This window comes from Amblyomma americanum, chromosome 4 (genome assembly GCF_052857255.1).
Source record: "Amblyomma americanum isolate KBUSLIRL-KWMA chromosome 4, ASM5285725v1, whole genome shotgun sequence".
Taxonomy (NCBI): Eukaryota; Metazoa; Arthropoda; class Arachnida; order Ixodida; family Ixodidae; genus Amblyomma; species Amblyomma americanum.
In genome coordinates, this window is record NC_135500.1 from 194,327,314 (window position 1) to 194,465,726 (window position 138,413).

The window sequence follows — 138,413 nt, forward strand, 5'->3', positions numbered from 1 at the left end:
CCCACCGGTGACACAATGGGTATAAACTTTCCCCTGCCTGGTGCTCGGCTTCTTTAGGGTGAAAATGCTTGGGAAATGGGGTCTTTGACGCCACCTTGAGTAGAAACAACCTTGTGCCATGTCGCTTCTTGGCCACAGATGCCCTTGCGCCATAAAAATCGTCATCATCATCATCCGAAGACAGCTTCTTGTCTCAAACGTATATATCCACCAGCTCTCTACATCTTCCCTCTGCTCGTCCCCGTGCCCTGTACTTTTCGATGTCCATCCCTAATATTGTCTGGATGCCCATTCTAGATTAGTACGTACTAAACACATGTAGCTGCATCCGAGTACACCTAATGCGCTAAAATACATTGTATGTATACATGTATTCATAGCGGCTTTGGTCACAGGGAGGCCTGCACCACTCTCTCCAAAAAAGAAAAAAATAAAGAGCACGTTTGCGCGAAGGCGACAACACGAAACTACCGGAGCGCGACTCGTCATCCCTCCAACCGTGAAAGCGCGATAGATAAATACACAACTCTTGGCGAGTGTGCCCAGCGGCGGTGACACCCTCCATAAAAGACTCCGGCCGCGGGTCGTAAAAAATAAAGCACGTTCGTGCGCGTCAAAAGTGCAGGTAGGAGAAGGAAGTGGCGGAGGATAACGCGAAGGAGCAGCGCCTCTCTCTCTCTCTAAACGGCGCGCCTTATCGGGACCCCCGATCTCCGAGGCCGTTATCTCGGTACACGACCGCCGCGCGCGGTGAGCAGTTAAGACGAAGAGGCGTAAAAATCTCGCGCGGCTGCAGGGGCCGCCGCGGATCACGGCGGCCCGCTCGCGCGCAACCATATACGCGCGCATTGCAGCACGCCGTGGGGGAAGACCCGTTATACAAGGAGAAAGAGAAGGGAGGGAGAGAGCGATAACACGCACGAGTAAACGGCGAACTACACACGCACAACACAACCCGCAGGTCCAGCCAACTGACCGCAGCAGCCTGATGTCCATAGAGGCACAGTGTGCGTACCACGCGCACCAACGCCACTGCCAGCCGCGGGAAACAACGGCTTGTTCTGCCGCGGCACGCCGGCAACTGCTCTTGCTGCTGGTGCCGCTGCAGCGGCGGCACGTTGCAGCACGTCCCCCCCCCCCCCCCCCCTCCCCCACCCGCGCCACGCACCACCAACGGCAGCAGCACGCGTCGGCGCCTGGCGCGTGAGGTGCGCGCGGCGCGCCGGAGATAAGCACGCAAATGAAGCGCCTCGCTGTGAACGCGCGGGGAGTAGTTGCTCCAACGAAGCGTGATGCTTCGCTATCGGTTCCATTGGGCTTATTTGGAAACTGGATAATGGCTCCTCCGCCGGGGAGAAGAAAAAGCAAGAGGAAGGGAAGGGAAGGGGGGTGGGGGGGGGAGGGGTGCAGGCTATCTGCTTCTATGCAGAGGAAGAAGTGCAAGGAGAACTTTCTTTTTTTCTCTCCCCCTTGCGTCGGTGGCCGCTGCTGGTGCAAGTGAGAGGACTCGCCCCCTCCTTCCCCTCTCAGGGCCTTCGTGGGGCTGCTAATATAGTGACCTTGCTGGCTTGCGTGCCATAATCGGAGTTCTTTAATTTCTTAATTCGTTTTGGCGGACGTATATGTATGCGCCGATGGGGAAGAGAGCCGTGCTTGCATATAGCTTCTGGGGCGTCTAGAACGGTGCTTATGTTTGGTTCCTGTGTTGTTTGCGGGCTGCTTTCCGTATTGTCATCGAGGGAGGTATCTGTCTGGCTTTTTTTTTCCTTCTCAGACTAGAAATAAAGTAAGCCTTGATTTCACTTTGCGAATGAGGCAGGCGCAGGTAAACGCAAATATTCCCTTACATGATTGCCTTTTGGGGTGTGTGCCTGAAGGAAACAAGACCTGTGCGAGTATGGGAAGCCGTCACTGTAGTATCGACCACTGTCTCTAATTGGTATTGTGAACTTTATTCGTGTTTTACCGAGTTTGGTGTGGTCCGCCATTCTGCACTCACTGGATCGCATAGTCAACGGTCCCTAGCTCAGCCAGGTCGAGCCGATCACTATAGCACAGGCTCCTTATATGTCTTCGGAATGTTGCGCTGCATTCCTGTTTACGGCGCATTGTTAATTTCAGTGGGAGAGCGGGAAAAAATGTCAAAAATAATGATTCTCGGTAATATGAAGGGACCAGCGCAGCTAAGCGGCGGTACTGCTCGTCGACACGTGCGGTATGCTGACGTTGGTCACCGATCTCAAGCACTACTCACACAGGCGGAACTGGCTCAAGGCAGCGTTCGCGGGGTGCCATGTGTCCGATCCGAGCCATTCCCCCGCACGCTCCGTCATCCCTCATTCCTCTTTTCCCCTCTGACCTCCTCTCCCGCTTTCCTCTTCATTCTCTTACTGGCCAGCGATGGTCGTCACTCAACCCATAGAAACGGCAATAGACACCCTTAGCATACCGTGTACCATGCTACCGTAATCGAAGTACGGTATCTCGCCTACTAGCAATAAGCATGCGCTGATTGGTCCCGATGCGCAAGGCTTGCGCGCAGCTGCCGGCACCTGGCGCCATCTGACGGCCTCTAGGCGATCTGCGCATGCGCAGTGACAGCGCGGGGGCTCCCGGTGCTCCCGGTCACGGTAACGGCAGCACGGTACACGGTATGCTAAATGTGCCTAATAACAGCTGCGCTGTAAGTACCGGCGGCTGAGAAATTAAAACGTCCCGCATGCAGTACGGTTAATGCAGTTCACGCGGCCCACGGGCCGGGCCCCTTCGTATTCGTGACACTTTATGCCAGGTGGCAGACTGTCGCAATATAAAAAAAATTGACAGACGATTACGATAGTCGGGTAATGCGATATTTGAGCGCAGCCCTTCACACGCCACTTGCCTCCACTCTCGCCAAGGGGTAGCGTTTAGCTCTGCTACTACCTGCCAACACGCCACCTGTCAGATGCCGTAACACGCCACCTGTCAGGTTACAGGCAGGGTATGAAGAGATTCTCCAGTGTTGTCACAGTGAAGGTTTATTTTGCGTTTGTATCGAACAGTATATAGTGTCCCACCTTGGTGGAAAAGGTCAGGGGATCCCAGGCGCCCGGCGTTGAGAGATTCGCGGGCGAGGCGACGCATCACCTCCTTCCTGGGATCCCACTGTGATCCCATTGTGGCTGTGCAAATGGAGTCTGGCAGGGGCCTGTTGTAGATCGTTTCCGAGTACTGCTGGGAATGCGACCCATATGAATCGCGCGTATGGCTTGTATCTGATCGGTGTACTATAGCCGGAGGCGTTAAGGAGTTCCTGGCGAGATTCCGTGTGTTGGTGACTACTACAGGGAGGACCTCGAGGTTGGAGGAGTGCAAGCATCCCAGGGAGGATGTCGTAATCTGACCGTCACGTCCAATAGAGTATGAGCAGCAGCGCCGACCTCAGTTCGTGGAGCATGCGTTAGCGTGGCGACTAACGAATCGTCCCAATTCCTTAACACGTCGCGGCCGACGCCAATCTGGTAGACTGGCTGTTAATTTAAACTCAAGAGTTGAGGAAGGCCAGAGGCACACGCGCTTCGAAAAAACCCAGTCCACGCAAACGCTTCATGTTTCACTGAGTCATAGGTGTAACGTTAAGAGACCGGAAGCGGGCAGAGTGTGGTGAGGGAACAAACGCGGGTTAAGGACATCCTGGTTCGAAATCAAGAGGGAGAGATGGGCTTGGGCAGGGCATGTTATACGGAGAGTTGGTACCAAGACGGGGCAAGCGTAGCAGGGAACAGCAGAAAGTTACGTGGGCACTGACTGACTGACTGAAAACTTTATTTTGTAGATGAGATCAAGAATTTTGCGGGCATACGGTGGGCGCAGCTGGCAAAGGACAGGGGTTAATTGGAAATACATGGGGGAAGGCCTTTGCCCTGGGGTTGGCGTAGTCCAGGCTGATGATGGTGATCCTTCTGCGCCATTTAACAGCTCAACGAAATATCGCAGTAAGTGAATCTATTCATTCATTCAGCAGCCAAGAAGAAGTTGTCCGCTGGCCTGGGGCACAAGCAGTGCAGGATGTCAAGCAAGTTTGCTGCGGTTCGATGACGCTGTCTCTCATCGGCGTCATTTAGAGAAAAGAGGGAAACAGAGAGCGAGAAATCGTTTACGAAGCGCCAAGTTCCGCTGCCCATTTCTACCACTCCTCGCCCGCGATGTTCTTGACGTGCTAGACCTCAAACGAGCAGCAGATGACTCGCACCGGAGACGTACGCTTGCGAGACCCAGATAACAACAGCCTGCGGCTATTCGGAAAGGAGAGAGAGAGAGAGAGATATAGAGAGAGAGAGGGGGGGGGGGAATGGAAGCAGTCACGAGGTGGGGCTCGCATCCATCTGGCTCTGAATGCCGGAGGGTAATGGCCCATATTCCCCGCAGTGTACGATGTGGCAGGGTGTACGGCGGAGCACGGAGAGAGAAGGAGAGATCGCCTGGCTGGCGCTCAGAGGTGGTGGGAGCAGGAAAGGCGCGTAGATGGAGCGGCGATGGATAATGGGAAGAGGAGGGGGAAAGGGCGTTTTCCGCGACGTGCACACACAGCGCAAGCTGGACGTGTGCGTGAGCGCGTGAAATGCGCGAAATCCTGCGAACGCCGCAACTGACAGCGGAGTGGGGAAAAAAAAAATGAGAGAGAGACGCACCGTTTGCGCACGGCATCGTTTTAGACGCGAGATCACAAAGAGAGGGAGAGGGTGAAATACGAGAAAAAGGACCCAGCTGAATCGAGGAGCGAAAAGCGAATGAAGGCACAACGAACCAGGCGATTATTACTGTCACTGAAGACGTTTTTTTTCTTGTTCTGCAGCATTTAGCCCATGCAAGAAAAAAAAAATGCTGGGGAATGAGAGTTATGTCATCCGGCCGACCTCCGAAAGCCAAGCCCTTTCTTCTTTCTCTCTCTCTCTCTCTGTTCTGGCTCGGTGAAGGCGGCCCCGCTTGAGGGCCAAGACCAGGCCCTGGTCAGTGAAACGGGCCACGGACTGTCATGTGGAGCTGACCCTCTTCCTTTTATTTCTTATGCCCATAAAATTCAATTCAATTCAATTCTTTTATTTTTCCAGAAATAAAGGATCAAGAGCTAAAAGCTGTCTCGACAGCTTGACCAGGCCCATGACCCGTTCTACAAGGCAATAGGTTTACAGCAACAGGTAGTGTCCATATTAATTAACATCAATTAAGAAATGCAAATATCACGTGACCCTCCCTCCATGGGTACGTATTCCTTTCTGCATGATTCGGGGATTCTATATTGGCATGGAAGACATCTGCAGGATTAAATTCATCGCTCCGCCTCGCCCTCGCTGAGCGGTTGACAAAGTATTTCGGAGGTATATGCAACAGCTGTACATTACAATTGTGCTGATACAATTAGCCATTTAAGGTCGTTTGGGCCATAGATGTTCACCACAGCAGAAACACGGGGGCCCCATGGGTTCCAAAAATTTTTCTGAGAATTTAGCAAAGGGAAGCATGCTTAAAGACCCTTTCTGGTGAGTTCACGTCAATTATTTACCCAAGTCCTCTGTTCGTGACTTATAAGACTAGCTGTGACTTCTTTCCTTTCTGCTTCTCAGGCTCCATCAAATATCCTTCCTATGAGCGCACTCCACATGTAACGTTGCTACACGTTTCCACTTGATCCAAGTCGAGGAGCTGGCTTGCTAAATCCCACATGGCGCTACATGCATACGTAGTTGTAGAAATGGCGGCAAAGAAATGTGCTTGTAATCAAAGATAAGTAAAGAAAAGCATCTGATCCAAATGTGTGTGGCTGTGACGCAGCTAGAGCAGATTACATCACGAATAATTTGGAAGAGCGCAAACTTGACAGAGACACGTGATGACGACGACGTTGGAAGTGCCTGTCCAACGTCGTCTTCTCTAATGCTCTTGTTAAGTTTGTGCTCTCCTCAATAAATTCTTATCGAATTGCCCGACTACTCACATTAATCCAGCCCGGACGCTCGCAGAGCACCATACTATACCGGCTTGTGCACGTCGGTATGCTGTTCTCTACAGCCTAGGCAGACGTTTGACGTTGAGAGTCTTAATTTTGGAAATAAAGCCGCACTGAATGAAAAAAAAATACCGTGTACACTGTTACGTCTCGCCTTCGACGCGCGGTAAAGCCGGCGCGGATGCAACGGACGCCGCGGCTTCGTTCATCGCGGCCGCAACGCCTCCCGCCAAGCGCGTCCAGGCAGGTTTCAGTGCCACGTGTCGTCGTGCGTGCGTGTGTGTGTGTGTGCATGTTTTGCCCACGCTTGTCAAAGCGCGGCAGCCGGGGAGAGGAGCTCCCCAACTAGGAGGCGAGGAGGTCTGACCGGCGCCGGCCTGGCGGACGCGCCCGTCACGCCTGAACATGTTCATGCGTCGCCGTCTTGTGCGACTCATCCCAAGCCGCTCCTTCTTGCCCTCGACTCCGAGGGTATATAAAGAGAGCTGCCCCGGACGCCAGGGAGAGACTTCGATTTCTTCCTGCGAGTAACGTGGTCGCCCTGACCGGCTGCTCTTTTGCGATGCCAGAATAAACTAGTTGTTCTGTTGCCAGTCGACTCTTCCTTTGCCGGGACCTTCGGATGTTTCCAGCTTTGCCCCAGGCCGCCAGGCCAACGCTACCCTTGGGGCTTGCAACCCATTTGCAACAACACTCAGCCAAGGGCGGTGCTCGGATATGGTCAGCTGCCCCCAACTCGACAGCAAATAATTTGGAGGAAAACATTAACGGGCACGCCTAATTACATTGTGTGCTGGTAATGCAGTTGCACTAGAAACTGCTGGTGCATTTACATCTAGTTGTGTTTTTTGCGTTTATTTTATGCGCTAAATGTCTTGTGCTCTCGAATGGAAACAAGAAGGGCGCAGACTGTCAGGCATCCATTTGCCTTTTGGTCTGCGCCCTAGGCAACTGCACCATGCGTTGTCTGAATAAATACTTTGATCATGAACGGTGGTGCTTGCAGACCCCTATACACGTTGTCTGTCTGCACACAACCAGACGTAACTTCGTGTCATCTATAGTTGGTGATTAGATGTTTCCCCGCAGGCGTCCCAAGGTGGCCACATGGACGTGTAGTTGTCGCCATTGTTCTAGTAACGTCACTTCCTGGCTGGTGACGTCACTCCACCCAGCCTATGGGCAGATTTTGTGATTGACGACACATTCCTTTTTTTTTTGTCTCTATGAGGGTTCAATGAAAAAAACCTGCAAAAAGCGTTTCACTTGTCTATGAAGCTCCTTGCGAGACGTCACGCTCCGCGGGAGCTGCCAAATGACGACAGCAGCCGAGTAATACCGTTATTACCACTTTTCAGCATGTACCGCTGTGCAGCTGTGTGCCACTTAAAGCAGAATTCAGACGCCCGCACAGAAATTTCCGAGCACGAAGTGTCGCCGACGGGGCGGCTGAGAAGAGCATCGCATCAGCTCGATGCTCGGTTAAATTGGATTCGCGTTACTCGGTGTCCCCGGACATCGTTGTTAAAATTTTCCCCGTTTAAAAGTTTAAAGATTAAAAGCTTAAAAGTTAAAAGGCACCCACGAGTGATGCCCCTAGTCCCTTCTTAAAGAGCGTCGAAGGGCAGGGGACATCAGAAAGTGACGGCAACGTGCAGGGATGAGAAAACTGTCCATATATGACGCCAAAGTACGTCACTGTCACCCTATATGTCTCCGCTCCGTAAAATTGTTGTGCCGCCTTTTATGACTTACCCTCTTTATATAATGCAGTGTGTTCGCAGCAGGCAAAGCGGTGCGCACAGGTGCGAACTATGAGAAATAAAGCCCTAGGAAAACAGGAATGGTGCAGACAACCATTTGGAAAGTATACTTTCATATCGTAAACAGGAGCTTAGCAATGCCCTAGAGAGAAAGATAAATAACAGCCATATCAGTCAACTGTGACTTTAGATAAAACCATCCACATTTGCTGGCAATATTTGCCCGATGGGTGTGTTAACATGCGGTGGAGTTCAGAGCCACGACAGTCTGTGGCCTGCTGCAGCTCCGGAACTGTGCGTTTCGTCTGCAGTCGTCGAGGGAATTGTTGGACTTGATGTACACATAACCAAATTAAAAAAAAAAGAAATCTTTATGGTGTTATCGAACGGTAACGGCACAGCAACTGCTGCCTTTTCTACCGTCTTCTGAAATGTCTGTTCTTTAATGACTTTCAGTAATATCGAGCAACATCGACGTAATCCCTCACAATTTATTTGACATTATAAGTTGGAATCGCTAAAAAATAAATAAAATGTTTTGTCCTATATTTCTGCGCGAGGAAATTGTTGGACTTGATGCACACGTAACCAAATAAAAAAAAAAGAAATCTTTATGGTGTTATCGAACTGTAACGGCACAGCAACTGCTGCCTTTTCTACCGTCTTCTGAACTGTCTGTTCTTTAATGACGTTCAGTAATATCGAGCAACATCGACGTAATCCCTCACAATTTATTTGACATTGTAAGTTGGAATCGCTAAAAAATAAAATAAAATGTTTTGTCCTATATTTCTGCGATATGACAGATTTTTCGCCTATTCCGATCTGCATGTTTTGGGTCTCGCAATTGACCTCCGCGATTGGGGTCACCTAGCAACTATTTAAAAATTTCAAAACCATCAGCAGGTGCGCTGTTTTGAACTGAATATTCCAGTTTTTCACTCTGGCACTGTTATGCTCAAACATAGTTTTCTTTCCGCGTGCAATAGGCGTTTAGAGAGAGAGAAAAAAACTTTATTGGCGCCAGAAATTGGTCGATTCAGCGGACCCGGGTGTCTTCATGTTGAAGTTCCGAGTCTTCCAGGGGTGGTGCCCTTATTCCAGGGCCCCACTGAGTCTTGCTCCCTCATACGCATGCTGGACCAGTCCCTTTTGGACCGCCAGCACGCTGCTGTTGAGCAGGCTCTCCCACTGTTCCGCACTGGGCTCTTTTAGTTTATGGAATGAATAATTGTTTTTACACTCCCGTGTAATATGGTATAAAGTGGGGGTGGCTCCACACCACTTGCATGTGTCCGCGTACTGGCTCGGAAACATTCTGTGAAATATGTGTAAGTTATGAAAGCTTCCTGTTTGCAGTCTACGCCAACCGACTGCCTCATATTGCGAACTCTCTCCGCGCGCTCTGCCTTTGAACGAATTTTTATATCGCGACTGAGTGTTCTTACTTGGCGTTCCTTGTGCCCCCCTCCTTCCCTGTATAGCCTCATGTAAGGATGCAGAATATGAAATTGAATCAATCAACAAATAATTTCCTAACGTTTCTTCATACCAAACGCGCTCTGTGGCCTCCTGTATAACAGCTCCGGCCGTTCCGCCGTCCGTTTCTGTGTGCAGGGCGGCAGCCTGAGCAACGCGCAGCTGCAGTCGTGGCCGCTGCTGTCGCTGATGCCCCGCCAGGGCGCGCTGGAGTCGCTGCAGCTGCGCTCGCGACAGAGGCCCCCCCACGCGGCCTCCTACAGCGTCGAAGGGGATGACGACGGAGGCGTGGCCCTGGACTCGCAGGACGAGTCACGGAGGGCCAAGCTGCGCGGAAGTCAGTGCAGCAGTGCTTGCTTTGCAGCTGAGCTAGGCAGCATGACGCCTTTTCACTTCCCCTGTAGAGCTGCTTCCTTCGATCGAGCCATGAGATGGCGTTTGAGACGGAGACAGCCCCTGGCCCACCTTCGTTGCATACACTGAACACAGCGATATGGACATTAAATAACAACAAACATTAAACTTGTCTCTAGTCAAAGTAAAACAATTTGAAAATAGCGAAGAAAATTTTCACAGAGGAAAAGACCGAAAAAGAGAAAGACAAAGGCTGTACAGTCTCAAAAAGAAAAAAAGAATATGCGGGCGCTTTAGTCACCTTAAGAGTGGAATGCGATAGCGTTCACATTTGTCGCAGCTTCGGCTGCAACTTCTGTGTGTGTGTGTCTGCGTCAGTTTCTTTGCAGTTTTCCGTCCATCAATCGCCATATTCGAACTGCAAGCTGCAGTAGGTGTCCGTTTTGATGTCGACATTTGCACATATCACTTTGTTTTTCTTCTGATTTTTCATAGGCCGCTCACTCCGTGGTGGGCAAGTTGCGATGACGTCACGAGGTCAGGTGACCTCTCTCGACCAATCATTCCTCCCTCCCTCCCTTCGATGGAGTTCGGCCTCCATCTTGCGACCGCGTTTGGCCGGTGTCAGCGGCATGGGTTGATATGAATAAAATTAAAAGAACACATAAAGGAGAAGAAATATAGGCGCTCTCTGCGGAAACTGCCGCGTTTATCTCGTAATGATGCAGCTGCTGAGCATCCGAGCGCTTCTATGCTCTGGCGGCAAGCCCGCGTCGCACTCAAGATTCTGAAGACGCTTGCCGGCATTCAAATCATCCAACTCTATCAACCATGCAGTTATAAACTATACTGCCAAGCAGGCTATATTTGCTTCGCGCCGGCGTATGCTCAGGTTCCGTTCAGTGGTCGGAACACGCAGTTTTAACGCGCTAGCGTTAAAGCTTCCGTTCTGCTGCAGAAAATTCGGCGTTGTGAGTGAAAAATCCTCGGAGGAGCAACCTGGGTCACGTGACCTTATGACGTCTTCACAACCTGCCGATCGGATTGTGGACAAACTGACCACCGTGGCAGATGACGGTTAAACTAATGATTTGTCGCTCGGTAAGAGCAACCTGCTCTCACAAGCCCGGCACCGGTGGCAGCACCTGCCATCACAGGGCAGTGGCGCATCGCTTAACCGCTGCACCACTGCGCAAGGAGTGGTACGAGGACTCCCAGGGATCTATGCATGCAAAGTCGAGAAGGAACAATTCCGCATATATATGGGCATGAACCCACTAACCCTATCGCGTCATACCCTTAAGGCGGAGCTTAAGTGTCCTTTCCAATTCTTAAACACGAAATACATTTTACTCCCATTCTTAGCACACTCAGACGAACGTCGTGCAGGAACAGCGGCAAATCTGAGGCCGAAGATCAATACGAAATGTTCGAGAACTTACGAAGTTTTCCATCCGAATATTTTTCTTAGCGGTATACCAAACCAAACCTATAATCGTCTCCTTCCATGTTCCTTGAAATCATATAATAGTGTCGCTAAATCTTGAGCACATAAGGCTTTACATCGAATACCGGGGAGGCCAGCGCTAGCCGCTACATAACTTCGATTTAACGTGTATTGACTGGAACTCGCGAGAATCTCACTTGTTAAGGAGTTAAACTGTATTGTGTTAGAGAAGAACGTAGCTGCGTTGGCACTGCAAGCAACAGTAGTTCAAGTGCGATATTTCTTTTTATTCTGTTGTGATTTTTTGGGGTTAGTAGTTGTATTTTTTTCTCCTTACAATATATTCCTTCCCTTTTCAGAGGCCTGCTACTTCAAGATCTGCCCTTTCAACACCCGAGCCCTGTAGCGGTCAACTTGGAAAGCAACTTCACACCACTCAGACTTTGCCCTGGAATAAAGATCTGCTGCCCAGCAAATACTTCATGCTAATTTTGTGTAGTGGTCATATATGCTGCACCATATGCATCAAACCAATGCGCACACAGAAAAAAGAGAGCAGCAAACATAACTATCCGATACTTTTACTGGCAACCGTGATCTTGTGAATCTGGCCGTTGCGGATGAGGCGCGTGAGTTTGATGTTTGATGTTTTGATGATGTTTTGAGTTTGATGTTGAGGCTTGAGAGGCACGTGAGTTTGATGTTTGTGCGTTTGATAGTCAGTTCAGATTAACCGAAATTTCAAATTAAAGAAAAATGTGACCCTGGAATCGGATGTCGCTCTCACGCGAATGCCCTTTCCAGCCCAGCCCCCCCCCCCCCCCCCCCACACACACACACACACACACACTAAATAAAGAAGAAAGTGATAACGGCTGCACCATGGATGTGGAATTAGAAGCAAGCAGAGGGGCCGGGGTCCGCATCCCTGCCCTAAAAGAAACACTGGTTGAGGAATCCTTTTACCAAAAAACCACACACACCATCCCCCCCACGCCCATTTTTCTTCTAAAAAAGAAAAAGGGGCCATGATCGTCTTGCATATGACTCCTATGACCTCCCTTATGTTAAGTGACCTCTTAGAGCTGAGGCTGAAACATCCTGTCGCAGTACGTTGAACGCCTCTTCAACTTTTTTTCTTCTCAACGAGTAGAGCACGGTAGAACACGAAACAAAGGACGATGTCATCAAAGTTGACGCACCTCTGGCCACCGAGTCGCCTTTTCGCTTTTGGTTCACTCTACTGAAAACAAGTGCGGTTCGTGACTTAACAAGGCGAGAGCGGAGCGTTATCTCCCCGCACGTCGGGAGCAGCTGCTGCAGGGAGGGTGTCGTTTCGCGGAAGAAAGCAACTAACGAGAGCCGGCGGCTAATTTTCTCTCGAGCCAAAAACTTGGCGGAGAGGCGGAGGGGAGGGTGGTTTAGTGAAACTCAGTCACGCCACATACCTGGAACTCCATCGCCGAGACGTGCGCTTGTAGAAGATGGGGCTGTGTGCCGGAAACACCGTACCGGCGGAGCCAGCATACCACGTTTTTGCATGTCTACTTACTCGCATAACATTATGCGCCAGCCTCGGACTTTTTCACCTCCTAGCAGCATTGAAGTGCGTTTCTCTGACCGTTGGTCGAAGTTCGGAAAATGACTGGAACAACTCGCTGGAACAAAACAGGCGATCGAAGAACCCAGAAAATACGCATGACTCAACATGATTGCGGCTGGTATTTCAACTGTGATATAATAGTATGGCGTATCCTGTTGCTAGTGATATTGGGATACATTAGTCATCAAATGATTGCTGTGAAAAGACAGTTACTGCAAATACATGCAGAATAAAATTATCCCGATAAATTATGAGCTTACTCAAGGTTCCGATCCGGGAAGTGCGGCAAAAGATAAAAGCGGGAAAGGGAAGTGGCGGGGGCAATTCTGGTTTCTAATGTGAACCACGTGGTAATAAACATCAGTAGCAGCACGCTAAAAAAATAATGAAGCAAACAAACACTAGCAGGGGGAAATGTAGATGGGGAGGGGCTAAAATCCTTCGTATCATTTCCTTTCTTATGTAGAAATGTTTCTTATGTAGAAATTTACTTGCTGCTAATAAGAGCAAGTGCATGCTCCCTTTCTAAACATTTAATCTGTATATCCTGTAACTTACACATACATAACACAACGCCAGCTCAGGCCACGCGCCATTCCATGCGCTACTCGCGATCGAAGCCTCCGCTTGCTGCTCGTGCCCTCTCGCGGTGAACCGGAATTCAAGGCGCATCGTCGTTGAGCGGCGTGGCTGCAGATGGCAGCACCAAACAGTTTGCAGCCAGACGGTACTGCATGTTTTGCGCAACACCGACCACGTGTTGATCCGAAGGTGAACGTTCGTTGGTATTCCGTCGTGCAGGCAGGTCTAGCGTCGCAGTTCGTGACAGGATTTTCTCCGTCTGATGGTCTCTGAGATGACAGGCGGCATGACCACGCTGAAATGACACGTTCGGCTTGAGAGACCTAACATTTAGCATGTGGCGCGTCGCTGTTTTCCTCTTGAAATTAGGATCGCGATGGAACGAGAAGCACGGCACATCTTTGGTCCAGTCAGAGTCCACAGGTCCACTCAACATTGCACGAGCGGTGAAGTGCATGCCACGTAGAAGACGTTTTTCGCACCGTGTTTTCAACTATTTGGTGTCCGGGGTGCCGCTGCCCATAACGCACTGTCACCATGTCATTACACAATTCATTTGTTCACTTTTCAATCCGCTATTTTAGGCAAGCTAAGGCTCGCCTTGTCTTCAGCACTATAGCCTGTCCGGTAACTATCGCCCGTACGATTAACACTCGTGTCAGCGTTGTGTTTGCGAAAAGGCCACAGATACGAAAAAGAAAAAAAAGTTCTAACGTTATACGATCTTATGAACGGTTGAGCAAAGATCGCCCCCTCCTTGAAGGCGCATAAAACATTTGTTTTGAACGTCACGCCACAGGCAAATCTCTACAATACAGCTTCGGTGAGTCATCAGCACGAAGAGACAGAGCGCACAGCACCATAAATGTCCCCGGGCTTTTGGGCAAATGCAGCAATGCAAGTGCAATGCAGCAAAATGCCATCAGCGCGAGAGGCATGCGCACACTTATATCATCACAAGTTCTTGCTGCGCAGTCCGCATTATGCGTAACGGTGCCACCAAAAGTAAAGTGAGGAAAGAAAGGAGAGAAGGACGCCATCATCTCGGGTCTCCTGTCTGAGATAGAGCGCATTTTCAAGTGGATATGACCAGACAACTATTCCCACGTTCGCTCCAGCCCACGGTCACCTGCTTTCGGCCACAAAATCTGGGAAGCACGTCCCCATGTTCCCGATTTGCATTCACTGCCCCACTTGTGACGGCGCACAACTCTTAACGAGCATCACAGTCGCCAACGGGAGAGAAGGTGCACTGTCCATTCACAGGCAGATTACACAGAGGGAGGGCTGTCAAAGGCGATTTCCCGCGAGGCAGCTGTGCAGCGGCGAGCATCTGGCAACGGATAACGACAGCAGCGCCACGGCCACCCACACCGGAGCACCGGCGAAGCTTCGAGGTGCCGGCGGCGGAGCGGCGCGGCTGGTCTGCTGGCGTCCGGACAGTGGACTCTGCGGCCGCGAGTGGGGCACAAAGTGCTCGGGCAGACACCGCGGCAGCGTGTCCAGCGACACCTGTGCGGCGGACGCGTTGAGCAGGTGCGCGGGCGCCGAACAGAATCCTCGCCGCCTCAGGGCTTCCGGCGTCCAGTGCAGGCGGCAGTCGCAGGGCAGCCAGTTGCCCGCCAGGAGGACGTGCCCCACGGAGGCCTGGTCCAGGGAATCCAGTGCGCCCGGCAGCACGCTGCCCAGCCGGTTGGCGTTCAGCCGCAGCTGGCCCACGGCGCGCATGCCGGCGAAGGCGGCTGCGCGCACGGCCTCCACGGTGCAGCCCTCGAGCGTCACGCGGCGCGCGTGGCTGAGTCCAGTGAAGGCGCCCGAGTCGATGAGGCCGATCTCGGCGTCGCGGATCAGGAGCTCTCCGACGTGCTCGAGGCCCCGGAAGGCGAACTGCGGCAGACGTTCCAGACGGGGCGCCTCAAGGGACACCAGGCTCACGTTCTTCAGGCCCGCAAACGTGTCCGGCTGCGTCATGGGGAGGGGGGCAGGGGTCACCGTCACTGACCATCATTGCGGGAGCTCCTTGCGGGGCGCACGACTGTTGTGAACTTGGAAGTGGCAAGTTTCGCCAGAGAACACTTATACAAATAAGTTATGGTTGACAACCTGAGCGCTCATTTGCGACATTTCATTCGGGTCGCCTGCCACCATCTTTCCACTAGCCCCTTACTGCCTTCACAAAAGTATTTGACGCTCATCGCGCCTTTCTGCCCTCGTAGTTTACAACAGCCTCGAGTTCGTCCTCCTACGCAAGGAGCCCGTATCATGACCTAGAGTGCTCCTTCATATACCCGGCATCATGATGAACCTCGGTGTATCGTCGGATGCTCTACACAGATCCAGTTAGAATTTCTGCATAATATCAACGACGGCTTAGTTAATTCGACTAGTTCTGCAAGATCTGCGGCCGTGCCAACTATGCCCGTCTTGATCAAGGGGAAATCAGCGTACCATACTTCCTCGGCGGGTGCAGCACTCGCTTCTGGCTGCTATTCAGTTCATTAGCCAAAAGAACCCACAATACGATGCTCTGTTTTTCCAGATTCTAAAGCTGCCCTCAAAGGTCTGCAAGTTGCTCTACGCTGAGGATAGTATGAACAAATGATCTCAGAAATCCGAGAACATTACTATAGCGTTATCGCCAAAGGGCACGGCATTGCCATCGGGTCACTGCCGCACCACATGAAACCACCGCGCGGACGAAACGGCCCGATCTGTCCCCTGCAGGGGCCTTCACGTAACCATCTGTTTCTCAAAGGTTGATGCAGCGGGTCTTTCCATGCTTGCGCGGGAGCTCACACTCGCTGCATGGAACTCACGTTTCCATGTTTTCGGCAGTCCTATAGGCAGTTCATCCTAATGTTGCAAGTGGCATGACAGCCTGGAATGCCTGCAACCTTTGGCCACATCAGATTGCTGCATTGCGATGCATGGTAACTATCGAAAATTTAGCAGCTGGTACGACCAAACAACTTTGGTTTGCTCAGGGCGCTCGTTCAGACACGAATACGCCTATATGGGAGTAAAAGGGGTGTAAGCTGTCCTCTAGCCCAAACTCTTTTTGGGGCAGGGTATGCTGCCTCAAGTTCCGGAGTAGATTTCGATCACTAAATACATGAAATGCGATACTCGTGGCAACGAAGGTATATTTCCACCGCAAATCATAGTAACTTGATGCAGTTAGCGATGGGAGGAGGCTTTTAAATGCAGCACTGGAGGTGTTGAGGTTAGTAAATATAGGAGGTTGAAACCTCGGTTAAAATCTTCGTTAATGCTAGAACTTGGTATGTTTTGAAAAGGGAATTTGTTACCGTCGCCAACCGTAAGTACTCCGTATTTTTAGTGATTGAAATCTACCCAAGGGCTTGGGCAGCATACGCTGCCCCCTAAAGGGAGTGCTCTGCTTACACCCTTTTTACTCCTTTCGTGTTTGGGGGAACGAACCCTTGGTCCTATGGCTAGAAAAGCGCGCGAGTACCAAGGAGCATGTCAAAGCGTCTCGCATGATAAAGTTTAGTGCACGTATACCTCCATGGCGGCGAGGCTCCTGGGAAACCTGAGCGAGCCGACCCGGCTGAGGTTGGCGAAGGCGCGCGACCGCAGCAGCTCGAGCGGATTGCCCTCGAGCGAGATGCTGCCCAGGTCGCTGCTGCCGGCGAAGGCGAACGGCTCCACGCGGGCGATGCGGTTGAAGCCCAGCTCCAGCATCCGCACCCGGCTCAGTCCGGACAGCGCCTGCGACAGATGCGAGGACATTGACAAGCTCGTAGATGCACCACGTCCAGATCGGAAACAGAATATAGGACACAAAATATTGAACAAACCTGTATGACAGACGTTGAAGTGGGCGCGAATTTGCCTCTCCTGAATTCTTTTTTGATGACTAGCCATGACTAGCGACTTCGGAAGGTCTTTGTGCCAGTCACGTATTAATTTCATGTCCCCGGCGGTCGGCGACTCAGTCGCTGTCCAACTTTCCAAAGCAGATAATAATTGGTTTTTGAGGAAAGGAAAGGGCGCAGTAACTGTCTCACATCTCAGTGTACGCCTCATACGCGCACTAAGGGAAGGGAGGAATGTGGGTGTGAAAGAATAGAGAAATAGGGGCCGCAGTGGAGGACTCCAGAATAATTTTGACCACCTGGGAATCTTAACCACCTGGGAATCGCACAGCACATGCCTCTTGAGTTTGAAGTACAGCACCGGAGGCCTCCGATCTGGGGTTCTCATGGGAACGCATGTATTCCTTCAGTGAACTGACGCAGGCCTGCAAAGCCGAGCGTTGGCTGTAGCCCCACCCCATCCCTCCCTCGACAATTATCACCAGACACATTGTAGGCGGTTCCAAACACGCACCTTACCCTCCCCTTATATACGCTCGCGCTATCACCAACTCCACACAAACATCTCCTGTACCCCCTGCCACCACCCCAAAGCCCCTCTCGATCATATCCTATTCCTCTGCCCGGCGGATCCTCCCCCGCGGGACCTGGAGCACCTTGCTATTTGGGAGGCCCTACTGCGCTCCGAGGACCCGGCCAAGCAAGCCATCGCCACAGGCCGGGCTGCCAGCGTCATGAGCCTCCGGGACATGGACGTTTGAGTGCAGCGGGGCCGTGCGAGGGCCCAAGGACCTGCGTGTCCTAAACCGCCCTGTGTCCATTAACACCACCACCACCCTTGCGGGTGTGCGCTGCGTGCCCAGGGTGGCGCTGGTTCCGTTATTAAGCTCCCGGCTATATAGCTGGCTTCCCAGCTGAACCCTCATTTCGTGGGCAGCTCAGAGGCACCGTGACATTTCAATGGAATGCAAGAAGACTGAAATAACGAATTAAAAATTTCTAAGTCACTACTAAGGACAGCCTTTTTATAGTTTAGTATTTAACTGTACGGCATTTTTTTCTTATGTTGCTTTATTTATATATATGCCGAAAAAAGTGTAATAAACCATTCAGTTATTATCACAGTGCCGTGTATCCGTCTGCTCATCACCGTCTGTGTGCCGTTCTTCGGCGTTTCAAACAACGCACCCACTCGCCCACCAGCCAATCCTTTTTAACGTATTTCGAGTTATTGTCATATCCATTCCATGATTCGACACCATGAACACGGTGGAGTCAACTTTTCTGCCTTCTCTTCACTCCATCCCCTTCCTCACGTGTAAGATATCCAAGCAGACTCTGTGGCTCGTTAACCCCCTTCCGGTGGTAGTATAGTTTGAGTGGCCAGTAATACATACCTGCTGTGAGAGCACGGTGAGCGGGTTGTTCTGCAGGCTGAGCTCGTCGAGGCCGGCCAATCCGCGGAAGGCGAACGGCGCCAGTGCCTGGATGCGGTTGTTGTCCAGGATGAGCTTGCGCAGCCGCACCAGACCTCGGAAGGAGTCGGTGTCCAGCCGCTCCAGCTGGTTGCTGGTGAGCAGCAGCGCCACGGCCGCGCGGGGCACGGGCGCTGGCAGCTCGCGGTATCCGGCCTCCTGGCACAGCACCTGCGCACACCGCGACTTCTCAGTGAGCCCAAGGTCGCCGGAACCAATCCGCCTCTTTCGCACGGCCACTCTGCGCATGCGCACCTCTCCTCCATCAGCTCCACTGGTTGAAAACCAACCGCCAGCTCTTACTGCGCATGCGCAGTTCATGTTAGTGACGGGCGCATGCGACAGATGGCGACAGCTGCCAAGCATACTGTTGCCACTCCGCAGGCTTTTGTAGCGATAGCTACACTACGGTAGGATTCCGAGCCTTCGGCGTGGCGGTGCTTCAACCCTGTGGCGGCGCTGCATGGATGGATGGATAGAAGGTAGGAGCGTCCCCTTTGAAACGGGGCAGTGGTAGCTGCCACCATGCTCAGTTTTTTTCCTTTATTTCTGTTTAACTCTGTTGTTAGTTGTTAATAAAATTCGCCATTTTCTTTAAAATACGCCTTCCTACACTTTAAAACTTATGTCACCTCTCTGCTGTTGTGCCACCAATCCTCCACTCACTTTTTGCTAATTTCCACCGCAGATTTATTTACATGACTATTGTTATCTCTAAACCCTAAGACCTCAGAAAGAGTGACTGTGCCTGCATCGACATCGGGATGAATACCATCACATTTTAGAATGAGGTGTTCTATTGTTTCTACAGATTTACCACACACAGCACGTGTGTCATCTTCTTCGTTAAATTTCTTTTTGTAGCTGCGCGTTCGAAGACACCCTGACCTAGCTTCGAAGAGGAGGGCACTGCCTCTTGAGTTATCATAAAACGTTTCCTTCCTGATCTGCCTTTTCCAGCACCGATATAGTTCTACACTATGCTTCTTTTCCATTGAATCTATCCAATTTTTACCTTCGACGTTTTTAACCTGTCGTTTAATGCTCTTTCTTTCTCCTTCCTCGTCTCTGGCAAACTTACTGGCCAGCTTTCTAGTTCGTTTCCGCCACTGTGTGTCAACGCTCTTTCTGTACACGTATTTAAATATTTTAGCTTCCCACCTTTTATCGTCCAATTTCCTCAGGCGTTCTTCGTATAGTACTTTACTCTGAGCTTCCCGTGCTTCGAACGTTGCCCAGCCCATATACCCCTGTACTGCCTCGTTTGTGGTTTTCCCGTGGGCACCTAGTGCTAATCTTCCAACAGTTCTATGATTTACTTTTAATCGCGACTGAACTTCAGCCCTTAACTCCTACCCTGTGGCGGCACTGCAACCCTGTGGCGGCGTTAAAGCCAATGAGGGAAGTAATTGTGATAGATTCGCGCAAGCATTTAAAGCCACGCTTTTATCGCATTCAGAGAATAAATAAATAAAATAAAGGGAGCCTAATAGCATTACGCGTTTGAAATGCGTTAGCATTAGAATCATTTGTAGAATCTTAACCGCTCGCGAAACTTCATTCTTCTTCTTAGAAATTGTTTCATTTATTTGGTAGCGAGATGGCAGGTAGATCAGTTTCTTGAAAACACAAAGTGAACAAACGTTTCGACATAAGGACCGGTCTTTGTCTGGGCCCAGACGAGGACAATTCCTCTTGTCGAAACGTTGGCAAGCTCCCTGAGGCTTCCCTCTCCCCTGTACGCTTTATGTTTTCATTTTTGTGTCGTTCTTAGCCATTATGCACGTTACGAAGTCAGTTCTTTATTTTGGGGGGTTCTTCCTGTTGCAGACACCTTTCAACCACTCCTTCCTCTCCTCTAAATGTGGAGAGGAGGATATACTTCTGTCCAGTTTTCCATTTGCCTACCATGGCAGCTGGATCTTGCGTGTACATAGCGCCGACAATGACGGGTGTTCACAATGGGGCTTGTAATGCCAACGAGTAAACAAACAAACAAACAAACAAATACAGAACGACACATCGAGCTTCAAATGCGCACCTGCAGCTCGAGGCAGTGGCATCGCTGGGGACAGGCTTGGGCCGCCCGGAGGTGCGCAGCAAGCAGCTGCAGCAGCAGGAACAGCGGTGGGAGCCGCAACATGAGCGTTGCCCGACAGCACCTCAGCATGGCGCTGAAGCAGTGGAGGCGTCCGAGTCCAGTGCTGGACGTAGTTCGATCAACGTGGATCTGTGGTGGGGAGGTCAAGGACGGAACAATTGAACGGTGATGCTGGGCACGTTTGCGCCAAGCCAGGTATGGAGTAAACATTTCACACTAGAAAAAAAATACACTGAGAGAAAAATTAGTAAGGAGGGAATGAAATAATGAAGCGCACGAGAAAAAAAGTGGTTGGTAAATGACGAGAAAGAAGTGCTTAGAAGTGCAAGACAAGAAATACTGAGATAAATAATATTTCTTCTCTACTGCGAGGAAGAGGCAGACGAACAAAAGGAAGGAGCAAGGCGGGAACTTTAAATAGAAGACTATTTGGTTGACTACACCGCAGCGATGATCGACAAGAGCTATTTGACGAGTGACCACTTGCTCCTGATAGTATCGATAAATGACAAGGTTCACGTCATACACACCGCGATATTAACACCGCGATGCATCGTTCATGCGAATTTGTAATCCTGCCCGGCCAGAGATCAACCAAGAACAGAAAGAAAGAGGAGTAGCAGTGAACACACGGACTCTTGGAACCAAACGGTTGCGGCGGCTTACCGACCAGAGCGGCTACACCCCACCGAATGGCCCGAAAGAAAACGGCCCATTTACGAGTACGACAGCGCTCGCATGAATATACCAGGCGTCGACAACGACGCCTGGGAGGACCTGACGATGCCCGGGGCAGAACGGTCGATGGTCCGAGAGTTTGTTGCCACGCAGCCCCCGGATGAGGCCAATATAGACGACCACGACGCGTCCAGCCAGGGCCGCCAGCAGAGGGAAAGGGAGCGGACCCTCCGCCTCAAGACGCGATCGGCATGTGAACTGCCTGCTGCTGGCAACGATGCCAGGTTTTTAGCTCGCCTCGGCCGTCTTTCCCTCCCGGAGCAGGCGTCACGTGCGCACAATGCGGCGCACACACAGCGACGCGCGCGTTTCCCGTCGGAATGAGCCGACGTGATTCAGGAGCGGCGCTGCTCGATCGGGAGAAGACGTTCCCTTCGCCGTGGGGCCGACCAACAACAAGACGGCTTGTGTCGGCTCGTGTATACGGCACCAGACTATGGCTGGGCCTGGGCTGGGGCAGCGGTGTAGAGGCATTCTTTCTGGCAGGCGCATCACGCTCATCCGCCAGCCGCGGGTCGAACTTTATCATCTTTCGAGAAGGTGTGCAGGTATATAGGGCCGTCACGAAGTTCCTTGACTCGATTATAACGCAGGGGCCGGAGCTTAAGCTAGGTGTTGTGCAAGAGTACCTTGGCTGAATACTATAGAGCATTTTTCTCGGTATTAAGCTAAGAAAGAGAGAGAGAGAGAGAGAAACTGACTCTTCTGAACAACTAGTGGCGTTTGAATGCTTCAGCACAGTTTGTAACAACAGAAAAGTGCTCAAATTCCGCATGCCTGGAGACAGCATCAGCCTCACTTCGCCTTGGGTTTCAACTGCTTCTGGCGTTCCAAGCTCTTATAAGAGTTCTGGATAATTACCCTTAGCGCTATCTTCCAATCATTGTGGGGCTTCGGAGAGAAAATAAATGGTCCAGAAGCAAGTTCGACCACACGTGCGGCGGAGGCGTCATATTGGGACAAATGCAACGAGGTATATAGCCTCGGCCGCGTTGCAAGAATCAGAGCTGCGCGGAGTCGATGTGCTTGCGTGCGCATCTAGCTGCCGCGAAACGTGGCGGCTCCCACCGACGTCGCCTTGAGTTTGCCACGTGACTCGCTTTTGCGTGCGGGCTCGCCACCGGCTGAACTTGCAATTAGGGAAATGAGGCACCCTCGCGTCCCGCTTATTATACCGTGGGCGCCCGCAGTGGCATACGGCATCCTTTACCCCTGCCATCTTCATCGATTCGCTAGAATGGCCTTTATTTTCGTTGAACTCCTGGAACCTAATTACGTTTACCTGTTCGCAAATTAAAGTACTACAGGAACCTTTTTGGTTTCTGTTTTTTTTTACACTCGCATGGTAATATACGCGTGTTTAGTATATTTCTACAACAACAAGTTACACCCCGAACTGCACTCTCGTGATTTTTTCCGGTTACCTCTTGTTCAGTATAGTTAATTAATTATTTTTTAAATGTTTCAACTCTTGTTCAACCCTTTTCTTGCTCGACTTCCCTGTCTTTTTAAGTAAACGAAACCGCGCTTTCTGGAAAACTTCTTTCATTACCTTGTTCAGCATACATTATTTGCGCGTCGTTTCGCTCACACCTTGTTGCCTTCCTGCGAGGCTTCGTTGATTTTTCGCTCAAACGTTTTTTCATACATTCGATCCTTTTTGCTTACCTTCTTCCTCACAGTTGTCGGTTCATGCTATTGAGTGGCCGGGCGTCCCCTGGAAACCGCGAGTGCTTGTTCGTCCGCTGGAGTGGCCTTAGAACTAGTGGGTTGCAGCGATACATACAGCCCAAAAGAGGAGTAGATTTGTGAGAAAGAGGCTAGTAAGGTTCTAGATTACTGAGATTGCGAAAATCTGGACAGAAAGTTAAGCCCTATTCTCGCCGACCACCACATGCTTCTTAAAAAAAGGTGGCGTAGTTATATAGCAAGGAGCTCATGCACCAGTTGCATAAGGGATGCAGACCGCCTGATTTATTGATTTAGAAAGTGCACCTTGATTTTTTATAAGTGTTGCTGTTAGTGCATTTTGAAACAGCGCAACAAAGACGGGACGTGGAAACTGAGGTGTAAAGACAAACATGCGCTGTCTAACAACTGGGTTTATTGAAAAAAAAACACACAAAATATATACAGAGTTAGGAAAGATTAATCGCCACCAGAGTCAACTCATGCCACATGTGACGCCAGATATCCAATCTCCCCTTCGGAAAGGGCGACCGATGGGCAACTAATGCACGTTGCGCCTTTCTCACGTATAAGAAAAGCTTCAAAAACTTCTCGCGTCATCTTATCACAATGGCGAAACACGATATTGGTGTTCTTATAGTCGGGGGTACATTTGCATTTCTTGCAACGGAATGCACCTTTAGTGAGAGGGTCTCCTTCTGTTTTTCTTTTTTCGTACTCTTTTTCGTGTTTGCATTTGCACCTTCTGCAGTGGACCGCCACGTGTGACAGGGGGTATTTTTTTCTGGTGTTCTCATGTTCCATGAGTCGCTTGTTGATGCATCTTCCTGTTTGGCCAATATATGTGGCGCCACACGAGAAGGGAATTTGGTATACTACCCCTACCTCGCAAGGTACAAAAGGGCTTGCAGGTGCGCCATGTTTCCCATTATGTACCTTGCGAGGTAGGGGTAGTATACCAAATTCCCTTCTCGTGTGGCGCCACATATATTGGCCAAACAGGAAGATGCATCAACAAGCGACTCATGGAACATGAGAACACCAGAAAAAAAGACCCCCTGTCACACGTGGCGGTCCACTGCAGAAGGTGCAAATGCAAACACGAAAAAGAGTACGAAAAAAGAAAAACAGAAGGAGACCCTCTCACTAAAGGTGCATTCCGTTGCAAGAAATGCAAATGTACCCCCGACTATAAGAACACCAATATCGTGTTTCGCCATTGTGATAAGATGACGCGAGAAGTTTTTGAAGCTTTTCTTATACGTGAGAAAGGCGCGACGTGCATTAGTTGCCCATCGGTCGCCCTTTCCGAAGGGGAGATTGGATATAAAGCGCTGTTTCAAAATGGATACGTACCAACTTGCCCAAATTTCTGCTTTACTCATTGCTGTTAGTGATAAGAGAAACCCGCGCACGCACGCACGACAACAACGAACACAACTCTAGCGTGTAGAAAGAAGGTACCTGCGTGGAGAGGGGCACACGCTCAACATGTACAGAACACCGCAAGACGTAGGCCCACATCCTGCGTCATCATCACTGTGTGCGTATTCCTCTTCACGCAAGAATGCAAGTGACCGAGCAACAGGAACAACTTGAACGCTTTGCAATAAATACTGCCGAATACACTCAAACGGAAATACCTTTCACAAGAGCTACGTCTAGAGAACATACAGCGCTGTTTCGTACGCGTTATACTCAGCACTAAAAACTGCTTCTGCCAAGCACGTACACACTGCTGTGGTGGTAAAATCACAACACTGACTCACTAGACCGAACCTTCGCATCATCTAGCTAGCTAGCTAGCTAGCTCGCTCGCTCGCTCGCTCACTCGCTCACTCACTCACTCACTCACTCACTCACTCACTCACTCACTCACTCACTCACTCACTCACTCACTCACTCACTCACTCACTCACTCACTCACTCACTCACTCACTCACTCACTCACTCACTCACTCACTCACTCACTCACTCACTCACTCACTCACTCACTCACTCACTCACTCACTCACTCACTCACTCACTCACTCACTCACTCACTCACTCACTCACTCACTCACTCACTCACTCACTCACTCACTCACTCACTCACCAACTCACTCACTCACTCACTCACTCACTCACTCACTCACTCACTCACTCACTCACTCACTCACTCACTCACTCACTCACTCACTCACTCACTCACTCACTCACTCACTTTCACATTAATATCATCATCATCCCGTCAGCCTCCACTGCAGGGAAAAGCCCTCTCCAATTAACCCTGTCCTGTCCCAGTTGCGTACACCGTGTCCCCGCAAATTTCTTAATCTCGTCCGCCCACCTAACTTTTTGCTGCCTCCTGACACGCTTGCCTTCTCTTGGAATCCACTCCGTTAAATTCCTGCACCTGACGTCCATCCCGACTAAAGGTACAGCTGCACAAACGGATCTTCGTGGGTGCCATGTCACCTCGTTCATATGAATCATCTTCAGTTTCACCTACTGTATGTCTGAACAGATGAATAATTCACTGAGGTCATTTAACCCACAAGGTATAACAGGAAGGCAGGTACAAGGAAACATATATGCATTGACTGAAGAATGCCTTGGGCCCCGCCGCCTCACTGCCGTTCTATGGCGATCCAGGCCAGCAGGTTAAAACGAAATAAACCACGGACTCGGTGTATTCAGAACAGGGCTTCATGCGAACGCCAAAAAGCAAAAGAAAGTAGCAAACAGCGCCGCAAAACGCGTCGTTATATACTGCGCACAAGCACCCCAGCAACGGAGGTAAGCAACGCTGACTGACCACCGCTGACGCTGCAGCGTTCTTTTTTTTTTTGTGTGTGAACATATCGATAGATCCTGCTGCTTTACTTTCTTGCGCAGCTAACGGTTCTTTTTCTTTCGTTGTGCGCATGCGCGCCCTAGCGCATGGGTCGCTTCACATTCCGGCGCCTGCTTCCTGTCAGCGGCTCGTTATTTGGCCAGCGTTGCTGCATAGGACGGCAGACGCGGAGGCAGCTCTGTCAGGCGGAGAACGAATATCGCGGGCCGCGCGAACACGCGCTGCCAATATTCTAGGGGGGGTTAACCAGTCAATCTCGAAGTATATGCTGCTACTGCCTTGATACGTGCCGTTTACTACGCAGCGTGGTAGCGTGCGGGCAGTCGTACACGGGCCGGAAAGTTCCTTCTTTTAATAAAGAGCCCTCCCTTGTTTCACTATTATTTGATCACTGGGCCCGTATTTCTTATTTACATGGATATGGACGCGATATTGGCGGCAGTCCACTCATGCTCCCATGCAAGAGGCAAGAAAGGAGAAAGTGGGAAAGAAAAAGAAGAGAAACCAAGGAAAGAAAGAAAGAAAGAGAGAAAGAAAGAAAGAGAGAGAGAGAGAGAGAGAGAGAGAAAGAAAGAAAGAAAAAAAGGAAGAAAGAAGGAAAGAAAGAAAGAAAGAAAAAACGGACGGACGGATGGAGAGAGAGACTAGTACAGGTGCTGTTGTATTCAGTGTGTACAGCTTCAAGAGCGGTCAAGTGTCTGCGTTGAAGTCTTCATTGGTGCATCTCGCATAATGTTAAAGTTGGACATTGCAGAAAGGCCAGAACGTGTTATTTGTTGAGACATGCCGATGCGAAACAAAATACAATTGAGACACAAGCTATGGTGCTCGTCAGTAAACAGCAGTAACGAGTAACGGACGTTTTAACGTGCTTATTGTCATGTAAATTGCGAATTCAACGCAGCCAAGCCACGGCAGCTAAGAAAACTAAAAGCACAGTGAGGTGAGAAGACAGCAAATGAGTTTCAAGGTATTTTTCGCTGCTCGTGACGAAGAGCCAGCCTTATTGTAAATAGCTGTCTGCAATCTGAATCTCTCATACGTACTGTAGCCGTATAGCTGACGTCCCTTCGTAATTGCTTTTACGACCTCTGCAGAGTGCAGACACGCGTCACCTGGTGTCGCTTCGCCGTCATATTAGCAACCGTTGCGCAACCCGTCTGATCCACACGGTCTGAAGACTTCTAGGATGAAAATCAAAGTGCGAACACATCACAAATCGCCAAAGAAAAGAAAATGTTTAATACAGCTCACCAGGTGAACTTAAGGCCAGTAGCATTTGCTCTGTTGTCTGCTACATTTCTGATGGCACACTCCATCAAGACTAAGCTTACGTAATTTGTCGTGTTTACTTCATTTCTACGAGCTCCACATCAATAGAAGGAGAAAAAGTAAAAAAAATTAGCTGCGGATTAAACATTGGTTAACCCTGGTGAGAAGCGAAAGCGTTGATGAAATTCCCGATGAGGCAGTTGCCACCTGCCACGGTAGGCAGACTGCGGTGACGTCAGTAGGTCACATGACCTGCCACGTGACAACACCACGTGACAGGTCCTGCCACGGTGGAGAGATTGCGATGACGCCAGAAGGTCACATGACCTGCCACGCGACACCTGTCACGTGACTGCACTGACGCTGCCCTCTTGAAAACCTAGCGTAGTGAAGCTTTCGCTTAAAAAAAAATGACAAACGACTACGGCAGTCGTTAATGCGAAATTTGAGCGCAGCTCTTCGCGGCTGGCAGGTGACGTGTTACCCTACTAGCCACCCTCCTGGATCTCAGCGTGGTAGCCGCATTCCAGGTGGCGCTTCGCTCTGCTACTACATGCCACGCCGAGAGCGGAGGAATGGACAACCGGTTGCGCCGATTACATCGACAACGCCGACGCCGACCACTATGACGCCTGAAGCCAGGAACGGGCGCCTAAGAGCTGCACTCTAATGCTTATTATCGATAACTTCGCTTTGTGCTGACAAGCCCTAGAATGGAAAAAAACCGACTGTCAGTGAAAATGGCAGGTCTAAACAAGCGTAAAAAAGTGCAACGAGAAATCAGATAATAAAAATAAAATATGCTCGCTTTCTTAAAACAGCGGTAACACGCTATCCTATTACCATCAACTTAACCTCCTCTCTAAGGCTAAGAGCAGATCCGTCATGTAGTGTAAGCTTTTCCTCGAAAATGTTTCAAAATTTCCTCTATTGTCCGTACGATCGGAACTACTACATAAGGGAGTCTTAAATATATGCCTTCCGTTATGAGAAGTACTGGACCTGTTCACTCAAGTTGTAGGTCGTAGAATGCCTTTCACTGTTTCGTTCATTCTTTCCTCAACTTATCCTCTTTCTAATAGTTCGCTGCCGCCTTTCGCCATCCCGACAGCGCCAACGAGATCGCAGCCTGTATAAACGACATACCTTAACTCGGTCTTGAATGCGGCTTTGCCACACACCTTTATTCTTAGCAAAAAAGCACCCTTTACAGGCGCGAGTAAACGGCAGGTGGCACGAGCAGGATGAAAAGCGAAGGCGTGGCTAGCTAGCTCTACGCGCTCAGGATGATGAACGAGAAATTGCTCTAAAGAGAAAAATGTTTAGGAATAATTTTTTTTCTTCTTTGCATGATACAGCTGTTTATTCTACCGCGTGCACGCCCCTCGTTCATTCTTTAATTTCCTCTGGCGCACGCTCGGCACTCAATAAAGCGGGACCTCCAACGGGGCTGCCAAGAACAACGCCCTGGCAGGCGATCAGTCATCAACGTCACTGCTTTTCCTGCGCAAAATAAGAAAAAAAAATCAAGGGGTGAAAGATCGCGCCCATGTCTAAAGAATGCCTAAGCGCGTGCCGTGCCGGCGCTCCGGTATTATTCATACGCTCCCGTTTTGCGCTAATAGCGTCAACAAAATCCAGCTCGAAAACTTGGTTTAAGAGATCCACCGTAGAACGGAGAAATGTTGAGCGAGAGTGACGCCGACATTCCTCGTTCTGCCATCGCCCGTATGAATCTCAATTCGTCTCCAGGAATGCCATTTCCTACTTCTTGACATCCTTGCTATATAATACCGGTACTTTCGGAATATTTTCAGCGGGCGCGTCGTAATTGATAAACTGATCCTTTTGTTAATACAGTCATGCGGTGACTGAAGTTCCTCATAATCGTGCACTGGTGAAGGTTCAGTGGCGAAAATAAAGGTGGAGGAAAAAAAAAAGAAAATGTGCAGCAAATTGTTGCAGCGTGGAAACAAAATTGTTAGAGCCAGGCACTGGTGTGGTCAACAGCGCCGCCAACGCATATGGTACGCGCGTAATGCCGTAGAAAAAGATATCTTTCGCAAGGGCTAGCTCGTGAAGAAGTTTTGCGACAGCCTGCGCTTTATACCGATGGTGAAACACGTCCTAAACTATGTGGCAGGTGGTAACAGTGTCACCTGCCTATTACGAAACTCGCCCAACAAGCGTTCGAACCAACTCCATAGGCTGCGACTTAATTCCTTCCCGAGAGTTTAGCGACAGACTTCCGAAGTAAAAAAACTGCACTGGATCACGAATGAAGCGGCAAGCCTATCGATTTCTTCTGCCAGCGTGCTCTCTCCCACTTGCAGTAGACCCAGCCAGTTCGTGCAGCCGTTCGGCTCGCAATAAGTCGACACCCCCAAGTAGAAAACTTCAGAAGAGTGATCAGTCACCAGCAGCGGCCTAGTAGTCTTTTTGTGCGAATAAAATGGAGTTTGAGAAGGGTACCACCGGCTCGTGGGTGGAGAGAGGGAGAGGGCCCTCGAAATTTTTCTCTCACTTGTTAAGAAGAAAAAAGCGCGCGAACAAATAAAGGAGGCACGGCGAAGTCCTCAGCCCTACCACTTTGCCCCGCGCACGTACCCTTCCGGCCCCGAAATAAGTAAAGCACGCATCCGTCCACGACGCACCCATTGTGAAGCTGGTCCACAAAGGCAGCAGGAGTTCTGGCGCCACAATGCGCGCGCCCAGCAAAATTAAGGGAGGCGTTGGGTGCCGGAGCCCCAGCGGCTTCCCGCTTACACCCTTCACCATTTCTTTCCCGCTGGAGAAGAAACGGGGAAGGGGATAAGAGAGAAAGGTGGATGGCGCAGGTCTTTATTTTTTCCTCTTCCCGATTTCGGTTTTTACCAACGTTCAGGTGGTTGCGCGGCAAGTTATAAGGAAAGAGTGAGGGAGGGAGAAGAAAGATGAGAGAGACAGAAAGAGAGAGAGAGAAGGAAAGAAAGACGACCATGCGGCGTGGAGGAGGGTGGGAGGAAGAAAGAAGGAGGGGGGGGCGCACCAGCTGTGGCCAACCCCGCCAAGTGCCTATGGAAATGTGCGCACGCTGTTCGCTTCTCGCCGTGCTGTATTCTTTATAGTGGCTGTGCCCCCGCAGAAGCACAGCCAGAAAGCCAAGGGCGCCCGCGTGCGCACGCCGTTTCGTCCTTCGGGCCTTATTCTTTGCCTCGCCGCCGCGGTAGGAAAGAGAGCTGTTAATTCGGGGCCCGTTTTACACGAAGACGCCAACGGCCGGCAGTCCGGAGCTGGGCACATTTATCGCTACTCCTGCCCAAGTGAGGAAACTTGTGGCCTGCCCGCCGTTTTGTATCCTAACCATCTCAATCTTCTTTTTTCTTATTCCTAACTAATCGACACTTGGTTTCTTTTTTTTCGTCACTGGTGCTTTGAGACGCGGGAACAGCGAGGCGAGGAGGTCTTTCCCTGTGACGTTGCCCAAGGAGTGCTTTATCTTGGCTCAAAGCGTTTGCTGCTGCTGCTCTTCGCTAAAACTGACAACTTGCTTCAGACGGAGCGGCCGAAGAAGTGGTGCGCCAGAAATTAAAACAAAACAAAGAGTAAGAGAGAGAGGAAATAAATTTAAGGCTTCTCTCAGAAGGCCGGGCGTTTAAGGTTCGCTACAGGAAGCGCAGCAAAGGGAAGTGCTGTGGAAATGACAAAGATGCTCGTGGTGAGCCCACTGCCACGTTATGCTTGTCACGTGGACAGCGTGAATAACATATTTCTGAAGTTTTATCTCACGTGTTTCACGTCTTTTTCGCATATTTGCTGGCGCCATGGCATACCGTTTTAATGTTTTCTGTTTCGCCTCGCGAGGTATTTTGTGCATGTTAGTGTGGTGCTAAATGTTCGGCATGACATGGGCCATGAGAGACACTGTAGTAGAGGGCTCAGGGGTTTTTTTAACGTGTACTGACATTGCCTCGGTACATGGGTGTTTTCGCATTTTATCCTCATTGAATTGCGGCCTCCGCAGCCGGCATTTGATCTAGTTACCTTGGGCTCAGCACCCGAGCGCCATAGGCAGTGAGCCACAGCGGCGGGTGGTGCTGAAAGTTAGTACGCGAAGACAGCAGTCACACGCGCCGAGTTCTATGCAATGATTAGGACTGCCCGCGAAGCAACACGTGGATAGTGTGGAAAATTGTTTGCCATGCTTAAATTTAAATTCAATTAATTTTAGTGCTTAGCATGAATAATAATAATAATAATAATAATAATAATAATAATAATAATAATAATAATAATAATAATAATAATAATAATAATAATAATAATAATAATAATAATAATAATAATAATAATAATAATAATAATAATAATAATTGGTTTTTGGGGAAAGGAAATGGCGCAGTATCTGTCTCATATATCTTTGGACACCTGAACCGCGCCGTAAGGGAAGGGATAAAGGAGGGAGTGAAAGAAGAAAAGAAGAATAGGTGCCGTAGTGGAGGGCTCCGGAATAATTTCGACCACCTGGGGATCTTTAACGTGCAATGACATCGCACAGCACACGGGTGCCTTGGCGTTTTTCCTCCATAAAAACGCAGCCGCCGCGGTCGGGTTCGAACCCGGGTACTCCGGATCAGTAGTCGAGCGCCCTAATCACTGAGCCACCGCGGCGGGGTAGCATGAAACCCCCAATTTCAGATTTCGCCAATGTTTGTCTGTCCAAAGCCTCTCTCCGTGACCTAGAGGCTGCTCGGCAAAAGCAACCTGAATTTCATAAGCCCCACCGGTGGCAGCACCTGCCATCGCAGGGCAGTGGCGCATCGCTTAACCGCTGCACCACTGCGCCAGGAAGGGGTATGTGGACTCCAAGGGATCTTCGAATGTAAAGTAGAGAATGACCAATTCCGCATATATGGCCGATAAACTATTAACGCTATCGCGTCATATCCTTAAGGCTGAGCTTAAGTGTCACCTCCAACCTTCTGCTTGTCAGTCAGTTGACGCTTCCTAGGCCAAAACTTGGAAAATACGCTAGAAACTGCGGGACCGAAAGAAGTTTTCATAAGCTTTGAGTTTCAACAAGAAAGTGACGTCAGGTGGCGCCAGCTGATTTCTGGCAAAAGAGGTAGAGATATACGTGTTGAAAAAAAATAAAGGTGCAACTGAGCTGGCTATATTAAACCAACTGTTGAACACTAAAATAATCATTTTTAGCCAAGTTTCTCTAAGGAATCGGTAGTGGAAATATAATCTATGGTTACGGCGGAGCTTGAAGTCCGATTTCGCAGATCTTCGTCTGAAGTCTGACTGACCTTGAAACCGAGCCTCGACCCGAAACCGAAGCGAAAAAAGAAGTGCTAGCGCGCCTAATTCGCATTTGGCTTAACCACATTAAATCATTCTCTATTTTTATTTTCAGTTTATTCACATCATGAAGATGTGGGTAAGTTCTACCATAGTCCTTCAAATGGTTCTACCCAGGATCGAACGACGTTTTCTTCGCCTGAGTAAAGATCGAGACCTATGCGCGTGGCTGGCAGATAACATACAGGCAAACTAAAAACTGAATACAGATTACCTGTCTGTCAACAGTACACAAGCAACGCAGAACAAAGAAACAAGAGATGCGGAGAAATTAGAGTGTGGTCGTGAAACTCGGGAATCCCGGTCATCATCATCATCATCATCATCATCATCATCCTGACTACGCCCCCTGCAAGACAAAGGCCTGTCCCTTATCTCTCCATTTAACCTTGCCCTTTTCCAATTAACCCTGACCTATTTCGATCACGACGACCGCCAAGTGCGTTTGTCATAATCGCAGCCGACGCCAATGCCTGAGAGGTCAGATGCATCGCGATCGCCTTGTTCCATGGTTGTGGCACTACGTTTCGTACTCGGTAAAGAGTAGCCCTGCAGCGTCAGCTAATGAAAAATAGGAAATTTTTTATGAGAACATTAAACAGCGCATTTAAAAGCGCTTGCTTCCGGTCGTTCCTCGGCGCATTTCTGCATGGCAAGGCAAGCTATCATTCGGCTCTGCCAAAGGCTAAACAGTCCCATGAGCATAGAAAATCGCGTGAAACTTAGAACCTTCGATTATAGGCAAAAATCTTGTAGTGTAGGGCGTGATCTCAATGTCCTTTCTGAGAGTCTATTGAAGAATGTCCCAAAAAACACGGCATGACGACAAAATACAAAGCAATGATGAAGAGTCTCTTGCTGTTGACAGAGGCGGCAATTCATTGACCATGACACAAACGTCCACTTAGCCCGAGACCATGTTCTGAAAGGTGAGGTCGACGCGTGAATTTAAAAAACAAAAAAGAAACTCTTTGCTCCGTGCAGAGCCGCCACGTTCATAGAAGTCTCTGTTGAGAAAGCAGTGTGCTATGATGCGGAGGTATATGGTGTGTAAGATCGACCTCCTGTCTGACTGCCTTTACCCGGTGCACGTGTGTGTCTCCCGGAATTTCGATGTGTGGGCAGTGATAGCACGATGCTTGTGCGGCTGTGTATGGCGGATTCGCGGGATGCGGTCCGGTTAGGTAAGGCTAGGAGCCTGTCAGTTGTGCACTTCCGTGCAATAAAGAAGAAAAAAAAGAAGTTCAATTGTGCATTCGATTTGTGCTGCGTTTTTGAACTCATAAGACACCAGTTCGAATTGCTTTCATAAAGTACACATTTCATTGTGATTTTCTTTTTAAAAATTACGAATTATAACAGAAAACAAGTAATTTACCATGTGCACTGGGGATGCAGTGTACCTCAGAGATGCTTTTTTTTTCGGCAACAATTACCAGCACCCAAATCATTTACCATTTCCTCTGGGTGTGTGTTACCTTTTAAGTTGCATTCTAAAACACTTTTCAGCCAAAATCATGCAACGTGATCGCACTTATAGCCGTTGTCTGATCCTTTCTTTATAGGGTATGGTCCGGAAATGCGCTGGTACACCTCACGGTCCTGGTACACCTTACGGGAACTCGGTTTCCTTTAAGCCATTAGCAGCGCTCATACATTTCGAGAAAATATAATGCATCTTAGAAATGCATTTCCGCTCCGAGATGCATTTCAGCTTTAGTAAACAGTCCCATTCGAGCTTCTGCGCAAATACAAAGTGATCCCTGGTTATCGTTTTGTGAAAAGACAGAAGTAGATGCTCAATAGTGAGCACATGCGCTGTCGCACCCTTATCTTCAAAAACTGCATGAACCCAGCTGGTCATTTGGATCAGTCACGGCTATATCAAACGGAAGAACCTGCTACAAAGAAACGAGAAGAGGACCACTGTAGTTCCCCTCGTCGCATTAACAAAAACAAACTACAAAAACAAAAAGGTTAACGCAATCCCTCTTCAAGGCGCAAGATAAGCGGCACAAGGAGAATGGAGGCAACGGAGGTCGAAGTAGGTGTGGAGAGAGAGAGAGAGAGAGAGAGAGATCTTTGGGCAAAACGCTTTCGGAACGGAGTGTCTTTGCCTGGCGCGAGCAGCCTGCCGCTCGGCGCCCATATAACAAGCCAGGCGCAGCGGGCCGGATCGAGCTTCAGGTGCGGGCCGATCGGGAGCCACAGCCGCCGCCACCGACTCGCACGCAGGGCGGATCAAATAGGAGCTTCCTCCGCGCATCTCGTCTCTTCTCTCGACGAAGAAATGAGTCCATCCGTTCACATAAGGCGAAGCACGGGCGTCGCTGGCCGCTGCTCCCCCTCCTTTTTTTTTTTTACTGTAAAACTCGCCACCATCACGACCCGCGGTTTACCGAAGGCTCAAGTGAGACAGACCTTCGGGGGAAACAAGCGAACTTTCTGTAATAGCCTCCCTACGCACCACTTCTCCCCAAATCGCAGCTGTTGTTTTTATTTTTTTGTTTCGTTGTTTCGCTATTCGAGCTGCGTACACACAAACATGAACGTCGAAGGAGAGTCTTCGCGGTTCGATGAGAAGGTGATACTCAAATGGGCTCTGCATTTACGGTAACAGCGAAAGGAGGAAGGGGCTGCAAAGTAAAGAAATATCAGAGTGGGGAGGAGGTGGTAGCGATAGAAAAAAAAAAGGAGGGGGAAAGGGGCTGAGCTGTGTCGTCCTCTTCGCACTGACATTACTTTGTTGAATGGTACTCGTTTCAAAGCTGCGGTCGCTTCTTTAGAAGGCGCTTTGTGGCTGTGTAATGTACTTCTTATTGGGGCGGTAAATGCGAGGAGTGACAGTCATCGGTATGTATACTCACTTGAATGTGCTACTGACCGCGTGCGGTCTGATCATGAAAGGAAAACGAATCTAAGGGGAGAAAACGAAATTTCACCGAGCCTCAGAACTAAGGTTGCGCTGCTATGGTCGACAAAACAAAGGAATTATACACGTAAAAAAATGAGGGTCGAAAAATGGATGAATACAGCTAAGTGCGATTTGAGTGGGCGCAGCAAGCCAAACAAAAAACGACAATGTACACCAGTCCAGTAACCCAAATTCAACTCTATTTCATTGCTTCCGGGGCTACACTGCACTGCGAAGTGAGAGGCTTACTGCGCTTTCCCTTTCCTCAAAACCAATTTTTCATTTAGCGGACTTTGCAAACACTCGCTGTGTAGAACGAACGGATGAATTATAATGATAACGGCGTTATTCAAAGCACAGCACGAGAGGCTATATCGGTACGTTAAACGCGTGGCTTCAGATGCTGCAACGTTGGCCGAGTGGACTAAGGTGTCGGGAAGCGCAGCTGATCTGTTTACACAGCCGCCGTTTGAATCCTGCTCGGGGCTTAAGTTTTCTTTTGCTTTTCACCATTCGGACAGAAATTTAGGAATATTCGGGATAAGTTGGCTCGCATGTTCGGCTTCAGGTTTGGACTATGTTCGCCCCAGTTTGCCGAGAATGAGAGCTAACAAAAACTGGAGAGATCACTTAAGTTCCGCCTTAAGGGTATGACGCGATGACGTTGATGGGTTAATGCCCATATATGGCTAGGAGACAGCGCCCACACGCCTAAAATGGTGAGCGGACCGTTCATCGCTTCAGGAAGCCACAGTTAGGGAATAAATGCTTCTTATTAGACGGACAGTTGTAGTGTTGACTCTTTCTGTCCTCACCTCAGCACGAACATGAGTTCGACCACTTATCTGGTGTCCGCCGCAGTGACTCAGTGGTTAGGGCGCTTGGCTACTGATCCGGAGTACCCGGGTTCGAACCCGACCGCGGCGGCCGCTTCGATGGAGGCGAAACGCTGATGCGCCCATGTGCTATGCGATGTCAGCGCACGTTAAAGATCTCCAGGTGGTCGAAACTTTTTTGGAGCCCTCCACTACGGCACCATTTTCTTCCTTTCTTCTATTAGTCTCTCCTTTATCCCTTCTCTTACGGCGCGGTTCAGGCGTCCGCCGATATGCGAGACAGATACTGCGCCATTTCCTTTCCCCCAAAACCAATTATTATTATTATTATTTACTTATCTGGTTGCGAATTGTGGCCGCACAACAGGGACATCACAGGAATGTTCCGATCTGGTGATGTCGCTTTCCTCCAGCCAATAGGTGAATTCCCACAACTCGCAACGTGATGCTAAGCAGCCGCACGCCTCGCCCACAGTGCCACCGCGGAGGGTAAGAGTATAGGAACTGCCGCACCTCTGCGCACGTATCACAGTTAGCGCTTGCTTGCAATGCTTCTCCCCGTATACACGCGAGCGAGAAGCAGAGGCAGACAATCGCTGCGAAGCATTGTTGGTCGGCCGTGAACGCGGGTCTGCAGCTGCTATTATATGGGAGCCCAAAGCGCGATGAGTGCTCCTCTTGCATCGCATCTTCGTCGCCGAGGGCCTTTGAGCGGGGGCGGCAGAGGCGTTCTCCATTCAACGGCCGCGCTGGCTGCATGCATGACTCGCGAGCCTGAATCACGAATGGCTGCCGGCAATTCGGGAAGCCCGACCGAGCTGGGCCCGAACACAGATACGAGAGCGGGCATTGTCGCCGCGCTTTTGAAGGAAACCGAGCAGAGGCGCACGGTGGAGCGATATGGCCGCTTTGCGGTGTTTCGCTATAGCAAGCATCGAAAGTGTTTCGCACCTGCCGCTTACGTACTTGGCCCGAGGCTTCGGGTACGGGAGAGACTTGTGCTGCGGCAGGTATCCGGTTAATCGCTATGCGCGGCCTTCTTCCTAGCGGCGCACAGACTGCACGAGGCACCAAGGTGGGTGACAGCGCGGTTAAAATGGCTTCGCTCTTAGTCTCGATACACTGCGAGAGAATGAGCTATGGTAGACGTTACAAGATGGAATCAACACGAAGGAGCGTAGTATTCGCACACTCTCGTTTATAAACGGCAGTGCTCTCTATATAGGACAGCTTATCTTTTTTTTACTCCTTTTTTTTAGAGTGTAACGGACATGAGCTGGACAGAGAACAGGACCGACAGAAGCACTTACGAATAGTGTGCACATCGACAGTAGGAATGGTGGGCGGAGAGAACTGGTAACAGGAGATAGAAACAGGAACGTTCTGAGCCAAGGGACGAATGAAGCAACGGTGGTTGGAAGGAATTTGGAAAGAGCTTCGTCCTGTACTGAGGTATACGTTGCCGCTGCTAGCGTTGGAGGTGTTGTGGTAATGAGGATCGTGACTGACAATTGTCAGAAACCAAGACGCAATTTACTGTACATTTCTCCGCTGAGAAAGTTGAGCGCCAGATTGAGAAACGACAACGATGCTTAGAAAAAAGACAACAGAAGAGGGATACAAGCGTGTTTATTGCCGAGTGCCGAAATTCGAGCCCGTCGCCTTTTGCATGCGGTCGACATTGGGGCGCACTTGTACCACTAACGAAGATCACTGTTACTAATAACATAATCATCATCGTCATCACCATCAGTTCGTTAGAAGAGCTTTGGTGAAGTGTGACGATGAAGTTGATGAACAAACTTTTCGACTCTTCAGTGCTCACAGTTTTCCTTTAGAACCTCATACTCCCGACTTCGCCGTATGAAGACGCAAAAGCGTGATAATTTCATCATTCGCTTACGCAGAACACGACAGACACGGGAGGGGACTTGCAGTATGCGGCGCAGAGCACGGCAAAATAAAAAGTCCCAGGGTCTTCATAAAGTAAAAAAAGAAAGAAAAACCACCGGACGACCCGAGCGTGTGGGTCTCTAGCGACTCACTGTCACCGACGACTCCCGAATACACAGACCGTGACGCTACAAGCGCTGTCAAAAATGACGTGTCACGGTGCTCGCCTCAGATAACCACTACTTTGTCTTTTTTTTTTTCCTTCCTCAGCAGCTCGCCCTTACTCGAAGCACTGTGGTGGGCCTTTTCCCAGCTTTATTCTTTTGCGAAGAAGTCAATTCCCAAGACGCCAAAGTTGGCCGCATTCAGGGTCCGAGCGGTGAGGAGAGAGGCGAGACCTTGTACACCCTCTCTCCGGTATCCTTGAAACGTGCACATTATCCTCGGATCCGAGGGACGAGCGCATTAAAATAGAGACTCGGGGGGGCCCCCTTCAGCTTGCATTAGCGAGCGCACAGTGAAACACACACACACACCCGCGCATGCACGAGGTTCGATATACCGTTACAAAGGGATGGCAAGAAAAAGAGAGCGAATGAAGAGAGAAAGAAAATAGAGACAGTAAACGGGAAAAAGGACGTTTGTTCTCAGTCGTGGCCGAACTTTCAGAATCGATCATCGATTTCAGTGCTTTCCCCGCCACTTCACCTTTTTATTTTTTTTTGCATCTGTTTTAGCAGCCCCGCTTCCTCACGCCGGCAGTCGCATATATTTCGTCACGACTTCCCGCGAAATGGCAGCTGTAATAGCGCGCGCGCGCGTGCTTCCCGCGTTTCGAACTAAATAACGATACGATCAAGCAGCGGTTAGTTCATTTGGATTCGAACCTTCCAGACCGCGACGCTCTGCGCAGGGAGTTTAAGTTAGTTATTTGGTTATGTTTCGTTTATTGGAACACAAGAAAACTGCGCCTATCATGTGTTCGGGCATTTCATGCGTACTACAGCGTATAAGTGGTGGTTCCTCCCAGGTTGTTCACACGGGCTGACTACAACGGACTGCTTACCACATAAAAAATGCGACCATGTTTTTGTCTAATCTGCAATAAACCTTCGTTGTCGAATACTACATGCTAATAACAAAATGGAAAGAAGGTGGCTAAAATTAAAGTCATGATAAAAACATTACAAGCGACCAGCACTAAGCGAACGGTATAGAGTTTTGTTGTGGATCACGGCTTATATTCTTGAAGTGCAAAACCAAATGTCGGTTTGTTTGTTCCTTTATATTTACAAGGCTAAATATTTCCCGAAACAGATTCGCGCGTCAATAAGTGTACGAAACATTGCCATTTTGCTTAGTCTGCAAAAGAAATGAACGAAATATCTTAAGCTGTAAGGCTGAAGGGGATAGTTTTGCTTCAATGCGAACTTAATGTATACAGCGGACAATTTAAAGGAGCGCTGACGACTGCAGTTGAGACTCATTTTCATTTGCTGAACTCTCGTAGAGCGAACTCATTTGAACTTCATTGAACCACCTTTGCAGTCTGATGGCGTTCGAAACTGGTTTTGTCGCGTAAGGCGCAGCGGGGTTTGCGGAGCCTCTTCCAAGCGCACACACCTGGGGAAGCTGGGCGCCGGGCCGGGGGGACCCTTGTACCCATTTTTACCGGTGGGTAGCCGGCGGTTGGTTTAGAGTCAACCATCTTCCCCGCAGCCGAGGCGGACGCTCCAGCCTCGAGGCTTTTACAAAAGCGCACATTCTAGTTCATTTGACCAATTACTGAGTCCTTGTGAAGCGAAACTTTATTGAGGTCATTTGCGAAAACGTCAAAACCTTCTGTACTGATGGCAGTCAACAGGAAGTCAGCTCCCTCATTTTGGACTCCTTCTAATAAGCAAAAGCTAAAGGAAAAGAATTAAATGGTATGGAAATGCGCGCCCTAGCATAGCTGTCAAAATCTTAATACAATGAAAAATATAATTGGGGCTAAAAAAATGGAAACAAAATTTCATTTGAAATCAAACGCCAATCTGAAAAGAAAAAAAAAAGGCGGGGTATGCCTTGCGTGCAAAGAGAAATGGAGGGCCGGGAGCCCAAAAGATGGTGACTGATGCCAGAAAAAAAAATGAAAGCCGAGTTGCAGGTGTCATGCAAACAAGAAAAAGAAAAAGTCATTAAAATAAAGCGTTATAACGAAGAGATAAAAAGAAAAGTCTATAGAGTATGTTGTCAAAAAGCAAGATCACCGAAAAACCACGCAGGAAACAAAATAGCGAAGAGGGGGCCGAGAACGACGGCAAGGAGTAAAAAAAGGACAAGAAGGAAAAGAAAACAAAAAAGAAACGATCGAAAATATATGTGAATAATAATTAATAATTGGTTTTTAGGGGAAAGGAAATGGCGCAGTATCTGTCTCATATATCGTTGGACACCTGAACCGCGCCGTAAGGGAATGAATAAAGGAGAGAGTGAAAGAAGAAAGGAAGAAGAGGTGCCATAGTGGAGTGCTCCGGAATAATTTCGACCACCTGGGGATCTTTAACGCGCACTGACATCGCACAGCACACGGGCGCCTTAGCGTTTTGCCTCCATAAAAACGCAGCCGCCGCGGTCGGGTTGAAATATATGTGAAGAAAAACCAAATTGTGCGCAGAGAGCGTTGCCCCGCCGCGGTGGCTCAGTGGTTAGGGCGCTCGGCTACTGATCCGGAGTTCCCGGATTCGAACCCGACCGCGGCGGCTGCGTCTTTATGGAGGCAAAACGCTGAGGCGCCCATTTGCTGTGTGATGTAAGTGCACGTTAAAGATCCCCAGGTGGTCGAAGTTATTCCGGAGCCCTCCACTACGGCACCTCTTTCATGTTTCACTCCCTGCTTTATCCCTTCCCTTACGGCGCTGTTCAGGTGTCCGCCGATATGTGAGACAGATACTGCGCCATTTCCTTTCCCCAAAAACCAATTTTCATTTTTTTTTTCAGAAAGCGAAGAAAAGAGAAAGTGTGACATGAAAAAAAAATGTTGGGGACACTTAAACTCCGCCTTAAGGGTATGACGCGATAGCGGTAATGACTTAATGCCCATATATGCGGAATTGTTCATTTTCAGCTTTACTTTCATAGGTCCCCGGGTGTCCTCATACCACCCTTGGCGCAGCGGTGCAGTGGTTAAGGGATGCCACGCTGCCCTGTGATGGTGAATATGTGGGATTAGCGCGTTTTTGTTGCCATACGATTTATGTCGTGTGCCCAGTTTTCAAGTACATAGCCAGTTCACTACGTATCTCTTGACGCAGTTTTTTTTTTTGTGCCACAAGATTCACAAGTCCCCTTGTTTGATCGCTTGAATAAAACTCTCTTCAGCCGTCTTCACGGCATTGTTCTTACTTGCTCCTTCCAGAATCCATAGAACCACATTCGTGGTTCTGTAGTAAAACGTTACTTTAACGTTTAACAGTTTAACGTTTACTGTTTAGACAATACTTCAACGTTACAGCGGAATATGCGCATACGCTGTCGGTTTCCTGGATGCTTAAGAATGCATCACCTTTGCGTGTATGCGTGATGTTCCAGCAAAGTTAGAAAAAATGACATGCGGTCCATTTCTTTGCTCTTTACCCAAATAAATAATTTTTGACGTTCTGGTATCGGTAATATTTTGGTAGCAGGATTGTATTTAGTTCAGTAAATTATGTGTCACTAAAAGCGCGATGCTAAATTTTTTATGCAAACTCAATAAAAATAGTCATTAAAGAAACAATTCGTTCGCATTCGGCTCCGTTGTGCGAGTCCATAGCCTCTTAATTTAAACACAATTGCCATTTTTGCAAGTCGTGATGTCTGGGTGGTCATGGCGTTCGCCTGCGGGATCAAATGCCATTCGCAATGGCCAGCATTTCGTCGGAGGTGAATTGCAAAAACGCCCATGCGCTGTGCAATGTCAGTGCATGTTAAAGAAATCCGGCTGGCCGAAATTAATCTGGAGCCCTCCACTACGGCACCCCTCATAGCCCAGGTTAACAAACATATACCATACAACACCAGTTTATGTGGGTGAAACACGTGCCGGCCTCGCCCAAAGGTCCAAAGTACTGCCCAAACGCTTCTCTTGAAACTAATAATATAGTTTGACTAACATGTTTCGTACTTTACGCAGACTAATTGCCGAGTAATTGATCATTAGTAATCACCCTCGCGCAGCCTACTACTGCTACTAGAGGAAAGCCGCACGGCTTTTTCGGAATCATCGTAGTTGAAAAGTTCGTCTGATCCGGGGTACTAACCCGGAACCAACGCGCCGCAAACTATCAGAAATTTTTCTTTAGTTAAGAAGATTATGAAAATGTGCGCAGCATTCCAGTGTGGCCATTTTGCTGCGCTATGACGGATGCAAGCAATTACACCGGCTAATGAAATCTGCTCCACAAAGGGGGATTCCCTCACAAACATTGGACTAATATTTTTAGCACCGATAGCTATTAATTATTTTTTGAGTTCATAAATAAATGAATAATACTAAAGAAAAAAATGACTAACAGTGAAATTTGTACACAATTGTGAAAATCCCCCCCCCCCACCCCCCTCCAAGGACTAACGTCCTCCACTGCAAACTGAGGGAATCCTGCTTATAATGCACTTTGTACTGACAGTATCATTATATGTGGCATGAGGCAAGGACTCATCAAGTATAAATTAAACATTGCTTAAAAAAAAACAAAACAAAATGTGTCTTTCGCTCGCACTCTGGGCCCGTATATGCAGCACTAACGGACGGAGAAAGTTCGTGCAATAATACAGACCAAGCAAAAATGTGTCTGCACTCTTTACATCAACTCTGTCGTGCTGTTATGCAGTGCAGCACAAAACTTCTTGCACTACAGCGCCGCTCAGCTGTCACCGTTTCTACACCTCCAACAACCTGGCATGACGGGCTTATCGCGAGCTCTCCATTACGACAACATGCTCCGACCAACCACACCTTACACATTCAATAGGGGAATAAACTCATCAATATCTGCCTGAGTTCAGCTATACAGCTACACGGGGAAGCTGTACGGCTTCCTCAGAAACTCTCCAGGTTAAGAAGAATTCGTCTTGGTCCCGGGCTCGCACTCGCGACCTCCGCCTGTCCGGGGTGGTTGTTTTATTGACGAAGTTAATCAGGACGCTTAGCGGATGTCAGGGCACGGCCGAATTGACCAACAACAACAAGTGGTAACGATGTCAGTCCAATCATGTTAGTCTTCCTTTGTAGCCGTATTGCTACACTCAGGTGGATGCTGATGAGTAATTAATTACACCCTTAATAGGGACAGTCCACTTTGGCTGATTCTATCAAAGACAATGAATCGTACGCATTGCAGGCGACCCCTAGAGCGTGGTCCTTCTAATAAAGTCGTTCTCTCTATCCATCTGTCTATTTCATTGCTGTCTTGTGTATTTGTTGCAAGGAATATAGACAAATGATCGCGCGCAGTTCGTCTGCCTCTAACCGCAATAATTCACGAGCATGACTCTTCCGTAACATGCCTAAGTTTTGGTACAGCCGGACTTGATCGATATTTAATTGATCCGTCGTAGCGTCACCAATAGTGGCGTGCTTCCGACACATCTACTATATATGTGTATCTACGGTTACCGCTTGCAGCGCTTTCTCCTTTTTCCATCTTTGAGCTGCCTGCCGGGCCGCGCGCAAACATCTGCGTCATCCATCATACGTCCAGGTACCCGTGAAGCCCGACCTGCGGACGCCAGCGTTTCTAGGCTAGGCCGCGACTTCAATAATGAAACGGAAACCGACGTCCCGCGAACTGCACAGATCGGGGGCAAACTGCTCCCGCCGCCGCATCGGGCGCTAACGAATACCGAAATTTGCGATCGACGACGACGCAGGAACAAGAGAAACATTACCTCTGCTCCTGCACAGCTCATTTGCAAACGCCCTTTCTCTCCCTGCCGCCAGACCTTCCGATCTTGGCCCGCCGGAGTATATATATATATATATATATATATATATATATATATATATATATATATATATATATATATATATATATATATATATATATATATATATATATATATATATATATATATATATATATATATATATATATATATATATATATATATATATATATATATATATATATATATATATATATATATATAGGTATTTATATGTACCGCGGAACCATGGACTAGCGGGAAAAAGCAAAAAAAAAAGTTAATTTCGACCCATTTGAATCTGAAACTTCGGGTCTTTAGCGAAAACAGCTAGGAACACGAAAGGAAGATAGAAAATAAAACGACAGCGAGAAACTAGAATGATAACTCATGCGGCGTTCCCATGAAGCCTGTTGCCGCCGAAGCAGCGGGCCAAACGCCGCGCGCACCGATTCCAGTCGCCCGGACGTGCTTGGGCGTTTTTGCCGAGGCTGCGGCATCGAAGCCGCCGCCCCCGTGCGCGCACAAAAAGTAGCAAAGTACCTCCCCCCTTTTGCCGGTTCCCTAGGCGAGCAGCGTGGGAAGCGGAGAACCATCATCGATCAAGCCGCAGGCCACGCTTCATTACCCGCTCTTCGGGCTTTCCCCTCTCCCCTCTCCCCCTCCTCCTTCCCATCCATCGCAGCGTTTCTTCCTTTTCTCGTAATCCGCCAGCTGGCTTTACCGCTTCGCAGCCAACAAGTTAGCGCAGGAAATGGAACCGCGCTCGCGACCCACTCGTCATCTGAGGCGTCGGCGGATCGCGCAACACGCATGCATGCCGTTTACGGGATGCAAGCGGAAGAAGGGATCGGCGAGGAATCAGCCCGCGGCCTTGATACTTCGCGATGACTCCTCGTGTCGCCTTCTCCGTAGTCTAGCTGTTTTTCTCGTTTTCTCCGCCTCGTAGGTTATAGTTGACAAATCCTTCGCCTCCGAGATGAGCAGCCACCGTCGTCTCTTCCAACCGTGATTCGCAGTCTTGAGTGCCACCATTCGCTCTAGCTGAAACTATGCACAGTCTTTGTCAAAAGTATGCAGCCCAAAGGGATTTGCTTCCAAGCCGAGTAGCGGGGTTCTTCAGCCTATTTGACAGTCCTAATATTGGGAGGGTTGAGGACGCATTTTCCTCCCACCATTTGGACATTAGGGTCCCTTAGTATGCAAGAGGAGTCGTGCTGCAGGGCTCGGAAGCAGACCCCTCGGGCTGTATTCTTTTGACAAATCCTAAGACTGTGTACAAGACGCATGAAGCCTTCGTACGTTCGAGTAAAGCGCGCACTTTCCTTCCGCAATGAGGAGGAAATTGACTTCTTAAAAATATTTGGCGCCTTAACTTCGGCCGTTTTTCTAATCTTCCACGGCTGCTTATGCGTTTTAGCACAAGTCTGTGAAGGCTGACGAAAGGCGTAGAAGTGATGACACGACGTCCCTTGTTTGTCAGCAATAATGAGCTGGTTTGCCCTCCTCAGTTTCTATAGGATGGTCATGATCTGCTGTCGTCATTAAAAAAAAAAGAACAGCTGCCTTTTGATTCTCGGTCATAATAGAGATGTTTCTTAACGCAATAGCGTTACACAGCTCGTGTCTCAGAAAATCTGGCGTTGTTGGCAGTGAGCAAAAAATGCACGAGAAATCCCCGGAGAAGCAACCCAGGAGGCAGGTGGGCCTCCTAGGTCACGTGAACTTGTGGCGTCATCACAACCTGCCACTGGATTGTGATAAAACTGTCCACCGTGGTAGGTGGCAGTTAAATTAATGACTGGTCGCGAGAGGTTACTCGCCCAGAACAACCTGTGTCGCACAAGCCCTACCGGTGGCAGCACACGAAATCACAGGGCAGTGGCGCATCGCTTAACCACTCCACCGCCGCGCCAGGAGCGGTATGAGGACTCCCAGGGATCTATAGTATGTAAAGGCTATAGAATGAACAATTCCGCATATATAGGCATAAATCCATTAGGCTATCGCGTGATACCATTAAAGTGGAGGTTAAGTGTCTCCTCCATTTTTTAGTCTCCTTAATTAGAATGAATGTTTATTTTGTTGTATGAATATATCATTCTATTAATATATCTATTAATGTATTAATATACCAGCATCATAAGAGGACAAAAAGGCGGTGTTTTTTAACTTGAAGTGAAGCATCTGCACTCGCAAGCAATGTTGTACGCTACAAGTTCTCCCACACATTTCATATCGGGGCTTGGCAATCATCGGCTGCCGAATATAATGTTGGGATGATCATCCCCTTCTTACATCCAGGTGACTTGACGATGAGTTATTCGTCCTCTTCCCTGCCTTTCTTGTGTGCTCGTCCAGTACCCACGACGCCAGTCCACGCGACTTAAGTGCCTGTGATCACAAAATAGTTCTCGGCCGCCGCAGTGGCTCAGTGGTTGTGACGCCCGGCTGCTGACCCGAAACACGCGGGTTCGATCCCGGTCGCGGTGGTCGAATTTTGACGGAGGCGAAATCCTAGAGGCCCGTGTACCGTGTGATGTCAGTGCACGTTAAAGAACCCCAGGTGGTCGAAATTTCCGGAGCCCTTCACTACGGCGTCTCTCATACCCTAAGTTGCTTTGGGACGTTAAACCCCCATAAACTATAAACCACAAAATCATTTTCACCTTCACACTTCGATCATCGGAAATCGCGTTAAGAAAAAATAGAGGCTCTTTCCAGTGTACTTCTCCGTGCTGCCCTTTGTTATCAAGCTAATGAAAGAGCTGCTTCAGGCGGAACAGCTCATGCGTCAGATATCGATCGAAGCTTATTTATTAAGGCTTCTGCGCCTCCAGTGTGCTTCTGGATGATCCTCTGTGCGTGACAGCACCTCTAGCCGACTTCAAAGAGAGGCTTTTCAAACGCGCCCAAGCCATCTGACAACCACCTCCCAACTCCCACCAGAGGGACAAACACTGCTCAGAACCTGCGCTGCACTGCGAGATATAACAACCGCGCTTCTGCTCGTGCATTATATGACCTATGCTTGGAGCAAAAAAAAAAAGCAAATCAGAACGGAAGCTGCAACCAACAAAAAGTGCCACATTTATGACTTTTTTTTTTGCCAGAAAGAAACCTATGCAACAGTTTTTCTTACGCAGCGCAAAATTTGCATAGCGCTTAAGTAAAACTCTTCCGTATTTCATCGACTAATGTAGAGGGGTTCGTTTATTACGCGAGCGCGCTCGTTTTGCGTGTAAATGCGTCATTTCTAGGCATCACCTTGCATTGGGAGATCACAGGAGGAACCGATCAGTGACTAAATCGAGAGGCCATGCCAACTTTCTAACCTAAAAAATAGGGAGAATCGGCGGCTACTATCTGATCGTCGCGCTTTCCTTAACAGCTGCGCGTTAACAAAGCCTCCTTTTTTGTTCAAAGACTTCACTATCGACCAACTACGGCCAACAGCCAGCCCAGAGCTCTTACGTAAGACGAGCCCATTTGCATCACCGCACTGTGACTGCTCCAGCGCTCTTGACGACGCAGCCAGACAGAACAAGAACGAAGAAAATGGGGCCAAGCAGTGCTGTGGTTCGCTCACTGTATACACGGTGAGATTGAATATCAATAGCGGCAACGCCTAGCCTTGTGCCAGGGTTGATATGCCTGGCTGGCTACTTCTCGCGCTGCTATAGATCTGAAGAATAAAAGAGAAGAAACAGGATGAAGAAGCGAAATATGGCGAATGTTGGCGCGTGCAGGTTCTCTTTACTTTCTTTGCAAACGCAGAAGGGGAGAAGGCGAATCGCTTGCTCAACTTGCGTGGTGCGCAATGCTTGACCGCACGACTAGGTTGGTGTCGGCGCTGTATTCGTTATCGTGGTTGCCGAGAAGCGTACCCACTGCGTAAAAAAGTGAGTTGTACATAAAATAAGACTGGTCGGTTGCTATGGCGTCTCTTCGCAAAGCTGTATTCACCTATATAGGTGCCTTCTCACGACCCGAAGTGTTCTTACGCTGGCGTGGAACCACCCATAATGCGCTGGACTACAAATTTACCTGCCATAAAATATCGAGCATCCGTCCATGCTCGAAAAAGTGCCCACCCCCCTTTTTCTTGAGAATTTGAGTTTTCCTAAAAAAAAATCGAGCAAGCGCCCATGGGATTATGTCCCGTATCCGAGAGAAGTTCAAAAACACTGTAACACACCAAGCGCCCATAGTTCGGGGTCTTTGCGACGCTTACAGCTGAGGCAGGGGAGGAGTGTGAACGAGGCAATGACAGCAAAACTTGTTGTTGGGCTAGTTGGTAGGCCATAATCTCAGAAGAACCAGCGCAAAAAGAACAATGGACCAATCAGACAATCGGACATTTGCAGCTTTACTGACGTCATTCATGAAACACATTCGAACCTTTACCCCGGGTGTACGAGTGTGTTATTCGCAGAGAGCGGGAGAGAGACAGGACGAAAAAAATAGTCAGACAGACACACGCGCACACACACACACACACACACACACACACACACACACACACACACACACACACACACACACACACACACACACACACACACACACACACACACACACACACACACACACACACACACACACACACACACACACACACACACACACACGCGCACGCACACGCACACGCACACGCACACGCACACGCACACACACACACACACACACACACACACACACACACACACACACACACACACACACACACACACACACACACACACACACACACACACACACACACACACACACACACAGGAATGTGGAGAAAAATGGCCGCCATTAACAGCGAGACGGAAATTAGAGATTCCTCGCTGTATCACGGTAAAGAGCGTCAATTCGTCTCGGGGGCGCCAGCAGCGCATAATAACAACGACCTTTCCGACGCCAGAGTCACGAATCGATTCTTCCTGCTCTTCCATCGTCGTGCAGTGCACACAGAAGAGCTGAGGACACAACGCAGAGCGCGCCGAGCACGACAAACGCCCTCGGCGCTCTGTGCTGAGCCTGCAGCCTGACGGAAGAGCCCGAGCCGCGCGTTCGGGTTTGTATCACCCCGCCCGCTATTCAGAAATAAATAAATAAATAAATAAATAAACGAGCCGAGGCGAAATTCGTGGCAGCCACAGGCATCGGGGCAATATGTTCCCACTTTTGGCGCTGACGCTTCGAGCCGGCCGGGAAGCGTTGAACAAGCGCGCGGGACGACACCGCTAACGCGCGCGCGATTCTTTAATTATGCGCTAAATTGCGCGCGCCGATGCCTCTCGCTCGCCTGCACGGCGCGATGCAGCCTATAACCGAGGGGAGGGCATGCCTTGGTGATGCTGAGCAGTCAATCTCTGACTTTAATCATTGACAGAGACGACCTGACCTGGCGTTAATTCGTCGGCGCAAACAGCGCGAAAGCGTTAGGTCGCACCTGTCGACAGACCGTCGAGGAGGAAGGAATGAAAGTGGAGACGTTTGCGTTGTGAAGCCTCTGGGGCGCAGCGCGAGATTAATTCCGAGGTAACCGCAGCCAGGGTTAAAGGTCAACTCCGTTTTTTTTTTAAATTTGAGTTGATAGTCGCATCACATTCCTTAGAATCCCCTCGCTACTGTGCAAAAATCGTTTTTCAATATACCAAGTAGACATACTCAAAATAGCAAAAACCAAAAACCGAAACAAAAAAAAGCGTTCCGACCATCATATGACGTCACAGGTACTATATACTATCACAGCACCTATCGTGCTGTAACTGGCTGTATCGTGTAACTGGCTCATCCCTGCTCCTCTCCGATGTCGTATGTTAGCCACAACAGCGCCGGTATGGACTGTGTGCGTAAGACTACTTTCAGGGCAAAAAGGAAGTGAAAGGAGAGAGATATAAAGTGTACGTCACTACCTCTACGTTTTTTGTAATGCGTTCTTATGTGGAAGGGCTTAATCTAATCTTTTCCCTTCTCTCATATGATTACATACTTTTAACTAGTAAGAAGAAAACTACCGCCGCCCAACAAAATAGACTAGGGCGTAGGCAGCAGCCTGGAGGTGCCTACTGGCCGGAACCTACTCAGAATTTGCAAATACCATGCAGCTTGGCCAGAAAGATACGAGAGGCTATGCCTGCAATGCGGAGAGGTCTCGAGACTCTGCCACGCATTCTGAGCAAGTAGCAAAGAAAACTCAGATATTAAGGACAACAGGAGAAGCCTCGAGCAGTGGGAGGCGGTACTGGCCAGCTTGGGCCTCTCGACCAAGCTTCAGCTGGTGAAGAGGGCCTGGTAGGCAGCAACTGCCCTTGTACTTCTGGACTTGGGAGAACCAACCCCTAAACTGAAGAGATCAATAAATTTTCCCTCTCTCTCCTCTGCTACCTCGCCTGCGTGACGTTCTGTTATCCAAGCATCTTGCTATATGCTATGTACTGCTCAGTGCTGCTATGCGGTCAGTTCTGTACCAATGGTTCAAGAGATCCAGCGATGAATACAGGCGGTGGTTTCCTGGACAAGGGTATTCTCGAAAATACTGACTACGTGTAGCCTAATAGTGTTCAATCATAAATATTCCACACCTTCTACAGAGACCACTTCAACGAGGAGCATAATTCAGCGATGGCACGCTCAAGTACAAAGGGGTTAAGCGTTTCGACGCTTTCAAACTAGCCAACTTCGATATGTTAAAGTAGCCGAGCCCCGAAAAAGACTACAAATTCTGTAAGGAATATGAAGATTGATGTATAACTGTACAAGTTGCGCTTATTGATTCGTAACTCCTGTAACAAAGAATAGAAATTCTAGGCGCACAATTAAATGTGAAAGGTCAGGCTAGCAATAAGCACGCTGCTGTCCTAGCCTTTCTTGTGGAATCAAGGCCAAATAATTGCTTGTGGTACTTCGAGGATTGCTTTCCAGCATAATTTTGGAACGTCTTATCCCTTTGAGAGCACCGTAAGGACGTTGAAGATTGCTGAAACCTCACCACAGTTAGTCCATTCGGCCCAGCTTGATGAATTCGGCTATTCCAAGTTTTTCCAACTTCCAAATTGCAAAGCAATATGTATCATTCAGGTAATCATGACAGGTTACTAAAGGATGGGTATATTGCGATAAAATAGTAAATCTTGGAAGCTGCGCACTTTGTATCAGCAACACTAATTGTATATTGGGAAATGAAAACGAGACCATTTCTCAATAATCAACTATCTAGAGACGCAAATAGGAAAATAATTCACTTCTCTGGACATGCAGTCACTTTGTATAGAAAGACTAGGCTAAATCTATTCGCAGCTGCTATTCGATGTCAGTGAGGCACGTGGTAACGAACAATTTAACGTGTTTCTGCTACATCAGATATCGAAGTGAGTCCTATTTCACGGAGACCAACCTGCCGTAAGGCAAATTTGAACACTTTCATTATTCTTGATTTCTTTAATGAGGCAGCCCTCCGACCAGAGTGAGGTGCTTATGTTGAGTACTTTAGTTTTTCTCTTATTTTTTCCTGAAATGAGGTCTTCACAACTCATCAAAATGAAGGACGCTCACAATCGTTGAACGCTCAATATAGGCTCAATTAAATAGTCGGCCCGGCTCAGCGATTTGGTGATTAGGTGTTTGTTCGGTTCATTAAAGACAACATGTTGCTGCAAAGGCGTTTGAAAAACGTCGTAGGTATTGGCAAATGTCTTCGCTGTCGCACGTTTATTTGCAACTCTTACTGCCTCTGAATCTTTAATAACTGACGCTGCTAGAGGGCGTTGCAATTCATCTGCACCACCGGCGTCGCAGGGAGCACGTAGCTATGACTCTAAGTTTTGAGGCAAGCTGTTTTCAAAACTAAATGAAAAAAAAAGAAAAGAAGCTGGTGCTTATTACATAAATAGGCTGTGTGCGTATCTTGCCTCTCCACTTATAACTATTCCGGTGATTGCCAAACTAGGAATTTAATGAACCCTTGTCGAAATGGTCTATAGACTGTCTATAGACTTTTTATATACTCTATTGCTTTCCTATAGATATTTCCTTCCGTGTACTCATAGCATCTAGACCATCTGTGGAGAAAAGTCTGCTAAAAGTGTATTGTCATAAATCTATAGATTGTCTATAGAATTTGTATTGCCTATCGACTCATCTGTAGGATTTGTCCATAGAAAGTTTATAGACTTTATAGACAAAAGCTTGCAGGCAGTCTTTAAAGAAATTTTTGTAAGGGAAGTGTTGATGGCAAACGCGCAAAAAAGCTATCGCTGTAGAAAATTTTCACAGCCTAGAAATTATGCCTCAGAACAACGGTTCAGTACGGTTCTGTCAAGATTTCTTCATAGTGCCCTTTAAAAGAAAATACACTTGTCGCACGCGTCGAAGTCAGCACCCCTTTCTGGAGAAACGACGCTGAGAGGACGCATGTCACCACTCTCTTCCAGCTTTACCGACTATCCAGCTAATGATTCAACAAAAAATGCTCCTAAAGAGGAAAAATATGAAAGGCAGATTTCTGTGTCATTCAATATAGGGTAGTAATTACTCATTGGCATCCACACAAGCGCAGCCATGCGGCTATAAAAGAAAGCTATACAGCTTTCGCAGAAACTTCGTAGTTAAAGGAAAATTCGCCCTGGACCGGGGTTCGAACCTGGGACCACCGCTTCACCTGAGCAGTCTCTCTACCAATTAAGCTAACCGGGACGGCAAGCTTTCGGTAGGGCGAGAACGAATTGATCAATAACTCGAAGTGGGAACAGGGTTCTTCAAATGTTTAGGGTAATCCCCCGAGGTGTAGATTAGATATAAGGTAGTAATTACTCATTGGCATCCACCAAAGCGCAGCCATTCATTCATTGATTAGCTGCATTCTGCGTTGTCATTTGTTTGCAATATTTGTCGCAACTTTATAGAAATACAACACTTTCATAAATTGCTCATAGTACGAGCATCTTCGGATGTTCGCATGTTCATTGTGTAGGCCCCCTGCAGATGATTCTCCTGTTTCTGTCTGGAACCGACGCTCTAGGCATTATCTTCAGAGTCCTGGCTCCATGGAAACCGTTAGCATTGCCGTGTTCAACGTGACACTTTAAACGGAACTCGGAAGAGAAATCCAAGAGAATCCAGATATATCACCATCTTTGTGCACTCAGGTGACAAGACAGCAGTGCATATTTGTCACTCATGTCAAAGTGCGCTGGCCTGAAAAAACTACGTGACTCACATTTACGCCAACGAACCTGAGCAGCTTTAACACAAAGCTCCTTAGACGACACCTCTTCGAGGACCGTGGGCCGATCCGCAAACACCGCTTCAGGCTTGAACGAGCGCTTTCTAAAGTGCCTCGATGACGCAGGGTGAGGTGATAAGTGGAATCCACTATGAGGGACCCCTTTTAACGCCCCGCCAACAAACCCCTCCCCGTCGCTTAACGACGGCAATGCCCCCTCCCTCCCCTCACCTCCTCCGCTCTCGCTCTTTTCGCCTCCTTTCCCCAACGCGCGTCGTCGTCGTGGGGAAAACGGGAAGTTTATGGACGAAAGAGGGAGCACACCGCGTCGAGCGCAAGCGACGGGCCGTCGCCGCCACGCGGATGCAGTCCATGCTCGCGGGAGAAACGGGGTTGGGAGAGAGGCAGGTACGAGGGGGAGAGAGAAAACATCCGCGAGCTATATGAAGGCTCTTACGGACAGCGAAGAACAGCGGCGGGGAAAGCCCCTTTCCCCATTTTTCCTCCGCACAGTAGCGAAGGATAGCCGGGGCTCCCGTATAGCTGCAGCCGCAGCGCCGGATGCCTGAGCGGAGTTTAATTAGGCGCCCGACATCGGAGACGCCGCACTCGGGGCTACAGCGGCCGGCGCTCGTCGACAGCCGATTTACGAGCGGGGCGCGGTCGTGGCACGCCGGCCAGCGCACGTCGACGACAGGCAGTTTAATTAAAGCCCTCTCCTCGCGCGCAGGGGAGGACCAGGGCCTCGTACAGCGGCAAACAAGAGGAAGAGTGGGAGAGAACGGTCTGTATGCACTGCAGGGGGCGGCCTCCTTATTTCTGCCGTCATCTCCCCATCTTCTCTCTATAACCCCCCCCCCCCCCCGCCCGCCTACCCCCACCGCGTGATGTTTATACACCGCGATGAAACAGAGTGGCCCCCGCAGCTTCGGCACCGTGCGTACACACACTGGCTACGTTATGCATGGCGCCTGGTATATGTAGAGGACGCGCGCCCGTTCGCAATGCGTGAAGCGTTAATTCGCAGCCGTTTAACGCCGACCGCGAATGCTCTCGCAGCTCCGCAGGAAGGGAGAGTGACACATTATGCGCGGCTCTCACGCGTATAGCTTTTAAAAGGGGGCGATTTCGCTCGGGCATTCTAGCGCGCCGAGGACTTCGAACCTTATCTGGAGCTCTTGTACAAGTTAGCCAAAATATTATCGGCAGGGCGGACATTGTCATTATCACCATCATCATCATCACATCACACTGCAGTGTGAAGCGCCAAGAAAGCTACTCGGTCATAAATGTAATGGATATGCATACGAACCACGGGGCGAAAATCTCTTGAACGAGCTGTACATTAGTGGAAAATTCGAGGTAGTTTCGCACTGTGCGAGGCTTATGAGGTCAACTCAATTGTATAATTTTATTCTTTTGGTTATGTAACAATGTAAATTCATTCCTGCTTGGGCAAGCAGTGGCCTGCAGTATTCTGAAATAAATAAATAAATAAGTAAATAAATAAATAACTCCGTACGCGCCACTAAACCGAGTTGGACTATGCCTTCTGGCTGAGCCTGCGTATTCTTGGATAGGAACACCATATAACCCCCAAGCGCCTCCTAGGTCAGTCGTCAGCGGCTTCTTACGCAGTAAAATTTGTTCAGCATTTGTTAACATATTTTTCTGAGATGCGTTAAGCAAATAAAGCCCCACATATTTCGAATACAGATCAGTTTCGTTATTTAAGGACAATGACAGCAGGGCTAAGTCTCTAGCTCACAATCTCACTCTTTCGAAAACTCGGCTCGCTTAATCACTCATTCCTTCATCCAGTCACCCTCACCCTCATCTAACCACTCACTCACTTTAATTTACTCACCCACTCTAACTCACTCACTCACTCACTCGATCACTCACTCACTCACTCACTTACTCACTCACTCAATCACTCACTTACTCACTCACTCACTCACTCACTCACTCACTCACTCACTCACTCACTCACTCAATCAATCACTCACTCACTCACTCACTCACTCACTCACTCACCCACTCACTTACTCACTCACTCACTCACTCACTTACTCACTCACTCAATCACTCACTTACTCATTCACTCACTCACTCACTCACTCAATCACTCACTCACTCACTCACTCACTCACTCACTCACTCACTCACTCACTCACTCACTCACTCACTCACTCACTCACTCACTCACTTGTAGATGCCTACACGTTTTCTTGTTTCCAGAATCGTTTTCTATGTAAAAGAAAAGAACTAAGGGCACATTTTAACTGAACTCGCCATAGCAATCGCACTGCAGGTAGTTTCTTACTGCTAATCACCAGCTCTCAGAAAGAAACTTTCGGTGAGAATTACGACTCAGTAAGGTCGTGGTGGTGGAAACTTCTATTGCCAACGATGATGTAAATGGTGGGGGCGAAGCCCCCTACATGTCATTTGGATGCTCCCTCACTGTGAGGAGGCACCCCTACAAAGTGAACGGTAGCCCTTCGAGTGCAATAGTTCTGAGAGCGCTGGAGATGAGCCGGCGCTAGTCTTGAGGAGAAGTTGCCCTCAAGCTAAGATGACCTCGCTGGTTTGTGCACACGTGTGGCATCGCGCATGGCACCGTGCGCCGAGCAACCGGTGGCTCGGTGCACATCAACCTCTGCGGCTCAGCGGCTCAGCGGCTCAGCGGCTCAGCGGCTCTATCCTTCTGCTGCTGACCCCAAGGCCGCAGAACCGAATTGTGGCAGCGGCGGCCGCGTTTCGATGCAGGTGAAATTAAAAAGACGTGTTTGTGCTGCGCAGTATCAGCGTCAGGTGGTCGAAATTAATCCAGAGCCCTCCGCTACGACTTCCCTCATAGCCCACGCGCAGCCTCGGGACGTTAAACCGCACATACCATGCCGCCGCTGTTGGAAGTGCGTTGCTGGCTAGAGAACGCCCCGGCGCGCCAGAGGACCAGGGCACCCCCGGCATGCACCGCAGGCAGCGAACCGGGTCACGCGGGGCCCCGAAGCGAGTCCACTTCAATCACTTGATCCATCGCGGAGATGAACTTCGATCTGCCGCGGTTCCGCTTCCGGCAACGGCCCACGAGATAGAGCTGGCGTTCCTTGTTTGCCATTAACGCCTGTCCACGCCAGAGTCCATGATTCGCGGTGGTTGTTAAGCCTGACACGTTGTCGGGGCCGGTTGGCGCACGATAGATCGACAGGCTGTAGAATGAAGGAGGCGAACGCAAGAAAGGCGACCGGATGAGGTGGCTCTATGGCAGCCGTTTTGTTCTTTCATCTCTTTCGCGAAAGTCTCCTTATAAGAGTGTCTTAGCAAAACACCATCATCTACAGCTGTACCGCTACTAGCGCATGCGCTAGACGACCTCGATGGGCCAGGCGCGCCTGCACCTGACCGGGCTAGCCCACACACGGTCTCTTTGAGCTACATGCACATGCGCTGTTGGTGGCTGGAGATAGTGGTATACTGTAGCGGGTAATGGCGGTATTATTAGTGGCAGTATTAGTGCCAGTAGTAGTACTGATGGTGGTGGTGGTGGTAGTAGTAGTAATGATAGTTATTGTTATTTAACGAAATGTTGGCAAGTTAGGCTTCGAACTGTACCCCAGTTAAGGAGGACAGGAGGAAGATGAGATAACAGGATGGGGAGTACCATCATTGTAGACCATCCTGTATATGTACTGAGTGTGGATAAATATCGTTAATGTTAAAGAAAGAAAAAGACAAGATGAGGGACACAGTCGAAGGAGCGGTATCGCACTTTCTTGTCGATGTTGCTTCCGATAGCTGAGAGAAAAAAAAAAATTCAGTCTATCTCGTTGTCGAGAGGAGTTCTACGCATGGAATGCATCGCTTTTTTTTATTTACATGAACAGTAAGGGAGAGGTTGGTGCTGCATAGCGGCTCCGGCTACTCCTTTTTCACTAATTCATAGCAACCACTTGGTCCGACGATGTACAGTTCAACATAACATAAAACAAACACAAACAGTTCACAACATATAAAACAAACTGCAAGCGTCAGGAAAAGTAACATTAATGAGCGAACAAAAACGCTGTGAACGTTAAGAGAACAATGAACAATAAAATATGCATAAGAGATACGAATAAACCAGGACAGCGAGAAATAAGCTTATTTTCAGTGCACAAGCGAAAGTTAATATCAACGCTTAAAGCACGCACTGAAAAAAAAAAACAGAAAAAAAGTTTGTTTGCAGCAAAGAGCAAAATCAAATAACAAAGATATTAAAGCACTCTCGCACAGCGATGTAAGAGTTCTAACATTGACTCCAATTCTACTAAGCTTGTATTTGTCCGAGGGTACCACCGTCCTCGAGGAATGCAATAAATGCCACAAGTGCTCGCTTTTGCAGTTAACATGTCGGCCTCGGGCCTAAGAGCTTTTGTAGACTTAAGGGTCAAGAGCGCTCAAGTCGCGACCTGAGGTTGTCGTGCACTCGGCAATCGGCACTGCTTTCTAGGACGGCCCACAGATGGCATCCGCAGTCGGGTATTTTTTAGATGTCTTGGCTTCGGCCACCCGTCGCGGTAGCTTAGTGGTTCCGGCACTCCGCAGCTGAGCCGAGGGATGCGGGATCAAGGACCAACGGTTATCTTGCCTTGTCATTACATGCCCTACAGTACAAGGAAGCACCATAGCACCGCCTTTTCATTCCGCGCAATTTCTTACGCCTAATTAGCATATCTATAATTGTTTTTGTTTTTAAATTACTATAAAATCAGTATACATCCCAGACACACGTTGCTAAGTCATACACACCACAAAGCGTTCCCTATGTGCCCCTCTAACACGCTACAACCAGCGATCGATATTCTGGTTAAAATGAAAGTTAAAAAATTTGATGTCGTACCAACCGACACGGTTGGCGTGTTTCTGTACTTGCCGCAACAGGCAATAAAGAAAAAAAATATTGCCACCGTTTTAGTTAAGCTGTGTTAAGACGGGCGTTTTAGTTGTGTGGTGTTGTGTTTCCTTTAACTTGCTCGGCTACTGGCTGATTACTTTGTATATAATGTATTAGCTCACTGTTCCTGCATATAAACGCGCGTAATAAATACCATGCTGAAAAAAAAAACTGCGGCAATGGCCGAGTGGTGTATAAAGCGTCGGTAAATGAAGATGCCATGTTTCCGCCGCCGGTGGTTCGAATGCCTCTCGGGCCTTTTTATGATAGTTTTTTTCTGCTGATACCATTCAGACGGAAAGTTCTGCAATGTTTCGAACAAGTTCTGCTTCATGAGCCGTCAGTTTCTGACGGTTAATATTCGGCTTAAAGTCTCCCGTAGGTTCCGGACTATGTTCGCCAAAGTTTGGCGACCATGGGAGCTAAGCGCATTTGACGCTTAATAAAACAGAGAAAGAGCCGTTACCAAATGCAATCCAGCAGCCAGGATAACGGAGAGATTCTTATCCATATCTGATTACTTCTATTTATCTCACTGGTCTCAGCGCCACCACGTCTCCTTCGTCACCGAGACCACACACTCGGCGTGGATATATAACATATATAACATAATCGAAGAAAAAGAACTGCCATGTAGCAGCGTCTCGATTTTGTGAATCTACTTCTTTGATGGTGTTTGTGCATTTTGGGCTGCCGAGTCGGCGAGCGGATTTTGAGAGCGCACTAGGAGAGAGAGAAAAATGGGGAGAGTTGCCGCATGATACAATCTCGAGCTTACATTCAAAGAGGCCGTGGCGGTCATCAGCATTTCCTGCCAGCTCTCGAGCCGGCGTCGCAATTAATGAACCTTCTCATAACTTGGCGCCTCCACCCCCAGCGCAAGCCCATGATGCGCTCTTTGTGGAGTCGGCCGCCAGAGAGAATAGAAAAAAAAAAACATGGAAAGCGCAGGGGGAGAGGGGAAGAAGAGGGGCTGCGAAAGGATTACGGGCACGGTTCACACCAAAGGCATCGGCCGCTTTCCTGCGCCGTCATCGCAGAATCTGAAATGCGCGCCGCTGTGAGTAATTCATAGCCATAACCTGGCGATTTCTGCGAAATGGATGAGTGCGGCGCCACAAGAGAAACGCACAAACGACCGTGGTGACCCGGGCAGCTGCTGCGCTGGACCACTGACTTGCTCGAGAGTAGAGACGGATGATCGCGCCAGCGCAGATCGTAGATCTGAAAGCTCAGCGCGGACCTCCTGCACCCCCGTGGGCCGACTGCTAATCCGTGGGGATCGATCTAGGGGGCTTAGGGATCCGCGCCAGGCGCGCTGTTTCGACCCCAGGTGTACAGGAGAGCGCCGACGGTGCAAGGTAGGGAGGGGAGCCTGCCTATGCAGCCCAGCTAAGCGGGAGTTCGCGCGCAAATGGTGAAACATGGGGTTTGAGCTCGAGTGGGGAAAGCACAGTGAGTGAGTGAGTGAGTGATTGAGTGAGTGAGTGAGTGAGTGAGTGAGTGAGTGAGTGAGAGGCCTGAATACACAATTAAATAAAGCTGGGAGACAGTCAACAAAAAAAAAAATACCTGTTTGCGCAAAACTTAAGCCTGTGAGAAATATCTTTGCGAAAAAAAAGCTACCAAAGGCTTAGATAGGTGCAAAACTAGCATAATACTTCATTATACGAGGCTTACAGTTTGAGAAGCCGTCCTTTTACATAGTTTGAGATGCCATCCTTTTATATTAAATGGCAGTATATGCTCGAAAAGTGTCTCTTCTTTTTAGAAAAAGAAAGAGGTGGTAACCTCGGTCCACTATACGAGCCTGCCGGCGCCGCAACGCAGTAGTCAGTGCGTGTGCTTGAATAGGCTAGGTTAACTATGCGCTAAACGAGTTAACCCCCTAGCGGACTAGGACGAAACAGGCTCGTCACAAACATGCTGCCATTTCTAGGTAATGACGAGTCCAGCTCGTCGTGTGTCTTCTGGCATTCTGTGTCCAGTTTAAGGCGAGGAGGGCTCGTCCAATGTTTTTTTTTCGTTTGGCAACACATGGCAGCACGGGTACTGAATGATCATTTTGGTAATACTTTCGAAAAAAAATGTGTCCGTTAGAGGGCTAACCCCTGAGTTGGTGCTTCTGCATCTGACGCCTGTACATCTCGAGATGTACAGGACTCGGATAGAAGGTCTGCATTCATATACAAGCGTACTACCTGCAGCAACCCACCTCCGTTCATTGAAACCACCAACCTCAGGAAAAGAATAAAAACGAGTGAAAAAAAATGTGCACAACCTCGTCTGCCCGCAGTATCCACAAATAAATTCTCTTTTTGCCCTTTAATGATGTGAGCAAAGCACAAATATTTATCAGATTATGTATATTGCCAACTTAGCTGGTAAGTAAATTTTTTTGAATATCGCATGGATGCAATGATTTCTGGCGAACTACTGGGTACAAAAGGTTTGGTCTCATTTGGTCCAATTGGTTGGGTTCAACTGGAACGCTAAAAGACGTTTGGAATTAATATGAAAATTCAGTTGGTTCCAATTGGAACTTTTCTATTTTTGTTACTGGATCTACGCAATGAATGCAAATGGTCCTGCCTTAAAGGTGGCTTGTCGAACAAGTGTGTTTTTTTGCTAGTAGTCTCGCCTGCCAGGTTCACCGAAAACACTGATCTTTGTGCTATTTCGAGGAAAAATTAGCTACTGGAACCAAGCACATCACCTAGGTGTCGTAACTTTGCATTTTTGCACCTCAATCTTCCACAAATCAGGTTTCGCACAGCGTTACATAAGCGCTACTTATGCTCCAGAGAGCTTCGTAACCATGGTAATTAGTAACGCTTTATTTTCTCTACCTTATCTTCATAATGATTAAACTGCTTTTCAGAAAACTACAGCGCCCAGCGGAGCAGAATCAGATGTATGATTCAGCTCTCAATTAATTATTACCTGCACATGTATGTACATGATGATAAATAGCTATCGCATTTTTTTACCACCGGCAAGCACATCCAACTGCAATTAAAAATAAAAGAAATGACAGCCGAAAATTTATGCATTTAGCTGACGTAAGAGAAAGAGAAAGATGTAGAGGACTACTGTTGCTGAGCATACGACAGAGCAGCCGCTATTTAAGGGCTGACCTTAATTTATGCGAGATGCCGCTCCGAACGGGACTACTCCTATTTAGTTAGGCAAGGTTAGAGCGGTTGTAGCATTAATTCTCGAGCTCATGTTGGAGGCAAAAGGGTAAAGTAACCGCTAATAATGAGATGCAATGAATGTCACCAATGTCACCGGTTAAGCAGGTCCTGCTACTTTTCTGACTATACAAGTCAGGTGAAAACTTGAGTAAACAAATAAAAACTGCAGGGGTTCTTGAGCAGAAAGAGGCAGGTTCGTTTTCTTTTATTTTAAATACTCACAAACAAGAATGAGTATTGATCTGTCTGTATCTGCGCCATAGAAACGATCAAGCAACTTGGGTTGCAGCAAATTGTGCACCAAAATTAGAGGCCGCGTTGCAGAATAAAAAGTACAGAAATTACAAGAAGCCAAACAGCAAAGCTTACCACTTTGCTCAGCTTTTTACAGTTCGAGGGTACTCTCTGAAAAAGACAGGATCATCATCTCGTATCTTTGTGCCTTGTACACTTTGCTGTTAGCCACGTGTTCATACGTTAATAACCCATACTATCTGCATACTTCACTATATTATACTATGGCTGCGACTGCAGCGGCGCATTGATAAAGCTCACTCTTTCCAACCTTGTGTGAAATATGAACCGATTCTAAAAGCGACTTAAGGTTAGGCTGCACAGTTGTACACATATGCCTTACAGTGTAGCACGCTTCGACGAGTGACGAGGAGAAATGTCAGGGCATTAGTCGGGTCTAACTGTGCTCTCATGCATATTATCTGGTTAATGGCCTTTAGATTATTGTTATAAAAAGTATAAAAATGTAACAGAAAGACACTTTTACAATCCACCGTGGAAATTATCTGTTTTTCAAGCATAATTTACAAGACATACCTTGATTAGTGAGGCTAATTCCGAGGAAATATTCGACTAGGACAGCGCTGGTGGGCAGGAAGGCAACGCCGCCTGCGCTGTCATGCAACGTTTCTCTGACGTTTCTGAAGCGACCGCCAACGTTTAGTAATTCCCGGCGTCATGTTCCGAGCAACACAAAGCTGTGTATTACAAAGTGCATGCAAACACGCAGCGCAGAAAGAACGAATCGAAATTAGCGAAAATACAAGAATAACGAGAAAGCAATCATTGCTCTCGGCATGTGCTCAATCCGCATAATTACTGAAACGGCTGGATGAGAGAAAAAAAATAACACCAGAATAAAAAAATATTACGGAGTGCACTTAAGACTATACTATTTACGTTATTTGAAGGCGAAAGCATTATTTCCCAGAAGCAACACGGTTTTGTGCCCTATGGTTGCGTGCTCGCCCCGCTATCCGAAGGTTTTTAGTTTATGTCCCCGTACCACGAGAAGAAATTTTTTCTTTGCTGATGACGTCATTGGAGGTTTTGTGAACCACTTTTACTGGACGCCGATGCCACCAGATGCAGAATCATTGACTCAGGCGAAGCAATTGCAGACAGGCCACTGTAAGGCTAATCCTGCCTGTACATTTACATTTACACCACACCACCGGCACCGGGTTTTGTTGCTAATGTGCCATATAACGCTATCTCCTTAAAAACAGCATATTAACTGTTGGAACATGCATTACTTCTCACTTATTTCTCGATAGAAGGCACCTGAACACTCTCAGGTGAGTACATGGTGCATTTTGGGAAATTCAGCACTAATCGCTCACGCGGAGATGTTCATAGTGCGACGGCCATCGAAAGAAAGTCGCTCAAATGAAATCAAGAGTCTGATGAAAACCCGTCTGGCCAGAAATAACCATGGCGAAAATGCGTCAAGCGCCGAACAATCGTTAAAAGAGAAAGACGTTTCGGCGCCGCTACGGGAGCCCCTATAGGTTGAGAGGTTGAGGTTGTTGTTATCTACTGGTGGGATGAGCCTTGCAAATGTTCTGCAGGAAATTGATCCGCCGTAGCGGCACTTAGATACTAAATAAAGTCGGCAATTTTCGGCACAGATTTGTGACCTGGTAGATCTGCGACAGCATGCACGCAATCCCAAGAATAGTCATCAACAGCTGCCGTCACCATCCAGAGTCAAGGTCACAGTCTAGGAGAAATTCTAGAATGTGGTAAGCTTCCTTTCTGTATGAGCGGTGAGACGCGGGTAAACAAGGTCTTGAAAGGTCAGAGGGAACCAACGCTCCGACCTTTGAAGGGCAGATTTCGAATCTGTCAGCATGACAACACATTGAGCCGGGCAAGGCCGGGCCTCCGTAAAACCGCCTCAATGGTCACGCTTCCAGCATTTGTGGAGGACACGACTCGAGTAAAACTGACAGACCAGGAAATATTCCAAGATGGAATATGAAATGCCTCTGCGCTAACTCCGCTGACCTTGTCCACAGAACCATCAGTGAAAACTTCGAGATGGCGAGAATATTCTGTTTCAAAATGCTCGAGTACGAGCGAATTCGTTTCCGCCAAAGGAGTATTTCGCTTAGCGCGAACTCGTGGAATGGTCAACGCACAGTCGAGGCCCTAAAAGGACAAAAATGGGTTTAACCGCTGGCTTCGTCTTCGAACGTTAAGACCTATAGGGCACCAAGAGTGTGAAGTGCCGAGCAAACCCGGGACTCAGACGTCTTCAGGAGGCGCTGTATAACAGCTCGTTCACCTACCGTCTCTCGAGGCGACCAAGGTGGATAAGTAGCCTTTGTGAAGCCACAAGGATGAGAGGTTTAGACAGTGGCTCATAAAGAATTTGATTGTTCACCCTGCGGAACTCCAAGCGCTCTCCTTAGGCTCTTTCAGCGGAAAATTTCAAGACATTCGAACTGTGAAACAGATGGGGATGTTAAAGGTAATTTGTGTGTTATGCGGCTCATCACCAGGGTCTCACAGGGTTTGACAATTGAGAAAAAAATGATTTCCCCATCGTTCACCTGCGGTTCTACAGATCATATTGATGCCCGAAGGCAGATATGAAATAATCGAGTCCACAGCTAGTCGCCGCTGCAGAGGGGAGTCAGGAACCACGCCAAGAAAGTGTATGTGAATATATTGTATGGCGAATGCATGCGGCTATACTGGCACGAGCTGCCAAGGTCTATCTTCAACCACGCATAACGCCTTCCTACACCTGGAAACAGGACAAGGCCGAACTTTTCCACTGATATAGACAATCCCACACCTTGAAGGCAATCCTGTACTGAAAGTAGGGTCTGTCGAGGTATCAAGGCTAATCGCTTGTGTTGGTAGCCGGTAAACTGAAGACAAATGTCGTCTGCATACATAGACATACGGACCAGACTGATTTTTCTTCAAGGCCTCGGGAAGACCAGCCGATGCAACGTTGAAGAGCGTGGGGGTAAGGAACTCTTCCCTGAGGCACACCTCGCTATACAGCCCTTCCGCGCTTGAAGTGGTTCCTAACCTCAGTCGAATCGGACAATCACATAGGAACGAATTAATCATAGAAGATGGCCTTGCTTTCCTTTATCCATCACGTTAAGCGAGCACTTGCCAACTTCTCCATTACCTTAGCCACAAGGGATGTGAGCGACACATGACGATACAAAGCCTGATCCGTCATCTCTTAGCATCCGAACAAGGTGGGGCGTCCACCATTGGCAACGCAAAACTCCAAATTGTCAATGATGTCTTCAAGTTTCCGTCCGCGGGAATCAGTGTGCCTGTCACCCCAGATAGAGTGATAAGCGTTGAAATCACCGCAGACAACGCGAGGAGCTGGACAGTGGTCACAAAGCTGCACTGTTCTCCGCAGAGACACGTGCATTCGTCTGCACGCCTTTCTAGAGCGCTCGAACGCTGCCCTTCGCACAAAGGATTGAAAAATTTTAAGCAGGTATTTGGCTCCAGAGCAATGCTTGCGCTGCAGCGAAGCTGCACAGACAGACAGTTATCCTGGCAATTGCACTGTATCAGCAATAGATGAGCTAGTAAAGATTTGTTTGCTTGCTCCGCAGCACGCCGCTCCATCGCTCTAGACAGGCGTGCTGACGACTGTACACGGATGCAACAGAAAAATATCATGAGCTGAGCTGTATCCTCGGAGCCGCTATACTTCAATGACGTCCGAGCAAAGATGGGCGACGTTCAAGGACTCATGCGGAATTTTCCAGCTTACGTATAGCGCGACACTTTATTCGTGAAAAGTCTTTACGGTGCAGTTTTTATGACCAACATATCCAGACAAAGACCTGTCAATTTGCAGGCAAGCTTCCGAGTGGGCCAATACTGGAACATGCATGGATTGCTTCTTCACAAGCTCCCGTGACGGGGACGAAACGTCTCTTTCTTTTGACGATTGGTTGATGCTTGACATTTTTTCGTCATGAAAGTCATAAAGATAAAAAGGGGACTGTATGTCTATCTTTAAAATCACTAATTCCTTCCTTGACAACGCCATAAAACCATCGGAACACGCGGGATGCTCTTAGCGCGTTGTGCTGTATTGCGCTGGGACACAGCCGTCAGATATTTATGTTTCTGCTGGTTTCTGGCCAGAATATACTCAGCAAGACTGATGTCTTTATGAACCCTTCAAAATATTTTAGCAGTCTCTTTCCGTATTTATTAGAGCAGCGATGTGGCTACAAATGTAAGCTACGCTCAGGTGGATTCTCCCTTGAGTGAAACGTGCCCTAAGTTGGGAGTTTCTCCCAAAAATGTTGAGTGTCAACGTTAATCTTGTTACTGATTTGCTCCAGAGCGCTTTAAGAAGTATGAGAAAATTTCTAAACAAGACATTGTCTCAATCTATCTCAGTATGTATCCACTTTTTCGCAGTCCCGCTCCGCGCCTATCTTCCAGAAGTGGGAGATCTCCTCCCACGCACGTGGCTGCAGGAACAAAAGTTTCTAGACAGGTGAAAGTGGCGAAAAGTCTTGCAAGCGAATTACCTGGCGCAAAATCCGTAGTCAGCGCTTTCCCAGTTCACGGTCACCACCAGGTAAAGTTGCCTTGCCGAGAGCAGAGCAGCGGTGCGCGCGGATCGCCGTCAAACGAGCCTTCGTCTCGCCCGCCACTCGGTGCTCGTGAATCGAGCCAGACCGCCAGACCGACTGATCTCGCTCGATCCGGCGCAACAGCGCAACACGCTGTTTGATCGCCGGGGGCTGGCTGGGGCGACACGTTTGAACCTCGAGCCACGGAAGCCGTCAGCTATTTTAGAAGCTTGCTGGCGCCACCTAGCCACGCCTGTCGAAAAACGTCTGTTTAAGAAAGCCCACGTGTTGCGCGTCTCGAGCGTCAGCTGAGATGTGCCCGCTGTTCAAAGGGAGACAGAATAGTTAGGTAGCGAGGCGTGTGGAAAGTGCGGTATTTGATTAGACATATTCTAATTAGAGCCCACGTGGCACTAACAAGAAAGTCGTCGTCAGCGTAAAATATGTAATGCTGCCCTCGCCAGCGTATTCTGCCGCATATTTTCGCCTTGCATTGGTTCGGAGCAACGGAGACAGTTTCTGACCGCGCTATTTATTTGCTGCTTGGCTCAACTGATTTCGACAGCATACCTACGGAGAAACGCGTCCAGCACTTTTAAGATGTGGGGTACCATTTCGACGCGACTGCCAAGTAAGTATGCCCGTGCTGAAGCCTATGACCTGTAGTTGCGCAGCTTACTTGAAAGACATGTTCTCGCTTGCAAGTCTCAAAGTTCCACATGTGGCGACTGGTAAATTTCGTATATTAAGACCGGAAACTGTACCTTTCTGAACCCGCCAATGCCGCTGAGTAAACACCCATTCATCAGCGTTGTCTTAGCATAGCTTTAAACACCGTCTTAAACGCGGGTTCAATTTCAGGACGAGCTACGGCTGCAGGCCTACGCTTGTGCCAGACAACGGCAACAAAGCCCGAATGCGGTGCGCGGCAACCTCGGCATTACGGGCAGCCGACGGCGTCTACACACCCGCACCTTCTTCAGGAAGGCGAGCTGACACCTGGCTTGAAGCGCCAAGAGTTCGCCGAAAGGCGGCAGAAACTCATCGACGGCATTCTGCAGCTGTGTGCCGTTTCTGGATCCCCCGGGGCAAGGACTACTAAAAACCATGCAGTAGTCGTCCTATCAGCGACGAAGACTTACATGTCCGACAAGATTCCATACCCTTTCCGCCAGAACTCGGACTTCTTGTATCTCACTGGCTTCCAGGAACCGGACAGTGCTTTGGTGATCCACACAGGTACAGATCAGCACCAGCCGAAGTCGGTCATGTTTGTGCCCCAGCGAGATGCGCACGCCGAACTTTGGGACGGACCATGCGCCGGACCTCAGGGTGCTGTAGATCTTTTAGGAGTTGACGCCGCTTATGAGCTAGAAGAGCTTGAAAGTTACGTTGGCAAGCTTCTGAAAGCCAAGTACCCCACAACCCTTTGGTTGGACAATGCACCCAGCCAACCAGAGGCAAGTGCAATCCTCAGGCGGCTTGCTGAACAGAATAAGAGCAACGTTGCGGTGGAATCTCCTCGCCTGCTCGTACAAAGGACACGGCTGATCAAGTCGGAGGGAGAACAGCAGCTGATGAGGCAGACTTGCAAGGTAGCCTGCGAGGCCATGACAGAAGTGATGCGGGCATCTCACGCTGGGGTAACTGAAGCGCAGCTGCATTCGAAGATGGAGTTTGAGTGTCGTATACGTGGTGCCCAGCGACTTGCCTACCCACCGGTCGTCGCTGGAGGTGCACGAGCAAACATTATTCATTATGTGGCAAATGACCAACGAATCCTGGATGGTGAACTTGTGTTGATGGATGGAGGTGAGTGCAAACTTCCATGCATACATAAAGCTTGGAAGCACGGATGCTTTAACAAATTAGTTATATGATTGCGCTGGCATACCTGTAATGCTGAATGAAGTCATAAGTTGACACCATAAATAAGCTGGCACAAAAGCCATGTCAATGTATGCTATTTGCCTCTTCACACTGTCATTTTGATAAGTGCTCTGACGAGTGTATGCGTTAGGATTTTCATTGCCATGTATGGCTGCTTCTAACATACATTGAACATGAGAAAAGAAATTTACAATTTCCTGGGCTATTCTAAGGTTCACAGATTCTAGCAGTTAAAAAAGGAAAAACAGTATTTTTACTGCCATGTGGAAGAAAAGCTTCAGCCTGCAAACACAGCTGAAATACATTTCGCTAGAATTGCAGACGAACTGTTGTGCGGCATACAGCTGTAATTGACAAAGAAACTTAACTCTGACACACTGACTTGTTTGGCTGCTTCTTTTAAGTTACGTGTACATCATTCAATTCAGTTATATGAAGTTGACCTAATGCTTTGTCCTGGGCAAACCCTGCAGATGGCAAAATTTAGTGTTAAACCTGCAAACGATGGCTATTTTAGGTGACTATGTCGTCTTTGCTGACCTGCTAGGAATAACACTTGGACACTGTTCTCTGCATTAATCTCTATCTTAAGTAACCCCTTGTGGGAACCTTTCTTGAGCTCACCACCAGGAGACCATTGTTCACATGGGAAAACTCAACTTGCTGGGAGAAAGCCTCAGTAAAGCCGAAAGTGACTTCTGTTGCTTAGGTGTACTGTTTCCCTCTTTTGACATAAATGTTTTCATGACCCATGTTTACAAACAAGCAAAAATATGGAACTTATGCTTAGATGCTCTCATGCCAATGTGGAATACATGAATTGCGGCCACAGTCCATTTGGCTAAGCATCACGTGCCTGGTGCTCCCTAAAGGTTAAATTTAGTTCCTTTCAGTGTTCCTGGAATTTGGGGCTTATGTTGTGACGTTGTTGTGAACTGCAATCATCCCTTTACCTGCCATCCTCATGCTCCATGTCACTGTGAATTGGAGTGTACAGGTTGTACATCTTTAAGAGTTGCACATATGAAAGTCTTAAATATATGACATGTCCTGGAAAGGATGGTAACTTTAATATGTAATCACGGAGCTGTATGAAATAGCACTCAAAATCAAACTCACAAAAATTGGTGAAACTCATACAATGGGCATTCTTGAGATGTTGCATATTTTATATGCAAAGCATCAACATTTATGTCAAGCAGAAGAAGAAAAATGCATTAGTGTTGCAGTACAGCCCATGTGATAATTTGGTCTGCAACCATTTCTCAAACAGGAAAGTTGCAGCACTGTACTCAAAGAGGGCATTGATTGTTTTCGCCTATGCTTAGTATGTGCAAAGTGTGCAAAGTAGAGGGAGTTGGAGTTTGACAATAGGCTAAATGTTGCTTTCTGTTGCGCAGGCTGTGAGCTTCATGGCTACACCAGTGACCTGACAAGGACGTGGCCCATCAATGGCCGTTTCGAGCCTGGCCAGCGAGAGCTATATGAACTGCTCTGGGATGTACAGCAGTTGCTGCTGCGAAAGCTTAATGAGCCAATGTCACTTGACTCCCTTTTCCACGTCATGTGTGCCCAATTGGGACATCGGCTACGAGAAGCTGGCATTCTGTCGCCCAGCACACCAGACTCTGAGCTTGTACAGGTATGCAGAGTAGTGTGCGTTTAGCAAGGGTGCAGCTGTTAAACCATGCGTTTTCTTGGGTCACATGCAATAAAAAATTATTGCCTGTGCTTAGTTTCACAATTTTGAAGACAAATGAGACAGTTGCTGTCGTCACATGTTAGGTCAGACCATACAGGCTGCCGTATGCTTTCCCTGCATTACATTAAAGTATCCAAGACTCAGTGGTAAGGGCAGAAAAAATTTTTTGCTTTTCTTCCTAAAGCTGGCCATATCACTGCATGTAAGTATCGAGAAAGTGCGACAAGATGACAGAACTCATAGGGGCACCTTGCGAGATTGTTGGTGCGGATAACAGCAACTGACTGCAGTTTGTGCACTGTTAGTGACCAGTCACTCACCAACTATTGCATGAAATAAGCAAGGCATTGGAGCAAATCTTTTGCATGTACAAATGCAATGCACATTCATAGGAGTGACAAATCGGATGAAGGTGTGAAGAATAACAAAAAGCAGTCCCTTGGCATATTGTGCACTTGTTCGAGTAGACTTGATCTTTAATCAGATTCTGTGCCCAGTCTGCTGGCTTGAGTACTGATTTGCATATTCCGTATACCTATACATCACAGTCTGCCTTTATGTCTTGAGTGCACAATTATGCACTGACCAACGATTTTTGATGAACATATCAATGCATGCCGAGTGATATGATCATTGGAACTGCATTGCACAGGCCTGGCAGAAACGGTTAGTGTGGTCATATGTTCAGCACAAATCTTTTGCATGAGTTGTTGCAAAAACGTGTATACAAGTGCTTCTCTCTGGCACTGTCCTTCAACACACCTAGCTGCAAGACTTTGCCCTCGTGCAATCGAGCAGTGTGTGGTTGAGGCTAGAAGTATGCAAATATTCGAAATTTTCGAATACTTAATTGAATATCCTATTATTCAGTTTGCTGAACGAATTAAATGGTGCAGGTTGAAAATTTTTTAGAACTATTTGAATATGTTTGTAAGTTTTCAAACAGTTCTTGATAACTGGTATGAAAAAAACGCCATAGTTTTCTGCGTCTAGATTATGCCTTGGAGTGCTTCTGGTATGCAAGTTGAAAATGTGAAATAACTGTACAGTTCATTCATAGGAATTTGTTCAGAAGTTGCAGAGGTTTCTTATGACCCAGAAAAGCAAATTATATATTAAAATATTCATGTAAACCTAACTTAAAAATGCTTTTTGAAGAGCTAGCGTTAAGGCTCCCATTCAGCGCAAAAAAGCGGCATCATCATTGTAGCTAGAAGCCTATGTCACACATGTATGTCTAGAATAAAAATAATTGAAAACAGAAAGGGTGGTGCACGTCTCAAACAACTTCATAAAATTATTGGTTGTCCATAAAGAAAAAGTTCATCGATCATTACGATACTCCCTAACGTGAAGCTTGAGCACAGCTCTTTAAGTATTTTAATTTCATGACATATTGAGGCACGGATATCAGGAAGATATGGTTGTGTGCACTGTGGCTGGCCTGGATAATCTGTCTCGTGCGGAACTTTCGCAGCAGCCGCAGAGAACGGAGTGAAGTGTGCCGCGACTGCCTCGCTAATCGGGAGATCATGGGAGGCAGAGTGCGCGCGACTCCTGGGAGCATTTTACAGTAGCTACTGCGGACAGATCTCCGCTCATGCTGGATGGCTGAATGGACAAAGCTGAACCCTTTAAATCAGGCAGCGGCTCACGCCACCTAGCCGTGACTCGTAATACAATTTGTACTTAAACTGGAGATGCGACACGCTCCTCTTTGCCTTTAGTGTGAGCCATTCCATCACCTTCTGCTGAGTGCAGATGAAATTTCACTCTTGCCTTGATTTTCGCCACCAGTTGGATAATCTTTGCTTAGTCATTTCTACCCGTTTAAACTCTAATTTTTACTCCACCTTCCTTAAACCCTAATTCTCTGAATAAATCGGCCCCGTTGCTGTCAACTTTATGGTGAAGCTCCTTACAGAAAAGTATCAAGTGTGTGGCCGTTTCCTCCTCCCCTCCACATGCAACCGCATAACATGCCTATTTCTTGGTACTTTACTTGGTAAGTCTTAGTCCGAAATAGTCCCGTCCTTGGCTTCAAACAGCGAAGCGCTTGTCCTAGAATTATCGTAGATATTTTCTTTGGAAATTTCCTGCTTGAATGTTTTGTATGTTCCCAGTGCTGATTTTATCTGCGTCCCTGTTTTCCATAGACATATCTTTGGTTTTAAAACCGTTTTCTTAACCGATAATTCTTACAAGAAATTCCTACATAGGAACAAGCAGAGTTTTGTGTGTGTACGGTGGTACGGTCTTTCATGTAAAGCGGTATCTTGGGAGTGTATGCTAATGAGTATGTGTGTAATTAGAGAAGTTATAACACAAATAGTAATTAAGCGAGTAGCAGGGTGCATGTTGGCGTTTTGTATCCTCTTTGCTTGAAGTGGCATAGTGGCGCCGACCAGCAGCGGCCACCAAAAAACCCCCGTGATCTGATGTATGCCGCTGCCCCAAGAGATGGCGTTGTGGAAGAGTTCAAAGACAAGAATGTGGAAACTGAGTTGTGATGAATATATGAACATGAACAAAGAATAGCGACTGTATGTGAAGAGAAACCACTGAAGGGAGCCATTAACGCTATAGCTTCATACCTTTAAAAGCGAAGCTGAAGCATCCCCTTAATTTTTTTGCGGATATCAGTTGTCCACATCATACTATGCAAAGCTTTTGTGTGCAACATTTTATGAAATATACATTTGGCTCTATTAGTTTAGTATGTCAATCTTTGCACCTTAGCTTGGACACTATCATCGAGAACAAGCCAATGCATTATTTGCACAAGGCCGAACCATAAGGCCAGTAGTCGCACTTGCGTACTAGCCGATGCTAGCCGCAATTTAGTAGTAGTGTATTTAAAAGCATCACTTGCTGTTTTGGGTGCCGTTCAACACAAATATGAAAGTTTCCATGTGACTAGCACCTTTGTTGTAACACGTCTTCTTGAGCCAGGACACTTACCATGAGCACATGAATTGCATGCAGGAAGCTCATCGACTGTGCCCGCACCATGTTGGACACTACTTGGGCATGGACGTCCATGACACGCCTCTGATTCCCCGCAGCCTCCGCCTTGCTCCAGGATGTGTACTCACAGTGGAACCAGGTTGGTAACAGTTTCCTTGAGCTTTGCATGAGTGTTCACTGCAATTATTGCAATGGCTGTGACTGTGATGTTCACCGAAAAGATTACCTTTTCGGTGAACAAGCAGGTTGCACTGACAGCTAAATGATGGAGCATGTTTAGTCACAAATGAAGCTTATTTCTGCCCTCAGGCTTTTGTTGTCCTCTCGGTGTTTCAAATGTGCTAGAAAGCAGTGAGAAAGCAGCTGGTATGGGACATGGATAACTCGAGGGCAGTAGGAAAGGCCTCTTTCCTGTAGCTGATGTAATGATGTCGCTGTTGCCACAGCTGCCACTGATGATGAAGAAAGTAGCACGAAAGCAGAAATGGTGTGTCCTACAGTGCTCTCAGTGCTTATCTAAGAATTTGCGATCATTTTATCGTTTTTTTCTCCATAATGATGAGCCTATGAACGATATGCACTATCTCGGAATCTGGTCAACGGTGGAATTTTGTTTCTAGATGCAGCATACTAACCTGCAACAACATGAAGCCATGAAAAGTGAAGAGTTGAAAGAAACACTGGAACATGCTGACAGAAGTGGTTGAAATTCCCTGTTTTCTCAGTTATGAATTTGAAAAACCCTCAAATATGCCGTAAAAACCCGCCTATAATACGAGGTTTTTTTGAAACAGATTTTAGCATGTCAAACTCCCACCTTGTATTATATGCGGGTCCGAACAATTTTCGGGCAAGATCTGTAGTTCCGGTTTCGTTATTATCGAGCGTGATCGCCATCACGCTTTCAGCGAGAGGAGGTGCTCTCTAGCGGTGGCATAGGTCGGTAGTTTTGATTTCGACGCCATATCACTACGCCGATCTGACCTCGCAATGCCCAGGATGATCACACCTTGCATGGTATCGAGACTGCGAAAGCAGCACTCAACTGCTTTAAAAGGAGAGTAATCGTAGCTGCCGAAAACATAGGTGCCGCATCAAGCACTGCTACATGGCCTGGATGAGGCAGAGAGAACCTGCAGTTACTGTCGCCCGACACGGGCCTCTCCACCAACGCTGTGCATTTAGATCACGGGCGCTTGGTCCAGCGTTCCCAAAGAGCTTGCCGGTTGTTTTGTCAAGAAATGCGGGATATCGAACGCGCTTGATGGTACCGAGGACGCGTTTCTATGGAAAGATATCTCTGACAAAGGCCTCTCGGAAGACAGCACACCCGGCGGCGATGATCACTACAGCTCATACTGCAGACAATTCCTAAGTGTCTGTGCCAGCACGTATGCCGCAACCGGTCTGAGCATGCTCGTGGTGCAGGACGCAAGTGGGCGCGAATGTGGTGCTTCTGTACCTGTCACTCGTGCTACACGCATCATTTCTGGCGCGGCGGAGTGCACAAATAATCGGAAGGCGTTCGGCTTGCCCGACTTCCGGAACATCTTTGAGTTGACGCATATACAACAAATGTATTGCAAAGTTTTTATTGTTGATGCATTTCGGTTTTCAGGCATCTACATTCCGGAGGGCAACACCAAAGTGGCCGCAAAGTTTCGTGGAGTGGGCATGCGCATAGAAGACGATGTCCTCATGACGAGCACTGGTCCGGAAGTGCTGACCGAAGGCTGTGCGCGAGAGCCAGATGTGCTGGAGAAATTGTCCAGTGGTTTTCCTGCTGACATAAAAACTTGAGCAGTGCCTAGCTTTCTTTGGCCGTATGCCTGGTATGAGATGATGCCCAGTAGGACTCGTAGAACTGGACAGATTCTGGCGAGATGCGTGGCTGCACCACCTTCAGTGCTGCCTCCATGTGGCGGCCCTCGATGCACGTGGCGTTCATGTCTTCCTCCAGGGCGCACAGTGCCGCTTCTTGACAGACTGCCACAACCTGTCAAGAGCCAAATCAAGCTGCGATAAGCAAATTGTGCCGTGCTACCATGCTAGCTCCAGAGATTAAACAAATGCCTTAAGACTCTCTCCATTGGCAAAAAAAGATAAAAAGCATATCTAAGCGTCGATTCTGCGAGAAATGGAATGAAGTGTGCATGCAGCTATGTTTTTGATGAACAGAAGTGCGTAAAATGCAAACTACAATGTGGACAATTGATGGACTATAGGACAGTCACTGCATTAAGCCCGCAATGCCTGTGTTCACTTTAGTTGTTTTTAGTTATGTCAGTAATCATTTATGTATCGAGCTGCAGGGGTGTTTCGATGAACGCAACTGTGCAAAATGTGGGAGCTGATTTGGTCTTTCGATATTCAATAAGACAAGGCTCCGTTATGTCCTTGGCACCTGCATTCACTTTGTTTTTAGTTGCTGTTAATTCTCATTTTGTGTGTTTTTATGCAAAGAAGAGCAATGTACTGTGTAGAAACTTCCCTGATTGGCCATGAGCAAAGAGTCTTAGTCATGACTTGCAATTGTAAAAAGCGAAATAAGCTGGTGTGCTTGTTGGGTCTGCAAGTTTGCCCGACAGTTAGTGCCAAACATTGTTTCATGCAGTGTTTTAGGTGCAGCTGAAGACATATAGTCTTCATACTGTAGCATTTTGTTTGAGTGCTTTTGTTGCCAAATAATGTGTGTCTTTAGCAGGAGCCACATTCTTGCAGACAAATAAAGCTGGTACTATTTTAGGTCTCAGCTGACTGCACTGCATCCTTTATGAGTTCAGCCAGTAAAATTGCTAATGACAGGTGATGACACTCTAAGAGCCTCACATAGTGGTGTTGTGTACATAAATAATTTGACAATGCACCTTTTTGCATGTTTCACGAGTGATCTTAATTCTTACTCCTTATATGCCTAAACGTGTTGAAGTGTTATATAAAGGAAACCGTGCGGAGCAACATACATTTAATTTATTCACTGCTGCTGCACATCTAGACCAGAGCAGCCTTTGCTGCTTTGTCTATTTCGCAATGCCTTCAATTCAATTCAATGCATTTATTTTCAACTCGAGGTTGAAGGCCCCCAGGCATAAAAGCTGTTCTGCGACAGCTTGAAAGGTGCCTGGGGGCCCATACAAGGCAGCAGTGGTTACAAACTAAATTACAGTGTAAGCACATATCTTCAAACAATCATTCGAACAACTATACAGTACAATTATTAACAAAACAATCGTTGTCAATGAGAATTTCAGGTGATCGGCGTTCGGCCTCAATTCTTCCTGAACATCCGAAAACAGAGCGGAATTGACAGGTTGTTTAGTGGGTTACAAAATACAAACATCATTATGAAACACTTCAGTATGCCTCAGTGATTTGTAGCAAACCTAACAGTGCGACTAAGGCACTCGCCTGTTTTGTTGGCTGCCACTGTTAACCTTCGAGTACTCAGTTAAGCTTTATGGCATGCCCATCATTCAAGGTTGATACCTTCATGGTATTGCATGCTAATAAGCTCGCCTATACATCCTCAGTTTTCAAAAGCAGACAGGGTTTGCAAATTAGAATGGTACGCTGTGGAGGAAAAAGTTGAATCTGGCATCAGCCACATGATTCAACATGTCCATGCCTATGTGACTTGTGTATGTCTATTTAGCTCCACTAATATGCAGATGTTGTTTCTAAACCCTGAAACTATGGCACGACACTTTTTATTTCAAAGCAGAAGCTTTACTACTGCCCTCCGCAGCTTCTTTGCTGTGTGCACAAGATTGACCTTGAACCGAGGAAAAACCACGTGACAGCTATGACGTCACTTAGCTGCCACCGCTAAAACCGAGCGCTCGCCTCTGTTTCTATAGGCTGTCGGCATTCATTATGTTCATTGGCATTGGTGTTGATAACGTCCTAGACTCTGATGATTATCAGGAAAGGAAGAGCCCATAACTGGCTCCTTGGGTCAGTGGACACCTCAATCACGCTTTGAGGTATGTGGGGGTGGTGAGAGAGAGATGTGGGCCGCATGCATTAGCGCTGACAAGGTTGTGGCGGACATGCTGCACTGAAGCAATAGGCCGCAGCATTCATTGGGTGACCAACCTCTCACAATCAACCATTAACTTAACTGCGGGGTGGCAGTGTGGGCATGCTGCCTATCCAGTGTGAGGACGCATTCAACATTACAGACGCCAAGCCGCGCCTATTTGCCCGATACACCACAGGTTTCGCTCTCTAACCCGGTTCAGCAGTAGTTAAACTGCAGCTAATTTTTTCCGCACTGCTCAAGGATCCTTTGCAAGCCTGGGACCTTGTGTACGTATGGTCTAACAATGGCTGTCATTGTTAAAGCAATGACAGCAGTATTCTCACCTCTGCGCCAGAGTAGCCCTCTGTTTTACGTGCCAAGTCTTCAAGAACAACATCATCTGCCAAGGGTCGCTTTGAAAGGCTGAGGTGCAGAATTTCCTTTCGCGTGTCGAAATCGGGCAAAGGCACATAGACTATGCTGTCCAGCCTTCCAGGTCGCATAAGTGCCTGCACAGAATGCAGCAATGCATGAAAATTAAAATCCAGCGCTGAAAGGAAAACAAGATGATAAAGTTTGGTTTTGTTTAACGTCCCAGAGTGACTAAGGCTATGAGGGAGAGTGCAGAGGAGGGCTTTGGATTATTTTGACCACCTAGGTTCTTTAATGTGCACTGACAACATACAATACACAGGCCTCAAGGATTTCGCCTCCATCAAAATGCGACCTCCACAACGGGGATTGATTCCGCATCTTTTGGGTCAGCAGCTGAGCACCATAACCACTGAGCCGCCGCAGTGGCATAAAATGACAAAGGCGAATTGGTATAAATGAAAGAAGCATCTCTGCTGGTTGGCGGCCAGCAGCTATACTGTAACCAGAGTATGCTAAGTTTCCGGAACTACAGGTGCGTTAAATAACTGGCCTTTTTCAGAAAGCTGCTTTACACAAGTATGCGATGTGTCACCCACTGATTTTGAGTCGTCGGGAAATGTTGAGGTTGCAGATGGCTGCCAGCTACCCTGCTGTGCATTGCAGGCTGTCATCATTAGTGGCACAGAGCTATGTTCTCAAGGTGCCGTTGCATACGAGTATCTAAAGATGCTAATCTGCTCGCTCTTGGTGAATAGGAAGCACTTCACAGCCACCATCACAGTGCTACAGTTCATTGTTGTAAAGATATTTGAGAAAAGGCTAGGATGCCTCCTTCCTTCATACCCAGTCCTTACAGGGGCAGGATACCATCTATACAGCCCTTTCTCTTCATAAGTGTGAGCAGGGACCATGAATGCCACACGAACAATGCAAAACGTCTTGTATATACTTGCTGGCATCCCAGCAGAACATATGAATATGGTACAGTAAGGTGGCCTCTGCCTTTTAAAGTCTGATCCATCTTCCCTGAAGCTGGAAAACTACAGTTTAATTTTCTCTTGTGAATTTAGAACCCCTTGTGAAAACAGTGAAGCATACAAATTGAAAATGATCGCCTCTGCCAGCGTAGCACGTGCCCTGAAACGCAGTGAATCTCATGATTCAGCTGCGTCCACAGTCAATTCTGTCAACGATCTAGGTAGCAGTGGCTCTGAGTATGCTGCCTCATCATCCGACTTTAGTTCAGAGGGCGAAAATGACCTGAGAAGCCAGCCCACAATATCGGAGGCAGTGCCTCGATTAGTTTCTTATTTGGGCCCGTTTTGCTAGACGCAGTCGCCATTTCGAAAAGTGTACTGATATTATCGAAGTTATCAGTCTCGTTTGTAAGGTTTCCAAATCACTTAGGTAAGATTTGATACTATCTGTGCTGCAAAGGGTTTGCCCAACTGCTTCACCCAATGGCACGCCCAATTATAGGGCCTATAATGACTGTTTTCTAGCCAGAAAATTATATGAGCTTCAACTGTGATTTTTTTCAGACGTATTTGCTATTAGTTAGGCAGACAGTTACATTACAATTTTTCCTCTTTGGATACAAGCATATCTTTGCAAGTTTCATTCAAATTCTTTTAAAGCCTTGATTTTTCTAATAAAATTTTATAAGACATGAAACACTTCAGTGAAGTTCAAATTATTAAAAAGTGTGTTTAATTGGCTTAATTTTGATGTGGTGCATTAAACTTTAAACCCTTAGTTCTTGAACCAAAGATTGAATGCCAGCCCACAAAATATGGCCATTTTTCTGACAACAGGGAAAGAGTAAACAGCCTGATATGGACAAACACACTTAAAGCTCCCAACTTTGTACAGTGCAATATTTTGAATTGTGCAAATTAGGAACAAAGAACCCACAATATTTTGCAGATGATATCAAATAGTTATTAGCTTTTATTGTAAACATGCCTCACACAATCCAAATTTACCTTAATTAAAACTGGAGGTGGCTGCTGCATTTGGTGTCAAGTTATGTTTGATATCCTCTTCAGTTGAAGAATGGGGCTTGTTTGATTGAGTGCTCTCACAGTGACTAAATGATTTTTCTGATGATTCCCTAGTGCACGATGCTGCATTTGCTGTGGCGGTCGTGTCCGCAAGCGGGACACAGTCCTGTTACAGATGTCTGACACCTGCTTGATGTTCACTTTTGTTCATGGGTAGCCCAATACCACAACAGGCGGAAGCTCCCAAAATGAATGCAGGGCATTACTCGAAACTAACAATATTTTTTGCCGCTACTAGCAATATTGCTTTTGAAGGCCACTACTACCCACAGAAGGATGTTTCTGCACTGTTGCCAGAGCTGCCACGCTTGACACGCAGCTTGCCTGAGTGCATAGGGAAGCAAGCGTGTCAATACATCAGCAGAACTTCGTTTGTAGCCATATTCTTACTTTCGAAAGAACCCAGATGACGCCATATTTGCACCATAAAACACAAAATTTTTTCCTCAGATCGCATGCTTCAGTACGCACCTCACGTTAAATGCGGAACTAAGATACGAAACTTTTTTTTTATGGGGGTTTAACGTCCCAAAGCGGCTCGAGCTCTGAGGGACGCCATAGTGAAGGGCTCCGGAATTTCGACCACTTGGGGTTCTTTAGCGTACACTGACATCGCACAGTACACGAGCCTCTAGAATTTTGACTCCATCGAAATTCGACCGCCACGGCTGGGATCGAACCTGCATCTTTCGGGACAGCAGCCGAGCGCCATAACCACATCACCGCGGCAGCTAAGGTACGAAAATAGTCAGAATTATTATTTTTCCCAGCTTTTCAAGGTAGCTAAAGCGACCTTTGCCACCAGGTTACTGAACTGCTAGGGGAAGTCGGCTTTCAATGACCTAGCAGCAAAGCGCAACTGGCGTGTTGGGGTGCACAAAGGGCAAATGGGTTGCTGTAAAAGTGAAGTGAAGGTTGTGCGAGCCGTTGACAAAAAGAAGGCACTGAAGAAGTAAAGTGGAATAGGGAACTGAAAGAAAGTAAATGGGTGAAGGACTGGGCAGGAAGAAAAAAAAAAAAACCTCCAGTGGCAGCATGGCGATGACAGCTATGGTTGGCGTGAACAGTCTGAGGTCCAATTATAACTGTATTTGTATTTATTTTGAAATTTTCCTGAGGTTCCAAACTCCCCCTTGCAGTTATACTTGTGAAATAAGGTCAATTAGTCGTTTTCCCATCCTTCTGTCGTTCCGACTGCTGTCTAACATCTAACAACAACATACTGTGGCCAATAATACATACTTCTGCAAAAAATGCTCAAAAAATGCTCAAAGCCACAATTTTTTGCAGAATTGCAGGACGCTAGGGGCTAGAGGCCTTAAGCATATTCAGTATGACCTCCAGTTAGATAGTGCATCAATTCATGGCGAGTAAAGCTCTTCAAATATCGAGACAAGTCCTTTCATAACGGTGTGGAGGTGGCTCAGTGGTTGTGACGCTCATCTGCTGACCAAAAGATGCGGGTTAGATCTCGGCTGTGGCGGTCGAATTTCGATGGAGGCGAAATTCTAGAGGCTTGTGTACTGTTCGATGTCAGCGCACGTTAAAAGAACCCGTGGTCAAAATTTCCGGAGCCCTTCACTACGGCGTCCCTCATAGCCTGAGTTGCTTTGGGACGTTAAGCCCCCATAAACCAACCAATAATAAAGAACACTCAACAAATATGCATTCTCAGAAGTTTTAATTAAATGCACGATGGCTTGAGTACAATGGACAAGAACTGAATTAATGCATGCGCACCCCCCACCCCCCGCAGACATATTTGACAGCTATCATCACTATCATCATGCCATTAAACTCCACTGCAGAAAAAAGGCCTCTCCCATTAACCTCCAATTAACCTTGTCTTGTGTCAGCTGCGACCACCCTATCCCCGCAAGCTTCATAATGTGCCCGACTCCTTGCCGTATCCTCTGCATTCCCTTCTCTAGGAATCTACTCCATTATGCTAAGGGACCATTGGCTATCCGTTCTATGCACCACAAGTCCTCCCCATTTTCGTTTCTTCCTGATTTCAGCTAGGAAATCACAGAGGTATGTCTGCTTCCTAATCCACTCTGCCCTCTTCCACTCTCTTAATGTTGCCCTTATTACTTTCCTTTACATAGCTCGCTACATAGTTGTTCATTCAGATTCAAGCAAAAATGGGCTGTGCATGCTCTTCATATATTGTGGCTTCTGGTGTAGCATCCTGTATGCAGCTAAGGGCAAGTCCTACCTGGTCAATCATGTCTGGGCGGTTTGTTGCTGCTACTAGAATGACATCCTGAAGCTGCTCTATGCCGTCCATTTCGGTCAAGAGCTGGGCAATGACACGATCCCCAACGTTGCTGCTTCCACTTGTGCTGCGCAAAGTGAGCAAGAAAATCGTGGTTTTCCTAAAATTCAAAACTAAACTGTAAACTGCTTGAATATGCTAGCAACAAGAAAATCCACGTAAAGTAATTTTACGTGACAATACTGCTCAGTTTCGGGTCTCTATAATACCTAATTCTGACATCGGATGTTTTGCGAGGTTGCGCCAGCTGTGCACCATATGAATTGCAATGTTTGCACACTTAGCATGAGTTACGGAACTTGGCAAATGAAAAACTTTTCGTGAATTCTAAATCTGAATATGTTTCATCAGTTATGATACCACACGTAAGAACAGTTCTATTTGCTAGCAATAAAGCATTATGTATAACTCAAAAGCTAAGACCTAAAGTAGTAAAACAATAATACCAGTGACATCTACTATGAACTCACCTTCCTCTGTGTGCAGCCAAAGCGTCAATCTCGTCAAAAAATATGATGCAAGGAGATGCTGCCCTGGCCTTACGGAAGAGATCTCGGACTGCTCGCTCAGAGTCACCAACCCACTTGCTAAACAGTTCTGGACCCTGAAAGAAAAAAAAAAAAACAGTTTAGCACCATCAAAAAGACTTCTCATTCGTACAAGGGAGAGTCAATGTAATAAGAATCATGGAAGTGTCAACCTTAGACAGTATGAGTTATGCCACCTTAAACAGGCTTCCAAGAGGTAGTTATGAACATTGCTTCTTTTTCCTTCGTTTTCTTCCTGTGGTGCACACGACAACATCACAATGCTTTACACAACTCCTTTGAGGAATCTATGCCACAGCATTCTGCCAAATTTCTGGGTTTTCTCATCCTGCCACTCTCGTGTCTGCCGTCGATATGATCCCTAGAAATATTTGTTAGTCGGGCATCTCCCAGCTCCTCCCTAAGGAGAGGGGTGTCCGCGCTCCTAAAGGTGCATTACCCTCGCTAATAAGGCAAATGTACAATGCATAGCCGTTTCTACAGCAGCCCTACCAAAGAAAATCCTATTAGTTCATGTACAAACAGTACCAACTGCGGCACGTCGTCTGCTCCTAGAGTATACCTGAGGGGCATATCTACAAGCCAAGGAAATCTAAACGAGAAACAGATGCTTTGAAAAATTAAGTCCCCACCAGATGACACGAACGGCGAGTAAAGCGCCTTGAAGTAGGCACAAAACATGAAAAATGGTCGGTGCGGTGAACAAAAAAAAATGATGTCAAAGCAAGTCAAACCTATGCTCACTGTCCTTTCTTTTTTGAAAACAAAGTTGTAAATCTGGAAGAATGGCTTCCGGAAAGCAGAATAATGAACCTGCATTATTTTGAGAAAATTATTCCAAATTGGGAGAGAAAATTGGCTAGACATGAAAAAAAACATGGCATCGTTGCTTATAAGCAAAATGTCCCCACTTACACATCACCTTCTGTGAAGCAGTTGTTTGTTTATAACTGCGTGGCTATGCTTGAATGCCCTCCATACTCGGCAGGCTTGAAAACATGTGACCTTTCCTTTTCCTTAAAGTGACATTGGTGCTTAAAGGAATATATATTATGCTTATTGATGTAGGAAAAAAAAAAAAGGAAGATATGTTGAAACACCTGAAAGAAGTCATTCTCGTCCATGTCTTCAACTAGTGCAAAACACGGCTGCTTTGTCTTGTGAACACAAACTGTAAACAAAGTGTGAGTTGCATAACTGAGGGGGACATATGCTAGAATTTTTACGCATATAAGATGCGTTATTGTATCAGTCTAGTTATTCAATAAACAGACCTCGAACACATTTCTCATCATTACAATAAATGAATAATAGGTTTTGGAAAAAAAAAAAAAAAGCTGCTGCAGGAATGAAGCTAACAACTTCACTGGAATGAACTGAGAAGTGAATTGTAAAAATTAAGGGCTGCTCTATATAACTTAGCATGCATTTTATAAAATTTGCATTTCTAAAAGTGTGTCAACTTCATGTGAAGTGACGTGAAATCTCACCTTGATGGCAATAAAATTTAGGCCACTCTCTGTGGCCAATGCCTTGGCGATCATGGTCTTTGAGCAACCGGGCGGACCGTACAAGAGCACTCCACTTGGAGGTGTGGCCCCGAGGCGGATGAAAGCGTCCCTGTGCTTCCAAGGCCATTCGACAACCTGCTGCAGCTTCAGCTTCACCTCCTTCATGCCGCCAATGTCAGACCAGCGCACCTGCAAAATAAATAAAGCAGGTTGTCGACTGCTTGACTTTGTGTTCCGCTGAGCAGCTTAATGGCGGCAATCAAACTACAAAGTTTTTTAGGGCTCTGAGCACATCATGCAGTGCATTCCTGCTTATAAGTTATAACCAAAAAGAGAAAAGAACACTATGGAACAGATGTGATTGCTGCTGCTGTTGCTAGTAATATTTTATGGTCTGCACAAATGCATGCAGAAAGATATTTCCGGCAAAAGCAGAATGGTGCTCATGCGGTATGAAGCAGAACGGATGTGCTTCACGAGATTAACCATAAAAGATATACACAATGGCAGAACCACCTTCTGGAATCCATCACCCGAACACTTTTTTTTTTTTAGTCTCTAACAAAACAAAATTGTATATCTCCTGCCACTGTAGCAAGTAAATGGTGCAGAAACAGCAGTCAGATGACTTCAGTGCCTTGTACAAGGCAGACACTGTACAGATGGTAATTTTCAGATGATGCCAGGCTGAAATAGCTCATAAATTAGTTTTGCAATCCAACTCAATACGGCATCCAAAATGTGTCAGAGATAACGCATAAACATAGACACACAGCACTAAGCTCACCAAATGGTTGTGTCAACGCAAACGTAGCATACTTACCTTGGGAACTTCTAAAGCAACTTCACGCATTGCACTTGGCTTTGTCTGCTGCAGAGCAGTGGCCACATCAGGTTTGGTGAGCAGTACAGTCTGGGACAAAGCAGCGTCACTCAAACTGCTACCACCAACATTTCTTTCAAGAGCACGTAGGGCGGCTAGAAGAAGAAAGAGGGACAACTCGCTTAGCAGCCGAAGCCACAAAAGGAGAAAAAGCTGTTCGTATTCAAAGTTGTGGTCACTGAAACATGCGACATTGAAGTCAATATGTATGCAGGTTTGTAACAGACATTTTTAGCAAAAACAGGAAGCTGTATCACCTTTGCAATGCAGCAGCATTTGAAACATTGTCATGTTTGGAAAACCAAGGTGCTGGTTTGTATATAATGATAATGTGGTGAAATATGCCAGCCATTTTTCAAGACAGAAAGAGTTTCAGTGTCGAGAGATGAAAACAGATGCTCACCATCAGCACACACAGCTGCTAGGTCTGCCCCCGTGAAACCATGGGCAACATCTGCTATTTCGCCAATGTCCTCATCACTCAGTGAGTGATTGACATTGCTCAATATTTTTCGGAGGATCTGCACGAAATCAGAAAATCCACAACTTACAACTAACGAGAAAATACTTTTTTGTCAGCTATTTCTTGAATACAACATATATATTGCTATGCAACTATAATTATCTCCCTAGTACAAGCAAAATTTAACTGCAGAAAAAGATTACAGGCAAGTCCTTGGAAAAGCCATGTAATGCTGAATGCACTCTATATTACTAAAATACTACTATGCCCACTAATATACTCCAAGACTGAGCTCCAACCCATGCAAATGACATGAACAGGACCATCATGGATGCTTCCTCTGAACACTTGTTTCAAACATTTTGTGTATTGTTTTGTCGCACGATTTGTGGCACTGCTGTGGTATGTACAGCTGCCATAATAAGGATGTACATGGCATGTTATATGGGTTACAGCTGGTCACCGTTTAGCACTTCACGAGAAAGGTCAAGCACACCTGTCAAATTTACGGCATGTAAAGAGCTTGCAACTTCTTGATGATGTATGCACAGGAGTCGTTTAGCTTCAGTAAGTAGGTGGCTCCAATGTGTAGCATTACCTGCTGCCTTCCCTGAGCTGTCGGAACACCAATTTCAATTTCACGGTCAAGGCGACCTGGCTGGCGCAGAGAAGGGTCCACATAGTTTGGCCTGTTGGTTGCACCCAGTACAAGAACCCACCTGTCTTCGACAAGCTGCAAGAAGACAGAGAATCTCAGTGCATATGTGCTTGGTTTCACAAAACTAAGATGGCCAAACGCAAGATAGTACAAAGCAGGATAGTTCAACCCCCACTACAGCTAGGACGACAGAAGCAGACATACTGGCAATGAATCGATGAGGGACACCAGAGTGGCCACGGCCCTTGCTTCTTGACTGGATGTTCCCGATTCTCGCTTGGGACATAGTGCATCGATTTCATCTATAAACAGAATGCTTGGTGCTCTACAAGATGATAAAAAAAAAAAGGACTTCGGTATTTTTGAATAATCTATATATTTGTGGGACAATGTAACACACTATTTTTGGATGCGATACATGTTCAGTGACACTAAATGACTGCAGGAAGACACATGCTCACACCTGGTAAACCAGCACTTTCATGTATCATTGCAGAACTGATAACACTGCATACTGACTGCACATAAAGTGGCAGCATTATGTCTCCTCATATTTCAGAAGGCATGCTGTTGCAATAAAAAAAATGCAAAACAGACTTGCTATACAAACAACACAGAGCTCAGGAAAAGAATGCAGGCAAATAAACAGCAGCTCCAGTGAGACAACTTCTCAGTGTAGTAGGGTCAGCACATTCTCTGGCAGGAAGGAAAAGTGGCCAACACTCTGAAGGTTAGGTTACATGAAACATACCAATACCCCCAGAAGTAGAAGACTGGACAGCCGCTGCCGTAGCTCAGTTGGTAGAGCACCGTATGCGAAATTTGGAGGTCGTGGGTTCAGATCCCACCGGAGGCATGTGGTTGTTTTTTCTTCTACTTTCTTACTAATTATCTTTCAGCCATAAAATGACTGCACTATTAATTTCCCACTGATTAACACCACAAACTGAAAGAACAGAAACATTCCCCTACGCTTCTTCGGTTTCAGTGACTGTTGGCTTCCTTTATAGGAAGGAAACAAGACAAGCATAGCAGATCTGAACCTCATGTCAATTTCAGGCAAGAAAGGGTTATCGAATTAATTTCATGTCAGTTTCATACCTTTCAGAAGCATCCTTGAATATACTTCTGAGTGTGGCTTCTGTTTCCCCATAGTACCTGCACATGTGAATGAGAGTGTCAGCAGAACGTATGTGGTTACACATCATGCCACACAATATTTCGCAAAATTATCTAGGCGTGGCAGACATTGGTAAGTGAAAGCAGAAACATACTTGCTGAAAACCTGGGGACCGTCTAAAACAATGAGGGCTGCCTTTGACTCGACAGCCAGCGCACGAGCCAGCATGGTTTTTCCAGTTCCTGGTGGACCAAACAGAAGTGCTCCTCTTGGTGGTTTTAACCCTGCAGAAGAACAGCCGTGATGAGTGGTGAGGTGAGTTCCCAAGCACTTAATTATTATATGACATTTACTTCATTTTGTTAAAATTAGTATCACAATTTCAAAAAAATACAACTGCTGCACCAATCTAGAATGAACTGCCCCATGATAACAAAAATTTCCCTTTTTTTCTGATAACCTGATTTCAAAAAAAAAGGTATGAGGAGTGAAGTACTTTATGTGAACCTCTTATGATTCTTAGCCTTTTCTGCCAGCTAAGGAGTCCCAATTAGGAGCAAAAGAAAAATGAAGGCCCTTATGAAAGGAAGATGCTTACTGTGTTTCAGCAAATGAGAGTTCAATATAAGCTCCAGATGAAAAGAAGATAGAAAAGAAGTTGTCGAAAGCAATGTGCTTATACAAGTTGGACTCACCAAATCGTGAAAATGTCCCAGGATGCTTGAGAGGTACCTCAACGAGCTCTCGCAACAGTCGAATCTCTTTATCAAGACCTCCAATATGACTGTACCCAATACACACAGGCTTTTCACGGCTTTGCTCGGCTGCTGGTTTGACGATGACATCTGTTCCAGATCTGATTCGATGGAAAGTCACTTCTTTCCTTCCATTTTGGTGTCGTAGCATTGACTTCGGTGTGCTAAAAGCAATAGGGCTGTGGATAGACCACGATGTTGCCCTCGCAGGTGTTCTTGGTGAAGGAGATGGGGAGGTTGCAATAAAACTGCTGTCACCACTCAGCTCTTCACGTATTCCAAGTCTTTTCATACTCTCATCCAAGCTCTCATCATTGTGGGACAACAAGCACCGAGATGGATTCTCCAACAAGGAACCATCTTCGCCTCGTGTTGCAAGCACTTCAAAGGTCAGCATTTGTCCATAAAAGCAACAGCGAAGCATGGAACCTGGCTTCACAAAGCTTCCCACTGCAATAATGAAAAGCAAGTATTGTCAACAAAAACTGCATAGTACAATGGTGCCTCCACCTCTCTTATGTGACTGACATCACAGCGACTGTTATGTTGGAGGACCGGGAACGCGGAAAAAATCGGTGGGAGCCGAGCTGGTTTCGGTTCAACACTTTGGCTACACTCTATGTGCATCATGCTAATCATGTCAATTTTGGCCACACTTACTGTTCTGGTTTAGAAGACACCTTTGGAGGCTTGCATCACCCTCGTTGATATTACTTTGCGTGGGGACAACTGTAACGCTGCTGGCGGCGGCAATTGAGCCACAGTGCCTCTTTACTATCGCCGCTTTGCTCTTGCTGCTTCTGCACTGCTTGTGCATAGCTACGCCTGTGAGACCGACATTTAGAGATGGCCACGCAATGAGTAGACTTGTATGTCCCTCCAGACAGACCTCCACGACATCTTTGATCCCTATGCCGCATGTCCTCATGCACGATGGATGGAGGTATAAAAGGTGGCACTTCGTCCAGTCCGGCAGCGAAATCGTATCATCCCCTGAAAAGAACACAAAAACGGCATTTCGCTTTCATTTCATATGAATGCATCCGGATCCGATTGAGCTGCGATATATTTTTGTACAGGTTTGAAAACTTAAACCACTTCAAGACAAACCGCTAACCACGCGGCTGTGTGATGACAACACAACTGATCATCGAGTAAGAAAGTTGATTAAGCTAGTTACCCGAGTAATCTTGAAGAGTTCCGTGTAAAATGTTGTCGTGTATGAAGTCGTGATCTAGCTTCTCTCCACCGCCTTCTATGAATTTGCATCGTGAACAAATTCTTTCGTGCAAGGTAGCATCCTTAGATGCCACAATCACATCACAAGCACCGCACTGCAGGAAGTCGGATCTTGTAGTTTTCCCTTTAGGCGGCATGATTCACAAACACTGCTGAAGCAAACTTCGTTTACCTATTTACACAAACTGAGGTCTCTCTCTGTGGCAAGGAGAGCCAACTGTCAACACCCGGATCAAAACGACGCGGCTCGCACGTGCAAAACATGCCGTTACGAGGACGGTAGAATAATTTGCCCGTTATTTCGACAAGAACAAAATCAAGAATAAATAAAGCAAAAAACAAAAGTAATCGTTAATCTGCATCTTTGTTAGCCACTCTATAAAGACGATTTTGGATTGGAGAAATTTTTATTGTGAGCACTGAATCCTAGTGATATAAAATTGAAGCATCAGAGATAGTGGATTTGTAATTTTTTTTAGAATCACGGAGGCCGCGGTCGTACGTAAAGTACTTTCTTTTATCATGGCTAGGTGACGCTAGAATACTGCTGGCTGTTCAGCGCGCATTTTAAAGAGATGCATGTGGCTTTCGTACACGTAGATGCTTTGCTAGCTTAATTTGCCATCAAAATGCGCTCTTGATTTGTGGCAGGGGTGGATTTGTGAATAACTCCTAGAGCGGGTGGTTAGGAAGGGGGATCTATATTATCAGTACATTACCTGGACTTTCTTCATCGAAAAAAAAAAAAAAAACGTTCCCAGCGCTGCTTACCCCTTCTTCCATTTTTTTTTTGTTACTGCGCTGACACATACGTTTAACGGTACAATAATAATAAGGAAACACATACGCATATTTCTATGTGTTTCCATATTCTTCTTGTCCAGTAACAACACATGTTTTCAGCATAGTAATTAAATAATAATGCCGCACGTAAAGACCGCTTCACTGTTAAACGAGTGCGTAAAGCTCTTGCCGTTCCATTTTGCTAGCTTTATTTATTTTATCGTTAAGCGGAGCAATGCCCCAGAGGCATTGCCTGTTCAGGATAGAATCACCCCCCCCCCCCCCCTCTTTTCTCTCTCTCGCTATAGTGAACTAGAATACTCTCGCTAACTCACTACGAGCGCCCTGGTGCCGCCCCTGGCGTTCTTCAGTGAAGATAACAAAGGGTGTGATGGTCCACTTGCCCAAGTAATGGCCAAGTATTATTTTTTTGTCACCGAATAATTCGATTCACCTTTTGTCAGGGTGCGGCTATTAGGTTTCACTGGGCAAGCACCGTTCCCAGGCCCACACCACTGGTGTCAGCGTGGATTTCGGTCGGTACGGTTAGGTCAAAATGAAGTAAAAGGGGTGGGATGCGATACGAGCAGGCGGCGTAAGGCAGCGAAAGCTTCACCTAGTGCTTAAAGTCTAGCTCCATCGAAAGGGCGTCTCAAGAGATTCTAGCACAGGGGAAGAGGGAAATGAAGAGGGAGAGAAAGCGATTGGCTGCCTGTTTTACGTATGGTTTTATACAGAGGGGAGAAATAATTTTTTTATTAAATAGCAGACCTGTAACAAACGATCCCCACGCTCTGCCAGTGCGCCCTTTGTTGTTGTGTAGCCTTGGAGTTGAGCGGCCAGCTCTGGACTGACTCGTGGTGCGAGGGCACAAGTTTTCCCTTTTCGTCTACCCTTTGTTTAGTGCTGCCAACTTGGTATTTAGAAACACGGGTTTTAGAAAACATGTTAATAATACTTACTAAAAATCACAGCGAAATTTTCACGACATCATGATCAAGATAACGAAAACAAGTCAGCCACTTGAGTACGCTCAAAATATTTTGTCCATCATTCGCTCGAATGACGCTGGTGCTTTGCAGTGTTCGAAATCAGGGCGGTCTGGGGTCGCTCGGGCACCCCACCAATACTCACAAGGGATCCGAGACCTCCCGCGTTAGAATGTAGAGATTGCGTGAATACGAAGCAGGCAACCATTTTTTATTCTTCTTGTCAGCTCGTTGTCTAAGCATTCCTTCTTTATTGTTTCTAAAATTTCACCGCGATTTTTGGTAAGAATCATGAACAGGTTTTCTAAAACCTGAGATGGAGAAAAATGAAAGGTGGACAGCACTACACAAAGGCTGGAAGAAAAAGGGAAACCCGTGACCTCAAATCACGAGTCAGTCCACAGCTATCCACTCAGCTCCGAGCAACAATGGGAAATCTAAGGTTTGCGCGAAATCTCGTCTGGTCGGGTAGTAGATTCATATGTCAAAAGAAAGGAATAACGCCGACCAAAACGGTTGTTGTTAAAAGATGTTAATGACGTTTGGCTCCCGTACGGAAGCCTTGTTCACTGAGCTGAAAGCCCAAAGCACGAAGCTTAAGTGCGTCGCAGTAATCGCCCTAGGCATCTTGCGTACGCAGGCGGGAGATTACCGTCGTTGCGATTTAGGGTCTCTTCTGTAGTCTGGATCATCAAGGACTCGAGATATCGGCGTGACAGCCAATATCTTTTCTCTTCCCATAATCGCTGCTTGTTCCCGGGCGATCCTGTGTGTCGTTGTTTCCACGTGTTCCGCAAGTGAGTTCAAAGCAATCTTCTTGTTTGTCATGTCGTTTTCGTGATCCCTCAAACGTCTTTCGAAGCTTCCGCATTCGCCAATGTAACAGTGGTCGCAATCAGTGCATGGGATTTTACAGACTACGCCAGGAAATTTTGCTTTCTTGAGTAGGTCCTTTACGGCCACTATAACTACTAGAAACACAGACACACAGGATCGCCCGGGAACAAGTAGGGATTATCGGAAGAGAAAAGATATTGTGTCACGCCGATATCTGGAGTCCTTGGTGATCCAGACTACAGACAAGACCCTAAATCGCAACGACGGTAATCTCCCGCCTGCGTACTCAAGATGCCTAGGGCGATTACTGCGACGCACTTAAGCTTCGTGCTTTGGGCTTTCAGCTCAGTGAACAAGGCTTCCGTATGGGAGCCAAGCGTCATTAACATCTTTTAACAACAACCTTTTTTTGGTCGTCGTTATTCCTTTCTTTTCACTGGGTTTAGGTTTATTAAAGTCTGCTCCCTATAAATTCTGCTAGCGTTCTTTCAGAACCTCGAAAATATACTCAGTGAGAGGAATGGGTGCTCGATTCACTGAGTGTAATGTATACGATCAAGCTTGCTTTTTGCTATTCGTACGTTATTTCCAGGTAGAACGTGAAACGCGTCTGAACAGGCTCGGTCCATGCAGTTATCGTACCTGCGAAAAATGGCTTCTTGAATGTCTACGCAGCAGGTTCTGAAAGAACGCTTGCAGAATTTATAGGCAGTCGACTTCAATAAACCGAAACCCCATTAATTATCTTCCTTAATTAGCTTCCTTCATATCGCCAAGGTATTTCGGATCCATAAATCAGCCAATACTTCTTTGGTTTCCAACTTCAGGCCGATATCAGTCACTATTACCGCATGTAAAATAGTAGAACATATAATTTCAAAGCACCTAACAGAGTTTATAGAGTGCAATAACTTATTATTGCCTCATCAGCATGGATTTCGCCGCGGCTTATCAACAGTTACTCAATTAACAGAAGTTGTGCATGACCTAGCTTTAAGTATTGACAAAAACAGCCAAACTGACATCATATTAATCGACTTTGCTAAAGCCTTCGACCGCGTATGCCATTCCAAACTAATCGTAAAACTACGGGGTTACATCGGTGATGGGGAACTTTTGGCTTGGATTGAAGATTTCTTGTGGCAACGTTCCCAACTCGTTTTGTATAATAACATTCAATCGGAAACGGTACCAGTCACATCCGGAGTTCCTCAAGGGTCTGTCCTTGGGCTACTGCTGTTTCTTATATTTATTAATGACATTATCACCGACATTACCTGTAACATCAAACTCTTTGCAGACGATTGCATAATTTACAGAGAAATCAGAAGCCATCAAGATCATGCCATACTTAACAGACCATTGTAAAAACTTTCGGACTGGTGTAGTGATTGGCAAATGTCAATTAACAAAGTGAAATCTGTAGCAATTGCAGTAACTAGAAAAAAGCAACCATCAAATTTCTTGTACAAAATCAATGGTACTCCACTGGCCTTCGTCAATGAACACAAATACTTAGGAGTTACATTAACTAACGATCTTAGATGGGGCAAACACATTGACAACATTACTTCAACTGCATTACGAAAACTGTTCTTTCTTAAAAGGTGTCTTCGTCTTGCGCCAACACAAACTAAACTTTTAGCTTATAAAACGTTTGTTAGGTCTGTACTAGAATATGCTAACACTGTTTGGTTTCCTCAGTCTGTAACCAATATTTCGCGACTTGAAAGAATTCAACGTAAAGCAGTGAGGTTTATTCACAACAGATACAAAAAAAAACGACTCACCAACACAACTAGCTGAAATCTCCAGGCTTGAAACGCTGTCAACAAGGGCAAAGCGCGCGCGACTAAAGTTTCTTTATCAGCTCCTTAATAACACTTTTAAGATCGATTCATCAAAGTACATTTCACTGTCACTAAAACGTGCATTAAGAAACCAGCACGCGTATACGCTAACCGGATATCCTTATCACAGTGACACCTTCAAAAATTCTTTCTTCCCGCTAGTAACAAGAGAATGGAACCCTCTAGACGAATCCATAACTAACGCCGATTCATTTTCAAATTTTTGTACTGAACTAGAAGCCGTGTTTTAAAACTACAGGAGTGGTTAGAAAGATTTTCCTGCATTTTTTGTCTATTTTAAGGAGTACACGATGTGTTGTGGCCATGTTAATGTTCATTTTTTCGAACGAGCATGTTTTTTCTTCAGTTACTTGAGCAAATCTGTCAACTTCTTTTGAGCTTTTTTTTCTGTGATATGAACTGTCTAATTTATAGCTGTCTTTCGCACAGCCGCTTTTAGAAATGTTATCCTCTGCTGTGATACGTGTTATGCCCACCTGCTAAGGTCTCAACTAGAGACTGGCAGTATTTCAAATAAATAAATAAAAATAAATAAACGAGCCCCTGATTTACTTTACATTGTCTGACAATAGCTTAACGAGGGTCTCGGTTCTGGCAGTCTTGATGCCATAGGTAGCATAAGAGGGCTCTCACACAGTTTCCGCCCTCGCTGTTCGATGACGTTCCACGTCACACACGTTAATACAGGACATGCTACGTCCGCCGCTATGGACGAAGGTGGCGCTGGTGAACCCTCTCAAAGTTCGCTTACACGTTAATAAACATAAATACCAACGAGAGCAGCAGATTGGACAGCCGTCGCCGTAGCTCAGTTGGTAGAGCACCGGACGCGATATTCGGAGGCCGTGGGTTCGGATCCCACCGGTGGCATGGTTGTTTTTCTGCTGCTTTATAAGTAATTTTCTTTTAAAAAAACTAATTGATTGGCACTAGATATTTAAAAATATAGAAACATTCTCCTATGCACCTTGGTTTCGGTGACTGTTGGCTTCCTTAATATGTTTGTCAAACGAGCCCCTCACTTCATTTGCCTTATATATATATATATATATATATATATATATATATATATATATATATATATATATATATATATATATATATATATATATATATATATATATATATATATATATATATATATATATATATATATATATATATATATATATATATATATATTCGCTCACCTGAACACAAATCGTGCGCGGCGTGTAGTTGTCACCGTCATTGCCATTTCCGCTCACCAGAGTCTTCTGCGTGCTAGTCGCTCTTAAACAAGCTTAATGATTCCGATATGCAAAACGAGTGCGACGCCAAAAGCAGCCGCGCCTGCGCACGCGTCGTTCCTCCCGCTGTCGGCACGCGCCTGGTGAAATATGTCTCGCTCTTGAAAAATTATGCCGTCCAACCGTCGTGACTGCACAGGGCGCGCCTCGGGTGTTTCGGCGACGACGCGCTCAGAAAACGAAAGCGTGTTGCTGGTGTTTCCAAGCGTCTTCCTGCTTCACGGGCCTCGCGCAGACGACGTGATACTCTCTGCACGGTGCAGACAGGCCTGTCGCGTTTGGTATTATATCTTTCTTCAAAAGAGGAAGCGAGAATTTGTGCGCGCACTAAAGTTTAAGGGCGTATGCGAGACTGTGGGAGCTCGCGTGCCCGATTTTGGCAAAGTCTCTGCGTTGATTAGGCAGCGCCCGCGCTCAGGGAGGGAAAAAATAAAGCGTGTACGGGTAGAAGCAGCGCGAGAGGGAACACGGGAGCGCGTGGCCTCCCGCCTGGAGCCGGTAAGAATTTGAAACAAAGGCACATGACCAGTAAGCATGGTTGGATGCTATTTCCTCGCATGCGCCTCTTGCCGCCCATTCCCCTTGGTTGTCAGCTGCAGTGCTTCACGATGCGCGGAGGCCGTGCGCTCCTGTGTTCCCTTTTATATAGCTTATATATCTATACATTCGCATTTGTTCAGCAATTTTCGGCTGTACGAATGGTGTACTCCATGGAAGAGCGAATGTGTCGAAATAGGGAGGGCGGATTAGGGCACAGCTGGAAAGCAGATGACTTTGTTGGTTTGGCCGCCGCGGTGGCTCAGTGGTTATGGCGCTCGGCTGCCGAACCGAAAGAGGCGGGGTCGATCCCGGCCGCGGCGGTCGTATTTCGATGGAGGCCTAACGTTAGAGACCCGTGTACTATGCGATGTGAGTGCACGTTAAAGAACCCTTGGTGGTGGAAATTTCCGGAGCCCTCCACTACGGCGTCTCTCATAGCCCGAGTCGCTTTGGGACGTTAAACTCCAGAAACTATAGATGGTTTGGTTTTTGGGGTTTTACGTCCCAAAGCGACTCACGCTATGAGCGACGTCGTAGTGGAGGGCTCCGGATAATTTCGACCACTTGGGGTTCTTTAACATGCACTGCCATCGCACAGTACACGGGCCTCTAACATTTCGCCTCCATCGAAATGCGACCGCCGCGCCCGCGTCTTTCGAGTCAGCAGCCGAGCGCCATAACCACTGAGCCACCGCGGCGGCTAAAGGAGGTGGGTGTGTAACTGTCTTCGCGTTGTAGTTTTAGCTACAGCGTACTAAAATAGCGTCGTCGAAAAACCGATGGAGCTGAGGACGTAAGGACCTTTCATTCGTATTCTTCAGTTGCTTCTGCGTATCCTTATTAAACATCTGGTCGTAAAAAGCAGAAGCACAAGGGGCGTGCGGAAAAAAAATTTTGGCAGCTGAACAGAAAACAAATAGATAGCATAGCTTCGGGATGAAATACGAATCGATTGGCAAAATATCCGATTGTAGTATGAACCGAACACGGCAAAAGAAGCGATCCGACTACAAATCAAATATGTTGCAAGGGGAGAAGAAAAATTGTGTACACTGATCGTAAAAGAGGGGAAAGAACATAGAAGACAGTTTTATCTACGGTACATTCACATGATCAGGCTTTTCGAGAACGCGCTGCTGAGTGAGCGTGATTGGTTAAAAAAGAACACACAATCATGACAAAACGTGTAGGTAAGCAATAGCACGTTGGCATCGCTAGTCCCAGAAGAGGCTCTGTAAGTTCCCTTGTCCTGTCTCCAGTACATACCGATCACAGGGCGTGGCGTCGTAGCGGGGGCTTCTTTCTGATGTTCTTGTGGAATGATGCTTTGTCATTGTCCTGTTACTGAGCATCCATAACTGTTCGAAAATTATAATAATACTCGTGTGAAGTACTCAATATTTCGGATGCATTTGAAAGCAGTGTTATTCCATGTCTTAACCGAAGTTCCTTTAATTCGACCTAAAAACTCTTATTTCTCTCAGTATTTCCTGCCGCAGTTTGGAAATTAAAAAAAAAACGAGAAAATTTCGGCGCTAGTATTATCTGAGAACCCATTAAAAATTCTTTTTCGTCAAATTTTACTGCTGAAATTCTCTGGAAAAGGAAAAATTCCCTCAATGAGACGTTACTGTTTGAAAATAAGCGAATCGGACAGCCGGATATTCGATTAGTATTTCGACGTTGAATATTCGATGGCCACCACAGAACCACTTTTTCAAAATCCCTTCTGCGGCAGTCGTTCGAACCGCCCTCACGCTGCTTCAGCTCGTGGGACCAGGGTCGCTTTCATAGGCGCCGTCCGATCATTTGTTACAGCGCGGCGCTGATGGCAGTCGTCGGCGGCCTGTCGCCGGAAATTAAGGCTCCCGCTTGGTGAGAATTGATGTCTTTTCCACAGATTTCCATTCGCAAAGGCCGGCAAATTTCTCTCTGCACCAGCACGTCCTCAGGTGCAGCGATAAAAAGAAAGAACTCAGGGAGACATAATTCCATTACCTGTTAAATGCGATAGCATTCGGCGCTGTTCATGCCTTTGCCTGAAGCGACTGGTGGGGCTTGAGAATCCCGGGCTGCTTTTCCTGAGCAATGCTCTTTCCGAGCACTTCGCCTACACTACCTGCAATTTGCCACGGTTTGCTTCACACAGACAGGTGGAGGCTTCACACAGAAGAACTTGTTCTGGAGACGTCACTTCCATCCAGCCAATGGCCATTCGCCAGTCTTATGACGTCACTTCCCTCAAACCAATGGCCATTCGCCAGTCTTATGACGTCACTACAGCAGTATTGACGTCCCTCCAATCAGTGAGATTTTTTCTCTGGTGACACCACTGCCAGTGTGCTGACTTCACGTCTGTCCATCAAATGGAATTTCTCCGCTTTGGTGACGTCACAGCCCGCCAGCCAATCCGGCTGCACGCCAGTGTGACGACGCCTGTCGTCGGGTTTTCGCTCCAACGAGGGTTCTATATTATGGCACAGTAACTCCACCTTGGCTCGAACGGGCACCTGCGGTTTTTTTAAGGAAACACAAGACACTGGGGCGGAAACTGCCGAATAGAGTGGTCCGAGTGTATCATTGCCCCTCTTATCTATAGGACCTTTTTATATTAATGCCAGCAGTCAATGTCATATTCCTGCACGTAGAAAAGTGTGCACGTGCGCGTTTTATTCAGAGCTTCAAGCTCTCGCGCGCATGACGTGGGCCATGCACCTCATAACGCGAGCACTTCTTTTTTATTATTATTATTGTTCAAGCTATTCTAGTTTAGCCTATCAAGGCGATGTGCACCCAGTTGTGCGCACTGTGAACTTGCAGAATTTTTCCCGTAGTATGCTCTACCTACACTCATTTCTTTGTTTCAAGCTAATTTAACTCCCTTCACTTGCAGCGTCTGTAGTTTTTTGAGCCAGCTAGCGAACGCAGGGAATAATATTTCTCAAAACAGGGAGCCTGGCAGCGATTCCTCCGCCATTTTCTTGCTGACAGATTCTGCCACCAGTGCTAATGCCAATTTTCTTTCCTGAATTTAAAGCATCATGTGCATATTTGAAATAGGAAATGATTCCACAATCTCTTGGGCATTAATTTCACAAATCTCTGTATTTTAATATTACAGTTTTAAACTATTTTGACAGGTTAAGAAATTTTGTAAGTGCGCGTAAAATATTAACTACTGGTATGTTCCGTTTGACAGCTAACGAATTGACTTTATTGAGGCTTCGATATACTATTCAGGAGGAAAAGAATTCTTGTGTTGAATCAGAATGATAAATTGAGCCTGAAAGTGGTATCGAGAAGCGCTATTCTGATTTCCAGTTATATATTTTTATGCAAAGACCGTTCAGCGCAACTGTAGAGATGGCGTGTCGAGACTTGCCCCAAAGTTGTTCACTCTGAAAGATGTCGAAGATACAACTGTAGCATTCGATTGACTGAATATATCTTTTGTTCAGGATTCAGCGAGGCGAGAGTTCAAGCTCTCGCTGAGATCTGAGCAAACCTGACATCGATGGCTGGCAAGTAACATCAGGCAAGCTTGCCCGGCAACATCCAAACGCTCGACGCGTATAAAAACATGGTGATGAACCCGAACCTGTTGTTTGTTTGTTTTCTCACCGATTTATAAATCCCCCAGCCAGTCTAGTTCTTTTTTCACATATAGCGTAGTAACGGAGTTTAATTCTCAGGAAGAAAGACTTCAGAGATCCTACATAAGAAGGACGAGCCAGAAATCATTCATATTCGTGAACAGACGAAAAAGCATGTTGTTCAAAAACATTTAATACATGCTAATTACTCTACCAGGCAGTTTATAGCGTAGAGTAAGCTATAGCTCAAATTTTAGTCTTCCTGAGGTGCGGCACAGGGGTTGAACTTTGAGCAAAAATGCGCGAGACATGCGTCTGCACGTCTATGCCGCCCGTATACGTGTCCCTCGTGAAAGCGAAAATACCACTCTTGTGTGCAGGAGATGGCCTTGGGAGGACAAGTTTCGGAGCGTTGGGGCGCACGCTGTCGCCTGTTTCTGGTGAGAACAATATTGCCATCTTTTCCAGGGCTGCAGGCAGCAAACATGGCAATATTATCTCAGACTATTCAAGGAGCTGCTTAGGTACACATTGCAGGCAGAGTTCAGTGTGCTTTCTGAACCAGAAAAAAGATCGTGGTGTTTATTGCTCTTAAGCATTTGGCAGGCTGGTTAGATGCCAAATATGTTTGTCTGTTTTTGGCTCAGTTGCGAGATTAACTGCAGCGGAATGACTGTTGGACTAATTCTTGGTATTCATACCGGTGTAATGTTTTGTTTTTTTTTTCGAAAAAAAATTCTAAAGAAAAGCAGCGTTTAGGCTGCGCTCCTCGCACTCTCGTCCGTCACCTCTTGCACGCTGTTACGTCGTTTTAACTCCATATAACTAGCCGCACTGTCCACAGGGCAAACATTTTCGCTACTCTCGAGATTTTAGCCACACAGATGGGTATTGGCATGACACATTTATTGTGTATATTCCTCGTGCGATATTTGTAAGCTGCTATTCCTGGCTTGAAAGTGCTTACCAAATGCACTCCGCAGTCGACAGAAATAGATTACGGGGTGCGGGTGGGCAGAAAAAAAAATCATCTTAGCGCAGTCACGCAATCCAAATAGCCTGAAATGGCTGTAGATATGAGCGGACCTGCATGCTTGACCTTGTGATATCAGTACCAGGTGACTGTGTCATGGGGCAGTTTTACAATAAATTCGTTTCCAAACACTCGCATTCTGTAAACTTTTGCTGGTGCCATGTACTAGCTTACAACTTCCATCATCTCCCTGGCAATTGTAAATCTTTCTCTCTCCTCAAAATGTTCAACGTTGAACATTATATTTCTTTCCTTTCTTTAAGGGTGCACCGCTGCACGTCATATATTCAGGTCCCCAAGCATGCGTTTAGTTTCCTTTCTCGAGCTACATCAAAACATCTCACCAAGCTCACTCCGCTACCCTAACGGCATCGTGCTCTGAAAAAAATCCCGCCTTTCCGCCCTCAATGTCCGATGATGTGACTGCGGACGTTGTGCCATCTCCGCGCAGTGCAGCCTAATTGTTTATTATTCACACTGCTTGAGCTGTGATTGGCTCCCGCAGCAACCAGTAGCCTCATGTGCACGCTGGTACCTGCGATACCATGCGTACGCGTATATAAGATTGATGAACTCCACGTATCACGTGATGTTTGACGTCAAACTACCGTGACGTCACTGCGCTTTTTGTTATACGCTCGTCGCTAGGGGCCTGAACCTTGCGAACTTAACGATAGCGCCATCCCAAAATTTTCCCGCTCCATGTGCGGGTGTTCCGAGGGCTAACGACTGTTGTTTCTCGCCATTCGTTTTTTTTTTTTTCTCAGACTGCAGAATTTGCCGGGCAAGAACAGAACTGGCCGCAAAAGAGCGGCATTTACTCGAGGCACGGGCAAGCTATACGAGCTGCTCGTTTTAATGTGCCCTGCCCTCCGTCGCATTTACCCCCCATTATTTTCCCTCTCTTCGCCGAAAAAAGCTCTCTCCTTCTCCCAGCGGCAACACGCGCGGTGCGCGAGCGGCTAGCTGCTCGTAATTTGCCGGCTTTGGCATCGACTACTAATTGCTCCCGTGTGCGCTGGCGCGCTGGAGCCATTACAGAAGACCTGCCTCCCGCGCTGAGGTCGCCGTAGCGCCGGCGCGAATAACGCATATCGCAACGGAGGAAGTCGACCGGGAAAGGGGGCAGGCGTGCTGGCTTACGAGCCGAGCGCGCATCCAAATCTCTTCGCCCTTCCGCTTTCTTAATTCATGCCACCGCCAGACTGCGGTTTCACCTATGCACGGGTGTTGTGTAGGAAAAGGTAGGGGGGTGGGGGACGGTGTAGGGAGGGGCACGCAGAGGTTACACGCTTCTATCCACATGGCACAAGTATGTACAAGCTTGCGCGTGTGTGTAGCAACTCGCACGCACAAGACGCACGCACTGCGGTCGGTGGGGTTTCTTTCTGGCGGCTGCCGCACTCGGGAAAGAGACGTGGTGGCCGTCACTGTCGCTCGGCGGGCGTCCATATATGCGGAGGGGGCCCCGGTGACGCGGCTCGCCGGCGCGGCGTCCTTGGCGCCCAGCGCGCGGGCGCTCGTCGAGCGCTGGTCGTGGGCGACCCGCACGTATGGTGGGCGCGGCGTGCGTCCCCGCCGCCGCGACGGCGGACATCGTGGCGGCAGCCTCGGGTGGCAGCAGCCGCTCGCCGACGACGACGACCTGCGCGCCGGAGAAACTTCAACAGGAGGAGCAGCAGGAGCACGACAACGACGAGGACGAGGACGAGGAAGAGGACAACACCATGGAGCTGCGCATTGGACTCGACTACGTGGTGGAGCACCCGGAGTACACCCGAACCTTGGCCACCGGTGAGTATGTGGGGCGCACTTTGGGCAAGGCGCGACCATATGCTCAATACCACTGATGAAAAGCCTATAGACCGGACACTCGTCGGTGAAGGTATACAAATCGGACTAGTGTACTTCTGTTTTTGTTTGTAAACATTTCTGTTTTGACATGAAAGTGTCCATGAAGGTGCGGTATAACCAGCTTGCGAACTACGCAAGCTTGTCGCGTCTCTTTACCTGGGACAGGACGCGAGGCGGAGTGGGATCTTCTCGTCGTATTCACCTTATTCGTTCTCTCTCTCCCTCTCTCCATGCCATCCTCCTCCGCTCTTTGCTGTCTTCAGCTGCGTCCACGTGAGCTGATCACATGATGCTCATATCTCCTCCCACAGGAGCGATTTTCCGTTAACTGCGACTTTTTTTTTGTTGTTGGCTCTGTATCCTTGGAGAGCTGCCCCCAACTGCTCTCTACTTCCGGCCTTCAACAAGAGGAATGCCATAAAACGGGGACGAAGGAGTGCCCTGTTTGGGGAACGTCAAAACTTTCGTGCCGTCCCAAAGCCCGAGAAAGTTTACGACTAGGGGCGTCTCCGCTACAGACTGCGAATCATTTCGCGAGGCCGACAGAGCTGGGAGCAAAGAATGAGCGGGAAGGGCAAGCACCTAGCTCACAACTTTAACTTTCTTGGCCTAACTGAAAAAAGTATTATATGAATACAGGAACAGCAGAGACTGCTCATGCATGGCATAACAAGTGCACTCTGACGAATTGTCCACTGTGGATAAATGCGAGTTTTTCGTAACAGAAGTTTACAGAGGTAGGGCCCATGCAACACGCAAACCAAATAACACTCAAGAAACGCCTCCTTTCAGTTATCTTTTTCGTCAACTAAGGAACCCGACGCACGTGTTCTTCGCGGCCTCTCGATCGCCGTTATCTGCCGTTTGTGGCAGCAAGACAACCGGGCTATGTAGAGAAAACGCTCTTGCCTCGAAGGTCCTCATTAATAAGCATGAGCTGAGCTACAGGGACTACCCTGGCACCATCGGAGAGTGACGCACTAGCGAAAAACAATCGTCGAAGATTTATTCGTCTTCCCTTTGTTTTTCTCTTCGAAAAAAAAAAAAACAAGCTACGAAGGCCTTTGGACTATGGCTCGTGTTGGAAAAGCAGCAGGTAGCCAACTTAGCTGTTTCCAAGAAAGAAGACAATCTGTCCGTATCCTTCGCGATGAGACCGCGCCGCCGTCATGAGGAAAGTTGTCGCATGATTAACTGGCTGATTAAAGCTGGAATAATATTTCGGGGGTGCTTTTCAAGTCACTTGAGGCGTATCTTATACGTAAGACAAGAACCGACTTTTGTGTCAGTCTGCGCCAAAGCATGTCAATTCTGTTCCAGTAATATCTTCCCATAGAAATTACTGCTGAGCGAGTTGCGGCCATTGTGGCGTAAATGAAACAGCGTAGATGCAAAGGAAAATACAGAAGACACTATGTCGTCGACGTAGTTCACAGTTAGGTGTCAATCATTGGGAGGAAGCCTTGTTATGCAGTGGACATGGCCCGGATGACAGCAACGACAATAGTGTGCTATCACGGAATTACCTTACTGGGAAGGCGTGTTGTCGCATAAATGACATTAAAAGATGTCTGGGGTCTACAGAGCTGTGAGCACAATAGTAGCGCACAGTTGGGCGCACTCAAAGGAAGAAAGATAGGTAGATGATATTACAGCGCTCATTAACTAACTGCGATAAGTGCTGCCTTGCCGAGCGTTTAGTCGCTGCAGAAAAAAAAGGCGCTTTATCTCACGTGGCAAGAACGAAACCCTACAATTAGTCTAAGGGAGGTGCGAGGACTTCGTCTGCCTGGGAACATAAATTTAGATCAGTCTTTCCAGCCGACGTGTTACAGCGTTAGCAAGTTTAGTGACAGCCACAGAAGTGCGACACGTCTCAAGGAAATGTTGCTGCCCATATGCATGCCGTATTGTCAGTTATTATTACTAAAGGGAGCATGTGCATAGTTCGATATCATCGAAATTTCTCCTGTGCGCCTCGATAACGTTTGAGCAATCAGCACATCAGGATTGAACAGTGACCGCAATAAAGTACCATGCAGTGTGTTCTTCTTGCACAGGCTCCCCTCCCCCAATCTCCCGGTTAATTACTGTTGTTGTTTTTTCAGTAAAAGAGTTGCCTCTTGGATCGATGAAAAAGCCATCATATTCTTTAGTACTTGCCTTTCGGATCAGAGTGAGCTACTAAGGTCGTCTGCACGCGAAGTCAGCGAACTGGTATATGTACTCCAATTTTGCGAGTAAAAGTGTTCATTTTTCTACTTGATTTTTCTACTTGGCACGCAGCAACGGTGGTTTTCTGTAGACGGAGCACGTTTCAAAAGCACGCCGATTATTTGCGGCAACGTCACTGGTATTGCTTCAGTCTGGCTCTAAGGCTTCGATATAAGTGGATCTCGCAGCCGAAAATAATAATAATAATTGGTTTTGGGGGAAAGGAAATGGCGCAGTGCACTGGTATTGCTTCAGCCTGACTCTAAGGCTTCGATATAAGTGAATCTCGCAGCCGCAAATAATAATAATATTAATTGGTTTTTGGGGAAAGGAAATGGCGCACTGTAGAGCCAGACTGAAGCAATACCAGTGACGTTTGAATCGGGGAATTCCGCCTCTTTCAGAGCCGCCGCGGTGACGGAGTGGTTACGGCGCTCGGCTGCTAGCTTGAAAGACGCGGGTTCGATCCCGGCCGTGGCGCTCGAATTTCGATGGAGGCGAAATTCTAGAGGCTTGTGTACTGTGCGATTTCAGTGCACGTTAAAGCACCTCAGGTGGTCGAAATTTCCGGAGACCTTCACCACGGCGTCTCTCATGGCCGGAGTCGCTTTGGGACGTTCAACCCCCATAAACCATCCTCCTTTTTCAGAAAATTTTAGGAGTAAAACTTGGCAAAAAGGAAAATTTCATTTCTTTTCAGAAAATGTTAACAGCCGAATTTTTTTTCGTTTAATCCCAAATTGCCTGACTTTTCATGTAGCTGAAGGAAAAAAATAATGACCAGAATGAACATCACTGAGCGTTATTACCCCTGGTCTTCGCTGCAAGTTTATGGCATTTATTTTAGCTTGTACTCTGTGCACTCCTCCATCGCTCCGATTGAAACCTGCCTTCATATGGCTAGGCCATATTGTGGCTGCCTTTCCAGGTTATAAGATGCATTTGCAGATTTGTCATTCTCAGCACTAATTCTGGACTCTAGACCGCTTGTCTGACCAACCTTAATTCATGACAGGTAACCGAATTTCAATGTGGTCTGAGTAAGAAACGCTCATTCAGATTCCACCTCGGCTGTAAATGAATTTCAAGCCCTTCAGACACGCCAGGACGGTACGGGTGCAGGATGTCGATCGGCGGAACTTTACTATAAACGGTCTCAAATGCGCTGCAATGCCTCAAGCAGCGCACGAAGAGAATTTTCGCCTCGGAAAAGCGATTTTAGGACGCAATCTGTGGCTACGTACTCACAGCCTGAAATCTGCTTATTTCCTATCGCAAGGCCTGTGCATGTTTTGATCTGCCTTAAGAGTTACAGCGAAAAACATTTGACATGCACGATCGAAGCGTTGCATCAAAGATGCCGCCGGAGAGCCGACGCATAACGGGGGAATGTTCAAGGTTAACGTCAGAGACCGCCAGTGCGTCTCTATTTCATGCCACGCCACAAGCATCGGTTAATCTTACATTCAGCTGAGTCAATCATTAAGCCACTGGGAAAATCCATGTAAACGCGAGACCACCCTCGAAAGCGGCTCATTAGTCTTCTATCGAGCCGCTTATCGATTACGTAGATCGAGTTGGCTAATCATACTAGAGGGAGCAAAAGAGTCAGAGTGAGAGAGAGGTTTATTTACAAAGAAAGTGAGAGAGTTCGGCTGAGTTCTCTCTCCTGCTACTCATAGGCTGACGGGGAATGGTGTGTGTGGGGGGGGGGGGGGGGGGATAGGAAAGAGGGATATAATGGGGGATGATGGGGGTAGAAGAGAAATTCTAATTATGCTTAATTCTGCCTTAGTCGACCGTGTGACGCTTAGGCGTGACGTCGGCCTCGGTGTGTGTGTGGCCCGCGCAGCGGCCGCCTCCAACAATAGCGACCTGCGGCGCCAGGTGTGGGAGCTCCTGGTGGCACTGTGCGCGCGTGGCGGCGAGGGTACCCGGCGGGCGCTGGCCACCCTGGACCAGCTGGCCACCCTACGAGCCCAGCGCACCCGGCTAGCGGCCCTGGCCCTGGCCATCTCTCGCGGCACTGACGACGAGGCGCCGCCGCTGCTGGCCCTCGCCAATAAGGCGCTGAGCGGACGCGAGAGGGCGCGGCTGCGCGCCGAGCTCAGAGCCCGGGGCTCACAGGTGAGAGCACGGCACGGGAAGTGGCTTGTATACAGTCGGCTACAACCTAAGCTTGATGTGAAACTCCGCCGAAATTCATGACAGCCACAGTGAGTCTCTTCGTAACAAGAAAATATTCTGTCGTTAAAGCGTTTTTGCTTGCCACATAAACAAAAGTCTAATCACACGATGAAATTATAAGCGTTAAGATGTTGATGTGTGTGGCTTTATTAAGTCAGTCGAAGATTAAAATGTCGATAAAGTGACAGGTTTTCCTCTTGCTCACGTTCAAGGCGACGTACGCACGCATTTATACATATTTTATTGAATTTGCAGCCAGGGACAGAACTTAATCGGTCGCTGAAACCTAAAAAAAACCTACGCAAGCATCGAAGGCGGATATTGCGGGCAATGCGGGGAAACAAGGATATAACCTTTCGCGAATCGTGCGCTTCTTTGAGCTCAAATGTGTACTAATTTGCAACTTAGTTTTGCCGCAAAGCTATTCAACAATTGCGACGTGATTTAGCCACTACCAGTATTGAATTGCCCCCATGCGTGCTCTTCATGTTACTGGGTCGACATGCAGGTGGCTGCTGTGTACCTGACAACGCGTCGTGTACGGAACTATCACCTCCCACTGGCGCCCACTGCCTAACGGCACTCGCAAGTTGCGAGCATTGATGTGGTAGTGTAAATCGTGTGTCCTGCAAAATCGTTCTATAGGGGCTCTAAGGGACATCAAAGTGAATTTCACTTATTACATATGCTGTTGAATAAGCTTCGTAGGTCACCATAGTACGTTTATTCTAGATCGCGAGTTTTTGTTTGTTTTTGAAACGCTGATATACAGAAGGCATCTGGGCAAACTGGCAATCCAAGGCGGGCATCATATGACCCAGTGCTATAACGTGAATATCTCGCTTGCTATCTGTTGACACCCTGAAACTCTTGCCTCGTTACTGTTGGTATCAGCATCTGGTTTTTCGTAGCATTTTTCTTAAACGTTACGCTTTCATGCATTTCTCACCTTAAAGGTTAATATAGTTATGAAAAGCAGGTCGTGGTGTCACTTTTATATGATTACGATTTCGCCGCTCGGCGCGAATTTTTTAGTCTGTTGTCAAGAATAACGTCGTCGACTCTTTTGAGGTCGCAGGGAATACCAATAGCGCATTTCGAAACGATTTTCTGGAAAATAAAAATACGCCCGTGCTTGAGCAAAGTGCTCTAGAAATGGCCTAGGGTACTGAACAGCAAGTTCTTGAAACAAATGCACGACTAATAAAATCGTCTTTAGGGCGTCTTTTAACAAACATGCTCGGTTTGCTCTTCGCAAAGTTGACGCTCACTACCTAAAGCCATTATAGCTCGGGAAGCGACACAGGAACCCCATTGCACGTCTCGGCGACTGCTTTGGCTGCCCGCCGTTTCCTAAGGGTCGTTCGGAAAGCACTGCACGTTCCACTCACGTCAAGGGTAAACGAAACACGGTTCCGCGAGCTAATTGCTCTGGGGTTCAGAACTTTCGGAATATGGGGGTTGGGGGGGGGGGGGGCGTAGTTGGTTGGCGCACTAATAAGGCGATGAATTTTTCCACTGGTAAACTCTGGAAGGTCACTGCTCAGTGAGCTTCGTTATCACAAAAGTGTTCCAGTTACTTCAGACTCCCACTTGTATGCTTCGTAACCGCACAGTCAGCTCAATTATAAGTAGCTATTAGAAGAACTACTGTCGAACCTCGTTATAACGAACCTGGTTATAACGAAATAACTGATATAACGAAGGAATGACGATTCCACTTAGAAGCTCGGTCAACAAGGGCTATAACGAAGTAATCGCCGGTGGCCTCTGCAACATCGTTATAACGAGCTTCAACATAGTTGCAGCTGACTAGTACACGCAACTCGAAGCGCCAGTGCAGGTGCGCCAGAAAGATTCCTTCCCCCAGGTGCCAGCGGGCTTGACGTCTCCACCTCCCGAGGAGAGCGGATGGCCGTCGGGAGCTTCGGGTCCCCCAGAGACGCTGCAGCAGGCATGGACGGCCCTGTCCACGCGGGCTTCCGGCAGCGCCAAGCGGGAGGCGTACCTTCTGCGTGCCCTGCAGCGGCTGCTCGCCGACGACGCCTGGGACACGCCCGTGCGCCAGACCAAACACAGCCAGACCAGTCTCGAGGCCCTGGACCGGTGCGGAACCGGACAGGCCGCCGGCGCGGTCACCTCGGGCGTTGCAACGCCCACTGCCACACAACCCGCCGCGGCAGTCGTCGCTGATTCCACGGCGGCCGGTGAGAGCGGCGGCAACAGGAGGTGCTGCTGTCGATGCCACGAGCCAGCAGCCGCCGCGGAGACCAAGGCAAACAAAAATAATAGAAATGCGCGCGATATTAAGCTTTCAACATGTGCGAGTGAGATGTGTGCTAGCCTGTGTGTTTGCAACCATGTGCATCGTCTTGGACAATGCATGTATCTCATTGTATAGTGACTTCATCATTTCCGATCTACACCATCTACATCTTTCTTTCCTCCCCGTCCGCTTCTCCTATAGCGTAGAATAGTAGGTCAGATACAAATATACCCCCGACCCATCTACCTCGACTTGTGTCTACCTCTTTCGGGGGCTAGACGGCACCTTAATTTGGCTGAGTTTGCGAAAGCTCTTTCGGCGACACGCGTCAGTATGGGGTGTCGTGTTTACGCAAGGGATTTCTCCCTGCTGTTCACGCCATTTACATAAAGTGCGTCTCCATCCCGCTCACCTGTTCTCCACTGGACCTGAGGAACATGCAAACCAAAAAATTACCCTAAGAACCAGGAGAATGTAAGAATCACTAAAATGCAACAACTGTGGACGTATCAACGGGATTAGCTCTGTCTATTAAGATGTGCACTGCCAGAAAAGAAAGAAAAATGAATGATGTTTGCCTTCTGTTAGCTTTCGCATTATTACCTCAAAAAAAAAATACTAAGAAAAGAAAGATTGCGAGAGTAACGAAAGCAGAGCGCGGGCAACAAGTGGTGAAACTAAGAAATAAATTTCTGTTCGCTTCTCATGCCATGGGTTTAAGCTGTGTTACCCTATGAAAGCTGAAGCTTTTGTGAAGTGGGTATTCAAAATAAATGGTGCCCTTCGTGTTCTTGACCGGCGTTGTTCGCGCTGTTTTACAAAAGATGCATCTGTACCAACTTGCCCCCAACTGAACGTACTGCTTATCTGAAATAAACATCAGAAGGCCGCTTAAGGCCATTGATGCCTTCGTATCAGTTCGAATGCAGCTCCAGGAAGTGGTACCCTTTGTGCGTTGGTCAATCACGAACTGTGTTCACGTGATAACAAGCTTCGTGAACCTGACCCCTGGTTCGGCTAGCTCACTGCTAGGTGCTACGATGTTGCATGCTACTTTTTTTTATTTCTTTGATGACTGCGCTAGATCAAATCCCGAACACCGATTAGCAGGACACTATTTGGTCTTCTGTACGTTTATCTATAGCGACCTATACTGAGCGAGACAAATATATGGGATGAGGAAATTTTGGAAATTTGCGGCGATAGAGATGTTAGCGGGCTCATGGGGACAGTGATGATGGTGATGATAATGATGACCATAGTGGGCGACTAACATAATTCATATCTGACCCTAAAAAGAGTTGCGACCTGCATATTAACCAAAATTGCAAATTGATGTCGCCGTACCCCAACTCGAGGAATAACGCGTAGCAGTGTTCATGTTTGAATGTGACCCAGTTGTCATCAACATCATCATCAGCCTAACTACGCCCACCGCCCTGTAGTAAATGGTGCTTATTTCAGTTAAAAGTGATTTGCCCGTTTCTATGGCAGGTGCCGCCGCCGGCGCCTCCTGGGCCGGTCCCGTCGGGTCCACCACCGCCCCCGCCTCCTCCAATGCCTGCCGCACCCCCGCCGCCGATGGCTCCCGCCCTGCCAGCCGCGCCGGCACCCCCGTCCGAGCCGGTGCCGTCCCTGATGCCGTCCTGGCCGCAGCCTGGCACCAAGATGCGCACGCTCAACTGGAACAAGATACCCGCGCACAAGGTGCGATCCCTCCCTATACCTCTTTCTCGCTTTGACAGCTATCAGCCGAGGAGGGAGAGACAGAGAAGGTAAGAATACAGTGCCCCCTCAAATACGTTTATGCAGCGCAGCTGTTACTGCTCTGTTTGTGGCTTGAGTGGCGACGGCGGTGGTGGTGGCGTAACCAGATCACGTGACCGGAGCGAAAGACAAACCTGCTCGCGCCTGACGCCAAATAATGCGCTCCCATGCGCCTGGCCCTCTCTCCGCGCTCCCTTCCTCGTACGTCGGGCGTACGTGGGTCGTACGTCGGCCAAACTGGTCGTTGTTTGAATGAAAGACTTAATGAGCACAACTATAATATGAAGAACGCCGTCCGTCATATCGGGATTCACTGTCGTGATTGTTCATGCCGACCAATGTTCGAGAAGAGCAAAATTCTAGCAAAAAGCAAAGATCAGCTCACCAGAGAGATAATTGAGGCGTCAGAGATTATAAGGCTAGGTACGGAACGCATAAGCACCCCTTGTGTTGCTATCTCGAAGAAAGAGCACGAATACTTGGAATCCTAGATTACGTGCATCGACAAATATTCCGCACACTCACAATGATTAGCCTTGTGGAAGTTGGTGTTTTCTCTGTATTTTTCTGTTTTTCTGCGATACCAGGGTGTACTTTAGCACTTGTGTCCTGAATAAAACCATTCTGTTGTTAGTTCAGCGCTGTGTTTTGTCCCTTCCTTGTTTGGCTTCGAGCCGTTGCGCTGGTTTACAAGAACGAGTTAATGGCCTGTCACCGGAACTGCTGCACAAGCGAAGCATGGGATGCCAGCCTGCCCTGCTCTCCCAACTCCCTGGCCTCTTCCGCGCAGGTGCTAGCCGGCGGCCGCAAGAGCCTGTGGCGTCGCATCGCCGAGAGCCACTCCGGTTCCGGAGCCCCTCTGGACTTTGCGCACCTCGAGGGCCTCTTCTGCCAGCAGCAGCCGTCGCAGCCAGCGACCGCGACGCACGCCGTGGGCTCCGGTGGCGGCGCCAGCACGACTGGAGGCGCCGGCGGCGGAGGCGCAGGCAGCGGCAGTGAAGTGGGCCCGGGTCGAGGGACGCGCGACCCGGGCTCCGGCCGATCGGGAGACGAGGCTCCGCTGAGGATACTTGACGCACAGAGGAGCCTGCAGGTGAGCTGCGAGAGGTGACCCGGTTTTCATAGTTGGAGTGTGGCATGCTTATGGGGGCTCAGAGGGTGATGAGGGAGCCTCAGTGGACAGGTGTTGAGGTAAAGCACAGTGAAGGCAGAGTTGAAAAACTAGAGGGGATTGTTAAGCTCCGCCTTAAGGGTATGACACGATAGCGTCAATATGTTAATGTCTGTATAAAGAATTGGCGATTCTCTACTCTACATTCATAGATCGCTGGAAGTCTTCATACCGCTACTGGCGCAGTGGTGCAGCGGTTAATCGATGCGCAACTGCTCCGGCTGTTTCAAACGCAGCCACCGGTGGGGCTTGTGGCACCCAGGATCCCGCGCAATCTCTCACTACCAATCATTAATTTAACTGCCTCCTGCCACGGTGGGCAGTTTGGTCACATTGCGGTGGGAAGGTTGTGATGATGTCACAAGGTCACGTGACCTGGGTGGCTCACCTCGTGTTGCTTCTCTGCGGTTTTTCCCTCACGCCTCACGATGGCTATGACGCCTTTTTTTGTCCTATGTAGGATATTTTATGCGCATTTCTTTTCTCTCTGTTTCCAACATGAATGACATACCCTCCTTTCCTCGAACGCACGCAGGTCTATTTTGTGCTACCGCATGCATGCTGCGTGCATTCGCGCATGTGCCGTGGAACATGTCTCACGTCGGTGACAAGAGTGGGCGCATATGGCACAAATAAACCCATCACCTCAAAGAGGCAGAAAGAAAAATGCAATAGCAATTCTGTTTATTGCCGGAGGCACGCATGATTTGTCGCCTGGCAAGGCCTCTCCGATCCTCCAAAAAGTCTAATAATAATAATTGGTTTTTTTGGGGAAAGGAAATGGCGCAGTATCTGTCTCATATATCGTTGGACACCTGAACCGCGCCGTAAGGGAAGGGCAAAGGAGGGAGTGAAAGAAGAAATGAAGAGAGAGGTGCCGTAGTGGAGGGCTCCGGAATAATTTCGACCACCTGGGGATCTTTAACGTGCACTGACATCGCACAGCACACGGGCGCCTTAGCGTTTTTCCTCCATAAAAACGCAGCCGCCGCGGTCGGGTTCGAACCCGGGAACTCCGGATCAGTAGTCGAGCGCCCTAACCACTGAGCCACCGCGGCGGGTCCCAAATGTCTAGGAAATTGCGCTTTGAGGAAGGGGAAGAATAAACCCCTCGGAATAGGCACGCAAACAAAAAGCTGCCATTACTCCTCTCTTTCTCTCCCTCTTTGCAGGTGGGCATCTTCCTGAAGCAGCTCCGCGGCCAAGCGGACGAGGCGCTGCTGCTGGAGCTGCTGGGCCGCGGGGGAGGAGGAGGGGGAGGGGGCAGCCTGAGCGCCGACAAGCTGCGCGCGCTGCAGGCGCTCCTGCCGGCGCCCGAGTCGGCGGCCGCGCTAGAGGCGGCGCTGCTGGAGCGGGAGCCCGGGCAGCTGGCCCCGCCGGAGGCCTTCCTCGCCAGGATCCTGCGCCTGCCAGAGTGAGGAACTGTTGTGCACTCTCCGGGAATGGACAGCGACGCATCGATGGCGAAGACTTCGACCTAACAACCAAGTTCATACGAATTCATTCTTCCGGGAGACGAACCAGCTGGAGGCGTAGTGCCGCTACCGCTTTCCCACCGTTTAGAAAGACCGATTCCCAGCCTGTATACGCTCCCGTCTGCTGTATTTCGGTTACGTTAACCCGTTGATCTCCAATTAGCCCTGTCCTGCGCCTGCCCCGCAGATCTGTTAATATTGTGTCTCCACCTGACGGTTTGCCGCTTCCTGCTGAGCTTATATTTCCTCTTAGAGGGAACTGACGGGGCTTAGCTTTAGGCAAGCAAATACTACGGTGGGACTTGGAAATAAAATGTAAAATAAAGGGTCCCGGGCCGTTCCACTGAGTGTAAGCGGCCAACATTAAAACACAAGAAGGGAGCAGAAAGGGTTAGGAAATAAGGTGGAATTAACTTTATCCTAGCTTAAATGAAGAAGAAGAAATGAGCACGGGCAGGGCGGGTGATGTGCATAGCATAGAACAATGCCGTGCTCACTCGTCAGCCAATGCATTGTGTCACTTGTGGAGGCGTGCTGCGGGTGGGACGGGGTGCCGTTAGTTTGGAGGCGGGCCTTCTCGACAAGGAGGAGGGGGGGGAGGCTGCGGCTCACATGGCGCACGACCTCTTGGATCACGTGATAGCAAAGCGGTTTCGTCAGTATTTCCAGGCTACGTCAAATTACGATGAGAGCAGATGGCCACGCCGTAAATTTTCGAAACTTTCCCTGATACACTATAGCTATAAAACTTCATTTCGTCGATATCCGATCCGCGAAGGTCGCTCAAATCCAGGTTTCTTGGACATTACTTTTAATTGTGACGCAACGGTGGAATATTTTAAGACACTGTTATTAACATATTGATGGGAATGGTCTACCTTTACGATGCGTAGCAAAATCTTGCTTTTAAAGTTCGTCCTGCGCTGGCGCCGAGTAGTTAAAACTTCCATAGAATGCGTAAGACTTCCAATGGGATGCGTATCTGGCAATATATGGCAGAAATCTACAAGCGTCCTGAGGAGGGATCTGCGAATATATTGATTGTTGAGTTAACTTCTTGCGACATGCGAAAACATTACGTTCATAAAGAACTTCCTGTTGAGGAAATGCGCTCTACCAGAATTTCTCGGTATGAAAAATTCGACTAGGGACGGGGCAGGCGTCCTGTCATTTTTATTCACGGCGTATGAATTATACAGCGCGTGGTGAATTATACCGCAAAGCAACAAGACAGCGCAAGTAAGGTGCCTTAGCATATGCAATGATGATGCTTAGAGTAATCCGCTTGCTCTGCAAGTTCTCCTTCGCAGTGGGAGGTGCGCCCGCATTTTGGTCGCCGCGGCAGCAGACTGCGGTCCCGCGTCGTGCTATGCTAAGACTGAGGCCACTATATTAAGACCTAATGATGCCTAGTGAGGATTATACAAGATTATTTCCGTGTCCCAGTCGATAACACTCTCTCTTCTATCTTCTTTATTGCAAGTACGGAACACGAACATATATATATATATATATATAGGTACTGTACTACATGCACGATGAAGAGCATTCAGATGTTGATGAAGGAACTAATTAATATGTACAAATTAATAAACTGGCTACATGGGAGGCACAGGACAGGACAATTGGAGCTATATGGGAGGGTCCTTCGTCGTGCAGCGGTCGTAGTCAGGCTGATGATGGTGATGTTCGAGATGAATAGTGACGGCGTGGTAAATAGTATGCGACGCTACATATACATATTATGTCCTGAGACAAGAAAGCGTAGGAAGTGTTTATCTCGCCTAAAAAGCGGTACTAATTTTGAAAGAGCCTGACTGAGTGATGAAACCTTGACGGCGCATGTTTATTTATTTATTTATTTTTCAGCTATCGACTTCGTGTGGAAAGCCTCTTGCTTCAAGAGGAACTGCCCACAATTGTTGCTTCGCTCGAGGCGTCCATGAAGTGCCTAAGAAACGCTGCCAAAGGTCAGAAGTCATTCCCATCTACTCCTTATTTCCCTCAGAAACATCTACGTAAGACTATAGTATGTTGAATAAATGCAGCGTCCTCGCTAAACATGTACTGCTCAACGCGAGAACACAACTTTTCTTTTCTTTTTCTTAACGTGATAGTATTATTAGGGTCCCGCACAGTGTCAACCACGGCGTCGGCGTGTCAAGTAAAGCAGGTGGCCCACCTGCCACCTAGGTCATGTGACTTTGTGACGCCATCACAGTCTGCCCACCGTGGAAAGTGGAAAAGTGCCCACCCGATTGTGGGCCAGCTGCCCATCGTGGCAGGTGGCTGCTAATTATTGGTCGCGAGAGGTTGCTCGGGAAGGGCAATCTGGGTCTCACAATCCCCACCGGTGGCTGTGTTTATGTGACGGTGAAAGAAGTTTACGTGATGGTGAAAGAAAGAACAGTGTCCATGTCAGCGAAATGATACGCAAAGCGGACCCCAGGCCGCTGAAAGGACTCGTCAACGCTATCGCGTTATACATTTAAGGGAAAGATTAAGTGCCTCCTTTTTTTTACGCTCTTTTCTTAAACCACGTGTTTCTACCTTTTTGTATAGCTATGTGCAGTTCCGAATAAGAAAAAAAAATAATTGCCGGAGTACTAACATTGTTCGCATACTTCCCAGGTTTCCTGCTTTGCCTTCTCGTCCCTGTAGTTCATTATGTAGTACAGTATGCATACCAGATGTAGTGTAGAGCCATTGTAGTGCATACTAACTATCCAATTTTCTGTTTTACTGAATTGTCTTTGCCGTACCAAGATCAGTGATCAGTGGAGCGAAATTTCTCTGCCACTCAATAATTTCGACCACCTAGGGATCTGTGCGATGTCAGTGCACGTTAAAGATCCCCAGGGGGTCGAAATTACTCCGGAGCCCTCCACCATGGCACCTCTTTCTCTCTTCCTTCTTTCAATCCCACCTTCCTCCCTTCTCTTACGACGCTGTTCCGGTATCCACCGACATACGTGAGACAATTACTGCTTCATTTCCTTTCCTCAAAAACCAAATTTCATTTTATACGAATATTTACGAAAGCGCTTAATTATTAGCCGTGTCTGAAACATATGCAGTAGAAATTGCCTCACGATGTCCTAATCCAAAATTTCAATTGCATTTAGAGCCTCGGTTAAGAACTGGGATACAAAGAAGTTCGTCTTACTGCGTCTACTATTTCTAATGTGTCATTTTTAATGCGTTAGCATTAGAACGCCCATTATCGCAGAAAGTGTCCGGCGTGCGAAGCCTCGGTAAGCAGGAGGCAACGCGGAGAGAGGAAAATTTTTCTCTCCCCTTTCAGGGGAGACGAAGGAGAGAGAAATTAGGAGAGGGAAGAAGAGAGGTGATAGGCGGCGGATGGCTAGAGGCAAACCGCGGTCGCCAATCGGAGTCGAGGGGTTGGGAGTGTTGGGAAGTCGTATGACGTGTCACACTGTGATTGGTGGATTGGACCGGGAGAGTGGAGCAGGGGTACGGCTTGCCACGCAGTGACTGGTGGACGGGATCGCGCCCTCCGCTCGCATGATGTGAACCTATCAGCGGCAATGTATGCTCCGTCAGAACCAATGCTAATGCATACTCATCCGCATGAATCTCACCGCTTGTGAATTTTTTCGTCCTCGCCAGTCTTGTGCATATACGTGTTGTTAGGAATCTTCGTCATAAAAATTGCCTGGACGGATGTACGACGTAACGAAGTATGAGAACACACCTGAAAGTGTAATGTAGCATTTGAATGCTTGATTTTTATAGAGCAATGACAATGCGAACTTTTAGGATGTAATAGCATCCCGTATTAGCGTCAGAAATGCACAAAAATTATAGCTCATGTCTACGTATCTCTTGTCACTAAAGTCATTTAAGTTTCTACAGTCTGTTCACTTATCCGCAGCCAGTTTAGCACAGAAATGATCTGTTTTATTAAGACGTCGACGCTTTGATATAGGCTCGCATGTTCATCACATTAATTCTTGTCGTTTCTTTACACTTACGTGGATATAATCGAGTAAACATGACGAACGTATAAAGTATCTGTGCACATTTTTTTCTCAATGTGAGCGGATCTGTGCATATTCCTGCACTCTATTTTTAAATGACAACGTGCATCGTGAGGTCGCAAAAGCATGGATGCTGGTGATCAACAATAGAGTCAAGGATGAGCTCTCAAAAAGTATTTACATGTTTTGTTACCACAATTACGCGATAATTACAGACGCAGGAACAATAGTTGATAACCTGATTCGGTTTTTACCAAGTTTGTTTTCTGCAATACTGTGACCAGGCACGCAGCTAGAAATTTTTTTCGGGAGGTGCCCGAGTCACTTGTGTAGGGCGAAGCCCGGGGCGGGGGCCGGGTTTCCTCGGACCCCCCCTTGGATACGTGCCTGACTGTGACAATGGCTGTGTCGCCCCAATAAAGACTGTTCTTTGCCGTTTTGCATATTTTGAAGCTTACAGAAAAATGCTTCTGTTGGTTTATAACGCAGAAATACAGGACTGCAAAGCTCTGCATGAAGTCCTCTACATGATACTCGTGGCTGGAAACTTCCTAAATTCGGTAAGTGCCCTATTTTGACCATATTTCTCAATAAATTTTAATAAATGAACATTAGCCAATAATGTTGATGGGCAAGTGAAGCAGTCGTTTGTAAGACTACTTCTCCAGATAGCGAGTGTGTCATGCAGCAAAGCAAATGAGAACAGCAACTGTGTGCAAGATTGCTTGTTTTGAAAACGCCTTTGCGATGCGGCAAATTTATTGCCAGTTCTTTATTTTAATTAATTAATTCAATTAATTCATTCACTTCTGTAATCCTCGGTACATTAGCTTTTTGCAGTTCTGTATGGTTTGGCATGGCATGGTGTGATATAGTATGGCATGGTATGGTGTGGTGTTGTGCGATACGGTGTTGTGTTGAGTGCTTTTGTATGGTATGGTATGGTATCAACCGCCTCCGTTTCTTCAATATACATTGAAATCGCATAACACGCGGGCGCTTACACGATGCGGCCACCGCGGCCGGAATTCGATCTCGCGGAAGCCGCACACCACAGCCACTGATCCGCCGTGGCGTGTGCACGGTCAGTGAATTCTCTTCAATGAAGTGTCAACTCTTAGGTTTTCGTGCATTTTCTGACATTCACTGAGGGATCTGGATGTATCTTTTGTCCACAACTTTCATAATTTCCTTTCTCTCTGGAGTATTTTATTATCTAATTGTTTTCTCTGGCGTTTCTGATGTGTGCTCAGGACGAGAGAACAAGTTTCTACATCTTGTTCATGCATCTTCGTCTTTGGCTTCATTTTATTCGTCGTTTGATGCTACTTGGCGTTTTTAACAAGAACATTCGCTCGTTTCTCAACTCAGGAAACGTCTGTCACCAAACCAGGTATTTCCCAACAGTTGAACTACGAGCAAAGTCGCGCACTGCGTCATTTTCTGGTCTCCATCGACCCGCCGTCGTTCTAAGTCCACATTTGTTTCGAGAGTTTAGAACAGGGAGTCAGACAAAAATAAAGAATCTACACGTGTATCCGCTCAGAGCATTCTCCCAAGGCATACTGGGCGCCTATCAACATAGTACGTGCTTTATATTTAAATCGGCTATCATGGCGAATGTTAGCCAAGACAGTGGAGAACAACACATTGTGCCCAGCTCTTGGAAAGCATGAGACGTTAGAAAGCCTTGAATTTCCCATACTGGGCAACAAAATAATAAAAAAAGAGCCTTACGATGTCACAAACCTGAATGTATATTCGGTAATATCCATCTTTCATTTATGCCTTCTCTGTGAAGAAAAAAAAAATTTCTTAGCATAAAAACACGCTGCTGTTGCCTGCACACAGCGTTTATGTCCCTTCAAGACTCTTTACCTAGTATGCAGAACAAAAACCAGGGCAAGATTGAAGACCATAAAACGAGTCCTTGTTGACTCAATTTGCCCAGCCTGATAGCGATGGAAAAGTTTGTTTATAGGACTCGAAAGATTGATCGTGCACAACAGCCTATTCTGTTATTTCTTTTTATTTTCTTCTGCAGCGGCGTAGAGTAGCCTTGCAATCCTATAAGTTACGGCTGCAACGTTCCGTACTCCCCGGAAGAGTGGGGAACTCCGATAAGTTTGTAAACACTGTAAAATATCACTTATGTCTTGTTCCTGTTTGTGCAGATAAGACGCCCTTGTGGCGGCCTTGTGCTTGCTGAAAACAAGGCCGACAGTTTTGCGCTGGAGTGAGAGAGAGGGCGGAGAAAAGAGTGTTTTTGCGCCATGAAAAAGCGGTCGCCCCTGCCTCGTGCCAGAGTGACCAACAAAGAGCACTTGTACACAACCGCCGCGTTGCATCCTATAGACTGTGGCGGCACGTGCTACTTGTAAGGATAAGTAAGAGAACTGGCTTCCATTCTGTGACAAGCAGTTCCGCTTGCACGTATATCTTGAGTGACGCTTTCAGCGTTCGCTCTGCTGTTTTTATTTTCATGTATACTTTAGCAACAAAAGCAAGTATCTTCCGGTTCAGAGAGATTTTTGTCGATCGATGGGCGGTGGATATTTCAAGTCGACGGTGGAGTTTGAAGTAAAGTCTTCTGCGCTGCGGCCGCTTGTTTCCATATCTGGAGTTTCTGGGGGGTTTGCATTCAGCGTTCAGAAATCCCGAAGCATAGACCTTCTCGCAGTTTGCGAGAACCGTTTTTAGCTAGAATAAATATTCCCGAGATATTTACCCAGAGGGGATTTTTATGTCGCGCGTGTGGTGCATTGGACGCGGAAGTCTGCGCTTCGTCTTCGGAAATCGAAGTGCTTGTCTAGCTTGCATCTAAAACAGGGCGGAAGCTTGCATGCACCTCGTTTGAGGCACGACAGCTGCGCACTCAATTACGTTACACCTGTCGCCGTACAACTTACACCTACCGCATCTGCCGATTCCAGTGTACAACTCGTTTCCCACGCTTTTGCGGCAACTGGCAATTTTTCGCAATGTTCGAGCAACCGCTGTGACCCCCCAGTTTATAATGTGACAATTTTTAGCTTCTTTAGCTCTACCTCGCAGCACTGTCAGGTGCTGCGAGGCAGCAGATGTAGAAAGCATTTTCATGTTTTGAAATAGCAGGCAGCGCGTCTGTTGTAGCCTTTTGTCTCTATGCGAAATGTTGCCTCAGGATTCCAATATACATTGTTTAATAATAATAATAATAATAATAATAATAATAATAATAATAATAATAATAATAATAATAATAATAATAATAATAATAATAATAATAATAATAATAATAATAATAATTGGTTTTTGGGGAAAGGCAATGGCGCAGTATCTGTCTCATATATCGTTGGACACCTGAACCGCGCCCTATGGGAAGGGATAAAGGAGGGAGTGAAAGAAGAAAGGAAGAGAGAGGTGCCGTAGTGGAGGGCTCCGGATACACTGTTATAACGTTCCTTTGTTTCGTTTAACGAGCTTCGATATGTGTCGAAAGAACACTTTCATAACCATCTATCTTCCGCTGCTGTGAACCTAGAACAGAACAGAAGGGCTCTCTTTTGAAGATGTCTCCTTGCGTTCTATTCGCTTCCATGGTGGTCACAATTTCATCCTGCCGCGTCCTAATTGCACGGGCGTTTCTGGTTTCGTAATCTTGCCGCCTTACAGGCTTCGTCACGCAGTTTCGCCAGCTCTCAGAGGAATGGAATTTTGTTCAGAGACAAAGGAAATGAAAAAAAGAGAACGTCGCAGGAGTAAAATGAACGCCTTATATACGAAATCTACTTCGGCGACCCAAATAGGCCCCGTTGTACGTTCAAGCGAATCTAGCCGATTCGAATTCAATTTCTGCATAGAAAAGCAATTTGTTCTCCTCTGCCTATATCTATACCGTGTGCCGTGAAGAAACAACAAGAATACTGAAGCAAATAAATACAAGGGATACAGAAAAGGGAAATATTAAAAGCGCACATCCCAAGAATGGTTCTCTGAAGACGCGGCCTTTGCGCGAGACAGACAAAATCCCAACGGCTTACCGCTGAGGTGGGCTTGATGAGTTTCAAAACAGAGCCTTATTCGCGGCTGTCAGCTTCGTTTACATTGAAATCGTGTCTAGAGGTTTCACACTACGGTGGCCTTTTCACAAGTTGATTTTTTTTTTGTTCTCTAATGCTCGAAGACAGTTACTTTTCCCAAAACCGCACAGCTACCGCTTTCTCTTTTTTTTCCATTTTAGATGGATTTTATATTCACCAAAAGCATGCAGCGTTGGAGAAGCTGTGGAGCTCTTCCAAGGCAGTCAAATACATTGGCTTGCGCCAATATTCGATAATTTCGAATATTCTGTATAATAGTAAAGTATTCGATATTCTATTCGATACTAATGTTGGTTTTTGACATCTCGAAGTATTCGTCTCAAGTGGATAACATTTCCGGAACAATTACTTCATTTGGTTTCGATTCGACGTATCGCCTTTGCCAAACGTAACCAGGCCGCATGGTTTGCTTTCTTACTCGTATAGTGGCGCTTGTAGGGGTTTGCTAGATATGAAGAGGTTCTTAAAGGTGAGTGCACGGATTCTCCTTACGTTACACATATTTAGAGTTTGAGGTGTGGCACGAGTGCTGCACTATACGACTGGGAAGCAAACCACGGAGCTTTCTGTGGGATGGCAACGTGGCGAACGCAGCAGAAAGCAACAGCCACGCAATCACGCAGTCGCAGTTATTACCAACAGTTGGAGGCAAGGTGTCATCAGAGGCGATAAAACGGCACAACTTCCGTATTTCTCCTCACGTGCGGCCCACGTGGCTAAACAGCAACCGGAACTGCCAACGGTGTTCTATAGTTTCGGATTCCATCGCGACGCATGCTCCGGATGTTACTGGAAGAAACGCAGCTTTGCCCTTGCGCTGCTGCTCTTTTGGGAAAGCGACCGCAAGGGCGAGTGAACTAGGTATAGGCAGCTAGAATTTTCGTCAGCGGGACCGATTCGTATACGAATTCATTTCATTTTTTTTTTTCACACAAGGAGCTCAATGAATCATTGCAGAAACGGGCACCGCCATGGGCGCCTAATACTCACGGCTGCGCCGAATCTACCTCTGACCTCTAAAATAGGTGGGTTCCGCCTGTAGCTCGACTTCCTCAATTTAGGATGGCCATTTTTTTTAAAAAGGACCAACACAGCTTCAATGAGTGCGACAAAGCGACTCTTTCTTCCATGAAATGGCCTTAATTGTGGAGCAAAAGTATTCGAAATATTCGCTTCGAAGTTATTGGAAGAAAATTATTGTTCGTTTCGAATTCACTTCGAACCCAAAAACAATTATTCGCACAAGCCTACAGTAAGAACATCTTATTGCTCCAAATCACACCTATTCCAAGCCTCTGTCGTTCGTCCTCAAACTGTGTAAAACAGCGGAGCGAAGACATAGAGCATTACCCAAGTTTTTGTCTTCGTTGAGCAAGAACTGCTTCTTATAGCTTAGTGCCGTAGAAACACGGCAATAGCTTTCCTGGGCCATATTGATCGATACTCTAGGCGCGCTCTTTGTAGGGCTTTTGCAACGCTGCTGTACTTTATCTAGCACAGTTCTCGTGCCTAGCAACGCGCCGGTTCCAAAAGCGGGACTGTGTGCACACCAGTGCGCATGCGCGTATGTGCAATAGAATTCGCTGACGACAGAAGCTCCAGCTTTTCTTTGATAACTCTCGGTTCCCGCTTGTGCAGCGAAAAAGAGACTTGGTGCGTCAATGCGGGCGTGCATGCGTGCACGTGTGCGTGAGAGAAAAATGTGCATACGTGCGTGTGGGCGTGCGTGTGCGCGTGTGTGTTGAGTATGCTTGATTTCACCTTTCATCCTTTCTTTTTCCTTTTCCTCTGGTTTTCACCCTCAACTTCTCTTCTCTTTCACCCTAACGTGCAGTAGCATGATAGGCCAGCTAGGCAGACCTCTCTTAATTCTTTAAAGACTCTCTCTATCTTAATTCCCACTCCGTAGTGTGTTTCAGTTTGAACGTGGTGGCCAAGTTGTTATTAACTCAATATACCCGCATATTTGCAAAGCATTTTTCTATTCAACAAAGCTCTTAGTTTTGTTTTTGAATGTCCAGTTATTACAAGAATAAAAGTTAAACTTTACCTCCCATATCTACAAGAAAAACTTTAGCAGAAATCAGTTTTAAAAACTATTAGCCGGCTAAATTAAAAAAAAATATTTACTACGCTCTTAACTGTCTCAGAACTGATATGAAATAAACAGAAGTGTTCTATAATGTCATCTGTTAAGAAATCCAAAAGGATGTATGATAGCAACAACAGAAAAAGTGAAACCTGATAAAACCAACCTGAATTTTTTTCGCCTGTGCAAGTAGCCTACCTGTCATTGATATCGATACAGGTCAACTTCATTTTTTCGCTAAGTGTCCCTGTCGTATCACGACGGAGAACATTGTATTAGCACGCATCAACGATTATGCTTCCCTTGGATTATTACTGAGAAGCCTTTATACTTATTCTTTTTTTCTGCTAAAAGCATGATCGCATCGACACATAAATCGCTTTCTTCAACTAGCTGGATTCACCTATAAAGAAACTCGGAAAGGTGTACATGTTCTGGCTTGTGAAACATATTGTTAGCATTTCATACCGACTGGGTAGCATACACAATGCCTCGACTATAGTGCCTTGTAGTCCGCCTACTGTGCGCGCTTCACAGGGCTAATTAGATAGATTGAGCGTAACTGTCAATATCGGGCAGCCGTATGCGGGCTGCCTGTTAACTCCACGACTGTTGATCTTTCGCCTGCAGGGAGGCTACGCAGGAAATGCCGCCGGCTTCCAGGTGATGTCGCTGCTCAAGGTGCCCGAGCTGCGCTCCAACCGTCCGGGCGTCGGACTGTTACATTACGTGGCACAGGTACGTGCAAGGAAATGTGCCTACAGTTCACCCCATAACATGTGTGCAAGGAAGCCTGCGTAGTATGCACGCACAGTGTTCAGACTCGATTCAAAATAAGGCGTTCAAAATGAGGCACTGAGAAAATGTCCGCCAGGAAGTCGACAAGGAATGGTCTCCAATTGCAAACGCCTCCGTTTTAACGAGTTGTCATTTTTGGGGCAGGTTTGTCTATCTAACACGCCCAAGCATCGAGAATAAAAAAAATAGAGGCAAGTTGAGCTAGGTTGTGATGGGAAAGAAAGATGAAAAAAGACTGCATGCATGAAGAGTGGGCCTCGTGTTTTCGGCGTGAATAACGCCTCAAAAGGTAGTTCCCAATGCCATATGCAACCAAATGTATCAATTTGAACACGAAGTTGTTATTCTCAATGGATCGCTTTACGGATTTCATAGGCCAACATTATGCCTGCGCACAAAATGGACGCGTAGAAATGACATCGCAAGACAGAAGACCTTACATGAAAAATGGGGAGCCAGTTCGGCCCAATCAAGCTATAACGAGGTTAAATCCCATCTGATGGCAAAAGTAATGTGGCAAGGAGAAACTGAGGGACTAGAAGAACTATTGGAGAAGTAATATGTGAGATGTGTATTCGCAACGGGAAAAAACACAGCTAATATTTATTTCTTAAAGTGAAGGAAGGCGAGACGGCTTCACATATAGTAGACTTCGCTCAAAGGAGGCATGGGTGTGAACAAAGCCAGGAAGCCAACAACTTTATATACGTTGAAAAAACTAACAAAACGGTTCCGGTCGGTTTACGCATGTTTATTGGATGCGGACGCTTGCTGTCCTATTTGGAATGTATTCGCGTGACGTCATGGCAGCCATTTTGGCGTACACTGCGCAGCTTCAGCGGTGCAGTCCGGGGCAGATGGCGATAAGCCGATTAGATATCCGCGCAGGCTTTCACCGCGTTCTTTGTGATTCATTCTGGCGGCCACTGTAGCTTGAGTGCATTCTCGCTATAGGTCTCGACTGTTCGGTCACGAACACATATAAGCCCCTCACGTATGCTCGCAATTAATCCCGTATAAATAAATACGGCACCCCGTGCGCTGTCGATGCGCAGAAGGGCGTCGTCACCACCGCGCCCTTTGCTCCGCTCGCAGGAAGCCGAGCGGGCGCAGGTCATGGGCGGCAGCCAGGGCTACGAATCGGCCCTTCCCTCGCTGGAGGCGGCGAGCCGCGTGTCCGGAGACCAGGTGCGCGCCGACGTGTCGGCGCTCTCCGAGCGGCTGGCGCGGCTGCAGGCCGAGGCCTCGAGGGCTGCGGCCCGCCCCTCCAGGGACGACGCCTTCCTGACCCGCACACAGGCGCTGCTCGAGGTGCGTGCGTCCACACACTCTCTCTCCCTCTCTGCGCTTCACTCTTCCCCAATTTGGACGAAATTTTCAGAGGCGCTCTACATCGAGGCACGCAAGTGCCCCTCACAGCAACATCTCTTGATCGCCTTTAAGTTTTTTGTTCGAATAATGGTGGGTTCGAAATAACGGCGGCCTTTCTATTTCATACACGGCAATTCTGAACAAAAGTATTTTTGAGCGGGAAACCACTTATGAACGCAATTTTTTCATATAAGATTCCACTATATCCGCAGATCAACCGACGCCAATCTTATATATATATATATATATATATATATATATATATATATATATATATATATATATATATATATATATATATATATATATATATATATATATATATATATATATATATATATATATTTCTATTCACGTTTTTGCCGTCGTCACAAGCGTTCTCCATTGATTTTCTATGGCAGTGTTAACTGTTCGATGTGGTCAATGGAAACACTTTAAAAGAAAAATTTTAGTTAATATTATAAGAACGGACCATTACCTTCAATATTTTCATTGCAGTGTCTTACTATTTTTCAATCTTCAAAATTTTTGCCCGAGAAAGTTGCGCATGTAATGCACTTGATGTTGACGGAGCTCAAGCAGTCACTTAGAATGAAGCGGAAGTTAGAATTAAGCGAATTCGGATTAAACCAAGTCCCTTGTACCCCCGTCCTTCGAAGTAGTTGCATGCATTGAACTGTTTGTATATCTGCAAGCCTTCTTGAGAACCTTTAAAAGCCTTTTTTATCACAACTTTACAAATATGCACCATAAATATATGACCAGAATATATTTTACCCATCTTTTCTTTCTTTTTGTTCTTTCCATACTCCTTTTCTACTTATCCTTTCTCGCCATCAAATCTTGTCCCCTTATGCAACCATGGCATGTCATCGGATTTGCCGTTTGCTAAAGTTTTGGGTCTGTAGCGAAAATTCCCAACTTTTTTCTCAAAGAGCTTTCTCTCTTTTTCTGATATGGAAGACGCAGTGGTGTAAAATGGCGGCAAAAAAAACAAACAAAAACGTCATGGGCACTCGAACGTACGCGCGAGTAATGCGAAAGCATTGCAATTCTATTCCAATTCTTTTTTTCATTTCAATTTAAATCCGCTTTAACTTCTATTCCATTTCTATTTTAATTCTATTCTATTAATTTGTAGTTGGTACAGTTGTAACTGCCAGTACTGACTAGCATTTCGTATTTTCCCGCCTCTGATGACGTCACACCGTTTCGACCAATCGCGAGCTTCGTAACGTGCTAGATGTGAACGCGTGGCGCAGCTGGCCCAGCGGGAGCTGGAGCGCCTGCGGCGTGGCCTGCGCAGCCTGGAGCAGGCGCGCGCCGACCTGGCCGCCTTCTTCTGCGAGGACCCGGCCGGATTCCAGCTCGAGGAGTGCTGCGGCGTCATCGCCAACTTCTGGCGGGGATTCAGGGCCGCCGACCAGGTCTGAATGAGTTCGTGCACCATCCCTTACAAAAATGGTCTATAGACTTCTTATCGACATTTCTTTTTGTCTGTTCATAGTCTGTAGTCTGTCTATAGACAAAAGTCTACCAAAGTGTATGGCCATAAATCTATAGATTGTCTATAGACAGTCTATAGGTTTGTATTGCCTGTATAGACTGTTCTCTAGGTTTGTCTTTAGAGTCTACAGACATTATAGACAGAAGTCTATGGACCGTCTATAGACTGCCTAAAGGGATTTTTTAAAGGGAATTGCTCTTCTCTGCTCTTCAGTCAGGCGATAACTGCTGCTGACCTGATTTATTCGAATGGAATGTGTGGTCTTTTAAACTAACTATTTTCGAAATCACCAAGCCTAATGGGTTGTTCTTGTTGTTCAACATATACCCAGCAATTCTGGACAAAGGCATTTTTGAGCTGGAAACCGTTAATGAAAGCAATTTTTTCATATAATGCAAGATGTCACTATAACAATCAATATACCCGCAGATCACTCGACGGCAGTCTTACATTTTTTTTTCTATTAATGTTCTTGCTATCATCAAAAGCGTTCCCCATTGGTTTTCTATGGCAGTCATAACTGTTCGAAGCGATCGTTGGAAACACTTTAAAAGAAAGATTTTGCTACATATCAGAAGAATGGACCATTACCTTCAATATTTCCATAACAGTATCTTACAATTTTCCAATTTTCAAAATTTTCGCCCGCGAAAGTTGGACTTGAAGTGTTTTATTTTTTTAACCAAAAATCGGCAGGAAACAACAAAATAAAGGGCACTTCTTGGTTCTGATATCCTTGTCGATCTAAACTAACGCGTGATTTATCAAGCAATGTTGTCTTAAGTACAGTGTCTAACTACCGGGAGAATATATGTGCGAATAGTCCTAAACAACACGCTGCTTAATATCATCCTTCCAAATTCATTGCGTTGCTAATGCACGTGAAGAGACAGCGTCAAATAATTAAGAAATGCCAATGCGTCCTGTATGCACGACATAAACATAGTAGGGAAGCAATCGACCCACACACATTCATGTCAGAAATCTGAGTGTAAGTGGTGAGTTCGCGTCTGTGTGCCCGCGACACGTGGAGAAGAAAAAAAAACTCCCAAGAGCGGAGAGAAGTCTCTGAGAAGTAAGAGGAGATCAAAGGCACGCGAAGAACGATTCCAGAATGCTGAATTATCTAGCGGTCACGTATAGAATAGCTTACTGACAAACATGCGCGCATGAAAGACAGATAAAACATTCGCGAGCGCGTAGTGGATGTCACGTCGAGGTCAGTCGGAGTCGCAGTGGCTCGGATGGCAAATATGGAAGCGTTCTATTATTTGCCGCGCCGTCCAGTCTCCATCGGCGAGCTCAAACAAGCCACTTACGAGCACGGAGCCAAGCATGAAGCGGGCGCGTGGAACTGGGCCCGTCGGTCACATGTCAAGTTATTGGCCCAGGAGTCTTCTTTCATTTCTAGAGTGACATGCGACTGAAAGAAATAGATGACTGCAGCGCTCCCCTGGGACCTGCAGGTCATGGTTTTTGCTCATAGCCAACTTCCTCTCTTCGAACCACACTCTAAACAGGAAAAAAGTAAAAAGGCAGTAAGCTATCCTCTAGCGCATACCTTTTTATGAAAGGATGTGCGCTAGGGGACTGTTTTACTCTCTTTTTTTACTCCAATATAGGCGTATTCGTGTTCAGTGCGCGCCGACACAAAAGCTAAATTACCGCCAGTTTTTGTCCCGAAAGAGCGCCTCTTTCGACAAATGCACCAGTTAAAAGGTGCTACTTGCCGACGTGTGGTAGCGTCAAGGTTCTTGTTTCGGTTCGCTTCTTTATTTCTTTTTTTTTCAGCGCAAACGTTGAATTTACCGCCTGTTACAGAAAGAGAGCGACACGCAAGCGAGTGGCACGGAAAGCGCTTGCCCGTGTCACTCTCGCGTTTGTTCTCAGTTGACGCTTCTTTCTGTAACGTGCACCAATATAGGCCACCAAGAAGTTAGGCTCGATTTGACGCATATTTCTGATTTCAGTCTTAGCTTACAATAAAGCCGCAGTTGTTCAGAAGCAATATAAGCTGCTCAGGCATACTTTTGGAATAGTTGTGTCCTACGCACACAAAACGCATACGTTCTTCGCTAGTTCAACAAATACCTGGATTACCATTTGAAACTACATCCGGGCTTCCCTCCCCTTTGTCGCGGTGCTCAGTCGCAACGGTAGTTTGTGGCTTTATGTTACAGCGCTGGCGCGACCAGCCATTCATTCGCTCTTTTTTAAGGGATGATCTAGTTTGAGTACTTCGGATGGAAAGGGAAGGGGATAGACGCGGCATGAATGCATGCAGAGCATTCGTAAAAGGACTGAAAATCGCTGCAAGGATCATCAGATGGATGAAGGACGCATACAAGCTAAGGGTCAAGTTTTTTGTACTTGTTCAGTGGGCCCTTCATTTCGCTCGTCATCTGCTCCTTCCCAGGTCAGCTCTTGTCATTAGATGATACATGGACATCTCCAGTTTTCAGTAAGTTGGAAGGTCATGCTGCCTGCCCGTGCCCTTATACCTGTGGGCGTCTTTGTAGCGGTATTCAATCCTTTACCAATGTGAACCACCTCGTCCAACGAGCAGTACTCTTTAAAAATGGAATTAGTTATTTTTGTTTTTATAAGAAAAAAGACGAGCCGCGTATATCTAAGCGGGCGTTTCGGGAACTGCTTCGATTACTGTATCCACGCCTTTCTCATGCCTTGGTCACGCCTATAGCCTTGGTCTCGGCCACGGGGCAAGACAAACTGGACAGCCGACTCCTCTGTTAAGAGCACACGACTAATGCTACATCGAGGTGGATATTCGCGTAGCTTTTAACCAACAGATGGCGTCACGACATTAACAGCAACCCTCGTACAACACCCATCGCTTGCCGGCAACGTTCCGGCTAGGCAGGAACTGCCTGGCGAAACGGGAGTGTTCTATTGGAGCTGCTGATTACGACGCGGCGGTGCTGAACACGTTCTGTTTGTTCTTCTGGCAGATGCCGCGGCTAGCAACATCTTTTCCTTCTGTTGTTATTTTTATTAATAAATAGTCACTAACAACAACAACCTGCATTTAGTTTGGCACCAATGTGGACAGGTGGCGCATCGACTTAGAGAGCATAGGAAAGCGTTGAGCGCGTTTGACGCCAGTAAGACACGTCAGCTTGGCATTACCGGCCCCTCTGCAAGACTATATAGGAGGTGAAACTCCTGTCAGCGCGAGCGAGCGCAGGCGACCAGATAAAGTCAATTGTATGCGCCGACGGGGTCGCATGCAGTAGCGGCGCCATGCGGCGCGTCGTAGAAGCAGCAGCGAAAAAAAAAAATGCAGCGCCCGGGCAGGCGGCTCCGGCGGCGCACGCTCAAAGCAGACGACAAGCAGACGACACGGGTGTTTGCTTCAGCGGGCACGCCGTGAGGTTGTATTTCAGTAGTTTCTTTCCAGGCCGCCAGCAGGATAGTGGTGCCGCGGGCTTGTGACCTTTTCTGGTCGCCGCAGACGGGGGAGTTTCTCCACTCCTATATAGTATTCCTCTGTGGCCGCAGGAGAACCGCAGGCGCTCCATGGCGGAGCCCGACGGAAGCGCAGCCCAGCCTCGAGGCCCCGCCGATTTGGTGCGCATGCGTGTGACGGACGAAAGGGGTGCCACGACCAGCGCCAGCTCGCCCGACGCCAGCCCCTCCAATAGCCTGAGGCGCAGCTTCCGCCGCAGTCGGCCCTCGTCTTCGGAGATGGCCAGCGACGACCAGCTCCTCGACTTCCTGCAGCGCCACGGCTCGGACCGCGAGGACTCGCTCGGTCAGTGCTGGCCTGGTTGTAAACATAGCACGGGCGGTAGCAGGATGCTTTTGGAACCGGGTGGTGACAAATGCCGCATGGCTGATTTTGGCTTTTGTTTTTTGAAGCGAGAGCTTCACTACGCAAGGTTTTCAAGAGGGCAGCGTCAGTGCAGTCACGTGCCAGGTGTCACGTGGCAGGTCATGTGACCTACTGATGTCATCGCAATCTGCCCACCGTGGCAGATGGCAACTGCCACATCGGGCGTTTCATCGATGCTTTAGAGACAATCCGTTCGGCAGTGTGTGTCTGGCGTTTGTGAACGTAGCCATGCAAAGGAAGCTTTCGCTTCTCATAAGGGTTAACGAAAGTTTAAACCACAGCTGATTTTTATTTTTATTTTTTACTGAAAGCTCCAGTGTAGATTTTCCGGGGTTTATAGCTTCCTTCACGCCGCAGTATGTCATGTCTCAGGAAACCCAGCATTCACCTGCTCTTCTATGAGAACGTTACCTATAACCTATAGATGGGTCATGGGGTATGAAGAGTGGGCGCACTCAAAATAAACTGAAACTTAAACTTGAAAAACTTCACAAAGTAAAAATCTGCGGAAAGTGCTGGACTGTTGCCCTCTCAATTGCAACTCCATCGTAGTACAGCACCATATGAATCGGTTCCGATCTGGAACTCTGGAGGAGCGGTGAGAGGTTTGAACGGAGGGGTTTTTGAGCAGGTTAATTAAAGCACTGATGTTTTGTTATTTTATCGAGGAGTGGACAATTTCATGGCTTTTGAAGAGACAACTGTAAGCTTGTTGTAGATCTTTAAAGCTTATATTTCAATTTTTCTAGCAGAGGATTTGCCGAATGCCACTGTTTTGAACATTTGCAGACGGTACAAATCTTATCGCGAAGTGCTGGCTGCGTGCCCAACGTTATTGTGCAGTACGGGCAAACGTTCGCGGATGCAGATGCGCGCAAAAAAAAAATCTGTCGGTCAAGCAAGACAGGTCACTAAGAAGCATTGAGACACAAGGGGACATATGTGCTCCATGTTCTATAAAATTACCAGCTGACTGAGTAGCGACACAACGCAGCAATAATTTTTTTCCTGAATCAGAATCCTTAAAACCTTTGTCCATGACATTGCATACAATGCTATTCCACTTTGAACTCGATCCCTTGACTCGTGCTTTAGAAGCACCTGCCAATTCCAACGCACGCCTCACAATAACATAAACTGCTTAAGAACCCATCGTTAACCATGACTGTAGTTGCTCCAGTTTGTGAGCACTTTAAACAATGTGTAACCCATGTGTGTATGTGTGTGTGTGGGGGGGGGGGAGTGTTCCTAGCCAGCCATGGAAATAAAATCTCTGGGCCAACGCGGTAGCTCTGGTACAGGGAAACTGCGTTGAAAAGCACCATACTTTGAATTGCGCAGCATGTAGCATCTTTACTTGACCCTTCGTACGTGTTATCATCATGCAGCACTCTAAAGGAACTTATTGCAATGAACCAGTCGCATTTCATCACGTGGCGACTGTGACGTGTTTGTGTGAGGCCTGTGCTCCTCTCTTGATTGGCCATTGTTTCCATGTAAGTAGAGCGGAAGACGCAATTGCTTGCGCGGAAACCTGCAGTTACCGTTAGAGAGAATCCTTTTTCAGTAAAAGGGGACAAGCGTACACATAGCAAGGTGGCATCCCCAGATAGGTTCTGCAGTACAGCCCTTTTGAACTATTGCGTACAAGACAGCCTGATGATTGCATGACCTCTGTTTAGAAGGAACCCCCAGGTCTGTGTGTGCGCGGGCCCGTTTCTTTGGTGAGTCCCTGAAAACGGGGACGCGATGAATACTTCGTTTCTCGTCGGAAGTTGCCTCGTTGCGGCGGCACCAATGAGGCCTATTCTCTGACAGCCGGTTTGAATGAGGCCCAAATTTTTTAGTCGCTTCAGGATATTCTTTGATAGTAAGAAAAAAAAATGGTTGGTTGGACAATTACCTCGCGGAAATGATATGTCCTAGAGGGAACACTTAGCCTCTATTCACTGCACACTACGCATTAATCTTTTCCATAACGTTCTGGTCGCTCCGAAATGTGGAGGTTTTTCATTTTTTTGTTCATCATCATAATCATCAGCCTGACTACGAACACTGCAGGGCATAGACCTCTCCTATGTCTCTTCAATTAACAATTTCCTTTGCCAGCTGCGGCCACCGTATCCCGCAAACTTCTTGATCTCATCCGCAAACCTAACTTTCTGCAGCCCCCTGCTACGCTTTCCTTCTCTTGGAATCCACTCCGTTAGTTTTAAGGACCAGCGGTTATCTTGCCTTCGCATTACATGCCGTGCCCAAGCCCATGTATTCCTCTTGATTTCGACAAGGATGTAATTAACCCGCGTTTGTTCCCTCACCCGCTCTGTCCTCTTCCGGTCTCTTAACGTTACACCTATCATTTTTTCTTTCCATAGCTCGCTGAGTTGTCCTTACCTTAAGCTGAACCCTTTTCGTTAGCTACCACGTTTCTGTCCCATAGGTGAGTACCGGTACCGTGTTTTATTCGCTAGCAGTGTAGTCCCTTTCGGGATCGGGGCCGGAATGTCCCTCCTCTGGAGAACCTGCCGATAAAAATGCCAGGAATAAATCCACCCACCCTCCAGAAGCCTTCACCCATCAAAAGCCCACAAAGCAGCAGAACTACAAAGAAACGGCGAAATCAAATTCAAGGACGCATTGAGAAGGCCATCAGTGTAAAATCGAAGTGTACAACTAATGTTCTTAAGGCAGATTTGTCGCGTTAGATCATATGATCGCCTGATTTTTTTAACCTTCTCTACCTCCCTATTTCCTTACAAGATTTGCGGACATATCTTTTTTTTTTGCAGTTGGCATGCGATATATACGTACTTCCCGTAAATCTCGTAGAGTACTAGAATTTAGGCTGTAAAAAGTCATTTTTTTGTCACCAAACCCAAGCTGTAACTTTTAATGGCGTTAGCCTCGGTAGTAAGTAATAGTAATAGCTGTCTCATGATGCTCCTTTCCTGCAGGGCGTCGAGCATCGCGCCGCGAAGCGAGACGTCGCTGGGTGGCAGACCTCTCGGAGGACTCGACGTCGCGAGAACGAGTGCCTTCACGAGAAATAGAACACGCACCCCCGCTGACCCTGTCACGGGATCCTGCCGGAATCTCGCCTACCGTAGCGGAAGTGACGTCGTACGTCCCAAGGCGCCCTCTGACAAAGCTTCCTTCTGCTGCCACAAGCTTCGCGTCCACTACAGCGCCATCGACTGAGTTGCCGAAGGGTCTTTCACAACGTAATGAGCCAACCAAGCCCATCGTGCTGCCGCTGCCACCACCCGCAGCTTCTGTAAGCACTGTGCCGCTTAATGTCAATGAGCCGGCACCTCACGCTTGTTCCTCACGCCGGACGACCAGCCCTCCCCGAAGGATCACACCACCGTCGTCGACTCCGGCATTTCCCCCTGTTCCAGTGACAATTCCTTCCATGCTGACAGCACAAATAAGTTTTGTACACAACAACGGCCCCACTAGAAGAAGCGCTTTGCCGTCACCAACGTCCCTTCAGCTGACGAGCTTGACCACAGCATCGGCAACGACTCACGCCAGTTCTAATCCTGACCCAAGTCTAACTCAAAGAAACAGCTTGTCATCACCGCCCCCAAGAGTGACGCCACCTCCGCGGATGACGCCACCTCCTCGAATAACTTCACCTCCTCAGATGACACCACCTCCCAGGGCAACACCACCGCCTCAGGTTGCACCACCTCCCCGCGCAACACCACCACCAGCAACACCGACGGCGGTGCATTCACCTCCTCCGTTGCCAACGGCGCCGCCGGCTATTCCAGACACCCGGTCTTCCATCACGACACCCACTAGAAGGGAAGGCTGGTCACGCAGTGCGATTCCGACGATGCCTGGAAGCACTGTGCTCAAGAGGAGCCCCAGGGTGTCCCCGTCGGACAAGCCTTTCATGAGGGCCACGTCTGCCTGGACTGCGAGGTCAGGACCTCTTCCAACGCCCAACGGAAACGCCAGCTACTCCTCGTTCGGGTCACCCCAGCCCCTGATCACACCTCCATCTCTCAGCAATGGAGCCTCAACAACCGCTTTTCTGGAACGTCGCGTGCCTCTGCAACCGTATCGTGACCGGTCGGTTGGGCAGCGCCTCACTAGACCGAAGACGTCCGTGGACAACCAGCGAATAACAGGATCGCGGTGGCGTGGTTCGAGGACGGGAATGAGTCCGCTTTGAGGGAGCATCTGTGAGCAACTGGCAGCTGGCACTGTCAGGGATGTGTTTTTTGAGATGACACTGCCTACCTTCGCTGCTTGCTCAGCGGATGAGAACAAGAGGCGGCGGACCAGCTGGAACTGGTCCACAACGTTACCTTCATCTTGGAGGCAGACCATCGACCTCACCGACACAGGCTACTACTGTTGCGGCGTCTACCCGAAGTGATAATAACAAAGGAACTCTAACCATCAAAGCGCTTCCACAGCTGAAGGAGGCGTGTCCAAGGAAAGAAAGGACACAAAGAAGGAAAATGGACATTGTTTCACGTATACACTGTGTTGCATGCACTAACTACTTAAAAAGTGTCAGTTACTTCAGCAGCTTAATTATCGCTATATGTGCAGCTCTTTCCTGTGGTGAGGTGAAGCTAAAGTTGAGTTTTAAGAAGCGACTTTAGAGGATTCTGATAATGCAGTCTTTCAAAAGCGTCCTAATTATTTTCTGTGAACTTCCCTGTCAATGCAGCTGAGGCGTCACTTGCGGCTCCGTGCATGAGTAGCCGTGTTTACTGCTTCTGTGAGCTAATTTCGTACCAGCTAGTCGGCGCAATCCCGCATGTATCTAAGAGGTGTGTTAATGCGGGCCACTTTCTTCGTTCTTGTGAAGTATAAGCGCCCGATGTTTGCTTCAAACGGCAAGCCTGTTGAACAGGATAAAAATGTGCCAAATAAAATTTTTTGACCTCTTGCTCTCCTTGTTTGTTACTTCTGGTCCCTGGTACGAGAAACATCAGCTCCACCGTATTTTCGGTGCGGCTGAGATGACGTCGGAATTAGATCGATCGATCAATCAACCAACGAATCGGTCGGTCGGTCGGTCGGTCGGTCGTAGTTATTTCACCCTCGTAGCCCTGATTGGCGGCTACTATAACTTTCCTAAAGTGGATGTGTTCTCCGACGATGGTGGCGGTGAAAACTTTATTAGACACAGGGGAGTTTCAGACACGCAGGTCCTTGGCCCCCGCACGGCCCCACTGCACTCAAACGTTCATGTCCCGGATGGCTTGCTTGGCCGGGTCCTCGGAGCGCAGTAGGGTCTCCCAAGTGGCTTTGGGGTGGTGGTAGAGGGTACAGGAGGGGTTTGTGTGGACTTGGTGATAGCGCGAGCGTATATAAGGGGAGGGTGAGGGGCGTGTTTGGAGCCGCCTCCAAAGTGTCTGATGATAATTGTCAAGGGAAGGATGGGGGGGGGGGGGGGGGGGGTTAGATTCGACGCTCGGCTATGCAGGCCTGCGTCAGTTCACTGAATGAATGCATGCGCTCCCGTGAGAACCCTAGATCGGTGGCTGCCGGTGCCTGATTGAGAGAACCTCTGGCTAAAGCGTTGGCAGACTCGTTTCCGGGATTCCCGGAGTGGGCAGGCACCCATATGAGCTCCATGTGGCGGGACGGGTGTGCGGCGAGGGAGTTCAGTCTGCGAAATGCAGGGGCGTGAACTCTCGCGCGAGCAAAATTTAGAATGGCAGTTTTAGTCTGACAGTATATGCCGGGCCTCCGTGCACGTGATGGCTAGGACAAAGGCGGCCTCTTTAGCCTCCTCCGAAGTGGTAGCGGGGGATATGTGAAGGGTGGTAATCGGTTGGAGGGAGGGGTTCGTGATGGCTACAACCGCGACCTTGCCCGTGCATGCGGCATCCACCCACACTGCATCCGGTTCCATGTCATAGTGTTTGTGGAGCACCCGTACGACAAGTTCCAGACCAGACAACTTCGCCAGAATGGAACTTTCGCTTAAACCTATAAAGGGCGCTTCAGGGAAGAACTTAAATAGTTCTGAAAAATAGGTTCTTGAAGTAAAAATTTGGCTTTTTCAGCATGGCATTACCAATGTTGGCGGACACGAGAAAACCGGTGAATCATCTTAAGTGGTAAGCTGGCTAACTAATTTTTAATAGTGAACTTTTTAACTATTCGAGTTAGGCGTCTATAGTTGCAATTAGAGATTTGTAGCCGGTCTTTAGTAATAACATTATCATTTTTAGAATTCTGAAAACGCGATTACCCTTGGCGCTGTTGTGGCTCGACAAAATTTGAATTTTTTGACTAGTTACATGCACTGGAAAGATTGCTTTGGCTGCATGCTTTTCGAAAGCGCATGTATTTGGCACGATGTAGCCAAATTTTGTCGAGCCACAGCGCCGAGGATAATCGCGTTTTCGAAATTCTAAAAACTGTTATGGATATTACTAACAGCCGGCCACAAATCTCTTAGCTGTGATAGTTAAAAAGTTAACCATCTTACTACTTAAATTCATTCACTAGTTTTCTGGCGACCGCCAACCCTGGCAATACCATGCCGCAAAAGCCATATTTTTTGCTCCAAAAATCCTATTTCTTAAAATTACTTAGTCTTCCCTTAAACACCATCTATGACAGCTTTCTCAGATTCATCTGAAAAGCTGGCCTCTTGTTTTTGTTGAAATGAAAATCGTACAACTGTGCATTTTATTACTGTAGTTTCTGGAATTCGAAACCTTATCTTTTTCTGTAAAAATATTGCGTCACTATAGCTTCACCTTGTTTATATGTAAAAAAGTGGAATACATTAGCAAATGAACGAATATATTTATGAACCACAAAGCATTTTTGCAAAATCTTATTTCTACACTGAATATTTTCGGCCGCTTCTCCACACTTCTTCGTGTAGAGAGGACAGAAAGAAATATTCGCTGTTCCAAAGTAAAGTGTGGTATATGTATACTGCCTTCTCCACTTTTACTGAAAGACAAACATATGGCTATTTCGCATAGAAGCAAACAAATTAAATGACTAACATGCACTTGGGAACTGGCTGGCTAATATGACCGTATTTTGTTTCAATAGCATCCTTCTGCGCCCAAAAAAAAAGGCAAGAAACTTTCGCTGCTCCATTTTGTCGAGATATTTTTGATCGAAGCCGGCTACTGAGTTGGTTCCCATAATTTGTTTCTCGCGCGAAACAAAATAACGCAAAGAAAAGAACTATTATTTCGAATCGCAGCACGTAGCTAGTTTTGCCGTTGACTGCTGTGCCCCGCCGGCTTAATCTCATCAGTATCAGCATCTCTGAAAATTGCGCAGCTTAGAACCTGAAATGCGCGATCGATCAACACAGCGGCTCTAAAACGAAGAGGCTGCGTGCGAACACTGGCTGCAAATTGTCGCGTCTCCAGTCTGTTCCACAAACAGTGACGGGGCCCCGGTGTAGATAGCGGACACGTATACTAGATACCGCCCGTGTCAGCACGAAAATAGCCCGAACAACGTCCGGAACAGGCTGCCCGAGGGATCCCGTGGAAAAGCACACTTGACGCCTCGGAGACAGGCAGGAAAATTGCTCCGACACGGTGCCTGCTATATGCGGCAGCAGAATGACCTTTTCTCGGTTCCCCAGCTTTGGCCCGCGGGACAGAGAATTTTTTTTTCTACGAAGCTATCGCAAAGACTGCCTGGCGGAGGTACATATAGAAATGAGTTCATACAAATCGGCATCACTAAAACCGTCCTCTGCTGTACAAACTAGAGATGTCGCTAGCCAATCAGGGGTCGAGATTGCAAAGCGTTTGGCGCGCGAGACTGGACCGTGATAGGCTAGATTCGTTGGTCAATTGTGGACTAGGATTTGCGGAATTGATTGGCATTGGCTATCGTGTCACTGGCTGCTTATATTGGCCGTTGCATGCGACTGGTTGTATAGGACATTATTCCTTCTCATCTATGCTATCTAGATTTCTTATTTTCCTTTCCCCTGTCCTCCCGTTCCGAGTAGTTGGCGAGAGACACGCTCCTCCGGCCTCTCTCATCCTCCACCATTTTTGCCATGAAAACCGCATCACTC

General features: G+C 47.4%; 4 protein-coding genes and 1 pseudogene across 6 annotated transcripts in view; 3 read left to right on the forward strand and 2 right to left on the reverse strand.

Annotated features, from left to right (window-relative positions):
• The window catches only part of LOC144127488 (uncharacterized), an 18,636-nt pseudogene extending 7,129 nt beyond the window's left edge, over positions 1–11,507 (forward strand). Inside the window, exons 2-3 of the transcript XR_013313533.1 lie at positions 9,370–9,568; positions 11,392–11,507. The product of XR_013313533.1 is annotated as an uncharacterized LOC144127488 (transcript). The remainder of the gene's footprint in view (positions 1–9,369; positions 9,569–11,391) is intronic.
• A 1,617-nt stretch (positions 11,508–13,124) lies between these two features.
• LOC144128942 (uncharacterized) lies at positions 13,125–66,448 on the reverse strand. Its single transcript, XM_077662765.1, has 5 exons — positions 66,285–66,448; positions 20,573–20,761; positions 18,454–18,702; positions 16,743–16,949; positions 13,125–15,179 (listed from the first exon to the last, which is right to left on the reverse strand). The coding sequence occupies exons 2-5, from the start codon at positions 20,699–20,701 to the stop codon at positions 14,508–14,510; spliced, it is 1,257 nt and encodes a 418-aa protein (XP_077518891.1). The 5' UTR covers positions 20,702–20,761; positions 66,285–66,448; the 3' UTR covers positions 13,125–14,507.
• Positions 66,449–66,614: 166 nt separating this feature from the next.
• Positions 66,615–75,640, forward strand: LOC144128944 (xaa-Pro aminopeptidase 3). The gene is made up of 5 exons (XM_077662768.1): positions 66,615–66,960; positions 67,191–68,141; positions 69,620–69,861; positions 72,907–73,027; positions 74,507–75,640. The coding sequence occupies exons 1-5, from the start codon at positions 66,930–66,932 to the stop codon at positions 74,686–74,688; spliced, it is 1,527 nt and encodes a 508-aa protein (XP_077518894.1). The 5' UTR covers positions 66,615–66,929; the 3' UTR covers positions 74,689–75,640.
• Positions 74,465–89,092, reverse strand: LOC144128943 (ATPase family gene 2 protein homolog A-like). 2 transcript variants are annotated; one of them, XM_077662766.1, is made up of 14 exons: positions 88,744–89,092; positions 88,224–88,556; positions 87,504–88,013; positions 86,963–87,092; positions 86,790–86,846; positions 85,893–86,013; positions 85,629–85,763; positions 84,971–85,088; positions 84,508–84,662; positions 83,664–83,873; positions 82,096–82,229; positions 81,566–81,692; positions 77,254–77,418; positions 74,465–74,884 (listed from the first exon to the last, which is right to left on the reverse strand). In XM_077662766.1, exons 1-14 carry the CDS (start codon positions 88,937–88,939, stop codon positions 74,696–74,698), a joined length of 2,580 nt encoding a protein of 859 aa, XP_077518892.1. In that variant the 5' UTR covers positions 88,940–89,092; the 3' UTR covers positions 74,465–74,695. The 2 variants fall into 2 exon arrangements, with proteins under 2 accessions (XP_077518892.1, XP_077518893.1); XM_077662767.1 differs by having other exon boundaries at positions 88,453–88,556; positions 88,744–88,879.
• Positions 89,093–101,149: 12,057 nt separating this feature from the next.
• LOC144128945 (uncharacterized) lies at positions 101,150–135,286 on the forward strand. The gene is made up of 13 exons (XM_077662769.1): positions 101,150–101,531; positions 105,658–105,932; positions 107,863–108,267; positions 109,753–109,965; positions 110,816–111,118; positions 112,369–112,610; positions 114,541–114,641; positions 117,162–117,232; positions 123,474–123,581; positions 124,737–124,952; positions 126,275–126,439; positions 130,039–130,291; positions 133,327–135,286. Exons 1-13 carry the CDS (start codon positions 101,291–101,293, stop codon positions 134,553–134,555), a joined length of 3,822 nt encoding a protein of 1,273 aa, XP_077518895.1. The 5' UTR covers positions 101,150–101,290; the 3' UTR covers positions 134,556–135,286.
• Positions 135,287–138,413: the final 3,127 nt, after the last annotated feature.

Excerpts from the sequence above, each read along its gene's own strand:
- LOC144128942 (XM_077662765.1), bottom strand. The coding sequence starts at position 20,701 with ATGCTGAGGTGCTGTCGGGCAACGCTCATGTTGCGGCTCCCACCGCTG. Across the intron at positions 16,950-18,453 it reads TCACCGTGCTCTCACAGCAG|GCGCTGTCCGGACTGAGCCG; the intron begins GTATGTATTACT and ends CATCTGTCGCAG. Across the intron at positions 15,180-16,742 it reads GGAGCCTCGCCGCCATGGAG|CCGGACACGTTTGCGGGCCT; the intron begins GTATACGTGCAC and ends CCCATGACGCAG.
- LOC144128944 (XM_077662768.1), top strand. The coding sequence starts at position 66,930 with ATGTGGGGTACCATTTCGACGCGACTGCCAA. Across the intron at positions 66,961-67,190 it reads CATTTCGACGCGACTGCCAA|GACGAGCTACGGCTGCAGGC; the intron begins GTAAGTATGCCC and ends GTTCAATTTCAG. Across the intron at positions 68,142-69,619 it reads ACTTGTGTTGATGGATGGAG|GCTGTGAGCTTCATGGCTAC; the intron begins GTGAGTGCAAAC and ends TCTGTTGCGCAG.
- LOC144128943 (XM_077662766.1), bottom strand. The coding sequence starts at position 88,939 with ATGCCGCCTAAAGGGAAAACTACAAGATCCGACTTCCTGCAGTGCGGT. Across the intron at positions 88,014-88,223 it reads GTGTCTTCTAAACCAGAACA|TGGGAAGCTTTGTGAAGCCA; the intron begins GTAAGTGTGGCC and ends TCATTATTGCAG. Across the intron at positions 83,874-84,507 it reads TTGCTTTAGAAGTTCCCAAG|GTGCGCTGGTCTGACATTGG; the intron begins GTAAGTATGCTA and ends TTTATTTTGCAG.
- LOC144128945 (XM_077662769.1), top strand. The coding sequence starts at position 101,291 with ATGGTGGGCGCGGCGTGCGTCCCCGCCGCCGCGACGGCGGACATCGTG. Across the intron at positions 101,532-105,657 it reads CACCCGAACCTTGGCCACCG|CGGCCGCCTCCAACAATAGC; the intron begins GTGAGTATGTGG and ends TGGCCCGCGCAG. Across the intron at positions 117,233-123,473 it reads CTGGAAACTTCCTAAATTCG|GGAGGCTACGCAGGAAATGC; the intron begins GTAAGTGCCCTA and ends TTTCGCCTGCAG.